The 144,179-nt window shown below is 43.2% G+C and overlaps 2 protein-coding genes, 1 long non-coding RNA gene and 1 pseudogene across 4 annotated transcripts; 1 reads left to right on the top strand and 3 right to left on the bottom strand.

Moving 5' to 3' along the window:
• Positions 1 to 9,089: 9,089 nt before the first annotated feature.
• Positions 9,090 to 11,335, bottom strand: LOC120057969 (annotated as a pseudogene).
• A 27,089-nt stretch (positions 11,336 to 38,424) lies between these two features.
• Positions 38,425 to 49,157, bottom strand: LOC120058449 (leucine-rich repeat-containing protein 58-like). The gene is made up of 4 exons (XM_039007112.1): positions 48,419 to 49,157; positions 40,964 to 41,092; positions 39,820 to 40,097; positions 38,425 to 39,667 (listed from the first exon to the last, which is right to left on the bottom strand). Exons 1-4 carry the CDS (start codon positions 48,877 to 48,879, stop codon positions 39,474 to 39,476), a joined length of 1,062 nt encoding a protein of 353 aa, XP_038863040.1. The 5' UTR covers positions 48,880 to 49,157; the 3' UTR covers positions 38,425 to 39,473.
• Positions 49,158 to 50,575: 1,418 nt separating this feature from the next.
• On the bottom strand, positions 50,576 to 106,108 carry LOC120058448 (follistatin-related protein 1-like). 2 transcript variants are annotated; one of them, XM_039007110.1, is made up of 11 exons: positions 105,992 to 106,108; positions 105,794 to 105,850; positions 73,647 to 73,748; positions 69,170 to 69,299; positions 68,334 to 68,366; positions 67,626 to 67,756; positions 59,670 to 59,788; positions 53,617 to 53,729; positions 52,808 to 52,918; positions 52,556 to 52,650; positions 50,576 to 51,986 (listed from the first exon to the last, which is right to left on the bottom strand). In XM_039007110.1, exons 2-11 carry the CDS (start codon positions 105,848 to 105,850, stop codon positions 51,945 to 51,947), a joined length of 933 nt encoding a protein of 310 aa, XP_038863038.1. In that variant the 5' UTR covers positions 105,992 to 106,108; the 3' UTR covers positions 50,576 to 51,944. The 2 variants fall into 2 exon arrangements, with proteins under 2 accessions (XP_038863038.1, XP_038863039.1); XM_039007111.1 differs by having other exon boundaries at positions 69,260 to 69,299.
• A 27,908-nt stretch (positions 106,109 to 134,016) lies between these two features.
• On the top strand, positions 134,017 to 135,316 carry LOC120058021. Its single transcript, XR_005477982.1, has 3 exons — positions 134,017 to 134,119; positions 134,608 to 134,931; positions 135,217 to 135,316. It is a non-coding gene; the product is annotated as an uncharacterized LOC120058021 (long non-coding RNA).
• The last annotated feature ends 8,863 nt before the right edge of the window (positions 135,317 to 144,179 follow it).

Below are 144,179 nucleotides of genomic sequence, written 5' to 3'. Positions count from 1 at the left end.
CGCTGTAAAGCCTTTTTGAAATTGGACACTGTGGTGGGATCAACAACAAGATTACCTTTAAAATGGTATAAGATACTTGTATGTTTGAGGTATTTTAATTATGAGATTTCTGTTGTTTGAATTTGGCGCCCTGCACTTTCACTGGCTGTTGTCATATCGATCCCGTTAAGCCATAAGAAGATTTATACGACCCCGACAGATGAAAATGTACATGATTTTCTTACTTAGTCCTATTCAATTATCAACAAAATAGGCAAAAAAACATGCCTAATACATGGCTGGCTACTACTGCCTGCATGTATTCCAGACACAGATTTAGATGAAGATAGGCTAATTCCCTTGCCCCATGTACTGTTTAACTTTACAGAGGAGCAAAACTTCTCCCCTGACACTTATGCCACAACATTTGTACAATCAAAAAAACAATCTACACTTGTCATTTTATTTTCTAATGATCTGTCGCTCTGTAAACATGTCTGGTCCAGAATAAATAATAATAGCAAGAAAGCATGGGCTTGTTATATGGCTTGTTCTATTCCAATTGTTGTAGCAGGCTCAACCGGTATTTTACTGACAGGAAAACTAGACAATAGTTGTTTAGAGCAGACAGCGCTTCACACTGTTTTAGTGAAAGAGAAATGCGTGCTGGCAGCTGAAAATAACTTTATTTCCGATCACAGATAATTAGATATTCTCCATATTCTCCATATCCGTTACAATACTCGTTTTGTCAGAGTACTCGGCATACCCCTAGTGATGTGCGCTAACTGTCTTTCTCACCTGAGGTACAAATAGCATACAGTTGGTGGCGAGGGTACAGATGAAGATGGCTCCAGCCACCATACTATAGACCACGTTGGGCCATGCCTGCAGGAACCGCGACACCGGGACCGCCACCGCCGTGGACAGGGTGACCAGGCTGACCGCGGTCATGATGGTGGGGGACTGGTTGACCGGAGGGAGGCTGACGTTGCTGGTGAGACCAGCCAGGTAGGTCCCATACAGGAGCAGGCCACCCTGGAGAGACCGCAACACAACCACATAATGTTCATGACATGTTTACCATGACAAACCAACACAAACTCAGGGGAAACAGCAACTATTTGCTCTCTTATGTTTATCTGAGTATTTCTCCCAGTTGTATGCTTTACCTTCATCACGGCGAGGAGGATATGCCACAGGTCTGAGTAGAGAGAAGAACAAGAGTCCAGCTGAGACAGAGAGTAGGACATGTCCCTCTCCACCACCTTGACCACAGCCCCAATGGACCGTGCACATTTGACCGGGTCGGTTAGACTCCAGGCGGTGAGAACCAGCAGGTCCACCAGAATCAACAGAGATACCAAGCCCATCAACTGGATGTCTCTGATGATCTGAAACACACAGAGTTCAGTAATACACCATGCAACACATACACTCTATGACACACAGATCCTTTAATACAAGCCTTTACCCTCCACCCTCCCCCCTCTAAACACACGCACACAAAGGAGGAGTGACATGAGTTACAACACCACAACACACACTTCGACCAGAGAGACAGAGTGAGAGGAGCAGCCTGCTTACCACTCTCTTGTCAGGAACACGTTGGGTGAATACTCTGTAGAGCCGCCATGTTTTCCCCAGGATGGGCACAAATACCAGAGTGCTGCCAAGACACAACGTCCAGATCCGGGCCTAGGATACAACACAGTAACACCCCATAATATCACACAATATGGCATCATCAGAACAATGTGTATGTCTGTGTGTGCATGTGTATGTGTGTGTGTGTGTCTGTGTGTGTGTGTGTGTCTGTGTGATACTTCAGCTCCACTATAAGCGTTGTGTTGCTTTGCCATCAGCGTCGCGTCAATGTGACATTCTACCCGCTACACAGAGCGTGTTGTTTTGAGAGTGGAGAGGAAGAGTGTAGCAGGGTAGTGGGTGTGTCTTACCTGGAGTATTGCTCTCGCTCCTGCCCCTTGTAGGTGGATGCGTTCCTCAAAAGCAAATAGGAAGCCACTGCTGTAGGTGAGGATACTTCCACACAGAGTCAGTACATTAAGGTTAGGACTGGACATCTTCACTATCCTGAGACAGAGAGAAACACACACACATATCAACAAAATAAAGGTAAAACTGTTCAAGCCTGTCTATCGATTTGAGCAAGTGCATATCCTTTTAAACGTGTGTTTGTGTATATGTGTGTATGTGTGTGTGCATGTACCTGTTGTTCTTGAAGCGCAGGGTGAAGAGCAGGAAGCAGAAAGCCAGCAAGATGCCACAGGAGAGCATGGTCCAGACAACTGCACAGAGCACTGGCGAGAGAGACCGCCTCTGCAGCTCCCCTCCCATCTACAGTAGATATCAATCACATTTCAATTAGGAGTTTGTCGCGAATAAGAAACATGAGTAATTACCAAAACTTTTGGTATGTGTGTGTTTGTGTATGTTTTTAATGTGTTAAAAGTATTATATGTGTTTTGGCTGCTATTATTTGCTTCCTGGAATGATTGGAGTATGCCCAAAACCTTCAACCTGTATAGTGTTTATTTTGATCACCTAAAACATTTATTGCATAGAACTTTGCAAGCCTAATGCACAGAAAACAGACTACTTTCAATATATATTTTTAAAATCAACTACACATTACATAAGGTCAAGAAAATATATCATACTGCAAAAGCTTCTATAACAAATAAAACTGACACAACACTCAGGCCTTTTCTCATTTGGACAAATGTCCATCCTCCACCCTCCCTCCTCTCTCCTCCGTGACCTGGAAACCAAGTGGTTGGCAAGGTTGGGTAGGTTACTTTCTAAATGTAATCCGTTACAGTTACCTGTCCAAAACTGTAATCAGTAACATAACTTTTGGATTACCCAAACTTAGTAATGTCATCTGATTACATTCAGTTACTTTTAGATTACTTTCCCCTTAAGAGGCATTAGAAGAAGACAAAAATCTATCTTACCAATTGAACGACATCTATTGCAGGATAAATCAATGTTAAAGTTTACATAGCTGGCCATATATGGACGTTACATTTTACTTTATGGGTTGGTTATGTAGGCTTCTTCTAACCCATCGCTTTTTACTACATATAATACTGCGATTAAATGTTATCTTTACATTAATAAATATAATTTATGTCCAAAATTGGATGTATCAACTACAGATTGCCCCTTTAAGTCTATCAAAAGTGTGCGAGTTTGAGCTTGTGTCCATTAGGCCTATGGATTATACTTTTTTTATCAGCATGAATTAGATTGAGCAATTAGATCAGCCACTTTTATTCCATAGGCTTGGATCTGCACTATGCAGCTGTTGCAAGAGCGCATTTTTCACTATCTGTCCACTGGTTTCAAAAACAATGATTGATAGGTAGCTTAAAATTCTTGAATTAAACCATTAATGCTAAACGAGAGAGCAGCAGTGTGATTCACATCAATGCACTATGTAGATATCAATAATAAGTGATATCCATATCGCTGTAGGCTACACCTCTGCTGTCATCCTTACCTCCAAGCGTTTAATCAAGTTGGTTCATCTTTGGATGCTGACAGCAGTCGCACCATTGGAAGACATAGCTTGGACTGTAGCCTACAAAAGCCTATTCCTGCACTTTGTTTGCGATCCATCAAACACATTTGGTGTGTCATCATAGTGGTCTCTGACTTGTGATCAGACTCACTCAGGTGAAACGAACTTAAACTTGCGACTTTTTTCAATTATGATTTGAATGTCATTGAGAAAACAGAGAAGTGTCAAATATGTTTTGCCGCAAACATCCTTTCGGAATTTAAAAGTAATCCCCGAAGTAATCATCTAGTTTTTCAAAAGTATCTGTAATCTCATTACAATATTTTTGCTGGTAACATAACGCATTATGGTTACCGTTTTTTTGTAATCCCTTACATGTAACGGATTACATGTAATCTGTTACTCCCCAACCCTGGTGGCTGAGTGGACGAGGAGAGTGTCAATTCGTTAGTAGGCAAATGAAAGACAGTCTCCTCGATTGGCTCCTTTTTGTGAGGAAGTGTAATCTACCGGAGCCATTTGCGGAAGAGTTTTGAAATCTGCCACTCCCCCTTTGAACCAGCTATTGTTTCCTTGAAGGAGAACAGCATGCAAACATTTAAAAATGATATGCTACTTATCCTTTTATCTATAAAATGTCTTGCAGAACAAGCGACATTTGTTTTTACCTCCAAGCTACATTTGTTTTTACATTTCACTTAATGCATTTATTTTGGGATTCCACCCTGTGAACATCATTTGCCTGATGATGAGCGATTTCATGCAAGCTCATTTTTGTCCACTTTCCTTCTCCTCGCCGCGTCTCCTTCATTACCTTTGACATTTTTCAAAAAGAGACAGAGGAGAGAGGACAGAGGACATAGGACAGAGGACAGAGGAGAGATGACAGAGGAGAGAGTACAGACGATGCAGGAGTTGCGCAAATGCACATGAGAAAAGGCCTCAGTGTCCTCTTCTAAGTAGAGGTGGAAGTTTAAGGTGAGGAAATGAGGTCACTGACGGGTGAGATCACCAATGGCGCTGACCCCACCGTTATTCTTTCAGGGGTTGAAGTATGGACAGAGTCTCTCTGCGAAGATGTAACTGTGAATGAGTAGATATGAGACCTGGACTCCACATCATGCCCCCCTTCCCAGTCTACATACTCCCCCACCCTCTGGTGCTTCTCGACCAGTGGCAGGGGGACAGGGGGGTCTGCAGAGCCAGTACTTAGTCCTGTTCCTCAGGCCGACTGTCCAGTAGCCACGCTCAGGGTTTAGGCTATTCCCTCCTTTCTTGTTGACAGACTCTCTCCCCACTCCTATGTCCCACTTGGTCTTACCCTTCACCTGCACCTTGTAGTAGAACCTCACTGAGGAGAAGCCCTCCTTCCTCAGGACACGGAGACAAGGGTAAAACCTCTCAGGGTTGTCAGGGAGGTTCAGCGCTGTTTTGCCGTGGGCCACTTGTTTACCGTTGTCAGAGGAAGAGTTTGGGGTAGCTGAATCAGGGTCAAGGGTCACATCCACGGCACACTGCTTAATTCTTGTAAGTTCTGTGTCACACAATCTTTTCACTTCATTCTTCAGTGACTTCTCAAACGGGGACCAAGCACTACTAACAGCTCTCCTAACTGTTCTTACGTACACAACACATTGACCCCTGATCTCAGACCAGTTCTTGGTGAGAGGAGGAGTGCACAGGGATGGGAAGCTATGGATGAGGTGAAGGTGGTCCTCAGTGTGTGAGAGCTGCTCCAGCTCAGTGTCTCTCCTTCAGCCTGCCTCTCTGCTGCTTTCTGTTCCTCCCCAATCACCTCAATGAGCTCAGCCTGGCTTCTCTGAATGGAGCGCACCAGAGCAGTAAAGACCTCCAAGCTCTCCCTAATATCTCTCTCTGCATTTATTCTGCCTGATTGTACTGTGTCTTTGATGTCCTTCACTTTCTGCTGTCGACCTTGAATCATCTGCTGCATGACATCTTCCATGTTCGCTAGATGAAGCCTCCTTTTCTTCTCCAATGGGACAGTGTTGTGTTTCTTGTCTTTTCTCAGTGCATACCTGACACATGTACGTCTGGTTACTTCTACAGAACAGCTCAAGAAGCTTCTGCTGCCTCTTACACACTCTGTCCTCCATGTTCATCACAGGCTTGATCAGGTTGTGTTTCTTGAAGGTGGTCAGTACGTGGTGAAGTTCCAAGTGAATCTCCCAGTAAGACGCCCGACACTCCAGGCAGGACTTCAAGGCCTTGCCTTTCCTCCCAGTGCAGATGTCACAGGGTACTTCTCCGCATTGGGCAGCTTGGGGTTGGGCTTGGTTCAGCGGTTGGTCCTGGGTAAAAAGTAGCAGTCGCACTCGTTTCAACTGACCTCCTGAACTGATTGGCCATTTCAGATATGAAAGTATTGACTTTGAGATCAGGTCTTCTGCTGAATTTCTGCTTACACATGGGACACTGACACGGGCTGGTGGTATGCCAGTACCCATGTATGTAGTCCTTGTTGTGTCCACATGGGGTTGGGCTGGTGAACACATATAGACAGATGGGGCACAGGAACTGTTCCTGAGACAGCAGGCTGCTGGTGGAAGCCATGTCTGGGTCTGGGAAGAGATCCAACAAAAAACTACATGGGACTTTATGAAATCTCTTGGCTCTTGACACCAGAATTTTTTACTGTAATTTTTTCTCTAGTGTACGGTTGTAGACAACCACACTACGCAGTTATGCCCAACTAGCTTTCGCAATACATGTAAACAGTAGTACTAACGTATCATTATGGTTTTATATTTTATTCAGAAATATGGTGTTTAGGAACAAATATTTATTAAGAAATAAAAACAAGAAAGGGCACTGTGAGGACATTCCCACTTGTTCAATCTGTCGATCAGCATAACACAGTGAAGTGTAATGTAATACAAAAACTCAATTGAACTGTATTTATCCCCTTCACGATATTTATAACTGGGCTGTGACAGGTGTTGAAACTTGAATAAACAGCAACATAACTAAGTGTTCTGAGCAATCACGTGACATAGCAAGATTTTATCCTGCATTTAAAAGCGTTATCCATAAATGAGAATTACAATAAATATTTAAGCAGTTCTCTGAGGATGGTGCTGGACCATCTGATATAAAAAGAAATGGGGACAGTTTGATGAAAAATCTTAGAACATAGGTTAAAATCCAGGCATGTCACATGATTGTGCAAGACACAAGGCCCTAAACATAACATACAACAGACGCAATGCAGCACAAATTAAATAACCTGCAAAAAAAGGCCATGCCTATGCATGTGACTTTCCCCACAGACTCATTAGGGTGATTTCTCCCCTTCTCAGCTGTCTATCACAACATCCTGGTTTCCACCAATCAGAGTGCCCAAATGCACATTTGGACTGTGACCCCTCCCACTCCAGGTCAGAGTGGCCATCGCTGTCGGCAGATGAAGACGCAAGTTCCCAAGGGCCGGTATTTATTTGCCCTCCAAAGAAAGGTCGGTGGACCAAGATTCAGAGGTCAGATTAAGAAGGAAGAGGTGGTGTTTGCTCGATTGTGCTTAGGACATTTTTTTGTTTGTTTGTACCTTTACTCCTTTTTCCTCCCCAATTTCGTGATATCCAATTGGTAGTTACAGTCTTGTCCCATCGTTGCAACTCCCCTACGGACTCATAAGAAGTGAAGGTCGAGAGCCCTGCGTCATCCGAAACACGACTCTGCAACGCCACACTGCTTCTTGACACGCCAATGTGTCAGAGGATACACCGTCCAGCTGGCGACCAGAGTCAGCTTGCATGTGCCCGCCCGGCCACAAGGAGTCGCTAGAGCGTGATGGGACAAGGAAATCCCGGCCGGCCAAACCCTCTCCTAACCCGGACGATGCTGAGCCAATTGTGCTTAGCCTCATGGGTCTCCTGGTCACGGCCGGCTGTGACACAGCCTGGGATCAAACCCGGAGCTGTAGTGACGCCTCAAGCATTGTGATGCAGTGCCTTAAACAGCTGCACCACTCGGGAGGCCCCACTTAGGACATTGTACATTGAACTCGTTATTACATCTGGTTGGCAAGCATGTGAATGGTTTGTGTCTGGACTGTATTGTCGATGAAACGATGGAGCATGTGCTGTTATATTGTTGTAAGTATGTTGAAGAGAGGGAAAGATTGAAGTGTAGGGTCATTGAGGTTGGGGGGGTGGAAGGGATTTGGGGGATGGGGGAGGGTTTATTAGAAGTTAGTAGGGCTCTTTTTTATTGTCTCAGAAGTACTGAGTTTGGTAGGAGGATTTAGACATGTTGTAAACCGTGATTGCCCACACACTCCAGCACAGTAGGGGGCAGCATGCACCTTCAACGTTGGTTTGCGGACCACCATTATGTCATAGAAGACATAGAAGAAGATGCAAGTTTGGCTGCCGACCAAGTTGTCAGTGTGTTTACTAGGAAGATTTGCGTGCATCCATTAAAACCACAAGTCCATTCCCTCATATGTATCACAAAGACCACTTCTATGTGTTTGTGTGTGCTGGTGTGTGGTGGTGAACAAGAGCCAATAAAACTCTAGATATGGACATATCTGCCTGTAGCGAGTCAGAATCTTAACAAACAGAAATAATTACTAGCGGGTGAGGGCATTCACAGCTGACTGCTCAGACAAGCTCCAGCTAGCTGTTTTACAAACTTCCACTCACCTCTGTGTGTGTATTCAGAAGGTGCAGCCGTGTCAAAGTCAGTATATTTTGTACTCACTCTTGTAGAGTGATCTGTGAGGGAATTTTGCTATGCCTAAGCATAAAGTTCTCCAGTCTCACTTTAGAGTGCCATTTACCATGGCTTGTTCCTGTGTCTTACTGCTAAGCTGTACTGCAGCTTCTCTCAAAGGTAAAGTACATGGATGAATTAACCCTTAACATGACTGTCAGCTGAACCATGTATCTTTATGGTTGCCATTTATCCAATACCTTCACACTTTCTGTTCATATTATGTAGGAGTTCATAACACTGTTTTTGTTGTAGCCACAGAAGATTTACTGAGGATTTGACCAAAAAACAAAGATATCGAAAAGCAGTGTGCCCATTTCAGATAATTTTATTCATGCAAAGATGATTAAATGTAATATTTTCACACACTATTTTTCAGATACAGATGCATATATTGGGGCAGGATTAGTAAGAAGCTACATGTTCAGTTTGTCATCATTCAATCGTAAAAGACATCACAATATACTCCAGCAAATGTGATTCCAGATTTCTGAGCAAGATACAATCTATATACAGTATATACACTGAACAAACATATTAACGCAACATGTGAATTGTTGGTCCCATATTTCATGGGCTGAAAGAAAAGATCCCAGAAATGTTCCATACGCATAAAATGCTTATTTTTCTCAAATTTTGTGCACTAAATTTTACATCCCTGTTAGTGAGCATTTCTACTTTGCCAAGATGATCCATCCACCTGACAGGTGTGGCATATTAAGAAGTTCATTAAACAGTATGATCATTACACAGGTGCACCTTGTGTTGCGGACAATAAAAGGCCACTCTAAAATGTGCAGTTTTGTCACACAACACAATGCCACAGATGTCTCATGTTTTGAGGGAGCGTGCAATTGGCATGCTAACTGCAGGAATGTCCACCAGAGCTTCCTCCAAGCGTCCTCCATCGTTGTTTTAGAGGATTTGGCAGTAAGTACAACCGGGGTTGGATGGATACATGTTGGCTGGGTGAGGTTGTGAAATCTCAATCAGATTGTCTCCCGGAGAGATGATCAATGGTGCTGACATTTTATCAATGCCACAAAACCCAAGGTTGAAGTATGGGTAAAGTTTGTCAGTGAAGGTACAACCAGTAAACAAGTAGATACGAGACTTGGTATGAGCATCGTACAAGGAGACCTCACCCTCTTCATAGTCCACATTGACCCCTATCGTCTGGGGCTTCTTACTCAGGGAGAGGGGGGTAGAGTCTGTGGTGCAGGCCTGGTAGACATTCCCTTTTCCCAGCTGGACAGTCCAGAGTCCATTCTCAGGCTTTGCTGCAATAACCTTTCTGTTGATGGACACTCTGGCCACTCCTTCACTCCAGAGAGTATTTCCCTTCACCTGCACCTCGTAGTAGAATCTCCCTGAGGAGAAGCCCTCCTTTCCCAGGACGCTGGAAATGTAGAAAAACATTTATGGGTTGCCAGGGAGGTTTTGTCTTCTACCAGCATGTCTTGCTTGTTTCGCATCTTCAGAGAGGAGAAGATTTGGGTGGGCAGTATCAAGGTCCAGACTTACATCTACTGACCACTGCTGTATCATCTTCAGCTCAGCATCACATAACCTCTTCACTTCCTTGTTCAGTGTCTCTTCAAACTGAGAGCCAGCCGTCCTCGCAGCGTTCCTCACAGTTCCGATATACTCAACACTGAATCCTGATCTCCGACCAGTCCTTGGTGGTTCTTTTTGCTCAGGGATGGGAAGCTCTGGAGCAGGTGAAAGTAGTCCCTGGTGTGTGAGAGATGCTCTAGCTTAGAGCGTCACTGCTTTAGCTCAGTGATTTCCGTCTCCAGCTCTTTAATGAGCCCTTCAGCCTGCCTCTCAGCTGCTTTCTGCTTCTCCTCAAATCGCCTCAATAAGCTCAGCCTGGCTACTCTCAATAGAGCACATTAATTCTGTAAAGACCTGCAAGCTTTCCTTTATCTCTTTCTCTGCATTTATTTTGTTGGACTGTGCTGTTCCTTTAATCTCCTTAACGTTCTGCAGTCGACCCTGAATTATTTGCTTCACATCAACATCAATCTTTTCCAGCTGAGCTTTCATGTCCCTGCTTTCGTCCACTAGAGAGACGATGTTGTGGGCATTGTGGTCAGTCTCTGTGCAGAACTGACACACATATGTCTGGTCAGTCTTACAAAACTGCTCCAGAGGTCTATCATGCCTCTTACACAATCGTTCTTCAAGATTCCCCACAGGGTTGATCAGCTTGTGTTTCTTTAAAGCTGGGACATTCTTATGAGTCTCCAGATGAGTCTCACAGTATGAAGCCTGACAATTTAGACAAGACTTCATGGCCTTGACCTTCCCTCCAATGCAGAAGTCGCAGTTCACTTCTCCACCGCCAGGTTTGGCCGCCGCTTGCTCCAAGTGGTTGGTGTCATTCCCTTGACCTGGTGCCCAGAAGCGATCAACCAGTTCAGAAATGAAAGTATTGACCTTTAGCTCAGGTCTTTTGGGGAATGTGTGCTTACACAGTGGACACTGGCACATGACATTGGTTCTCCAGTATTCGTTGATACAAGCCATGCAGAAGTTGTGATCACATGGGGTTGTGACTGGATTCTTGAAAACATTCAGACAGACAGAGCAATGGAACTGATCTTCAGACAGCACAGTGCTAAATGATGCCATGCCTGCGAACAAACAGAAAGTGAAATCAACTTTCCTGAATGAGTCAGCAATCTGTGTTATTTTAGCATTTACAAAATATGTACACTTACTGTATGTATTTCCTTCTCACTTATTTTATTTATTAAATAAACAATAAAGCAGGAATTTTAAACACAGAGCAAACAAGAGTAGCTGTGATACATAAGAACATGAGAAGATTTGTTCTTTCTCTTCCCACTGGGCACACACTGGTTGGGTTGAACCAACGTGGAAGAGACGTTGAGTGGAAGTCAGTGCCCAGTGGGTTCTTACCTGAGACGATGGGTGTTGTTGACTGATCTTTGTTTTGCTCTTGAATCCTGACGACTCCAAGTGCAGGAGACTTCGTGCTCAAAGAAATGTATAAGGAGAAAGTGTGTTCGGGTCCTCAACATTCAGCTCTGCTGTTTAGTTTCATTTCAGCACCAGGCTCCTCCTGACACCACATTGAAATACATTGAGCTTCCTTTTCCATCTCTTAAAGGAGCAGATTACTTTTTATATGGGTGAACTCTCTACATACTTTTTTCACTGTTGTAATACAATTATATCATAAAAATATCACAATGTTCACATGATATGTTATTAGTTTAGCTCATTAAATTGAAAAGAGATCATTTAGAAGGGTGTAACACCAACCTTACACTTGACCCTCCCACTGGGCACGGATGTCAATTCAACGTCTATTCCAAGTTGGCACAACGTCATTTTATTGAAACAACGTGGAAACAACGTTGATTCAACCACTGTGTGCCCAGTGGGCTGACACTTTGGGCAATGGGCACAGAGGTCAATACAAAAGCAAGTGTTTGTGTGTGTGCATGTGCGTGTGCGTGTGCGTGTGTTTACCGTGCTGAGGGTACATAGTCTCTGCAGTATCTCCAGGCCCTTCTGTGTATTGACTCCAGGGTGGATGAGGCAGAGTCTGGAGTCACAGAAAGAGCTGCAGTTCCGCTCTGATTCCATGGCTGGACCCAGTCTGTCAGCCCTCACACACACATCCTGAGGAACAACACATAGCTGTCATTAACTGTTTCAACACACTACAATACTACATACAGACACTTACACGTAAACTGAGAGGAGAGATACAAACATATATTTAATACCATTCTTAAATGTGTTTAATAACACACAAACTCCTATTCTCTCTTCCCAGTCTCCCACCAGGGTAGAAATATTGAGTTTCACAATACACAGGAGTGCAGAAGTAATGCTAGATTTAAAAAACTATACCCAAGTCTCCTGCTACTATTTATTTTTATTTAGATTTATTTTATTTTGTTTATTTCGATTTTTAATCCAAGGCCCCCGTCCCTGCAGGAGGCCTTTTGCCTTTTGGTAGGCCGTCATAGTAAATAAGAATTTGTCTTAACTGACTTGCCTAGTTAAATAAAGGTTAAATAAATACATAAATAAATGAACTCAGCACACTGCTCAATGCTCACCACAGGGTGGAGCCATTACAAAAGTCCCAATCCCATCTAACAGGACAGGAATGGTGTTAGCAGCGGCCAGTCACACTGCTCATGGGAAGTGTAGTGTAATCTAAGGGGAAACACACTGACAGTGAACTTTGAAACACTAGATTCATATAGGAGTGTGCGGTAGGTCGGCAGAATGGAGTGTGAGGAAGGTAGCCTAGCGGTTAAGGGCATTGGGCCAGTAACTGAAAGGTCGCTGGTTGAATCCCTGAGCCGACTAGATGAAAAATCTGCCTCTGCCCCTTGAGCAAGGCACTTAACCCTAATTGCTCCTGTAAGTCGCTCTGGATAAGAGCATCTGCTAAATTACTAAAATGTAAATGTTAAATGAATGTGACAGTAAAAATTACACAGCTTTGTGAATACGGGTAGATTGGACACAGACAATTACCACAGAAACTTCAGGAAAGCTACTGGGAAAGGCAATGCTTAGAAGGCCACAGCGAGGTCTGACCAAACCCGACTAAGAGCACAGGATTTGGCCAATTGGAGAGGAAGATTGCATGCTTCTGCTTGTCCTCAGTCTCCACAAAACAACACAGAGCTGAATGACATAATATATGACCACACTTCAGAGAGAAGCATTTAGATGTATGTGAGAGTGTATTTATTGTGCACTAGTTTCACTGTAATATCATACTGTTCTACGTGACTTACCCGGACACCACAGATGTTATTGAGCTTGACAGGTAACTTACAATGCAAGACAGTGGTCCTGCATATAAGTGAGTGGTCTGGTCCTTGACAAATAAACAACAAATATATCCATAAACCAGAACATGCAGCAGCTAGAAGAACCATAGGATTATCTTAGGCGTTTTATGAGGTTACACCTGGGTTACACTGACATGTCGCTGATATAATTATGCACAATGGAACATGACATCATACAATGTTTTGATCTGTCTTCTACAGTACCACTTTAACAACCACACGTCATTTGTGTACATCTATCTGTATGTTTATAGTTGTGTGTATGTGCATATATGCGTGAGTGTGTGTGTATCTGTCTGTACCTGGGTATAGATTAATGTGTTTATGTGTGTCCTAACTGACAATTGTGTGTGTGTGCTTTATGTGTCACTGTCTGTGTGCTGACTAAGACATCCCCAGGGCAGTGACTGTCTCTCAGTATCGATAGAGTCGCAGGCTGATGACAGGGTAGGCTATTCTCACTATACTGTGTGACTTACATTGTTTTACTCACAGGTCTAGTGCAGTCAAAAAATGAGATTTTCCTGTGTTTTATATACACTCAGTGGCCAGTTTTTTAGGTACACCCATCTAGTACCGGGTCAGATCCCCTTGTAGACTTGAAGGGATGCACCTGGTCAGGAAAAATGTTTAGAGATGCTGTGGCGTTCAAATGTTGCTCAATTGGTATCAAGGGACCTAACGTATGACAGGAAAGCATTCCCCACACCATTACACCACCGCCACCAGCCTGTACCGTTGACACCAGGCAGGATGGGACCATTGACTCATGCTGCTTATGCCAAATTCTGCCTGCTATCAGCATGACACAACAGGAAAAGTGATTTGTCGGACTAGGCAATGTTTTTCCACTCCTCAATTGTCCAGTGTTGGTGATCGCGTACGCACTGGAGCCGCTTCTTCTTGTTTTTAGCTGATAGGAGTGGAACCCGGTGTGGTCGTCTGCTGCAATAGCCCATTTGTGGCAAGGACTGACGAATTGTGCTTTCCGAGATGCCTTTCTGCAGACCACTGTTGTACTGCGCTGTTATATGCTTGTTTGTGGCCGCCTGTTAGCTTGCACGATTCTTGCCCTTCTCCTTCGAACTCTCTTATCAACAAATTGTTTTCACCCACAGGACTGCCGCTGACTGGATGTTTTTTGTTTGTGGCACCAATTTTGGTAAATCCTAGAGACTGTTGTGCGTGAAAAGCCCAGGAGGCTGGCCGTTTCTGAGATAATGGAACCGGCGCGCCTGGCACCGACGATCATACCAAGCGCAAAGCCGAGTAGGTCACTCGTTTTGACTATTCTAATGTTCAATCAAAGAGTAATAATGCTTCAACCCCTGTCTGCCTTTTTATACAGCAAGCTGTAAGGATCGACGCTGGAGACGAGAAGTAAGTACAGGGAGTGAACATTTACTGGGAAAACGGACATCAAATCAAAACAAGAACAGCGTCTGGACGGGGAATATAACGACAATAATGCTGACACGGGGGATCCAACTGAGGAACAGACAGATATAGAAGGGCAATCAACAAAGTAATGGAGTCCCGGTGAGTCCAATATTGAGCAGCTGTGCGTAATGATGTTGACAGGTGTGCGTAATGAAGGGCAGCCTGGCACCCTCAAGCGCCAGAGAGGGGGAGCGGGAGCAGGCGTGATAGTACCACACCCTCTAGGGGAACCACCTGGCATACCACCTGGGCAAGCCTGATGGGCCGGCCGAGGCATGGGCACTGGACAAGCTAGCTGAGGCGTAGAAGCCCGACGAACCGGCAGAGACGTGGGAGCCTGGCTAACCAGCTGAGGCATGGGAGCCTGACGATCCGGGAGAGGCATGAAAGCCTGACGATCCCACTAAGGCGTGGGAGCCTGACGAACCGGCTGAGGTGTGGGAGCCTGATGGGCCGGCTGAAGCATGACGTGGGGTGGGCGTCTGCTGATCCAACTGAGGCAAGAGGACCTCTCGAGCCAGCTAAGGTGGGAAGCCCGCCGAGCTAGCTGAGGCACTCCCGGTTCCATCGGCAACGGCACACGGACCTAAAGTCACCAACAAAACAAAAAACAAAAACCTCCCTGATGCTTCGTATAGTGGTGTCAGCATTCTGTATAGTGGTGTCAGCATTCTGTATAGTGGTGTCAGCATTCTCAGCTTCTACCCCCAAGCCATAAGACTGCTAAATAGATAACAAAATGGCTACACAGACTATCTGAGTTGACCCTTGTAATACATTTTTGCACTGTCTCTATGCACACTCAGAGGACTGTACACACTCAAGCACACTGACACTCCAACACACACACAAACACTCACTCCATCATTTCCTCACACACATAATATGCACATACATTTATACTGACTCTACACACATGCACGCCCACTCACATACAATCATCATATACGCTGCTGCTACTATGTTTATTATATATCCTGATGCCTAGTCACCTTTCCCCTATACATATCTACCTCTATCACTCCAGTATCCCTGACCATTGTAAATACTGAAACTGACTGACTCTGTATATAGTATGCTTACGTACTTTCTCATATTCTTATTATGTTATGTTTTTGTTCTACCTTGTTATTTTTAGTATTACATTGTTATTGATTACTACATGGTTGGGTTTTGAGTTTACAAGAAAGGCATTTCACTGTACTTGTGCATGTGACATTAAAAGCGTGAAACTAGGCCTCTTACTCAAACCCTTGTTATTTTTTTGTCTTATGTTGCACCTACCCCACATTCTCCAGGAAAATTCTTATCATGTTACTGAATGTATCCAGAGTATTTTCAGATTGCGATATCAACAAATGTGGCAAAAAGTACAGTAAATGTAAAATGCACATAAAATCAACAGTGTAACGTTTGGATTCGGTCGTGTGTCAGGTGAACCGTTGTGTTCTAACCTTTAGTTTTAAAAAGAATCACATAATCTCAAAACGGGTCCCTTTAATTGCTTCCATGGTTATGCATACTGTATGCTTTCCATATTTCTTCTGTAAGAAACATTTCAATTTATCCCTATCCGTATAGGCCAATTCCCACGAGTATAGGGGTTACTAGACCAATACGAAACCTCTCTGCCAAAAACAGCTAGTTTTCAGTTCCCTCCACTCAGACCACTCCCAGACAGTACTAGCAAAATTCTTGATTGAGAAATTGCTCTTTGCTAAGAAGCTATTTTTGTAAATTTTTGACCATTTTAATTCTAAACAATCACAATAAGGTACTTAATTGTTACTCAGAAATTATTTGATACTGAGATTTTTTAAAAGTGGCTGCATTGGATCTTTAATCAGAGGTCTAGTGCCAGGATTGTTTTTCAATTTCAGTGGGTAAATAAGTTATCGACTAAAACAAGGATCATCAGAATGTACATGCTTCCTCTCTGGGCAACAACCCTCAACAACTACCAGTTAAAACACACAAGTTACTATAATGCCACCAAAGCCTGTAAGCATACAAACAACCATGCCTTATATCAGACAGCATATGGTATAAGTCGTAATTAGGCCGATTAAGATGACATGAATTGTAGTTGTCTTGTCCAATGAACAATGACTTCTTCCGTTTCTTTTCTGGGGGTCTGGGAAATGCCTGTAGTTTCCTTCCTCGTATCCTTTCATCATTTTCCCAGTTTAGATCACAGCTTTGGGATTTCCTGCAGACACAACCGGGCCAAAGAGGCTTTCCACCGGTTTTTCAAAATCCTCTCCATCAGTTTCAATCACGTTGAAAAGTGTGGCACCTTGACGAGGTCAACAAAGGTCAGTTAACACCTAACACGGAGTTCAGCATGAGCAATGCACATGAAACCCGATTCCAGCCCCGGCTGCAAGGTGATGGACATGTTTTGACAGTACACTGCATAATGGTTATAAGGTGTGTCTCTGTCTACATTTGTCCTGGACTCGGGCGGAGAAGACAACTTTACTGTAAGAGCTTATAGTTAGCCTCGTGACAACTTCACTAGTCACCTCACTCGGCTACATCCATTATGTTCACCTGTTAGATGATGTGCTATCATAATCAGTCAGAGATCAATGGCCAGTAGGACTGTCAGTGATAGGTGGCTATGTTTCTACTTTGTCCACCTTTTCAATAGAGAAATTATGTTTCATCCATTTATTGTTCCTGTCAGTTTGCCTGACCCAATCCCCTCTCTCCATTTAAGATCAGAGGGGTGGCGCGGGAGCAATGGGTGATGTGCTATCATAATCAGTCAGAGATCAATGGCCAGTAGGACTGTCAGTGATAGGTGGCTATGTTTCTACTTTGTCCACCTTTTCAATAGAGAAATTATGTTTCATCCATTTATTGTCCCTGTCAGTTTGCCTGACCCAATCCCCTCTCTCCATTTAAGATCAGAGGGGTGGCGCGGGAGCAATGGGTGAACTGCATGCGGTTAGCACAGCTGGACAAAGCCCGGCCAGTGTTCTGCAGGGGCAATATTGAAACATTCCACCTCACGCTGTAATCCATTTAGCAATTTATTCTAAAGATGATCAAGCGTAAGAATGCAGTTATTGGTTATTGCTTGCCCTTGCCAACGTGGAGAAAATGTATAGATTCGATTTTTGTTTAGGTTTTCTGCTTTCCCTCTTCGAAAACACATTTCTTCTAATAAAATCATCCTACTTTGGTTTAGCACCTTCTCTACATGATGTGGGCTTAGATCATAGCTGGTGCAGAGTTAGTCTATCTTGTCTCTGCTTGTAGATATTGAAAGTGTTAACTTCATCCCCGGTCTCCCATACACATAAACATTAAATAAATTCCAGAATGTGTTTTACTTTAAACTGATTTAAAATAAGCATGTTTTCAAACAAACTACTTTGTCTTATAATCCTCTGATAAAAGATATTTGAGAAAATAAAATGAGTGAAAAATATTAAAATCTCAAATAAAAACAATTAAATGTTCAATGCAGCCATTTTTATCTCAATATAAAATAATTTCTGGGTAACAATTAAGTACCTTACTGTGATTGTTTTAAATTAAAATGGTAAAAAAGAAACAAAAATAGCTTCTTAATAAAGAGCAATTTTGCAAGCAAAAATGTTGGCAGAACTCTCTGGGAGTGGTCTGAGTTGGGAGGGGGAAAATGAAAAATAGCTGTTATTGGCAGAGAGGTTTGGAACTCTCTTATTGGTCTATTAACTAATTTACCGCCTGGTGATGTCACCAAAACAGGCTGAAATTAAAGGCAGTCTTTTCAAACAGCTCTTACATGCTGATCGAACCATCTCCGCGCATGAATATGCCATTGTGCGCATGTTGATTTTGTTTATCCCCACCAGACGCGTTCATGACTCACAGGATAAAATACCAAAACCAACTATATTAATTTGGGGACAGGTCGAAACACACATGAAGCATTCTTGGACATTTAGCTAGCTTGCTGTTGCTAGCTAATTTGTCCTGTGAGATAAATATGATAAACTTGATGAATCTCTCCTCAATCATCTTTCTTTCTTCTTTTTCTCTTCTGTGGATTTTATATGGTGGTTGGCAACCAACTTTAAGGTGCATTACCGCCACTGACTGGAATGGAGCGTGGACCTCGCTCAGCTTTCACATCGTTTAATCACCCACGTGGGTATATGCTTGTAAATATCAATGAGTAGAAGGAAGGATGAGACTTTCAGTAAGTCAAGCATCTAAAATAGAACCAAGTTCTATTTTAGCGCCTGGCTGTCGTAAGGATCGACGCTGGAGACGAGAAGCAGGTACAGGGAGTGAACATTTAATAACCACGGACAGGAACAGAATACAGACAGCGTCTGGACAGGGGAAACGGAAACGACAATAATGATGACACGGGGATGAAACAGAGGAAACAGACAGATAGGGAAGGCAATCAAAACGTCCAGGTGAGTCCAATGTGCGCTGAGGCGCGTAATGATGGTGACAGGTGTGTGTAAGAAAGGTAGCCTGAGAGGGAGAGTGAGAGCAGGTGTGACAGTAACCCCCCCCCTGGGCGAGCCTGACGGGCCGACCGAGGCATGGGAGCCTGGCGAGCGGGCTGAGGCATGGGAGCCTGACGATCTGGCTGAAGCGTGAAAGCCTGACGATCCTGCTGACGCATGGGAGCCCGACGAGCCGGCTGAGGTGTGAGAGCCTGATGGGTCGGCTGAGGCATGACGTGGGATGGGAGCCCGATGAGCCGGCTGAGGCGTAGGAGCCCGACGAGCCGGCTGAGGCATGACGTGGGATGGGAGCCTGCCGACCCAACCGGGACAAGGAAACCTCTCGAGCCAGCTAAGGCGTGGAAGCCCGACGAGCCAACTGAGACACCCCCGGTTCCATTGGCGACAGCACCCAGACCCAAAGTCACCAACAAAACAAAAAACAAAAACCTCCCTGATGCTTCGTATAGTGGTGTCAGCATTCTGTAAGGATCGACGCTGGAGACGAGAAGCAGGTACAGGGAGTGAACATTTAATCATCACGGACAGGAACAGAATACAGACAGCGTCTGGACAGGGGAAACGGAAAAGACAATAATGCTGACATGGGGATGAAACAGAGGTAACAGACAGATAGGGAAGGCAATCAAAACGTGAAGGAGTCCAGCTGAGTCCAATGAGCGCTGAAGTGCGTAATGATGGTGGCAGGTGTGCGTAATGAAAGGCAGCCTGGCACACTCAAGCACCTGAGAGGGAGAGCGGGAGCAGGCGTGACAGCTATGCAGACCTCGCGAGCAGTTCGGATGAAAATATTGAATAATATGTACAGTACCAGTCAAAGGTTAGGACACACCTACTCATTCATGGGTTTTTCTTTATTTTTACTATTTTCTACATTGTAAAATAATAGTGAAGACTTTAAAACTATGAAATAACACATATGAAATCATGTAGTAACCAAAAAAATTATAATTATATTTGAGATTCTTCAAAGTAGACACCCTTTGCCTTGATGACAGCTTTGCACACTCATGGCAATCTCTCAATCAGCTTCATGAGGAATGCTTTTCAAACAGTCTTGAAGGAGTTCCCACATATGCTGAGCACTTGTTGGCTGCTTTTCCTTTACTCTGCGGTCCAACTCATCCCAAACCATCTCAATTGGGTTGAGGTCAGGTGATTGTGGAAGCCAGGTCATCTGATGCAGCACTCCATCACTCTCCTTCTTGGTCAAATAGCCCTTACACAGCCTGGAGGTGTGTTTTGGGTCATTGTCCTGTTGAAAAACAAAAGATAGTCCAATATAGCGCAAACCAGATGGGATGGCATATCGCTGCAGAATGCTGTGGTAGCCATGCTGGTTAAGTGTGCCTTGAATAAATAAATCATTGACAGTGTCACCAGCAAAGCACCCCCACACCACCTCGCTTCACGGTGGGAACCACACATTCGGAAATCAACTGTTCACCTACTCTGCGTCTCACAAAGACACGGGGGTGTGAACCAGAAATCTCAAATTTGGACTCATCAGACGAAACGGCAGATTTCCACCAGTCTAATGTCCATTGCTCTTGTTTCTTGGCCAAAGCAAGTATTTTCTTATTATTTGTGTCCTTTAGTAGTGTTTTCTTTGCAGCAATTCAACCATGAAGGTCTCCTCTGAACAGTTGATGTTGAGATGTGTCTGTTACTTGAACTCTGTGAAGAATTTATTTGGGTTGCAATTTCTGAGGCTGGTAACTTTAATTAACGTATCCTGTGCTGCCATCCTGTTAGAAGGTAACAGATAATTTTATTACAATGGTTAAAATGGATTTTCATTGTGTTCCATGGTGTTATTCGCCCCCTAGAGGAGCTTTCTGGTACTTAGAAAGACTGTACGCAAACAGGAAGTAGAGAATTCGTTCTGCACGCATAGAAGCAGCTAAAAACAACGCTGTCTTTCGGTGTAGTTATTTCTTGTCACGCTTCAGCCTCGGAAAATATTTGTTTGTAAGTTCGATTCAAGCATTTAGCTAGTGATGATAATCTTGTTATTGATAGAGTTGCTTACATATCAATGTTGGTTGGTTGCATTTACTCACACAAATTGCAATGCCTTTCATGTGTGCCGTCAGCTGTATTACTTTGCTCGTGGGTCATGCAAACGAATTATAAAATATACAATACTGTAGTTTTGTTACTGTTTCTAATGTAATATGCTTTGTTATTCTACAGAGATGGTTGTACATTATTAGAGTAATTAAAGGAGTTAGCCAATTACCATATCAGTAACAATTAGCTATATGGTTTGGCATCATGCCAGATGCATGGTACCTTAGCACGTGCTTTGTATTTATGCAACTTTAAATGTATAATGTACAGCTACAGTATGTCAGTGTGAATTGAATACTAAAGTATATTATTTTCTGTATTTTGCAGTTTCACAACATAAACGTTTTTAATATATTCATTCAAGAAAAGACAGGCCTTGGGAGTTTTATTGAAGACTTAGTTGTTAGCTATCTGTCTAGTTTTGCATGGGAATGCAATTCAAGGGCAGAATATATCCTCTGCAGCAGATAATTGTATAATTGTATAATTTTTGTTTTTATTAAGCTAAATCAGAGTCCATATCATTTGGCTCAAAATAAAACAGAATATCAGAGTCTCTCAGATTAAAATTAATAGTTGTTTATTTTAAAATAAAATATTTTAACTTACTCCAAAATCTTCTGACATAACAATCCCAAAATAAATGGTCAAGAGTTTCTGGGTCACAACCACAAAATACACATTTATTATCAAAAGCTATTTTGAATCTGTTTATAATAAAGGTCTTCACAGGGTAGATTCTATGAATGAGTTTGTATGATACTTCTTTCACCTTATTAGATATACAATATTTGCTAGACAACAACGAGACTTTGTTCCAGTTCCCTTGTCCTAGGGCTGCATTCCAATACATTTTAGCAGAGGGAAAAGTAACATCTTGACATAGTTTTCTTATATACATGTTATTACATTTAGAGTTTAAAATGTCAATTCCTTCTAGCTGTATTGAGGCTACAAAATCCTCAACAGTTGCACTTGGAGTATTGTTATATTCTCCTAAAAGAAGAATAGCACCTTTAGGGACAGCTCTAACAACAATTTGATACTCCTCAGGAGAGAATGTAACATTGTGTGTTCTCCTGAATTCTGGATAATCATATAGTTGTATCATTATTCAATAATTGTTTAACCGAGATAATGCTGTTGTCAAACCAGTTCCGGAAAAAAATACTTGTTTTTATATTTATGCCTTTATTATTCCAAATTGTATATCTATGTGGAGAAAAATTATGTTTGTACATGAGGTTCCAAGTTAGAAGCACTTGTTTATGAAAGTCAGCAAGCTTAATAGAGATCTTACCCACATCAAAGTTGCATTTAAGTAAGAATTCTAGACCCCAAAACTGTTGGAATATTAAATGAGGGATTATATTCCAAATGCAATCCTTATTTCTTAAATTGTTTTGTATCCATTTGATCTTAAAGATTATATTAGAGGTTTTAAAATCCAGAGCATTCAACCCTCCCTCACTTTGGGTGCTACATATTACCGCTTTTATTTATTAAATAATGAGGTTTGGTATCAACCATTTTAGTTATTGACAGAGGAACATCCAAGGCAAGGGAGATATAAACTAATCTGGACAGACCTTTAGATTTTGACAAAAGTACATGTCCAGATAAAGAAAGATCTCTTAATAACCAGGAGTTAAATCTCTTTCCAATTTTCTCTGCAATAGGAGAGAAATTTAAATTGGCCCTTTCTTTCTGATCTTTGCGTACATTAATACCAAGATATGTGATCACATCTTTTACAGGGATATTACATACTGAGTTTAAGTCACATTTCCTAATATACAGAGATAAACCAGATACATGTGAAAAGGCATTAATACACTCAATAGTTTTCCTGACTTCATTATGATCTTTCAAAAAATTGTGAACATTTTATCTCTTTATCTTGTATCTGATTACCCCTAAAACTATCCTTATTTATATGAAGTGCCATAACTTGTGTAACCAATAAAAATAAGAAAGGAGAAATTGGGCATCCTTCTTTAATTCCACGTCTAATGTGAAGTTCCATGGGATAATTTAACAGAGCTGTTACTATTATTGTAAAGTGTCTTAATTACACTTTGAAAATATTGACCAAAACCCAAAAAATTGAAGAGTCTCAAAAAGAAAATAATGTTCAACTCTATCAAAAGCCTTGTAAAAGTCTACAAATAAAATAAAGCTATCTTTCATAATGTGCTCATTGTAGTCTATCAAGTCCAGTACTAGTAGAATATTATTACATATATGTCTGCCCTTCATAAAACCAGACTGGGTATCATCAATGATTTGGTCAAGACCTTTTTAAGTCTTTCTGCAAAGATGGATGCAAGTAGCTTTCCATCATTGTTCATTAATGTGATTGGTCTCCAATTTTCTATCAAGATCAGGATCTTTGTTTGGTTTGGCGATTACAGAAATGAGTCCTTGTGTCATAAAAACAGGCAGGACCCCTAAATCAATTTCCTCCTTAAAAACATTAAATATAAATTCAACAATATCCTCCTGAAAATATTTATAGAATTCACTAATAAGGCCATCATTCCCTGGATATTTGTTCTCTTTTAACTTGCTGATACATTTTTTTATTTAATTAATATAAATTAATTAATCTAGTAGGACAGGCATTACTGGAATTGCACAGTATTATTCCAACCGAATAGAGTGGAAATATATATAAAACAAAGGAAATCACGTTTTTGACTGCACTGGGCCTTTAATTTAAAAAAAACGTGCAGGGTTCAAATCCTTATTTTCGATCTCAAAAGTCTACCACCAACTCAATGAATGGCATACTTTCCTGCACTGGTTTATCATATATGTTATCATGAAAATCTAATTTAAAATCACATTCCATTTCAAAAGCTATGATTCTAACGCACATCTTCAAACGTTATTTGATTAAAAAATAGATACATCGGGTGGGTATTTTTGCAATAGCACAATCACACAGATTAGCAACTAATTTCGGTGTTATGGTCTATGATTCCTCCTCTCGATAATAAAGGATCAATCGTATTAAGAGAGAGAAGCGAGTAAACAGAGAGATAACGTAGACGAACCTGACGGAGTAGGTAACTTCCCGGTAATAATGTCAGTATGGTGCGTAGAGTGTCCCGGCGCCTCGCCGCTGTCCTCGCGCCATCGCTGGCGTCTCACGAAGTAAAACAAACTGTCCCGTGAAGTTTAGCTCCGAGAACTCCACTGTGACCCATTGTGAAACACTCCCAAGAATCCAATTCGAAGACTTCTTTGATAATCCTTTTTATGACAAATGAGAACTCTCCTAAATCCTATCCCAAAATATGCCCTGGTGTCAGTGAGAAAAAGTACATTCAGAATTGCAAGAAGTTTTCATGAGCAGGGGGAAGTGAGATATTGAGGGAGGGAGTGTGTGTGTCGCTGTAATTAGTGGGTAGCGCGGAAGCTGTAGCCAACTCGCGGGCACATATTGTTTGCAAATAAAGAACAAGGGAGTACAGGGGTTATTTGACAATGCAGTTTCACCCAACACACTACCATTTGTTTCTTTTTGACAGTTCCCCAGCCGAGAAACCAACTCACGGATATAGAAATTGCCTGTGTCGCCTCCCAGTGGGCAACAACTAGTTACATCAGCGTTGTTTCCGCGTCATTTAAACAACAACTATATTTCTATTGACATTGAATCAACGTGGTAAACTGATTGGATTTGCAAAAAGTCATCAACGTAATTGTTAATTTAGTATTTTTTTCACCTAACTTTTAACCTTCCTGTTAATCTAATGACATGGTGACACGTTGAATTCACGTCAGTTGACATCTCAACCAAACGTTACTCAAAACCGTTGAAGTGAAGTGGCCTATTAACATGATCAAACCCCAGGCGAAGAGTCCCCCACAACACCCAAGGTCCCGGCGGCCACGGCCAGACAGTTCTGCGGCGCCTAGGGCGATGCGTCTAGGGGAGGGATATCCTCTGGGCCCCGAAGGACGGGATAGTGATTGATTCGGAAGAGCAGGAGGAGGCGAGTTTGATAAGGACTCACCCTGCTCCTGTACAAAGGACCGAAGACGGCTTTTTAACAAAGTGACTTTTTTACCTCTTAAAAATGTGTTTTCATCTCATTATGTTTTTCATGTTTTACTTTTGTTAAATCATTTGTACGCATTTTAAATGGCTTTTACAGATTTTATGTTTTTACAAAGAAAAGTAATTTTATTTACGGTTGTTTCTATTGGTTTAAACAACATGTACTTTTTAACAAATTTAAATGTAATATTCGTATGCTGTGTTTTATGCTTTTATGACGTTTTATGTGTATAAAATGATGTACAAAAATATATATGAGCTGTTTTAAAGGAAATGTAATAATAAAACTTTTCCGAAATAAAATAAAATCAACATGATCAAAGGGAGTGGTTATGAATGGTTATGTAAGAAAAGTAATGGTTAGGCCCATGGCTGTGTTGCTTATAGGCTACAGTTTGCTTTCATGTGTCAAATGCAGTGGCGTGCCGTGGGCCTGGGGCCTGGGCCTTCAGTGAGGTACTACACAGTCCCACCCGAATTAATCCACCTCTTATTACCATCATTATGATGCCATGGCTCTAGACACTATACATTTAGACAGAAACGCAGTATAATCAGGCGTTGCGTCACCTTGAAATTGACAAATTGACATTTTTGGGTAAACAGTGTTTACCCAAAAACATGACACAATCAATGAGTCTTTTCAATATTTCCCTTCACCTTTTCATTGTGCAGCTCCGTTGCCCTGCGCGCTTGTTCGTTGAGCTGTAGATCCACTCCGGTGTCCCCAAAAGTTTTCAAAAGCACCATTGCTTGTAAGTGCCCAGCCGTACTTTGGTGTCTCGTTGCTGCCTTGGTTAGACAACTCAAGTTTGAAAAGCCAGTGTGGCTCCAAACACCAAATCGATCACTTGCAAATAATAGGCATTCCCAGCAGTACAGTTTGCAGTGCTTCTCGGAGCCTGTGAGCCATTGATAGCGCTTGTAGTTGAAACTTTGAAAGTGGCGAGCGAACAAACCCCTTTCCCGCCTGTGACAGGCTTTGTAGCGTCGGCGTCAGGCGACCTCTCCTTACAATGTCTAACTTTTCTTGAAAAGTTCGTCTTGAGAATGGCGTTATAATTATATCCTCGACCAAATCGATATCTTCTCCTCCTTCCGCCATTGTGGGTTGAAAAAACAGCTTAGTAGTACGCAAATTAATTCGTTTATCAAATTCAGTTTCCTAGATCTGCATAGACCTGCCCATAGGACCTGCCTCTCAATATTGGTAATCCAATCAAAAGACGTGCACGCACTACGCCTGCTAGTTGGCTCCTGTGTAACACTGGAGCCAGCCAGCAGGCGTACAATAGCCAACTCTAAAGCTGATTGGTTGACACTAAATTTTCATTTCCATTCACTATAAGCTACAAGCGCCCGCACTGTTGATTCTGAAGGCCTGAGGGCAGATTTTAGACCCCTGGCAACACATGATGGCTGAATATGATTGGATAAAAGATCTAACATAAAGACCAGCCCTCCAAATCTCAACCTGGGGCTGGAAGCAGTGCAACCAAGAGGAAAGCTATGAAATGAAGAGTATAACTCTTACTCTGGGGAATAATTTAATACATATTTGTGGGAAAATATATATTTTTAAAAATTATCTTCTGATGATGTTTAGGCCAGCAGAGAAGGCCTTGCTGGCCCTGACGGCCCACCACTGGTCAAATGACATTACTTCTGTACCATCTGAATGGGAGTTCCATGCTAAAAATCGCGCCACTTACACGCTATGTCCAAATGGTTGATACCAGGCTGGCAAATAATACATGTGTTCACGGCAGCAGGTGTGAACAGCAGGTGGGCAGGTGACACTGAACAGTCACATGAGACTGGCTGGCGCGTGGGACATGCTCGGGCGTCCCCTTACTGTACCAATACATATTATTGGAATACCCCATAATACAGTGGAAAGAAGCACAGATGTATTTAAAACAATATCACTCCATTACTATGGAGAGGGCAGATGGCGATTAGGTTTGTAGGTCTACTGCAAAGGGATGAACAATTAAAAATGACAGTAAAATATATATATAAAAAGTTCCAGAAAAAAAATATCTCCTTCCAGCTCGCTCTGCAGCCGAACCCCATGTAAATAATTCAGCGCTTGTTACATCAGCCAACCTAGGCATAAAGGTGTTATTAGAACATCACAGGGATTTACGGTGTGAGCCTGCACGCGGGGTCATTCCTGACAAGAGACTGTCACCTGTAGACTACTGACAGCTATGTTTCGGGGGAGAGAGAGAGAGTTGAGAGAGAAACACACAGAAAGAGAGAGACACAAGAAAAGGGAAACCAGTGAAGAACAAACACCATTGTAAATACAACCCATATTTATGTTTATTTATTTTCCCTTTTGTACTTTAACTATTTGTACATCTTTACAACACTGTATATAGACATAATACGACGGCGCCAGAGGGGAGGGCTGCCGTCTTATCGGCTCTCAAACAACCATGCTATTTTGTTTGTTTGTTCGCGTTGTTCATAACTTGGTTTGTACATAATGATGCTGCTACTGTCTCTTATGACTGAAAAGAGCTTTTGGACATCAGCTCACCTCAAACTGGTCAAAGAGTTCTTCTTCAATGAGTCGGACGGGAGGGATATACAACTACAGACACCCGACCAGGCCCAGATCTCTGTGATATGCTGGAGAATGAAACTGAGATTTAGTGGAAAAAGATCTGGGTGCCTTGTGAGGATCAGGCGATGGGTGGCTAATCTGTCCTTGCCTTCCGTCCTGCTAGCTAATGTTCAATCGCTGGAAAATAAATGGGACGAGCTGAAAGCACGTATATCTTACCAACGGGACCTTAAAAACTGTAATATCTTATGTTTCACCGAGTCGTGGCTGAACGACGACATTAAGAACATACAGCTGGAGGATTATACACTCCATTGGCAGGACAGAACAGCAGCCTCTGGTAAGACACGGGGTGGGGGCCTATGCATATATGTGAACAACAGCTGGTGCACGATATCTAAGGAAGTCTCGAAGTTTTGCTCACCTGAGGTAGAGTATCTCATGATAAGCTGTAGACCACACTATCTACCTAGAGAGTTTTCATCTGTATTTTTCGTAGCTGTCTACATACCACCACAGACCAAGGCTGGCACTAAAACCGCGCTCAATGAGCTGTATACCACCATAAGCAAACAGGAAAATGCTCATCCAGAGGCGGCGCTCCTAGTGGCCGGGGACTTTAATGCAGGGAAACTTAAATCAGTTTTACCTCATTTCTATCAGCATGTTTTTATTTTTTATTTAACTTTTATTTAACTAGGCAAGTCAGTTAAGAACAAATTCTTATTTACAATGATGACCTACCAAAAGGCAAAAGGCCTCCTGTGGGGACGAGGGCCTGGGATTTAAATAAATAAATAAATACAATATAAATATAGGACAAAACACACATCACAACAAGAGACAACACAACACTACATAAAGAGTGACCTAAGACAACAACATAGCAAGACAGCAACACATGACAACACAGCATTGTAGCAACACAACATAACAACAACATGGTAGCAACACAATATGGTAGCAGCACAAAACATGGTACAAACATTATTGGGCACAGACAACAGCACAAGGGGCAAGAAGGTAGAGACAACAATACATCACACAAAGCAGCCACAACTGCCAGTAAGAGTGCCCATGATTGAGTCTTTGAATGAAGAGATTGAGATAAAGATGTTTGAGTGCTTGTTGCAGCTCGTTCCAGTCACTAGCTGCAGCGAACTGAAAAGAGCGACCCAGGGATGTGTGTGCTTTGGAGACCTTCAACAGAATGTGACTGGCAGAACGGGTGTTGTATGTGGAGGATAAGGGCTGCAGTAGATATCTCAGATAGTGGAGAGTGAGGCCAAAGAGGGTTTTATAAATAAGCGTCAAAAAGTGGGTCTTGCGACGGGTATACAGAGATGACCAGTTTACAGAGGAGTATAGAGTGCAGTGATGTGTCCTATAAGGAGCACTGGTGGCAAATCTGATGGCCGAATGGTAAAGAACATCTAGCCGCTCAAGGCACCCTTACCTGCCGATCGATAAATTATGTCTCCGTGATGTAGCATGGGTAGGATGGTCATCTGAATCATGGTTAGTTTGGCAGCTGGGGCAAAAGAGGAACGATAGAGGAAACCAAGTCTAGATGTAACTTTAGCCTGCAGCTTTGATATGTGCTGAGAGAAGGACAGTGCACCGTCTAGCCATACTCCCAAGTACTTGTATGAGGTGACTACCTCAAGCTCTAAACCCTCAGAGGTAGTAATAACACCTGTAGGAAGAGGGGCATTCTTCTTACCAAACCACATGACCTTTGTTTTAGAGGTGTTCAGAACAAGATTAAGGGTAGAGAAAGCTTGTTGGACACTAAGAAAGCTTTGTTGTAGAGCATTTAACACAAAATCCGGGGAGGGGCCAGCGGAGTATAAGACTGTATCATCTGCATATAAATGGATGAGAGAGCTTCCTACTGCCTGAGCTATGATGTTGATGTTAAATGTGCAACCAGAGGGAAAAAAATTCTAGACCACCTTTACTCCACACACAGAGACGCGTACAAAGCTGTCCCTCGCCCTCCATTTGGCAAATCTGACCATAATTCTATCCTCCTGATTCCTGGTTACAAGCAAAAATGAAAGCAGGAAGCACCAGTGACTCAGTCTATAAAAAAGTGGTCAGATGAAGCAGATGCTAAACTACAGGACTGCTTTGCTAGCACAGACTGGAATATGTTCTGGGATTCTTGAGGAGTACACCACATCAGTCACCCACTTTATAAATAAGTGCATCAAGGACGTCGTCCCCACAGTGACTGTACATACATACCCCAACCAGAAGCCATGGATTACAGGCAACATTCGCACTGAGCTAAAGGGTAGAGCTGCTGCTTTCAAGAAGTGGGACTCTAACACTGAAGCTTACAAGAAATCCCGCTATGCCCTCCGACGAACCATCAAACAGGCAAAACATGACTAAGATCGAATCGTACTACACCGGCTCCGACGCTCGTCGGATGTGGCAGGGCTTGCAAACTTTTACAGACTACAAAGAGAAGCACAGTCGAGAGCTGCCCAGTAACACAAGCCTACCAGACGAGCTAAACTACTTCTATGCTCGCTTCGAGGCAATTAACACTGAAACATGCATGAGAGCATCAGCTGTTCCAGACGACTGTGTGATTACGCTCTCTGCAGCCGATGTGAGTAAGACCTTCAAACAGGTCAACATTCACAAGGTCGCAGGGCCAGATGGATTACCAGAACGTGTACTCCGAGCATGCGCTGACCAACTGGCAAGTGTCTTCACTGACATTTTCAACCTCTCCCTGTCTGAGTCTGTAATACCAAGCAGACCACAATAGTCCCTGTGCCATAGAACACTAAGGTAACCTACCTAAATGACTACCGACCCGTAGCACTCACGTCTGTATCCATGAAATGCTTTGAAAGGCTGGTCATGGCTCACATCAACACCATTATCCCAGAAACCCGAGACCCACTCCAATTTGCATACCGCACCAACAGATCCACAGATGATGCAATCTCTATTGCTCTCCACACTGCCCTTTCACACCTGGACAAAAGGAACACCGATGTGAGAATGCTCTTCAATGACTACAGCTCAGCGTTCAACACCATAGTGCCCTCATAGCTCATCACTAAGCTAAGGACCATGGGACTAAACACCTCCCTCTGCAACTGGATCCTGGACTTCTTGACGGGCCGCCCCGACGTGGTAAGGGTAGGTAACAAGACATCCGCCATGCTGATCCTCAACACGGGGGCCCCTCAGGGGTTTGATCAAATTCAGACAAAGGAGACAAAGGAGATGATCAAGACAAAGGAGATGATTGTAGACCACAGGAAAAGGAGGACCAAGCACTTATCGACGAGGCTGTAGTGGAGCAGGATGAGAGCTTGAAGTTCCTTGGCGTCCACATCACCAACAAACTAAGATGGTCCAAGCACACCATGACAGTCGTGAAGAGGGCACAACAAAACCTATTCTCACTCAGGAGACTGAAAAGATTTGGCATGGGTCCTCCAATCCTCAAAAGGTTCTACAGCTGCACCATCGAGAGCATCCTGACGGGTTGCATCACCGCCTGGTACGGCAGCTGCTCGGCCTCCGACCGCAAAGCACTACAGAGGGTAGTGCGTACGGCCCAGTACATCACCGGGGCCAAGCTTCCTGCCATCCAGGACCTCTATTCCAGGCGATGTCAGAGGAAGGCCCTAAAAATTGTCAAAGACTCTAGCCACCCTAGTCATAGACTGTTCTCTCTGCTACTGCATGGCAAGCGGCACCGGACCGGACTCTACCCCAATCCATAAGACTCCTGAACAGCTAATCAAATGGCTACCCAGACTATTTCTATTGCCTACCCCCCCCCTATCCCCCATCCTCCAGAATGCTGCTGCTACGCTCTGTTGTTATCTATGCATAGTCACTTAAATAACTCTACCTACATGTACATGTTACCTCAATTACCTTGACACCGGTGCCCCCGCACATTGACTCTGTAACAGTACCCCCTGTATATAGCCCCGCTATTGTGATTTACTGCTGCTCTTTAATAACTTTTCAAGTTCACAACTGTGCACTTTCCTCAAACAATAGCACAGTTTACTTTCATTGTAATAGCTACTCTACATTGGACAGTTAGATTAACAAGAATTTAGGCTTTCTGCCCATATCAGACATGTCTATGTCCTGGGATTTTGTTTTGTTTCTTACAACCTCATGCTAATCACATTAGCATACGATAGCTCAACCGTCCCACGGACGGGACACTGATCATTTTTTAGGTATTTTCTTAAGGGCTTGTAAGCAAGCATTTCACTGTAAGGTCTACACCTGTTGTATTCTGCGCATGTGACAAATCAAATTTGATTTGATTTGATTATATGACATTGGAAATGTCTTTATTATTTTGGAACTTTTGTGAGTGCAATGTTTACTGTTCATATTACATTTTTTGTTTCACTTTTGTTTATTATCTATTTCACTTGCTTTGGCAATGCAAACATATGTTTCCCATGCCAATTAAGCCCCTTAAATTGAATTGAATTGAGAGAAACAACGTTTAAATGTAAGGTTTATCTTCAACCACATGCACAGCATGCCATCCAAGACGACCCATATCACCCAAAAGTCACTCTCTCTCTGACACACACACACAGTTTCCTTCTATCGCCTCCCTCTCTCCCTGCAGTGCTAGGTGTGTGGTCATTGTCGGGAGGACTGAAAACATATTGGTAGCCTGGGCAGATCCCCAGCTATCTGAGGGACCATCAGGCCTGTGTGTGTGTGTGTGTGTGTGTGTGTGTGTGTGTGTGTGTGTGTGTGTGTGTGTGTGTGTGTGTGTGTGTGTGTGTGTGTGTGTGTGCCTGTGCGCGTGTGCGTGAGACAGAAAGCAGTTAGAGTGATATTGTGAGATCCCAGCTTTAAGAGGAAGAGGTACCGGTGACATCTGGTCAGATCAGAACATCCTGTGTTCCTGTTATCCTGTGTTCCTGTCATCCTGTGTTCCTGTCATCCTGTGTTCCTGTCATCCTGTGTTCCTGTTATCCTGTGTTCCTGTCATCCTGTGTTCCTGTCATCCTGTGTTCCTGTCATCCTGTGTTCCTGTCATCCTGTGTTCCTGTTATCCTGTGTTCCTGTCATCCTGTGTTCCTGTCATCCTGTGTTCCTGTCATCCTGTGTTCCTGTCATCCTGTGTTCCTGTCATCCTGTGTTGCTCAAATAACACATCTATTGTGTCTGTCCAGTAGGACAGTAGGTGGAGCTGTTCACTGACATCAATGACTCCTTACTGCCGCCCCCGTTTTCAGGGAAATGTCTTTACACTGTACATGCTGACCTGACCATCGGGCATATAACATGGGACTGCTGACGCTAGTGGACCATCTAATAGTGACACCTCTACTGGAGGGTCACGTGGTTGCTGGTTACCATGCACTTAACAGACAAGCTGCAACATGATCTCATTAACTCTGCATTACTGTAATTCCTGGCCAAGTTATCCAACAAATTCCTGGGGGTGGACCTTTCATCAACTCTGCATTACTCAAATCAAATCAAAGTTAATTTGTCACGTGCGCCGTATACAACAGGTGTAGACCTTACAGTGAAATGCTTACTTACAGGATCTAACCAATAGTGCAAGAAAGGTATTAGGTGAACAATAGGTAAGTAAAGAAATAAAACAGTAAAAAGACAGGCTATATACAGTAGCGAGGCTATAAAAGTAGCGAGGCTACATACAGACACCGGTTAGTCAGGCTGATTGAGGTAGTATGTAGATATGGTTAAAGTGACTATGCATATATGATGAACAGAGAGTATCAGTAGCGTAAAAGAAGGGTTGGCGGGTGGTGGGACACAATGCAGATAGCCCGGTTAGCCAATGTGCAGGAGCACTGGTTGGTCGGCCCAATTGAGGTAGTATGTACATGAATGTATAGTTAAAGTGACTATGCATATATGATCAACAGAGAATAGCAGCAGCATAAAAAGAGGGGTTGGGGGGGTTCGGGGGGCAGTAATCTGTGATGCATGGCCAAGTTATCCAGCAAATTCCTGAGGGTGGACCATTCATCAACTCTGCATTACTGTAATGCATGGCCAAGTTATCCAGCAAATTCCTGAGGGTGGAACATTCATCAACTAGAAACATAATGATGAAATGCAGACGTGCGGTAGCCGAATCCTAACACAAACAGACAAAAACCTCTGAGATGAATGTCTTGACCTCAACGCTCAGATCAACTCCCACTGAAGCTCACTAGTGATGAAGTCATCTCTGTTTCAGTCATTGTGTAGAGATCACTATCGGATTCCCCCAAGATCAGGTTGATGGTGGGTTGTTCCATAAAAGCAGGTGGATTGCACCAATACTCGGGTTACCAGGAGTTTAAATATTTTATAGAGAAACAACAGCAGAGCAGTTTGGGACAGCTTGAGTTAAAGGAAAACTCCACCTAAAAACTACACTACATGGCCAAATGTATGTGGACACCTGCTTGTCGAACATCTCATTCCAAAATCATGGGCATTTATATGGAGTTGGTCCACTATTTGCTGCTATAACAGCCTCCACTCTTCTGGGAAGGTTTTCAACTAGATGTTGGAACACAGCTGCACGGAACACTTGCTTCCATTCAGCCACAAGAACATTAGTGTAGTTGGGCACTGATGTTGGGCGATTAGGCCTGGCTCGCATTCGCCATTCCAATTCACCTAAAAGGTGTTCGATGGGGTTGAGGTCAGGGCTCTGTGCAGGCCAATCAAGTTCTTCCACAACGATCTTGACAAACCATTTCTATATGGATCTCGCTTTGTGCATGGGGGCATTGTCATGCTGAAACAGGAAAGGGCCTTCCCCAAACTGTAGCCACAAAGTTGGAAGCACAGAGTTATCTAGAATGTGATTGTATGCTGTAGCATTAAGCTTTCCCTTCGGCCTCCTGAGTGGCGCAGTGGTCTAAGGCACTGCATCACAATGCTAGCTGTGCCACTAGAAAACCTGGTTCAAGTCCAGGCTCTGTCGCAGCCGGCTGCGACCCGGGAGACCCATGTGACGGCGCACAATTGGCCCAGCGTCGTCCGGGTTAGAGGAGGGTTTGGCCGGCAGGGATGTTCTTGTCCCATCGCGCTGGAGCTAAGAGGCCTAGCCCGAACCATGAAAAACAGCCCCAGACCATTATTCCTCCTCCACCACTATGCATTTGGGCAGGTAGTGTTCGCCTGGCATCCGCCAAACCCAGATTTGTCTGTGATCTTGTGTGGCCTACCACTTCACGGCTGAGCCGTTGTTGCTCCTAGATGTTTCCACTTCACAATAACAGCACTTACAGTTGACCGGGGCAGCTCTTGGAGGGCAGAAATTTTACAAACTGACTTGTTGGAAAGGTGGCATCCTATGACGGTGCCACGTTGAAAGTCACTGAGCTCTTCAGTATGGGCCATTCTACTGCCAAAGTTTGACTATGGAGGTTGCATGGCTGTGTGCTCAATTTTATACGCCTGTCAGCAACGGGTGTGGCTGAAAAAGGCAAATCCACAAATTTGAAGGGGTGTCCACATACTTTTATATATATAGTGTATATTTTGGTATTTGTTTCAATATATTTTCTTTACTTCAAAATAAAAAAAATCTTTCCCGTATGATGCATTTTGGATCATATGATGCTTCTTTTTCCATCATATAATGCAAAATGCATCATACGGGGATGATTTCTGTATTTTGAAAACTTGATTTTCCTTTAAGGAGGAGCAGGTGGATGGGAGGAGTATGAGAGGGAGGGTTGGTGGGTATAAGAGGGAGGGGAGGGTGGGTGGGGAGGAGAGAATAATGTTATTGGAGAGCAGTGAGAGATTGAACTTGACGAAAGAGATCATGAGAAAAAAAGAAACACTGTCCTTGGAGAAACTCCCTGTGCTTGGGCAGTCTCTGTAACTGTTCTAAAACACAACAACTTCTCATTACATTGAATGTAAACCAGAACTGAACTACTGTATATGAATGGGCCAAAGACAAAATAAAGTGAGAAAAGATAGTGCTAAATTCTTTGTTTTTGCGATTTGAAATCCTGAGTCCCATTTCCTGCCATATCATAAACCCTTTCCTGTGCTGCATTGATTCCAGAGTGCGCCAGGTTTATGCTGAGTTCCACTCTCTATTCCTAATCCACCGGCTTTGATAGGCGGAAATGAATTGTTCTTCAGAACGTGGCATCACATACTTCCACCAACCCCCTCTCCACTCCAGCCCCGCCCTGACCTTCCCCAAACAGGGATCATGACCATTCCCTGTGGCATGTCCAGATCTGCCTGATAATGTACGCTTCCTGTTTGTAACCCAGATTCCAAATCTGGCTCTGGAACACTGAAACCCTTCCATGCCTTGACAGGTTCCTAGATGACCTGTACTATGTTGTGTATATTATTCCTTGATGCTGCAACTGAATTGCCTCCACTAAAGGGGCAATCGAGGCCTCTCTCGCTGTGTGTTTCTGGCCACATGAAGGAAGGGGATTGACAGTCACACAGATCCAGAATGCCCAACGTGACCATATCAAACAAAGAGGCGGATAGAGCCAGAGGTGATTGGAGAGAGGTTATAAGAAATTAGAACAGCATGGAGAGGTTTGAGAGGTGCTGGAAAAGACATAAGGAGAGAAAAGATGGATTAGGAGAGAGGAGTAGAACAAGAAGTTTGCAGGCAGAAGCAACAAGAGAGAAAGGTGGGAGGATAAAGGACTGCAGACAGAAGTGAGATGAGGGGTGTGATCTTAGATGTTTTTCTATGATTTATTTGTCACCATGGTGATCTAACATGGTTTCATAACAGTGGACAATCACGCCCCTCCCTCCTCGTTCCTCTCGTGCCTCCATCACCACCTCCCCTCCCCCGGGGAACCCGGAGGCAGCAGATTAGCAGTCCCCTGCTAATCCCAGGACAAGGTCCAATTGTCAGGGTCTGGAGTGTGTGGCATCGTGTGTTGAGTGGAGTGTGCGTGTGTGTGTGTTTGTGAGTGTGTGTGCATGCGTGTGTTTGTGCGTACGCACAGACGTGAAGTTCATCATGTGTGAGGTCAGGAATGTACGTCAGTTGAGGCACACGCAGCCAAGTCATAGTGTTGAGGGTGAGCTGATTTGAATGAATGGTGTAGTAAAGGTGATGAGAGGCTTACAGTATCAAAATCCCCCTTGTCAAACCACTCTGTTCTTTAAGCCACAGATCACCTCTACTGTGCATTGTAGACTCTATAGGGCAGAGCAAAAACCCTAATGTCAGACATCAGATGAAATTAGCCTGCATACAGTACATACATGTACACACACACAATCTGTCTTTACCTTTAGCAGGCAGTTCAGTTGTCCAGAGTATTGGTACTCTGTGGATCTTGGGTCTTTCTCTTCCATTTACTGCTGACAGACAAGCAGTCACAGCTGTGCTGATGGAAGAGATCCAATTCACCAAACTCAGAGGTCCAAGTCCCAAGCTCTTAGTTATGCTCTGAATTCTGAGTTCAAGATTTCCCTGTTTTGTATTCAAAGTATCAGAGTTGTGACTTGTGATCTGAGAGTGTACACTCCTGACCTGTGTTGGCTGGTGACAGAGCGCTCATCTCCTCTCCTTGTTTAATTCACTCTGGCTCAGTTTCATCATGGCCGCTTCAGCGTCTCTGTCTCGGATTGCAGCCGACACACACACACAAGCGTGCACACACTCTGACATAGGAAATAGATGTAACAGCTCCACACACACCAGGCTGATGTAACATACAGTAAGTAGGCTGCTCTGAAATACCTGCTGTTGGGAGAAGGAATCATGGGGGTGGATAACATCTCAAATACATATCACACTCATATCCAGCAGATACTGAGAGCACTCGGAGCACAACCCTATCAGCATATCAGCTTTTCACAGTGAAATGAGTGTCAGAGAGAACAGATAAAGGGGTCAGAGTTAAAGCAACCCCAGGCCTGAATGAGGACGGCAGGACAGACAGACTGACACAGAACTTTGAGCTCTCTAAACACTTGTGGGCAAACAGACAAAACAAATGAAACATCTGTTCCTCAAAAAAACAAACAGCCTACTCGGGTGGGAGGAAAAACAGAATGAAAGAGGCAGAGAGAGAGGGAGAGTGTAGGAGAAAAAGATTAAGAGCGTAGCAGGGAGAGATGTTTATATCACTAGGTCTTGGCAGGGTAACTATATAAATCTGCAAATTGAGACAGGTAGGCAGAATGCGCTCACCCTGGCATCTCTTAGTGCTGGGTTAAAGACGAGGTCCCTCTGCATTCACGTTCATACTGTATGCAAATGAACCAGACTTATCAGTCCTGAAAGCAACTCATTCTAACTACAATGGCGCAAAACAAAATGCTTTGTCAAGCTCATGTACAAGTGCACACAGTCTTGCATTCTAGCATAGTTCCAACTGTCAAACGTTTGGCAGTTAGTCCTGGAGAAAGATAATGTGGAAATTCATTGTAGTCATTTTGGCAACAGGGTGTCAAACAAAAATGGACACTATTTGGCATGACAGGCTCACTGATTTTCCTTCCACACAGTTTAGTCTACATAGCAAACAATGACGTCAGAAGCTAAGGAGAAGTCATTATTCCTTCAGCAGATATGGGATGTGGACTATAAGCCAACTAGACAGATCAGCTGATGTTGCAAGTTATACCTCACCATAGCAGGTGACAATTCAGATATCCCACACATGTTAGATATTCAAATCAAACTTTATTAGGAATATTATATACTGTACAGTCTATATTAAAGGGGAAAAGTGCACATACTTTTGTACAGATCATCGACCTGTATGAGTACTATATTATATTCCATAAGTCATCTTCAATAAATGCACTGTATTAGTGTGTGAGCCATTGTGTGTCAGACAGTAGAATGATGGATTTGTATAAGCGCAGTACAGGCTACAAAAAAATGCTTTTTTCACATTGGTTTAGGATCATGAATAGAAAATCACTTCCAGGAAACAAAAGACAAACTCAAATGGTGAATTGTCACATATTTTAGGATGCAAAAAGTAATGTTTGTTTTGTTGCTGTTCCTTCCACTTAATTTCACTTCTTCATAATATTGTAACAATAGACCAGCATTTTTAGTCTTAATGTCTTAAAGGCCAACTACTGTAGTACCTGTTCACCTTGAACATGTACCTTCTGGGGACATTGTGTAAATGTTCCCACACAGATCAAAAGACATCTATAACTGTCTATATTTAGAGAAAACCCAGGGCTGGAAATACCAACTTTCATTGAATCTTGTCAGATTAGTTAGGTCTTCTCCTTTCACAGTAAATGTGTGTATTGTGCTGCGAGGTGTCCATACACACTCTGCCAACCTCGATCGACTTCCTGTGTGTGAGAGAAAACAAAGCTTTCACAGAGTACTGGGTCACACACTTTTCCGGCACTTGGAAATCTCACATTGTTCATATCCTGATTCTCAGGAAAGGCGTGATGGTGTTCGAAAATCATGAAAACCCCTTTCAATGGCTAACATAGCGAGTTGGCAATAGTTATATTTTCTACTGCCCTCCTATGCTTATCCAGGAGATCCCTCACAATTTGTCCCCCAATTTTAGATCGCTAGTGACAGTCAATAGGTTCCCGGGGACACACAGCCCTAAAGACATCTCTCATATGTGTCTTTGTGTCTGTGAGTCTAGCGTCACACAAACACACGAGAGACAAGAGGGTTCAGATTTCATTCCTTTATCATGGTTACGACCAGAGGACTCTCCACTTCCTGCTATCCCAGCAGCACCTTCTGCAGGCGGTCAGCGGGCACGCTGATCTCATCCTCTGACTCTGCGTCACTCTGGGGGTTGGAGCTGCAGGGTGAGGTGCATTCTGGGGAGCACAGGTAGTGCATGAGGGGCAGCCGGTACTTCCCACAGAAGTCCACAAACTTGATGTGGCGCACGCATGAGTCAAAGTACACACCTGTGGAGAGAGAAAGCAGAAAGACATTGAATAAGCACACTAAAATAAAATAGGACAGACATATAATACATTATATACAGACAAGAAGACAAAGACAGGTACAGAAATACAGACACACAGTCCAATGAGAAGCTAGTGTGTAGTAAACGTACCAGCACACTTAGGATTGGGACACTTGCTGGCCAGGTCTAGGTAGTGCAGCAGGTGGCAGGGCATGTCGCAGGGCGAGTATGGAACGTTCCGGCTCTTGATGGTACGACCCGCCAGCTCCAGCAGCGACGGAGGGTCATAGGTCATTTCCTTGACGAAGCGCACAACTAGGGGGTTGCCGCGGAGACTGAGCTCCTGCAGGTGCACCAGGCTGAGAATCTCCTGGGGTAGGTAGGTCAGCAGGTTGTTATGGAGACTGAGGGAACGCAGGGAGTGGAGCCTGAGGGGAGAGAGAGGGCATGGTCATCGTTATGAGTATTATAGACAAAATTCTAGACTTTGTTTAGGTTATGATAGTCCACGATGGATATGGTTCTGTTAACCAGTTGAGTTGTTGTGGAGGTATGCTTTGAATATGGTTGGGTTATCAGTCTTGTGGCAGTATTATGGTTATATTACAGTTGTGTTGTGGTTACCTGGTTAGCTGTGGCAGTATGCTCTAGATAGAGTTGTAGTTGTGTTTCTGGTTAGTGTTGTGGTTACCTGGTTAGCTGTGGCAGTATGCTCTAGATAGGGTTGTAGTTGTGTTTCTGGTTAGTGTTATGGTTACCTGGTTAGCTGTGGCAGTATGCTCTAGATAGGGTTGTAGTTGTGTTTCTGGTTAGTGTTGTGGTTACCTGGTTAGCTGTGGCAGTATGCTCTAGATAGGGTTGTAGTTGTGTTTCTGGTTAGTGTTGTGGTTACCTGGTTAGCTGTGGCAGTATGCTCTAGATAGGGTTGTAGTTGTGTTTCTGGTTAGTGTTGTGGTTACCTGGTTAGCTGTGGCAGTATGCTCTAGATAGGGTTGTAGTTGTGTTTCTGGTTAGTGTTATGGTTACCTGGTGAGCTGTGGCAGTATGCTCTAGATAGGGTTGTAGTTGTGTTTCTGGTTAGTGTTGTGGTTACCTGGTTAGCTGTGGCAGTATGCTCTAGATAGGGTTGTAGTTGTGTTTCTGGTTAGTGTTGTGGTTACCTGGTTAGCTGTGGCAGTATGCTCTAGATAGGGTTGTAGTTGTGTTTCTGGTTAGTGTTGTGGTTACCTGGTTAGCTGTGGCAGTATGCTCTAGATAGGGTTGTAGTTGTGTTTCTGGTTAGTGTTATGGTTACCTGGTGAGCTGCGGGGGTACACCCTGGATGCGGTTGTCACACAGGACCAGGTAGCTGAGGTAGGGCAAGTTGGCCAGCTCAGGAGGAATAGACGTGATCAGGTTACCACCCAAATACAGAAGCTCCAGACTGACAGAGAGGTTTAAATATGTTTAGCATCATATCAAGTGACAATTAACATGACAGTAACAAGTACAGCATGAACCCAGATGGTCTTTGGGACATCAAAAACACCATAACATACTGTTTACTGGGCAGTTCCAAGTGCATATGTGGCTAGCCATGTTTTGACACATCAGTACAACACTGGGGTTCCCACATGTTGACATAGATGCTGTATGTGACAGAGTGAGTGAAAGGCATCGAGCAGTGGAGCTGCTGTACAAACAGTTTGAAAGGGAAGACACTAGAGAGACACACACTGTACACATACCACAGAGAAGTGCCGGAATTTCTAGCTCTGTCTTTAGCCTGCCTGCGTGTGCATTTACTCCAACTTGCGTAGGGGCCGCCAGAGGTAGAGAGTCCAAAACATTCTCATGGCTAGAGTGAAGTTTAGGTCGAGTGTATTCAAATGTCTGCTGCTTAGCCTACACCAAAACCATGTGGGGTAGTCCCATACAAAACAGATGGCTGACTGAGGCAGTTAGAAAAAGATTAGATAATACATTTATCCACAAATCTCAAAACGGAAATGTACACATTCTCAAGTGTTTCATCACATTCCCTCTGAAAGGAAGAAAGAGTGAAAGGACAGCTGAAAACTGGGAAAATGGAGAGAGGAACAGAGTGAGCAGCAGGCAAAGAGAAACGGAGTGAAAGGGAGATGTAATTGCCTGACACTGAAAGTGAGCCGTCAGCAGAACTGATGACACAGCAGCAACTGGGACAGAGGAGGCCATTCTGTGTCCTTGGCGCATTATGGCCTCCTCTGTACAGTTATCCCACACGGGCAGGTGGGGCCCCTGGAAGTCAAGCCCTGGGGACCCTGGAAGTCAAGCCCTGGGGACCCTGGAGTTCTGTTTCTGGGTAACAATTAAATAACTTAATATTTTCAATTAAAATGATCAGAAAGGGGCCTCCCGAGTGGCACAGAGGTCTAAGGCATTGGATCACTAGAGACCTGAGTTTACAGCAGAGACATTCAACCCCCTCCTGGATCAAGATCCCTGTTGCCTAAATTGTTATGCGCACCCCTCAAAAAATATTTATTATTATTAGTATTTTTTTTATTTTTATAGTGCCCCTTGTGTGCACTTCTGGTAATACCGTATTCCCCAGTATGGTACAGAAACGGTATGAAAATCTGGATACTGTCCACCCTTATTTGAAACTCTTATTGGTCTATTAACAAAATTTACCACATGGCGACGTCACCATGGAAGGCTAAAACTCCACCCCACCAGAATTGGCTGAGATTTCAGGCAGTCCTTTCAAAAAGCTCTTACAATAAAAAGGGCATTATCATCATTTTCACAAGTTTACAGTATTATTCCAATCTCAGTGTCAAATTGCGTTTTAACTTTTTTTCTTCTTTTAAATATACATTTTGTATGCACTGGGCCTTTTTCTTCTCAAGTGGGGTTACACATTCAACTTTCAAAGCAGTCTAACTTTCTCCAACTACAGAGTATAATATACCATTTTGAAGCTATGAGTCCACTTTCCATTGTAGGATTTAAAAAAATATTTTATTAAACAATACAAAAAACATACACGTACAAAATGACAAACAAACAGCAACTACATCACATCTGCTTAGACCCTCATGCTCACACCCCACATGGCCTCAAACTGCACCATTTTGTTTTTCTCCATCGCCAAGCACTTTCAACATTTAGATAATGAAGCATGACCTTTCCATTGTGTTAACGGAGGATTGGTTGATTTCCAGTGTTAAAGTAAAAAAATCTTTCAAGATGATTAACAAGAATCTTACTGCATCCTCATATGCCATGGCTTAATTTGCAGACTAATAGTTCTGACAGCCACATTTCTAACTCTACCCATACCTGTTGGACTTTAGAACATTCCCAGAAGGCATGGATTACTGAGTCATTGTAGTTTTACACGTTGTGCTGTGGAATTTGTGAATTTTGGCCATAGTATAATAAATTCTAGTTTATACTGGTATAAGCATACATTTTCATTAATTAAATTATTATGTGCCAACATTCCCTCCATCTTGTGCCAATATCTTTTATTTTTAAAAGTCTTGGTTCCAATAGTTATTTTTCCTCTAAGAGATTGTCAATAAATGAGGCTCTCTGCAAGGTTTTGTATAACTTAACCATAACTGGAATATACTTCCGACTCAAATAGGATTCCCTCAAGTTTGCTCTGATGTCCAAAATATGATATAAAACCTGTAATTTAATTCTATATTGTTATAGTATTCATAACTATGAAGTTGTTAATGTTCTTTGCTTTATCCTTCGAAAATAGACACAAAAGGATTCTGGGTATGAACATTTACCCATTGTTCCTCTTCAGTGTATTTAACTATATGTCCCAAGTAACAGCCTTGGGTGGTGAGATGATACAAGTCCAAGTCTGGAAGGTTAAAACTAGAGGTCGACCGATTAATCGGAATGGCCGATATCAAGTTTTCATAACAATCGGAAATCGGTAATTTTGGAAGCCGATTGTATTTTTTTAACACCTTTATTTAACTAGGCAAGTCAGTTAAGAACACGTTCTTATTTTCAATGACGGCCTAGGAACAGTGGGTTAACTGCCTTGTTCAGGGGCAGAACGACAGATTTTTACCTTGTCAGCTCAGGGATTCAATCTTGCAACCTTATGGTTAACTAGTCCAACGCTCTAACCACCTGCCTCACGAGGAGCCCGCCTGTTACGCGAATGCAGTAAGAAGCCAAGGTAAGTTGCTAGCTAGCATTAAACATATCTTATAAAAAACAATCAATCAATCATAATCACTAGTTATAACTACACATGGTTGATGATATTACTAGTTTATCTAGCGTGTCCTGCGTTGCATATAATCGATGCAGTGCGCACTCGAGAAAAAGGACTGTCGTTGCTCCAACGTGTATCTAACCATAAACATCAATGCCTTTCTTAAAATCAATACACAGAAGTATATATTAACCAGGTGAAATTGTGTCACTTCTCTTGCGTTCATTGCACGCAGAGTCAGGGTATATGCAACAGTTTGGGCCGCCTGGCTCATTGCGAACTAATTTGCCAGAATTTTACGTAATTATGACATAACATTGAAGGTTGTGCAAAGTAACAGGAATATTTAGACTTATGGATGCCACCCGTTAGATAAAATACGGAACGGTTCCGTATTTCACTGAAAGAATAAATGTTTTGTTTGAGATGATAGTTTCTGGATTCGACCATATTAATGACCTAAGGCTCGTATTTCTGTGTGTTATTATGTTATAATTAAGTCTATGATTTGATAGAGCAGTCTGACTGAGCGATGGTGTGCACCAGCAGGCTCGTAAGCATTCATTCAAACAGCACTTTCGTGCGTTTTGCCAGCAGCTCTGCTGTTTATGAATTCAAGCCAATCAACTCCCGAGATTAGGCTGGTGTAACCGATGTGAAATGGCTAGCTAGTTAGCGGGGTGCGCGCTAATAGCGTTTCAAACGTCACTCGCTCTGAGACTTGGAGTAGTTGTTCCCCTTGCTCTGCATGGGTAACGCTGCTTCGAGGGTGGCTGTTGTCGATGTGTTCCTGGTTCGAGCCCAGGTAGCGGCGAGGAGAGGGATGGAAGCTATACTGTTACACTGGCAATACTAAAGTGCCTATAAGAACATCCAATAGTCAAAGGTATATGAAATACAAATCGTATAGAGAGAAATAGTCCTATAATTCCTATAACCTAAAACTTCTTACCTGGGAATATTGAAGACTCATGTTAAAAGGAACCACCAGCTTTTATATGTTCTCATGTTCTGAGCAAGGAAATTAAACGTTAGCTTTCTTACATGGCACATATTGCACTTTTACTTTCTTCTCCCAACTCTTTGTTTCTGCATTATTTAAACCAAATTGAACATGTTTCATTATTTATTTGAGGCTAAATTGATTTTATTGATGTATTATATTAAGTTTAAATAAGTGTTCATTCAGTATTGTTGTAATTGTCATTATTACAAATAAATGTAAAAATAAAATAAAAATTTGGCCGATTAATCGGTATCGGCTTTTTTTGGTCTTCCAATAATCGGTATCGGCGTTGAAAAATCCTAATCGGTCGACATCTAGTCAAAACCACCTTCAGACATAGAATAAAAAGGAAAGTTTAACATCTTCCTATGAGTTTTATTTGCCCATATATAAAGTATGTTATGACCAGGCAGACTTTTTTTTAAAGAATGTCACTAAAAAGCAATGATCAAATCAGTTGATGACAGTCAGCCAATAGGGTCAGGGTTAGTGAACTATTAAAGCCAATCAGGATCTATTGCCGCTGAAGTCAAAGTACTTACACACTTATCTTTGGTTAGTCTATAAATAGGCTACTGTTTATTACCGCTTGACATGACCCACATCCCAGTTGCACCCACTGGTCTGACTTCACAATGCCTTCTCTTTTATGATGTTAATTGGCTATATAGTCAGATCCTAAACTCTGCTCACTGATATTAGAGGAATGTGACCTGTATGGGGGCAGGGGTAGATGGAAGAATGAATTGATCTTCAGTAGGTCACTGTGACCTGTATGGGGGCGGGGTTAGATGGAAGAATGAATTGATCTTCAGTAGGTCACTGTGACCTGTGCTAAGATACCACTGGCAGACTTGTCTCAGGGTAAACACATGACATGAGAAATATACTTTTTCCAGATAACATTGTTTTTTTACTATCCAGTGAACACACTGCCCTTGCAGTTTATACAAACTTGGCATTTTTTCACATATTAAACCACGAGATGCTTGAATGTGTGTGTGTGTCATGACATCTCTGCATACCGTCGCTCAGTCAGACTGCTCTATCAAACCATAGTTATTTATAACATGATAACACAGAAATACGAGCCTTTGGTCATTAATATGGTCGAATGCGGAAACTATCATTTTGAAAAAAAACGTTTATTATTGTCGCATATACCCTGACTCTGCGTGCAATGAACGCAAGAGAAGTGACACAATTTCACCTGGTTAATATTGCCTGCTAACCTGGATTTATTTTAGCTAAATATGCAGGTTTAAAAATATATACTTCTGTGTATTGATTTTAAGAAAGGCATTGATGTTTATGGTTAGGTACACGGAGCACCGGCAGTCCTTTTTCCGAGAATGCGCACCGCATCGATTATATGCAACGCAGGACACGCTAGATAAACTAGTAATATCATCAACCATGTGTAGTTATAACTAGTGATTATGATTGATTGTTTTTTTATAAGATAAGTTTAATGCTATCAACTTACCTTGGCTTCTTACTGCATTCGTGTAACAGGCAGGCTCCTCGAGGAGTGCAATGAGAGGAAGGTGGTTAGAGCGTTGGACTAGTTAACTAAGGTTGCAAGATTGAATCCCAGAGCTGACAAGGTAAAAATCTGTCGTTCTGCCCCTGAACAAGGTAGTTAACCCACCGTTCCTAGGCCGTCATTGAAAATAAGAACGTGTTCTTAACTGACTTGCCTAGTTAAATAAAGGTGTAAAAAAAAAAAAATGGCCAAATCGGTGTCCAAAAATACAGATTTCTGATTGTTATGAAAACTTGAAAATCGGCCCTAATTAATCTGCCATTCCGATTAAATCGGTCGACCTCTAATGTGTACCCCACCACATCAACCATATTAATGTCCTCCTCTGAGCAACTTAGGCAGTCAGTCATGCCCCGACCCTAGCCAGATTAGCTCCTGACCCTACGCTTGATAACAGTTGGACTGGGGTCGGACAGGCTTCCTGTTAAGATTAAGACACTGCGGAGCCGGTGTGAGATATGGTTCAGAAAACATACCACAATCTAGGGTTAAGAAATGTGTTGTATTCCAAGTTCCCATTAGGAGAGAGAAGAATGAACGACAGATTTTTCCCCCCAGATGTTCTCGGTGTAACAGTTGGGATAATTCGGAGTTCAATGCATTGCTCATCCCTGGATTGAGGTACATTTTCCGAGCCTTATCTGGCGCCGTTGTGTCTTAATCTAAACAGGAAGCCTGTCCGACCCCAGTGCAGCAGTAAGCAAGCATAGGGTCAAAATCTATTCTGGCTAACCCAAGCCCAGTGTTGGTCAAGGCCTGATTGCATGGTAATTGTGATTAGCGGCAAGTTGTGATAGTATACTTTTTTCATTTCCTGAAAAACCTACAGGTTAGGATTTAAAGTCTGCTTCAGCGTACTGATACAGTAGCCTACTGAAGGAGTGAGGATGTGTTAAAATCCATTTAACCATAGTCCTGGCAATCAAGGGAGCGCATTGTTTTTGTAAAGGTAAGCATCCATGGAAGTAGGCTACAAGACAGCACCGCACAGCTTGCTCCCACCTCTCTGCCTCTGCATTGATGTAACTGCATCACTTAAGCCTTCACAACAACCCAAACCCCCAGCAGCATTGGCAGTTGAAATGGCCTGTACCCACTGAACTCACTCTTCGCCCGTAAAACTGACTACACTAGGCCTAAGCTGGTCATTGTGATAGCAAAAGTGTCAACTGCCTGATACTAACTATGTGAAAGGTTGTGATGCAATCACTGTGGAACGATAGTAACTTGTTACTACAGCCACAGTCATAAACCCAGCCTATTTAAAAATGTTTGAATTTAAACCTAACACTAAACTTAGCCACACTGCTAACTTTATGCCTAACCCAAACCTTAAATTAAGCAACAAAAAAAGCAGGAAGGTTTGGTTTTCCTGTACTTTTATGATAGTACAGTCACAATTGGCTATGGGCCTATCTAGTGGAAACCATGGTGAACTGCAACATTGTAACAAGCTAATGCGACAACGTTGTAGCTATCTAGTGATGGGCAGTCAACGTTTTCCGTGATCCGGCTCATTTGGCTCCGTTCACGTAAAAGTTCCGGTTCATTTGGCTCCCAGACGGCTCTTTGTTCAAAATGCTTAAATTGACCTGGAACCACGAAACAAATGCAAATCGCCTATGTAAAGCCAAGTAGGCTAACATTATGTCAGTCAGATCTTGAAATTCGCGTTGAAATACATGTTTAACTGGCCACACTATTAGATCGCCTGAAAAAGGAAGTTGCCCCCAAAAATGCACTGAAAAAAACCCCGCGCTCTCCCCACTATTTATTGTTTCACCCTCTAGATACTTATTTTGTAACTTTGCAGTTTTTGAGCTCAAACCGGAGTATGCAACTCGGCGAGCCAAATGGACAGCTCTTTCACTAATACGATTCGGTTCCCGACGTTCAACAAGAAGATCCGTTCGTTCGCGAACGACCCATCACTTTCTTTAGCAGCTGGCGAGGCCGTGCACGTCAAGTTATGTAGTCTACATACCTGGTTAAGTTTTCTATTTCTGCAGGAATACTTTGTAATCTGTTTCCCCCAAGGGAAAGTGATTGTAGCCGCTGCAACTTCAGGAACTGCGCTGGCATCTCCTCAAATCGATTGCCACTTAGATTCAACACCTCCAACGGCAAAGACCCAAAGTCCTTAGGCAGCGAGAATTCGTCCAGACGGTTGTTCTTGGATATTAGTGTTCTGAGTTTGGTTAACCGAGTAATGTCTTCACAGATGACCGATAGTCCGTTATTGCTAATGTCCAGAAACTCGAGGTTGTAGAACATACAAACTGATCCGGGCAGCGAGGCCAATCGATTGAAGCTTAGACACAACTGCTTGGTGTCCCTCTTTTGCTCCTCGCTGATATTGACCAAGCTCAAACTGTTCAAATTCCGACGCGACAGGTCTAAAACACCCTCACAATGACCGTTTGCGGCTCCTTCATGCAAATCCATTTCGCAGTGTAGGCTACTCTTCAATATTCTGAACAACGTGGTGGTTGCAAACTCTTTATGGGAGTCCAATGGCCCCGAGTTTCCGTCTGTTTCAAATCAATATTCCTTGCAGTGGCCGAACGGTGGCGTCCCACATTGTCGCTAAGAATGTATTCCCCAGCAGTGGGCTACAACTGCATCTGACAGAAAATAAATAAACCTGTGTCGGTAAATCACACTTGGAAAAGATGATTGTGTAGAATAGCTCACTGTGATTTGACAGAACCTGGCTGGTACAATTGACAAAGCAACTGTTTAGTATATATATAGTACATGTTCCGGGGTTGGCCAGTAGTAGTTCCGCCCTAATTTAACCCTTTCATTGGTTTACATGCATTATCTAAGTTGGATCTGATCTAGTTATAGAGTAACATCACGACGTTTGTCACCGTTTACTAGTAAACAGAATAATCGTTGTGCATAAATGTTGTAATGGGTGCATAACAAAGTAAAACTGGGAGAAAGTTGAAGGTGGTAATTAACTAAATTTGCAGTCTGCTCCCTGGTCCCCTTGCCCTTAGATATTATGCAATCACCCAGTAGTATTACATTGTGCAAGAACGCCCACGAGTGTGTAGATTTAAAAAAAAATGTTACTTGCACAACCTGGTTATAAAAGCAACCTCAAGTCAACCATATCCTTCATAAAACACAATGCTGTCTAGCAGAATACAAAAATATGAACTGTTTGCAATGTTAAGTGTCTTAAAAGCTATTTTCAAATTACAGCCACTGTATGGATCAGATGACCGAATGGAAGAAATAATTGATCTTCAGTAGGTCACTGTGACCTGTGCTAAGATACCACTGGCAGACTTGTCTCAGGGTAAACACATGACATGTGAAATAAACTGACTTTTTCCAGATAACATTGTTTTTTTACTATCCTGGGAACACACTGCCCTTGCACTTTATACAAACTTGGCATTTGTTCACATGTTAAACCACAAGAGGCTTGAATGTTAAGGGACTTAAAAGCTATTCTCAAATTACAGCCACTGTATGTACCAGATGACATTGGAACACTGCCTCTTGGAGCAATATCAATGGAATGTAGGCTAGAGTTTCTGTAGAAAACGACAACAGCAACACTTCTCGTATAGACTGAGCTCTGACGCATGAATGTGATTAATTTAAGTGTCTGGATATGAAGGATCACAGACAGACAGACACACAAGCACAGGCACACATTCACACAACACTGACAGAGACCTCACTATACGATATTATCACAATACTTAGGTGCCGATACGATATGTATTGCGAGTCTCACAATGCTTTCAATTCTATATGTACTGCGATTCTATACTGTGATTTTATTGCGATTCGATGTTCCAAACATATTGCTCACCATCTGACTGCTGCATAGGGACAAGAGAGAGCCACGAGAAAACAAGTTTTGATCAGTCATGGAAATATAACTGGTGAAATCAAATGGGCTCCTTATTTAAAAAGATGATGGAGAACAAGCTATGAAAGAGAAATACTGGAGTTTTTGTGCAGATACAGCAAACTAGCTAAAACAATAATATTGTGAAATTGTATTGCGAAATTGTCAAATTTATATGATACGATATATCGGCAAAAATATCCCAATTCCCCCCCATCACTACACACACACACACATACACATTTACGAGAGGTTGAGACATTTGTAATACTGTATGGGTTTTATTTTATTGACATACATATTCATTATAGACTCTGCATTCCTTTTAGAATATAAACCTAGTTTTAACCTAGCTATTCAACTTTTACACAAACATTTAACAAGGACTAAACCACATAGCTCCAAAATCTATACCAAAATTCTGCCAAGAATAGTCTTGCCCATTCCAATTGTGGTTTAAAGGTTGCAGGACACGAGACCTCTACAGTGTATGTCTGCAGGCCTATGTTTGGGTTTTAAGGCACTGATATAACCAGAAACGATTATCAAGATAAGTGGGACTTTGACAAATAAAACATAACAAAACAAATATGACACACCACCACACACTTGTAGGCAGTACGCACTCTCTCAAAAACACTCCTTCATTACAGACACACATTATTTCATATAAGCATGCACTCTGAGTTAGAGATGCATCTAAGCTACATTAGCTGACAGCGAGGCTAATCCTTATGACTGATCTTTGACAAACACAGGTATAGTGTTGTTGCTGGGTCCAGAGAAATGCTTTGCCTGGAGGGGTTTGTACATCAACATCATAGTCATCGTCAGGCTTTGGTTTTAGTTCTCCCCATGCTGTACTCAGCTCTGTGCTTGGTGCTTGTTGCTTTCATTCTACAATCTACGCTTCAATGTTTCTAAAACAAGCACCAGAGAGAGCCGACGGAATACAGCACAGGAGCCATTGCAATCACATATGATCTCCAAATCAAGGACATAACAAATTGTACATAGAAGCAAACACATTTGTCAAAAAGCAAAGGATTCTAACTAAACGGGACAATCCACTAAGGCCTGAAACTATGCTGCTAGTCATGGAGGGAGAAGTGCATTGGTCAAGTAGTATCAAGTAGTAGTAAGACATCCCCTTCCCCTACAATGAGACACTATCATTGTCTTGCTCAACATTTCTCGAACACATCTGGAAGGACTTTAAAGGTGATTTTATTTCCTTGATGGAGAAAGGTGTCCCAACAGTTCACTCCAAACATCTCAAATTTTTCTCATCACCAACCATTTACCGCTTGCTATTTTACAAAAAAAGCCATAACAACAAATACTGTGTTTATAATGTATAGATAGAAAAACAATATTTAAAAAGTCAGCAGTAAAAATGGCCCCATTCCTAGTGCAGGGGTGCAGTAAAACAATTGAACATGAAGACAGTACTTAACTCAAGAAACTCCCCAAATAATACTCTTGACTGCCCTGCATCTAACACACATAAACAAAAAGCTATAATAATTAACATATGAGTAAATTCAGCAACAGCACAGGGCCTTATCAAGAATGGAAGAAGAGTGAAGTATTTTTTCTCTCTCTCTTTCCTTCACGCCCTCCTTCTTTAGGCATCTTAGGCCTCCTTTGTGCTGGCCTTCATCTTCTCCACTGTTTCCTGTTTTTGAAAGAGAGAGAGAGAGAGAGAGAGAAAGCATATGTGGGAGGAGAGTGTTAAATATTGTCATGAGAAGAATAATTGTATGCTATGTAGCCATAGTTAGATAGTTACAAATAAATAGCCACACTCAATATCCCATTTTACTCTACACAGTGTCAAGGATGACTGTCCCTCAGTTCCTCTTGTGTAGGGATCTCTACCGGTTCTTAACTGCAATATTGGATAACTTTTTTGTATTAATAAATTCACCCCACAGGGGTGTAAATTGTTGTTGGATGTTGGAAGATATTCTGTTTGAGGACAGAGTACATGAACTCGCTGACTCTGCTATTGTGGAGAGCCAGAACTGTTCCCTCGTGAATTTAACTAAAGCAATACACACACACACACGCACACGCGCACGCGCACGCACACACACAAGCACACACGGTCTACACAAGGATAGTCATCAATAAAGCACAAGTGGCACAACTCTTTATAGACAGATTCCAGAGCTACCCCATATGTCTGGGGAGATTGGAGAGCGGCCCGGTCTGTCCCTTGAATTTTGACCCCCCGTTGCTGACCTGGTGCTTGTTGAGCTCGGCCACATGGAGGCTCCATTCCTCCTCGGTCATCTCCTGCCCTGCCTCCCCGGTCTCCTCGACGACCGCTGTCTTATCTAAGGAAGAGATGCAAAGGAAGAAAGAATTACAGGATCAATTGGAGAGAGAGAAATACAGGTGTTGAGTCCTTATCTGTAAGCCCAGTATGTGGTTCAGGTGACTTGTAGATGAGCCAGTGTGTCTATACAGGTGTGCTGGTGTGCCTATCCTCACCATTGCAGGTCATGGCGGTGCAGACCCAGTTGCCGCAGGCACACACACAGCGGTTACACTCCACCTGTGTCTCAGCCCCATCCTTATAGGTCTCATCCTCCAGAGCACACTCTGCAGAAGAGGGGGGCACATAGAATTTAGTGTCTTGCATACGTATCTAACAATAATGTCTGTTCAAATGACCAGAAATTATTAAATATCCTCTGTTTTACTTGAATCGGTTTGTTCTAGATGTCTAAATAAAACATTTAGCGCAGTTGAGTAGTGCTGTAGTCTGCAGCAGAAAGAGAGCACTAGAGCAATATATAGTGTGCGTACAGTATGTTAAAGCACTCTATTATCTATGACCTTGGCTCTGGTGAGGCCCCAGGGTAGGCTCTGTGTTCCGGACTGGAATGTCTGCTGCTGCCTGCTGCAGCTGTGAGTGAAGTCATAGGGCTCTCTCCTAGAACCGCTCTTCCTATCACACTGAACTTTCCCCTACATCATTAATGCACAACTTCTGATCAACTTAGTACAGCACAAAAGACCAAGAAAAAATACAGTTGTCTGTAAATAAATCACATTGAGATGTTTTTGTTGCAGTGAATTTCAAGTATGTTAGGGTGAGTTACAGTGAATTTGCCTATGGTTGTGGTGAATGAATTCGCTATTTTGATTAACATATGTACATCCCATGCACTGTAAACACATACTGCATGCTGACTGCATGTGTCTAAGAGTGAACTGAGAAAAAAACATGTGTGGTGTCAGCAGTGGTGTGCAGTGTTGTCATCATTGAGTCAACGGTCATGTGACTGGGAGCTCACTCTTCTCAGGTGGGTTGAAGCCGGGCTTCAGGCAGTTGAGGAACTCATCGAAGCTCAGCTTCCAGTCAGTGTTCTCATCGGACATCTCGATCAGGGCATCCACACACAGGCTCCTGGGAAGAGCAGAGAGAAACACACACACAGGTTCACATTCACTGCCTGTACTCATAGCTAAGTACAGTGCATTCGGAAAGTATTCAGACCCCTTGACTTTTTCCACATTTTGTTACGTTACAGCCTTATTCTAAAATTGATTAAATACATTTTTTCCCTCATCAATCTACATACAATATCCCATAATATCAAAGGCAAAAACAGTTTTGAATTTTTTTGCAAATAAATAAATAGAAATACCTTATTTACATAAGTATTCAGACCCTTTGCTGTGAGACTCGAAATTGAGCTCAGGTGCATCCTGTTTCTATTGATCATGAGATCTTTCTACACCTTGATTGGAGTCTACCTGTGATAAATTCAATTGATTGGGCATGATTTGGAAAGGCACAGACCTGTCTATATAAGGTCCCACAGTTGACAGTGCATTTCAGAGCAAAAACCAAGCCATCGGGTCAAAGGAATTGTCCGTAGAGCTCCGAGACAGGATTGTGTTGAGGCACAGATCTGGGGAAGGGTATCAATCAAAAAAAATCTGCAGCATTGAAGATCCCCAAGAACACAGTGGCCTCCATCATTCTTAAATGGAAGAAGTTTAGAACTACTAAGACTCTTCCTAGAGCTGGCCGCAAACTGAGAAAACAGGGGAGAAGGGCCTTGGTCAGGGAGGAGACCAATAGCCCGATGGTCACTCTGACAGAGCTCCAGAGTTCCTCTGTGGAGATGGGAGAATCTTCCAGAGGGACAACCATCTCTGCATTACTCCACCAATCAGGCATTTATGGTAGATTGGCCAGACGGAAGCCCCTCCTCAGTAAAAGGCACATAACAGCCTGGTTGGAGTCTGCCAAAAGGCATCTAAAAGACTCTCAGACCATGAGAAACACGATTTTCTGGTCTGATGAAACGAAGATTGAACTCTTTGGCCTGAATGCAAGGCGTCACATCTGGAGGAAACCTACGGTGAAGCATGGTGGTGGCAGTATCATGAGACTAATCAGGACTAATCAGGATCGAGGGAAACATGAACAGAGCAAAGTGCAGTGAGATCCTTGATGAAAACCCACTCCAGAGTGCACATGACCTCAGACTGGGGCAAAGGTTCTGAATACTTACAGTTTTTCTCAGTCGCTTTGGTGCATTTCTTAGATCAAAAGTGCAATTCTTGATACTACTTGTACAAATTCCAAATCATCTAGTCACTTGTGCACATCATTAAAGCAATTTCTTATTCCTTTGAACAAATTGCAATTGATAATGTACAAGTGTCAGCTTTTTTCCACATTATCAATTGCTCGTGTCATGTTGATCAAAATATAGTAGATGGTTCTCTGTTGAATAGTCTTACCCCTCAAAACATCTAGGCATTAGTTCCTTGCATAAGCCATTACATGCAAAATTGTTGAACTATTTGTCATAAACTGTCAAGCATAGTTTTACACATTTCTATTAGACCTTTTGTACAAAAACGTGAATTGATGAATCGTGCAGGTGAAATTGACCCTCACTCATGAAGGAATGTAAAGTGTTAGTTCAACCAACAATCAACCAGTTGTCTAAATTGCTCAAAGGTGCATCTAATGAAGAATCAATTGGCAAGCATATATAGACAGACCACAACACAGAGTTGCAATTTTCCAATAATGGATCAGGGTCAACAGCCAAGAGGAGGAAGAAGAGGAGCAAGGATGTGTGGTGGAAGGCAAAACAGAGGAAGAGGCAGAAGAGGACATAGGTGCATATCTGATGACATAAGGGCCACTATTGTAGACCATGTTGTCAATCATGGCCTTACAATGGCTGAGGCGGGTCGAAGGGTGCAGCCGAATATTGGGAGATCAACCGTGTCCTCAATAGTTCAAACGTTTCGAAGAGAGAACAGGTATGTCCACCAATGTACAGTGCACTGTTACTGTATATAAGCAGTATACTGTATACTTCCTACAATGCTTCATATTACAGTAGTCCACTTGTATTTCACAGCATACAGAAATATACTCTATACAGATACATACTGCACCTTACATGCACCCACCTGTATGTTTTACAGTAAAATGTGTGTTCGCATAGTTTTTGTCTATGTGAAAGTGTGCGATGCATCACTGCATTTTTCCCCACATAGGACTGCAAGATTACCTCAAACCGGTGGCAGAGGACGCCTTTTCACACCTCAACAGGAGGAGGCTATTTGCACCATGGTCCGAGCAAACAATGCCATGAGACTCAGGGAAATACAAAGGACCATTATAGAAGACAACGGTGTCTTTGAAAACATCCATACGGTTAGCATCTCAACCATCGACAGGGTGCTGCATAGAAACCAGATGAGTATGAAACAGCTGTACCGTGTACCATTCCAAAGGAATGAGGACAGAGTTAAGGAGCTAAGGTACCAGTATGTACAGGTAAAACATATATCTATGTAACTACTTTACAGCAACATTTTATAGTGATACATAGTACAGTAAGCATAAACTGCACACATTTCCATTGCTGTGGAAGGAACATGCAATATATGTACATTTTATGTCACTCTTCCTTACCAAAACAAATTCAACTGTGTGTTCTGGGATATAGCGTATAATGGAGTTGGAATCAAGTGAACACTCTCACAACTTTGTATACGTGGATGAGGTTGGCTTCAACCTGACCAAATGCAGAAGGCGGGGTCGGAATATCATCGGTCAAAGAGCTACTGTGGATTTGCCAGGCCAACGGGGAGGAAATATCAGCATGTGTGCTGCTATTTCGGAGCATGGTGTCGTAACCCATATCCCCCTTATAGGGCCATACAACACCCAGCATCTACTCAACTTTTTAGAGACTCTCTACAGGGCTCTCATCCCTGATGATGAGAGGGGTCTGTTTAGAGAGGATTTGCCAAAGTATGTGGTCATTTGTGATAATGTGAGTTTCCATCGATCAAACATCAAAAGGCAATGGTTTGTGACCCACCCGAGGATGCTCATAGAATTCCTCCCACCTTATTCACCATTCCTTAACCCAATTGAGGAGTTATTTTCAGCATGGAGGTGGAAGGTGTACGATCGTCAGCCACACATACAGATGACCCTGCTGGCTGCAATGGATGCAGCATGTGAGGACATCACAGTAGACACCTGCAGAGGATGGATAAGGCATTCCAAAAGATTCTTTCCACGTTGCATTGGAAGGGAAAATATCCGGTGTGATGTGGATGAGAATATGTGGGCCGACAGACAGGAACGTCTGGATGTGTAGAGACAGCACAACAGTGCTGCGGGCAAAGTTGTGCCTTAGGGGTGGTTTCCTGTGTTTCTTTCTAATTTAGTTTTTTTTCCCTTTGTGCCACTTGGGTTGTCCAGTCTCTTTCAATACAGTAATATGTAAATAGTACTGTTGAAATTGATATATGCCATAGAAGTGCAGCCTTGTGCATTTTCAATACAGTAACTGTCATCCAAACTGTAGCCTAAGTTTACATCAGGTAATACTGTCAAAGTACACAGTTACATTGACAACATGCCTAAACATTTTGACGACCTTGTTCGTGAACAATGACTCAATGACTTATCATTCTGATGACACTGACATGATCTTTGGCATGAATATTTACTTTTGAGAGATGTACTAAGGATTTTTAGTGACTGACTAGCTTTAGAAACATATCTATTGTATATTGCAGTTTGTACAAATTGTTCTGAGAAATGCACTTATTATTTTGCACATGTTAGGGATGATGTGAAAAATGCACCAAAGCGACTGAGAAAAACTGTAAGTAAATGTGATATTTCAGTGTTTTTTATTATATAAATTAGCTAAAAAAATAAATTTAAAAAATGTTCTTTGTCATTATGGGGCATTGTGTGTAGATTGATGAGGGGAAAAAACAATTGAATCAATTTTAGAATAAGGCTTTAACGTGACAAAATGTGGAAAAAATTCAAGGGGTCTGAATATGTTGCGAATGCTCTGTATAGCTGTTGAGATGGTTATTGGGCATAGTGTCTGACTGTGCTGGGTGTCTGATAAAGTGAAGTTAATGGAATGTTTTGCCCACAGAATATTATTTTCAATGCTTCATTTGTAGGACCAAGAGTTTTTCCCAGTCAATTCACATGGCCTGTAAAAACTCAGGGCGCTACTCATGTGTGGGCAATAGAAGTGGCTGATTACATCAGCTTCTTACATCAGCTTCTTATCTCCAAACCTGCAGAAGCATTGCAACACTTCTCAAGTGAGCAGCACAGTGGAAACCCAGGCTCTGATCATGTACAGAACAGGTTTCTGTGAGGTTAAGATCACCCACAGGAGGCCTGGGTCACACAAGGTTCAAGGCAGAGAGAGGGACAGTAGGGCTTAATATAGCACCAGCTCCTCAGAAAACCTCTACTGTACAGCTGAGAATATGATATCGATACTGTATATGATATAAGTACTTTATAGGTACACACATATACAGTACATTTACGGTATGTTATGTACATGGCTAAAATTTACACCACACGTAGACAGGCTGCAAACATTATATGATGATCTATGAGAAAGTGTGAATTACCTGTTTTGTAAAGTGTCATATTTTTCTGTCTACTGAGCTAAAAATATATACAGTATATAAAAAATAATATAAACAGCACCAGTCAAAAGTTTGGACACACCTACTCATTCAAGGGTTTTTCTTTATATTTACTATTTTCTACATTGTAGAATAACAGTGAAGACATTCAAACTATGAAATAACACATACGGAATTATGTAGTAATCAAAAAAGTGTTCAACAAATCAAAATATATTTTATATTTGAGATTCTTCAAAGTAGACACCCTTTGACCTTGATGACAGCTTTGCACACTCTTGGCATTCTCTCAACCAGCTTCACCTGAAATGCTTTTCAAACAGTCTTGAAGGAGTTGCCACATACGCTGAGCAGTTGTTGGCGACGTTTCCTTCACCCTGTGGTCCAACTCATCCGAAACCATCTCAACTGGGTTGAGGTCGGGTGATTATGGAGATGAGGTCATCTGATGCAGCACTCCATCACTCTCCTTCTTGGTCAAATAGCCTTTACACAGCCTGGAGGTGTGTTGGGTCATTGTCCTGTTGAAAAATAAATGATAGTCCCACTAAGCGTAAACCAGATGGGATGGCATATCGCTGCAGAATACTGTGGTAGCCATGCTGGTTAAGTGTGCCTTGAATTCTAAATAAATCACTGACAGTGTCACCAGCAAAGCATCTCACAAAGACACGGCGGTTGGAACCAAAAATCTCAAAGGACAGATTTACACCGGTCTAATGTCCATTGCTCGTGTTTCTTGGCCAAGCAAGTCTCTTCTTCTTAATGGTGTCCATTAGTACTGGTTTCTTTGCAGCAATTCGACCATGATGGCATGATTCACGCAGTCTCCTCTAAACAGTTGATGTTGAGATGTGTCTGTTACTTGAACTCTACGATGCATTTATTTCGCTTGATGGTTTTTGCGACTGCACTTGAATGGAGGACTGTAGTTTCACTTTGTTAATTTGAGCTGTTCTTGCCATAATATGGACTTGGTCTTCTGTATACCACACCTACCTTGTCACAACACAACTGATTGGCTCAAACGCATTAAGAAGGAAATAAATTCCACAAGGCACACCTGTTAATTGAGATGCATTCCAGGTGAGTTCCTCATGAAGCTGGTTGAGAGAATGCCAAGATTGTGCAAAGCTATCATCAAGACAAAGGGTGGCTACTTTGAAGAATCTCAAATTTAAAATACACTTTTTTGGTTGCTACATGATTCCATATGTGTTATTTCATAGTTGTGATGTCTTCACTATTATTCTACAATGTGGAAAATAGTAAAAATAAAGAAAAACCCTTGAATAAGTAGGTGTGTCCAAACTTTTGACTGATAATGTATATATATACAAATAAATGTGAAATAGCATGCACACAAGTACACACACACACTGACCTGAGCAGCTTGTTGCTCTCCTGGTCTGCGTATGACTGCATGTCCACGTTGGAGTCATTATGTTGGATGAACTTAAGGAGCTCTGAGGAGTCCAGCTGGGAGTCACCATTGTCGTAGTTCTACACACACACACACACGCACACGCACACACACAGAAACTAGCAGAGTTAGTAGGAGTAGAGAATAGAAGAGTGTCATGGGCCTCTGTAGGCCAATATAAAATCATAAAAGTGAATAATAACCAGAAAACCTAATAACTGATATGACCAGAAGAAAAGTGAGAGTGGGGGGGATTGGGTATAATAATAAATATATTTTAGCCTTTAAGCATAACCCAACCCCCCCCACACTCTCACTTTTCTTCTGGTCATATCAGTTCCTCTCTCAATCATTTTCTAAATATCTCCCTCTACCTGATAAAAACTCTGCTTCCAAGACTGCTAATCCACAGTGAACTTTGCACTTTGAGACTGTCTGTGGCGGTCATCACCAGTGGTCATCGGTCGCCTGACAACCCTACACTGTAAAGGGGTTGAAGTGAATTTGACAGTAACTTACAGACATCTATCGGTAAGTAAGACACTGTATTTCATAGTGCAGTATACCTACTGTAATCTAAATAAAATAGTAAAGCAAGTACTGTGTAATGACATAGTTGAATACATCCAATGTACTGTATTGAAATGTAAAAAAGTAAATGCTACCGTAATCATAATGAACTAACGAATGAAAGTCATTGTGGGGGAGATTTCACAGTATTTTACTGGAATTACATGGAATTGGTGAAAGGTTGGCTGCAAGGTAATGTATTTACACAGTACAGCATATCAATTAATATTTGGTGTTTTATATCACTTCCACTTCAAGAGGCCTTAACAAAGGCTTCCAAACTGGCAGCAATTACTTGGCAAAACAGACCACAGGTTTAAGACTTGCCACTGCACTCTATCCCTTCTACATTTTAAATTGATGGGGCACTATAAACTCATGAGTTAAATTGGTACAGCACTCACATTAACGGGTTCAACAAATAAGGCATCTTGCAAAGGGCACCTCAAAAAACAACAATACCATGCACCCATTAGTGATCAAAATGTGTTTTGCACTCCAAAATTAAGGTACAGTACTGGTTTCTGTGGGGTGGAATTACAGTACCATTTGAAATACAGCAACTATTTTCCGCCCACTACATTTTCCCACAATGCATCATCATTTACAGTATGCTGCAGTATAATGCTTTCACAGTATTTTACAGTTGATAATACCCAGAATTACAGTATAAGTTATAGTTTTCCATTACAGTGTAGAGCCGTCCTCTAATTAAAGCTTCTTGAAGGGATAAATCTTTAACAGTCATAGAGTTATATTCTATAGAGAGATTGACAGACATACTGTATATATATATATATATATATACTGTATATTTACTGGCTAACGTTAGTATTCAGCTAACCACGGTTTGTGGTCATCAGCTATCCTTTAGCTCGAAAAGCTATCGCCAGTTTTGTACAACGCGACTCAGACCAGAACATACCGGACCTATTTGTCTCTCCATATCCCCGGATTTCAACCGCAAGCTCTGGACATTTACACCTGGATCTCGCAGCTAGCTAGCTGCTATCCGTGTGACTATTGGCTTACGTCGATCCCAGAGCAAACATAAATTTTTCCAGAGCTAACCAGCTGAAGAGTTCCATCAGCCACTCCTGGGCTACAATCACCTATCCGGACCCGTTTTATTGCCGATGCGGAGCCCCACCGGGCCTTCACGACTGGACTACCGACATTATCTGCCCGAGGGAGTTATCCAACTGGCCCCTCCGTCGCAACGTTACCTGAACGCCCATCGGACAATTTTTCTTGGGTCACTATAACTATATCTATTTTGCCAATTGGATTGATCCCCTCTACCACACGGAACCCCACTAATCTACCGTCGGAAACGCATGAGGTGGCTAAAAACAGACCTCCATCCTATGCTAGCTTGCTACCGATGGCCCGGCTAGCTGTCTGAATCGCCGTTACCCCAACCAACCTCACTACTCACTGGACCCTTATGATCACTCGACTAAGCATGCCTCTCCTTAATGTCAATATGGTCAATATGCCTTGTCCATTGCTGTTCTGGTTAGTGTTTATTGGCTTATTTCACTGTAGAGCCTCTAGCCCTGCTCATTATACCTCATCCAACCTTTCAGTTCCACCACCCACACATGCGATGACATCACCTAGTTTCAATGATGTTTCTAGAGACAATATCTCTCTCATCATCACTCAATACCTAGGTTTACCTCCACTGTATTCACATCCTACCATACCTTTGTCTGTACATTATACCTTGAAGCTATTTTATCGCCCCAGAAACCTCCTTTTACTCTCTGTTCCGGACGTTCTAGACGACCAATTCTCATAGCTTTTAGCCGTACCCTTATCCTACTCCTCCTCTGTTCCTCTGGTGATGTAGAGGTGAATCCAGGCCCTGCAGTGCCTAGCTCCACTCCTATTCCCCAGGCACTCTCTTTTGATGACTTCTGTAACCGTAGTAGCCTTGGTTTCATGCATGTTAACATTAGAAGCCTCCTCCCTAAGTTTGTTTTATTCACTGCTTTAGCATACTCTGCCAACCCGGATGTTCTAGCCATGTCTGAATCCTGGCTTAGGAAGACCACCAAAAATTCTGAAATCTCCATTCCTAACTACAACATTTTCAGACAAGATAGAACGGCCAAAGGGGGCGGTGTTGCAATCTACTGCAAAGATAGCCTGCAGAGTTCTGTCCTACTATCCAGGTCTGTACCCAAGCAATTTGAACTTCTACTTTTAAAAATCCACCCCTCTAAAAACAAGTCTCTCACCGTTGCCGCCTGCTATAGACCACCCTCTGCCCCCAGCTGTGCTCTGGACACCATATGTGAACTGATTGCCCCCCATCTATCTTCAGAGCTCGTGCTGCTAGGCGACCTAAACTGGAACATGCTTAACACCCCAGCCATCCTACAATCTAAGCTTGATGCCCTCAATCTCACACAAATTATCAATGAACCTACCAGGTACCACCCCAAAGCCGTAAACACGGGCACCCTCATAGATATCATCATAACTAACTTGCCCTCTAAACACACCTCTGCTGTTTTCAACCAAGATCTCAGCGATCACTGCCTCATTGCCTGCATCCGTAATGGGTCAGCGGTCAAACGACCTCCACTCATCACTGTCAAACGCTCCCTGAAACACTTCAGCGAGCAGGCCTTTCTAATCGACCTGGCCGGGGTATCCTGGAAGGATATTGATCTCATCCCGTCAGTAGAGGATGCCTGGTTATTTTTTTTAAAATGCCTTCCTCACCATCTTAAATAAGCATGCCCCATTCAAGAAATTTAGAACCAGGAACAGATATAGCCCTTGGTTCTCTCCAGACCTGACTGCCCTTAACCAACACAAAAACATCCTATGGCGTTCTGCATTAGCATCGAACAGCCCCCGTGATATGCAACTTTTCAGGGAAGCTAGAAACCAATATACACAGGCAGTTAGAAAAGCCAAGGCTAACTTTTTCAAGCAGAAATTTGCTTCCTGCAACACAAACTCAAAAAAGTTCTGGGACACTGTAAAGTCCATGGAGAATAAGAACACCTCCTCCCAGCTGCCCACTGCACTGAGGACAGGAAACACTGTCACCACCGATAAATCCACTATAATTGAGAATTTCAATAAGCATTTTTCTAAGGCTGGCCATGCTTTCCACCTGGCTACCCCTACCCCGGTCAACAGCACTGCACCCCCCACAGCAACTCGCCCAAGCCTTCCCCATTTCTCCTTCTCCCAAATTCAGTCAGCTGATGTTCTGAAAGAGCTGCAAAATCTGGACCCCTGCAAATCAGCCGGGCTAGACAATCTTAACCCTTTCTTTCTAAAATTATCCTCTGAAATTGTTGCAACCCCTATTACTAGCCTGTTCAACCTCTCTTTCGTGTCGTCTGAGATTCCCAAAGATTGGAAAGCAGCTGCGGTCATCCCCCTCTTTAAAGGGGGGGACACTCTTGACCCAAACTGCTACAGACCTATATCTATCCTACCCTGCCTTACTAAGGTCTTTGAAAGCCAAGTCAACAAACAGATTACCGACCATTTTGAATCCCACCATACCTTCTCCGCTATGCAATCTGGTTTCAGAGCTGGTCATGGGTGCACCTCAGCCATGCTCAAGGTCCTAAACGATATCCTAACCACCATCGATAAGAAACAATACTGTGCAGCCGTATTCATTGACCTGGCCAAGGCTTTCGACTCTGTCAATCACCACATCCTCATCGGCAGACTCGATAGCCTTGGTTTCTCAAATGATTGCCTCGCCTGGTTCACCAACTACTTCTCTGATAGAGTTAAGTGTGTCAAATCGGAGGGCCTGTTGTCCGGGCCTCTGGCAGTCTCTGTGGGGGTGCCACAGGGTTCAATTCTCTGTATACATCAATGATGTTGCTCTTGCTGCTGGTGAGTATCTGATCCACCTCTACGCAGACGACACCATTCTGTATACTTCTGGCCCTTCTTTGGACACTGTGTTAACAACCCTCCAGACGAGCTTCAATGCAATACAACTCTCCTTCCGTGGCCTCCAATTGCTCTTAAATACAAGTAAAACTAAATGCATGCTCTTCAACCGATCGCTGCCTGCACCTGCTCGCCCATCCAACATCACTACTCTGGACGGTGTTGACTTAGAATATGTGGACAACTACAAATACCTGGGTGTCTGGTTAGACTGTAAACTCTCCTTCCAGACTCACAAACATCTCCAATCCAAAGATAAATCTAGAATTGGCTTCCTATTTCGCAACAAAGCATCCTTCACTCATGCTGCCAAACATACCCTTGTAAAACTGACTATCCTACCGATCCTCGACATCGGCGATGTCATTTACAAAATAGCCTCCAATACCCTACTCAATAAAATGGATGCAGTCTATCACAGTGCCATCCGTTTTGTCACCAAAGCCCCATATACTACCCACCACTGCTACCTGTACGCTCTCGTTGGCTGGCCCTCGCTTCATACTTGTCACCAAACCCACTGGCTCCAGGTCATCTACAAGACCCTGCTAGGTAAAGTCCCCCCTTATCTCAGCTCGCTGGTCACCATAGCAGCACCCACCTGTAGCACGCGCTCCAGCAGGTATATCTCTCTGGTCACCCCCAAAACCAATTCTTCCTTTGGCTGCCTCTCCTTCCAGTTCTCTGCTGCCAATGACTGGAACGAACTACAAAAATCTCTGAAACTGTAAACACTTATCGCCCTCACTAGCTTTAAGCACCAGCTGTCAGAGCAGCTCACAGATTACTGCACCTGTACATAGCCCATCTATAATTTAGCCCAAACAACTACCTCTCCCCCTACTGTATTTATTTATTTTCCCCCCTTTGCACCCCATTATTTCTATCTCTACTTTGCACATTCTTCCACTGCAAATCTAGCATTCCAGTGTTTAACTTGCTATATTGTATTTACTTCGCCACCATGGCCTTTTTTTGCCTTTACCTCCCTTATCTCACTTCATTTGCTCACATTGTATATAGACTTATTTTTCTACTGTATTATTGACTGTATGTTTGTTTTACTCCATGTGTAACTCTGTGTTGTTGTATGTGTCGAACTGCTTTGCTTTATCTTGGCCAGGTCGCAATTGTAAATGAGAACTTGTTCTCAACTTGCCTACCTGGTTAAATAAAGGTGAAAAAAATAAAATTATATATATATATATATAGAGAGAGAGACTACAGTGCATTCGGAAAGTATTCAGACCTCTTGACTTTTTACACATTTTGTTACATTACAGCCTTATTCTAAAATGTATCGTTTTTTTACCCCTGATCAATCTTCACACAATGTTCAAGTCAGGGCTCTGGCTGTGCCACTCAAGGACATTCAGAGACTTTTCCCGAAGCCACTCCTGCGTTGTCTTGGCTGTGTGCTTAGGGTCGTTGTCCTGTTGGAAGGTGAAACTTCGCCCCTGTCAGAGGTCCTGAGCGCTCTGGGGCAGGTTTTCATCAAGGATCTCTCTGTACTTTGCTCCGTTCATCTTTGCCTCTGACTAATCTCCCAGTCCCTGCCGCTGAAAAACATCCCCACAGCATGATGCTGCCACCACCATGCTTCATCGTACGGATGGTGCCAGGTCTCCTCCAGACGTGACGCTTGGCATTCAGGCCAAAAAGTTCAATCTTGGTTTCATCAGACCAGAGAATCTTGTTTATCATGGTCTAAGAGTCTTAAGGTGCCTTTTGGCAAACTCCAAGAGGGCTGTCGTGTGCCTTTTACTGAGGAGTGGCTTCCGTCCGGCCACTCTACCATAAATGCCTGATTGGTGGAGTGCTGCAGAGATGGTTGTTCTTCTGGAAGGTTCTCCCATCTCCACAGAGGAACTCTGGAGCTCTGTCAGAGTGAACAATGGTCACATCCCTGACCAAGGCCCTTCTCCCCCGATTGCTCAGTTTGGCCGGGCGGCCAGCTCTAGGAAGAGTCTTGGTGGTTCCAAACTTCTTCCATTTAAGAATGATGGAGGCCACTGTGTTCTTGGGGACCTTCAATGCTGCAGAAATGTTTTGGTACCCTTCCCCATATCCGTGCCTCGACACAATCCTGTCTCAGAGCTCTACGGACAATTCCTTCGACATCATGGCTTGGTTTATGCTCTGACATGCACTGTCAACTGTGGGACCTTATATAGACAGGTTTTATTTACCACAGGTGGACTCCAATCAAGTTGTAGAAGCATCTCAAGGATGATCAAAGGAAACAGGATGCACCTGAGCTCAATTTCGAGTCTCATAGCAAAGGGTCTGAATACTTATGTAAATAAGGTATTTCTGTTTTTTATTTTTAATACATTTCAAAAAAGCTGTAATCGCTTTGTCATTATGGGGTATTGTGTGTAGATTGCTGAGGAATTTATTTTATTCAATCCATTTTAGAATAAGGCTGTAATGTAACAAAATGTGGAAAAAGTCAAGGGGTCTGAATACATTCCGAACACACTGTATACTAAAGGCTCCATTATATCACTGTGCTCTGTCTCTGTGGAGAGTTAATGGAACTCTCAGACAAATGAGGCACATAGAGGAGACTGGAGGAGACAGGAGAACAATGGTGTTTTGATATCACATGAATCTTTCTCATTTTTCCATGTGTGTAGAAGAAACAGTAACCAGTGGAGATAAATTAAACTTTTCTGAACATTGACGGCAATTCCTCTTTAAGGCCCTCTCTGAGCCAATGGGAGAGTGGCAGGGCCAGGGGTCCTTCACCACAGGATGAGGACGGTCATTAAGGAGAGTTACGGCTGTCCACTAACATGACTGAGATGGCTGTCACATAAATGATCAGGCAGGGTCTGAGGTAGCTTTGATGATTTAGGGTGGAAAGGAAGAGAGGGTGGATGAAGGGATGGATAGAGGGATAGAGGTTACCCTCTGAGTGTTTAGATCAGCACACTGCCAGTCTGAGATGGTAAGGGAATGAAGATGGGGGGTATGTGAGTAGTGATATGGGGTGGTGGGTACAGGAGACCATAGGCTGGCCAGTGTGAGAGAGGGGCTGAAGGTTAAGGGGTGTCCCTCCTGTGAAGAACCAATAGTGTCCAGTCACCTCTCCTAGTTGTAACAGCTGATGACAAATGCTATGTGCTACGTGGAAGGTGATGACAACTTTTATCAGTGTGACTAATTCATTTTCCATATGGTCCAAAACATATGATCTGTGTACAAAACATGTCTCAAGTGCATAGTTTCGGACTTCATAGAACAGATATCACAACTGAAACGCTTGTTTGACACACACACACACACACACACACACACACACACACACACACACACACACACACACACACACACACACACACACACACACACACACACACACACACACACACACACACACACACACACACACACACACACCTTGAAGTATTTCACCAGGATTTCAGTGAAGTTGGAGCCTTTGACAAACCAGCCGTCTGGAACCACCTCAGTCTGCAGCCACTGGATCACACGATGCCTCAACTCATTACGATCTGCTACATAACACACCACTGGAGAGACAGTGAGAGAGATAGAGAAGGAAAGAGGGGGGGGGGGGGGGGGGGTGAGAGAGAGGGGGGTTGAGTGTGTGTGTGAGAGAGAGAGAGAGAGAGATAGAGAGAAGGAAAGAGAGGGTGTGAGAAAGAGAGAGAGAGAGAGAAGGGGGTGTGCGAGTGAGAGAGAGAGAGAGAGAGAGAGAGAGAGAGAGGGGGACAGAGCCATAGAGAGAGAGAGAGATATGTGACAGTCAAAATCCACAATCTAACAGGTACTTTAGCCATTTTGACACTCTCTAGTATGATAAAGGGAATGCACACAATCCCTGTTCTGTCCAGAGCACACCAGTACATCCCAGCTCATTATGTGCCCAAATGTACAGTCCTGGGCTCTAACCCTGCACACTCCCAATCAGTTAACTGAAGAGTGCTTATCACTAATGCAATAAGAGATCAGTAGAACACTGCTATAGCTATGAGAGAGGTGTACTATGTTTGATAAAGCTCCATAAGGACTAGAGGAAATAAGAGCTGAGATACAGAGCTCTTATTGGCTCAGAGCACACAGATCTCCCAAGTCACACTCACTCACCCGGGCTGGCGGCTGCATGCTCTGCTTTCTTCTCTGCAGACGACAAAGACAGCGAGAGAGAGAGAGAGCGAGAGAGAGACACAGAGAGAGAGAGAGAGAGCGAGAGAGAGAGAGAGAGAGAGAGAGAGAGAGAGAGAGAGAGAGAGAGAGAGAGAGAGAGAGAGAGAGAGAGAGACACAGAGAGAGAGAGAGAGAGCGAGAGAGAGAGAGAGAGAGAGAGAGAGAGAGAGAGAGAGAGAGAGAGAGCGAGAGACACAGAGAGAGAGAGAGAGAGAGAGAGAGAGAGAGAGAGAGAGAGAGAGAGAGAGAGAGAGAGAGAGAGAGAGATATAAAAGAGAGGAACATACAGAGAGAAAGAGAACAGCTTTATTACATTGTTTTACAATATCTAGTGTTTGTTTCCCATCTAGTGTTTTTCATCATGTCATTGTCACATTGCCACAATAACCAATAATGCCCATGGACACCATGATATGATGGCCTCTCTGTGACACTAGGAGAGGAGAGTAACTGATTCATCATCAACCTGATCAATGTCCAGGCCAACAGACAGACAAGAAGAGGTCATTGGGCGTATAGGTTCAAAGTTCAACACTAGCTAAATCGAAGATGAGCCTGTGACCATATATGTCGCCTGTCTGTCGGATGATGATAGGATAGCCTTATATGGCCAACAGCTGACCTGACAGCTCACACGTATTACTGACTGTGTCATGACAACCAGAGATTATGCCCCTGAGTACATAGGCATCAGATAGCAATTAAAGTCAGTCATGTGCTATACATACACAAAGTTAACAAGAAAGTGTGTGTGTATGTGCATGTTTTCCCCCCACCCTGGCAGTGTCCGTCGTGGGCCACCTGGATCTTGAGGCCGGTGAGACATGCGTCTCGGTGGAGCTCACAGTGGTTGCGGTATGTCTTACCGTTACTGCCACACACTGAACGCTTGTGGGGCTTACAGCTCTAGAGAGAGAGAGAAGGGTAGAGAGAGAGAGAGACAGAGAGAGATCGAGAAGGTGGGTGGCAGGAGAGAGGGAGAGATAAAGAGAGAGCGACAACAGGGAGAGGGTGGGAGAAGAGAGAAAGAGATAAATAAGAGTCTTAATAAAAAGATCAGGCATCTTAATGACCCTGAATAAAAAGATCAGCCATTTCTTAATGACCTTGAATAAAAAGATCAGCCATTTCTTAATGAAAATGTCCATATTTTTTGTCCATTAAAATAACATCAAATTGATCAGAAATACAGTGTAGACATGGTTAATGTTGTAAATGACTATTGTAGCTAAAAGGCTAATTGATCATGAGAAAGCACTTTTGCAATTATGTTAGCACAGCTGAAAACTGTTGTTCTGATTAAAGAAGCAATAAAACTGGCATTCTTTAGACTAGTTGAGTATCTAGAGCATCAGCATTTGTGGGTTTGATTACTGGCTCAAAATGGCCAGAAACAAATAACTTTCTTCTGAAACTTGTCAGTGTATTCTTGTTCTGAGAAATTAAGGCTATTCCATGCGAGAAATTGCCAAGAAACTGAAGATCTTGTAAAACGCTGTGTACTACTCCCTTCACAGAACAGTGCAAAGGGGCCTCGGTGCACAACTGAGCAAGAGGACAAGTACATTAGAGTGCCTAGTTTGAGAAACAGACACCTCACAAGTCCTCAACTGGCAGCTTCATTAAATAGTACCCGCAGAACACCAGTCTCAATGTCCACAGTGAACGGGATGCTGGCTTTCAAGGCAGAGTTGCAAAGAAAAAGCCATATCTCAGACTGGCCAATAAAAATAAAAGATTAAGATGGGAAAAAGAACACAGACACTCGACAGAGGAAGAAGCTGTAAGATGGCGCCGGAGAGGAAGGCAGACGTTTTACAACCTATTGTGTTTTTTTGTTTGTTTATTTGCGTTGTTTGTAACTTTAAAAAAAAACGTGTTTTGTACATAATGTTGCCTCGGTCTTATGACCGAAAATAACTTCTAGACATCAGGACTGCGATTACTCACCAAGGACTAGCATAATCCTTTTTTTCGTTTCATGACTCTGACGAGCCCGATGCGAAGAATATACTGCTTTCTTGGGAACAGGCCCAGATCCCTGCGATTTGCGTAAGGAGGAGGTGGTGAAAAAGGGGCCAAAGTCCTGGCTGCCTTCTGAGAATTTGTAGGTGATCGAATTTAACCCCCACTTCCTTCCATTCTGCTAGCAAACGTGCAATCTTTGGAGAATAAAATCGACGAGCTACACAAAAGATTAAACCACCAACGGACATTAAAAACTGTATAATCTTATGCTTCACGGAGTCGTGGTTGAACGACAAAACTATCAACATACTGGTTGATACACACTATAACTGCAGGATAGAACAGCGGTGTCTGGTAAGACAAGGGGCGGAGGACGATGTATTTTTGTAAATAACAGCTGGTGCACGATATCTAAGGAAGTCTCGAGCTATTGCTCACCTGAGGTCCTCCACCTCAGGTCACTGGGCAGCTCTCGGCTGTGCTTCCCTTTGTAGTTTGCAATGGTTTGTAAGCCTTGCCACATCCGACGATCATCAGAGGCGGTGTAGTGCGATTCAATCTTAGTCCTGTATTAACCTCTCTTGGGTAGGGGGCAGTATTTTCACATCCGGATGAAAAGCGTGCCCAAAGTAAACTGCCTGTTACTCAGGCCCAGAAGCTAGGATATGCATATAATTGGTAGATCTGGATAGAAAACAAGCTAATGTTTCTAAAACTGTTAAAATAATGTCTGTGAGTATAACAGAACTGATATGGCAGGCGAAACGCCACGACAAACCATCCCCCCCCAAAAAAACTTAGCCTACCACTATTTTCAATGGCTGTCACTTTAATTATAAGGCAAAGTCCTCCCAGATTGTAGTTCCTAGGACTTCCACTAGATGTCAACAATCTTTAGAAAGAGTTCCAGGCTGGTTTTAGGACAAATTAGCCAGAAATTGTTGTTTTTCTAGGTGGCTCCCATTTTGGCTGTAGTGTTTCCAAGCGTGTGAATGAGAGCGCGTTCTTTGGTATTTTCCTCCGGTAAAGACAATAACGATTCTCCGTCTTAAATTGTATAGTTTATTTATTTATTAGGGTACCTAAGGTTTGATTATAAACGTTGTTTGACTTGTTTGGAAAAGTTTATTAGTAACGTTTGGGATTCATTTTGTATGCATTTTGATGGAGGGAAACTGGGTGGATTATTGACTGAAGCGCGCCAGCTAAACTGAGATTTTATGGATATAAAGAAGGACATTATCAAACAAAAGGACCATTTGTGATGTAACTGGGACCTTTTGGAGTGCCAACAGAAGAAGATCATCAAAGGTAAGGCATTTATTATATCACTATTTCTGACCTTCGTGTCGCACCTGCCTGGTTGAAATATGTCTTTCATGGTTTTGTATGTGGGGTGCTGTCCTCAGATAATCACATGGTGTGCTTTCGCCATAAAGCCTTTTTGAAATCTGACACAGCGGCTGGATTAACAAGAAGTTAGGATTTATTTTGATGTATTACACTTGTGATTTTATGGAAGTTAAATATTTATAATTCTGTAGTTTGAATTTCGCGCTCTGCAATTTCACCGGATGTTGGCCAGGTGGGACGCTACCATCCCACCTGCCCATAAGAAGTTAACGCTTTGCCTGTTTGATGGTTCGTCGGAGGGCATAATGGGATTTCTTATAAGTTTCCCGGGTTAGAGTCCCGCTCCTTGAAAGTGGCAGCTCTAGCCTTTAGCTCAGTGCGGATGCTGCCTGTAATCCATGGCTTCTGGTTGGGGTATGTACATACGGTCACTGTGGGGACGACGTCATCGATGCACTTATTGATGAAGCCAATGACTGACGTATTGGTGTATTCCTCAATGCCATCGGAGGAATCCCGGAACATATCATTGTCTGTGCTAGCAAAACAGTCCTGTAGCTTAGCATCTGCTTCATCTGACCAGTTTTTTATTTATTTTGGTCACTGGTGCTTCCTGCTTTCATTTTTGCTTGTAAGCAGGAATCTTGAGGATAGACTTATGGTCAGATTTGCCAAATGGAGGGCAAGGGAGAGCTTTGTATACGTGTCTGTGTGTGGAGTATAGGTTGTCCATACTTATGTCATGCAATAAAATGCAAATTAATTACTTAAAAATCATACATTTTCTGGATTTTTGTTCAACTTCACAGTTGAAGTGTACCTATGATAAACAATTACAGACCTCTACATGCTTTGTAAGTAGGAAAACCTGCAAAATCGGCAGTGTATCAAATACTTGTTCTCCCCACTGTATGTGAGAACAGCTCAGCGTTCAACACCATAGTGCCCTCAAAGCTCATCAATAAGCTAAGGACCCTGGGACTAAACACCTCCCTCTGCAACTGGATCCTGGACTTCCTGACGGGCCGCCCCCAGGTAGTAAGGGTAGGTAACAACACATCCGCCACATTGATCCTCAACCCAGGGGCCCCTCAGCAGTGCGTGCTCAGCCCCCTCCTGTTCTCTCATGACTGCACGGACAGGCACGACTCCAACACCATCATTACATTTGCTGATGACACAACAGTGGTAGGCCTGATCACCGACAACGACGAGACAGCCTATAGGGAGGAGGTCAAAGAGCTGGCCGTGTGGTGCCAGGACAACAACCTCTCCCTCAACGTGATCAAGACAAAGCCCCGTCTCATCGACGGGGCTGCAGTGGAGCAGGTTGAGAGCACATCAAGACAGTCGTGAAGAGGGCACGACAAAGCCTATTCCCTCTCAGGAGACTGAAAAGATTCGGCATGGGTCCTCAGATCCTCACAAGGTTGTTCAGCTGCACCATCGACAACATCCTGACTGGTTGCATCACTGTCTGGTATGGCAACTGCTCGGCCTCCGACCGCAAGGCACTACAGAGGGTAGTGCGAACAGCCCAGTACAACACTGGGGCCAAGCTTCCTGCCATCAAGGAGCTCTATACCAGGCGGTGTCAGAGGAAAGCCCTAAATACTGGCCAGCCTGCCTAGTCATAGACTGTTCTCTCTGCTACCGCACGGCAAGCGGTACCGTAGCGCTTCTACCCCCGTCTTGAATATACTTCCTATTCATTTTGCAACTCATTTCATGTATGTTTTCATGGAAAACAAGGAAATGTCTAACTGACCCCAAACCTTTGAACAGTAGTGTAGTATTTGTGTTGACTATTTACGTACTATTGCTCTTGTCTTGTACTTATTGTTAACATTGCATGGTGAGGAAGTTTTCTAGTAAGCATTTCATAGCACCGGTTACACTGTATACTGTGTATATGACCATGATTTGACTCACCTCTATACACAAGCAGCTGGGTTCTCCCTTCTCAGTGACTGCACACTCTCTTCCTGCGCCACAGAACACATTGGCACAAACCTTACTCTTAGTCTGCACCTCCTGATGAAAGAGAAAACACACACTGTTAGTATTGAAAACACACACACACACAGCTTTGGCATTTAAAACTCACACGTAAGCACACTGTCAGCACTAAGGACACACGCCCTGGATAAAATACTGTGATAACATATATCAGACACAAGGTGGAACTGTTACACTATTCTCAGAGCCAGTGTTTGAAATAGAATCAGTGGTTTCAAACAGAAGGGGTGAGGTTCAGTGTGCTACTAAAATACTCTCCATCACGATACTGTCAGTTTCACTACAAAATCACTCTCAACCCCTCAGAAACCACAATAATACAACCAGCAAACGCACACACATACATAGTCGCGCGCATGCGAATACAAGCTAAAATCAAATCAAATGTTGTATCAAATCAAATGTTATTTGTCACATGTGCCGAATACAACAGGTGTAGACCTTACAGTGAAATGCTTACTTACAAGCCCTTAACCAACAATGCAATTTCAAGAAAAATACCTAAAAAAAAGAAGAAATAAAAGTAACAAATAATTAAAGAGCTATTTCTCTTGAAACTGCATTGTTGGTCATATTCGCATTGTGGCAGCAGGTAGCCTTGTAGTTAAGAGCATTGAGCCAGTAACTGAAAGGTCACTGGTTCGAATCCCTGAGCTGGCAAAGTGGAAAAATCTTAATATCTTTTGCAGGGTGACAGGTAGCCTCATGGTTAGAGTATTGGGCCATTAACCAAAAGGTTGCTAGATCAAATCCCTGAGCTGACAAGGTAAAAATCTGCTCCTGAACAAGGCAGTTACCCCACTGTTCCTAAGCTATAATTTTTTATAAGAATGTGTTCTTAACTGACTTGCCTACAGGGGGTACTGGTACAGAATCAATGTGCAGGGGCACTGGTTAGTCCATGTAATTGAGGTAATATATTAAAGTAGGTAGAGTTATTAAAGTGACTATTCATAGATAATAACTGAGAGTAGCAGCAGTGTAAAATGGGGGGCAACGCAAATAGTCTGGGTGGCCATTTGATTAGATGTTCAGGAGTCTTATGGCTTGGGGGTAGAAGCTGTTTAGAAGCCTCTTGGACCTAGACTTGGCACTCTGGTACCGCTTGTCGTGCGGTAGCACAGAGAACAGTCTGTGGCTGGTGTCTTTGACAATTTTAGGGCACCGCCTGGTATAGAGGTCCTGGATGGCAGGGAGCTGGGCCGTATGCGCTACCATCTGTAGTGCTTTGCAGTCGGAGGCCGAGCAGTTGCCATACCAGGCAGTGATGCAACCAGTCAGGATGCTCTCGATGGTGCAGCTGTAGAACCTTTTGAGGATCTGAGGACCCATGCCAAATCTTTTCAGTCTCCTGAGGGTGAATAGGTTTTGTCGTGCCCTCTTCACGACTGATATATATAAATAATGGAATGAGCTACAGACAGCTTGGACAGTATATGAATAGAAAAGGTGTGTATCGCAGTATTTTTTTAAACATTTTTTAAAAACCTTTATTTAACTAGGCTAGTCAGTCAAGAACAAATTATTATTTTACAATGATGGCCTACCCCGGCCAAACCCTCCCCTAACCTGGATGACGCTGGGCCAATCGTGCCCCGCCCTATGGCGTTACAGTATATAGGATGAGCCATGGCTAGAATACAATGCATATGAAGTGGATGAAACAGTATGTAACATTATTTAAGTGACCAGTATTCAATGACTATGTACATATGACAGCATTCTCTAAGGTGCAGGGTAGAGTACCCGTTGGTACCTGGCTAGTAACAGTGACTAAGGTTCAGGGTAGAGTACCCGTTGGTACCTGGCTAGTAACAGTGACTAAGGTTCAGGGTAGGGTTATGGGTGGAGGCCGGCTAGTAGTTACTATTTAACAGTCTGATGGCCTGGAGATACAAGCTGTTTTTTCAGTCTCTCGGTCTAAGCGTTGATGCATCTGTACTGTCTCTGCCTTCTGGATGATAGTGGGGTGAACAGGCCGTGGCTCAGGTGGCTGAGGTCCTTGATGATCTTCTTGGCCTTCCTGTGACACTGGGTGCTGCAGACGACCTGGAGGGCAGGCAGAGTGCTCCCGGTGATGTGTTGGGCTGATTGCACCACCCACTGGAGAGCCCTGCAGTTGCAGACGGTGCAGTTTACGTATCAGGTGGTGATAAAGCCCAAAAGGTGCATCTGTAGAAGTTTATGAGGGGCAAAGACACATTTCTTCAGCCTCCAAATTTCTTCACCACACTGTCTGTGTGAAGTGACCATTTCAGGTTGTCAGTGATGTGCACGCCGAGGAACTTCACTGTGGTAGATGAAGGAACCAATCTATATTTTCAGACTGTCAGAGTATTTATCTGGTCAATATGGCAGTGTATTATCTCTGTTTTTTGTAACAGTGTGTTATATGTGGACATATGACTGTATTATAAATTGTATTTTAATGTTTAAGGACTCTTGGAAGATGAGACCAAATGAGGACTAAAAGAGATCCTAATAAAAATCATTCCATTGTGGCTCTGTCAATGTTGATGTGGGCGTGCTTTCTCTGCTGTCTCCAGCAGTCCACAATCAGTTCCTTCGTTTGGTTGATGTTGAGGCAGAAGTTATTTTCCTGGCACCACTGCGTGGCCAGGCAGTCATGGGTGAACAGGGAGTACAGGTGGCTCCCCTGTTGAGAATCAGCGTGGCAGAGGTGTTGTTGCCTACCTTCACCACTTGGGGGCAGCCCATCTGAAAGTCCGAGATCCAGTTGCACAGGGAAGGGTTCAGACCCAGGGCCCTGAGCTTAGTGATCAGCTTGGAGGGCACTGTGGTGTTGAAGGCTGAGCTGTAGTTAATGAACAGCATGCTTACATAGGTATTTCTCTTGTCCAGGTGGGATAGGGCTTGTGAGATTAAATTACTTACATCGGCCATGGAGTCGAGAGCTGATGTCTTACTGGAGCGGCACAACTTTCGCCACAAACTCCCAGAAGACACTATTTTATTGCCATGACAATGGGTAATTTCCCTTTATATAGAGCACTGACAGGTTCTCTCTATCTCTACTTAAGTGAAGGTCTCTCACATTCACTACTGTATGTGGCGGCCGTTAGTTACCATGCCAGCCATGCTTAAGCTCACCTCAAGAGAGGACACGCAGGGGTGTAAACAGGAAGTGGCCAGTAGTAAACCTCAACCTCTGGGTGTAACATGACTTCACATCAGTGGAAGAACCCGGCCAACATAATGTGGTGATAGAGGCAGTTTTGGATGGCATGAGCAAAAGTGAGTGTGTGTGAACAGTAGAACTCTACCAACTGTATTGTGTAGAATAGATATGGTGTCATGCAGAACACACACTAACGGTCTGAAAATCCTAAAGGATTTTGATTTCATTTTATTGGTTTCATTCAATCTCTCCATACTTTTCTATTTTTCTGTTGCTCTTTATTTCCTTTGTTTCTTTAAATGTCTGCCTCCTCTCCCCTGAAACAAGGGCAGTACACTTGCCAAGTAGTTCACATGAGCAACAGGCCAGCCAATTACCAGCTGCCAAGCACAGCTCTGAGAGTAGCTTCACAGCCCTCCCAACTACCCCCTCTCGTTCTAACTGTGTGTGTGTTTGCGTGTGTGTGTGTTTTACTTTTCCAGCAAACACACCACCAAACAGTGTTGTTTGTTAGTGTGTATTTGTTTGTGTTGGTGTGTCTTAGCTTTTCACCAAACAGGGTTGTTTGTTAGTGTGTATTTGCTTGTGTAGGAGTGTCTTACATGCTGACCAGACCGGACACATTGCGTGCGCAAGCGTCGCAAAATACATTTAGAAATCCATGTTATTCAATTATTGCACCCACACTGCTCGCGCACGCCAACGAGCGTCTGCGATGCCAAGTGATAAAATAGAACTCCTTTCTATTTCTGACGCAGATCGCGTTGAAAGTCCTGCCTCTCCCATCTCCTCGTTGGTTTATAGAAGCAGGTACCCACGTGCCATCTCCTCATTGGTTATACCCACGTGGGTGATTGAAAGACTAAATGTTTTGCCGGTTGTTGTGGTAAAAGTGTAGATGCCAATCACCATATAAGTTCAAAGATGAAAAAGCCTGGAAGGAGGAGAGATGACTAGAAACGATTCGGTTGACCGTTTTATGTGTGGATTAATTGTTGGAGTAGAGGACCTTGTGTATTTCAGGTAAAATAACAACTCAATGTTTATATCCCAGGACAAATTAGCTAGCAAGTGCAAGCTAACTAGCTTATTTGCCATACATGTTTAATGCTTTTCGACCTGTCCCCAAATTAATGTCATTGGTTCAGAGTTTGTTTTGATATTTTAACCTGCGTGTCGTGATCGCGTTTGGTGTAGGGAGACAAAATAAATGTATGCACGATAGCGCACAGTAGCGCATGATGGCGCACGCGCGCAGCCGGTTTGGGTTCTGTGTTAGCTTCTGTGTTAGCTTTTCCACCGACCAGGGTTGTATGTTAGTGGGTATTTGTTTGTGTAGGTGTGTCTAAGCTTTTCCATTAAACAGGGTTGTGTTTATTTCTGGGGGGGGCTTTGCATTTGCTTTTCCACCTAAAGAACAGAATGATAGTCTGGTTGGCAATGACATTCACCCATTCACCCATTCCTTTCAGGGCAGATCACAGGAGACTCCAAGGAGTACCACCACATTCCATGACTCACAGATGTACGCACACACACACACACACAAGTGAGGAAAGCGGAGCAGAGTGGAGGCAAGCAAAGGAAGGAGCAGGGAATGAGAATCACACAGACCATGGGAATAGGCCCAAAGGAAAATACAGCTCAGACTCCAGATGTGGATACACCCTGTTTTAAAAACACACACACACACACACACACACACACACACACACACACACACACACACACACACACACACACACACACACACACACACACACACACACACACACACACACACACACACACACACACACACACACACACACACAAGGAATGTCTTCCAACATTGATTACACCTAAATGATCACTCTCCTGTGTGTGTTCTCTGGTGTATAGTCAGATTGCTAGATATATATGTAGTAAAACTCTTCCCACATTGATCACAACTGCCAGGCTACCATGGAGGTCATAAGGAGGTTACACAGCCTATTGTACTGTACTAACTAGAGAGACAAAGGAGGAGGGGGCATAGAGCAAGAAACCTGGGTGAATGTCATTGCCAACCAGACTACAAGTCTGTTATTTTGGTTGAAAACCCACACACACACACAAATATACACAAGCACACAACCCTGCTTGGTGGAAAACCTAAAATGCACCCTACACACAAACACACACTAACAAACAACCCTGCTTGGTGGAAGAAAAACAAAGACAAGCACACACTAACACCACCAACCCTCCCACCCCCCCCTTCCACACACACCATTGCTTGAGTCATACTGTAATCCATCTTCAAAGCCCCCCCCGAGGGCTAGTAGAGTAGTATGGTCCATTCAGACAGTTAGCTACAGATGGCCAGAGAGAGCTTGTTTAAACCTGCAGTTCCTCTCTGATAACCCCAGCAGAGTAATAGATGGGTTGCTGCTGCTAAGCTTAGTTTAGCTATCCTTAGTTTAGCTTAGCTTAGCTCCAGCTCCACTGCACCATCTCTCCAAATAAAGCCTGCAGAACCACCCTGACATTTTGCTAATGAGTGCTCAGAGTGAGAGAGCAGTTTTTGTTCCACCCGCTCCAAATGGGAAGTTGCTATGGTGACAGGAGATGCAAGGCTCAGAGAGAGAGACACGTGGGGGGGATTGCTCAGACCTAACAAGGGTCCTGGCTAAATGGCAGTATGCCACTGCACACACACACACACACACACACACACACACACACACACACACAACACACAGAGGCTCTTAAAATCTTGGGTAAAGTAATGAACTTTGTTAATTTGAATCAAAAAGGTAAAACACATTCTGTCCCATCTGAGCCAATAGCGATTAAGAGTTGTCTGGGTGTGATTAATGATTGGCTTATGAATGGGTATCAATCAGCTTAGGTCCTATTTCCACTACGAGACATGAAGGGGAGTATGAGGAGTGGTGAAAGAGATTTCTACTTTTCAATTCACATTACATCCTTCCCTTTCGTTGTGGCTGGCAACGCGATGTTCTTGGCAGCTCAAATTGACCGTAAATATCCCAGTAGCCACTAGCTAGTAAGCACAAACTATTTAACAATCCAAGCAACTTTTCTTCTAAAACATATTACAATATTGAATAAAGCAACGAAACTATATTGCACTCTTGAATAATACAACAATTCACAAGCATGTGCAGACAATTAAAGGGTTTATTTTCTTGCTAGCTAGCTAACTAACAATATTCTTCATGATCAAGTAATGTTAGCATATCAATAATGAATGTTTATTTCTCCCATATAAATATAAAAGTACAGTAGCGTTATCATAGTGTCATTTTTATCAAATCAAATTGTATTTGTCACATGCTTCGTAAACAACAGATGTAGACTAACAGTGGAATGCTTACTTATGGGCCCTTTCCAACAATGCAGAGAGAAACATGTTCAAATAATAGAAAGGTAATAACACAAGGAATAAATACACAATACGTAACGATAACTTGGCTATATACACGGGGTACAAGTAGCGAGTGGATGTTTTGTACATAATGTTGACGCTACCATCTCTTATGACCGAAAATAACTTCTAGACATCAGGACTGTGATTACTCACCGTGGAAAAGCAGAATCCTTTTTCTCCTTTCACCACTCTGACGAGCCCGAGGCGGAGGATATACGGCTCACTCGGGAACAAGAACCTGACCCAAGTAATCTGCGTGAAGTGTTGGCGGAGAAAGAGAGACCGGAGGGCGGGCTGCCTTCTGAGGAGTCGGAGGCGATCGAATAAACCCCCACTCCCCTCAATTCTGCTAGCAAACATGCAATCTTTGGACAATAAAATGGCCGAGTTATTGTGAAGATTAAACTACCAACGGGACATTAAAAACTGGAACATCTTATGCTTCACGGAGTCGTGGCTAAACGACGAAAATATCAACATACAGCTGGCTGGTAATACGGCAGGATAGAACAGCGGCGTCTGGTAAGACAAGGGGCGGAGGATGATGTATTTTTGTAAACAACAGCTGGTGCACGATATCTAAGGAAGTCTCGAGCTATTGCTCGCCTGAGGTAGAGTTTCTCATGATAAGATGCAGACCACGTTACCTACAGAGAGAGTTTTCATCTATATTATTTTTAGCTGTTTACATACCACCACAGTTAGAGGCTGGCACTAAGATAGCATTGAATGAGCATTGAATGAGCTGTATCCCGCCAAAAGCAAACAATGCTTTAATGCAGGGAAACTTAAATCCGTTTTACCAAATTACTATCAGCATGTTAAATGTGCAACCAGAGGGAAAAGAACTCTGGACCACGAATACTCCACACACAGAGATGCATACAAAGCTCTCCCTCGCCCTCCATTTGGCAAATCTGACCATAATTCCATCCTCCTGATTCCTGCTTACAAGCAAAAATTAAAGCAGGAAGCACCCGTGTCTAGATCAATAAAAAAGTGGTCAGATGAATCAGATGCTAAGCTACACGACTGTTTTGCAAGCACAGACTGGAATATGTTCCGGGATTCCTCAAATGGCATTGAGGAGTACACCACATCTGTCATTGGCTTCATAAATAAGTGCATCGATGATGTCGTCCCCACAGTGACCGTACGTACATACCCCAACCAGAAGCCATGGATTACAGGCAGCATCCGCACTGAGCTAAAGGATAGAGCTGCCGCTTTCAAGGAGCGGGACTCTAACCTGGAAGCTTATAAGAAATCCAGCTATGCCCTCTGACGAACCATCAAACAGGCAAAGCATCAATACAGGACTAAGATCGAGTCGTACTAAACCAGCTCTGACGCTTGTCGTATGGGGCAGAACCTGCAAACATTACAGACTACAAAGGGAAGCACAGCCGAGAGCTGCCTAGTGACATGAGCCTACCGGACGAGCTAAACTACTTCTATGCTCGCTTCGAGGCAAAAAAACACTGAAACATACATGACTGCACCAGCTGTACCGGAAGACTGTGTGATCACGCTCACCGCAGCCGATGTGAGTAAGACCTTAAGACAGGTCAACATTCACAAGGCCGCAGGGCCAGACGGGTTACCAAGACGTGTACTGCGAGCATGCGCTGACCAACTAGCAAGTGTCTTCACTGACATTTTCAACCTCTCCCTGTCCGAGTCTGTAATACCAACATGTTTTAAGCAGACCACCATAGTGCCTGTGCCCAAGAACACTAAGGTAACCTGCCTAAATGACTACCGACCCATAGCACTCATGTCTGTAGCCAGGAAGTGCTTTGAAAGGCTGTTCATGGCTCACATCAACACTATTATCCCAGAAACCCTAGACCCACTCCAATTTGCATACTGCCCCAAAAGATCCACAGATGATGCAGTCTCTATTGCACTCCACACTGCTCTTTCCCACCTGGACAAAATGAACACCTATGTAAGAATGCTATTCATTGACAACAGCTCAGCGTTCAACACCATAGTGCCCTCAAAGCTCATCAATAAGCTAAGCACCCTGGGACTAAACACATCCCTCTGCAACTGGATCCTGGACTTCCTGACGGGCCGCCCCCAGCTGGTAAGGGTAGGTAACAACACATCTGCCACGCTGATCCTCAACCCAGGGGCCCCTGATGGGTGCGTGCTCAGCCCCCTCCTGTACTCCCTGTTCACTCATGACTGCACGGCCAGGCACGACCCCAACACCATCATTACATTTGCTGATGACACAACAGTGGTAGGCCTGATCACCGACAACGACGAGACAGCCAATAGGGAGGAAGTCAGAGACCTGGCATTGTGGGGCCAGGACAACAACATCTCCCTCAACGTGATCAAGACAAAGGAGATGATTGTGGACTACAGGAAAAAGAGGACCCGTCATGCCCCCATTGTCATCGACGGGGCTGCAGTGGAGCAGGTTGAGAGCTTCAAGTTCCTTGGTGTCCACATCACCAACAAACTAACATGGTCCAAGCACACCATGACAGTCATGACAGCCATGACAGTCAGCTATAAGGTCTACAGCTGTTGTATTTGGTTCATGTGACTAATACAATTTGATTTGATTTGATTTAAGGGTACAAGGTAATTGAGGTAGATATGGACATATACAGTACCTTCAGAAAGTATTCACACCCTTTTTACTTTTTCCACAATATGTTGTGTTCGAGCCTGAATTTTAAATGGATCAAATTGGGATTTTTTTGTTACTGGCCTACACACAATAATCCATCATCTCAAAGTGGAATTAGGTTTTTGGAAACTTTTGAAATTAAGTACAAATGAAAAGCTGAAATGTCTGGGTCTATAAGTATTCAATCCCTTTATCATGGCAAGCATACATAAGGTCAGGAGTAAAAATGTGCTTAAGAAATCACATAATAAGTTGCGTGGACTCACTCTATGTGCAATAATAGTGTTTAACAGGATTTTTGAATGACTACCTCGTCTCTGTACCCCACACATACAATTATCTGTAAGGTCCCTCATTCGAGCAGTGTATTTCAAACACAGATTCAACCACAAAGACCAGGGATGTTTTCCAATGCCTCACAAAGAATAGTACCTATTGGTAGATGGGTACTAATAAAAAGTAGACATTGAATATCACTTTGAGCATTGTGACATTATTAATCACACTTTGGATTGTAAATCAATACACCCAGTCACTACAAAGATACAGGCGTCCTTCCTAACTCAGTTGAAGGAGAGAAAGAAAAGTGCTGAGGGATTTCACAGTGAGGCCAACAATGACGTTAACTTCTTATGGCTGCAGGGGCAGTATTGAGTAGCTTGGATGAAAGGTGCCCAGAGGTGCCCATAGTAAACTGCCTGCTCCTCAGTGCCAGTTGCTAATATATGCATAGTATTATTCGTATTGGATAGAAAACACTCTGAAGTCTCTAAAACTGTTTGAATGATGTCTGTGAGTATAACAGAACTCATATGGCAGGCAAAAACCTGAGAAAAAATCCAAACAGGAAGTGGGAATTCTGAGGTTGGTCGATTTTCAACCAAGACCCTATTGAATACACAGTGGGATATGGATGAGTTTGCACTTCCTACGGCTTCCCCTAGATGTCAACAGTCTGTAGAACCTTGTCTGATACCTCTACTGTGAAGTGGGGCCGAAGGAGACAGGAATTAGTCAGGTTTATCATGACCTGACCATGCTCTGACCATGCGCGTTCACATGAGAGGGAGCTCTGTTCCATCGCACATCTGAAGTCAATGTAATTCTCCGGTTGGAATGTTACTGAAGATTTATGTTAAAAACATTCTAAAGATTGATTCAATACATCGTTTGACATGTTTCTACTGACTGTTACGGAACTTTTGGACATTTCGTCAGGTTTTAGTGAACGTGCTTCCTGAATTTGGATTTGTTTACCAAACACGCTAACAAAAATAGCTATTTGGACATAAATGATGGACATTACCGAACAAAACGAACATTTCTTGTGGAAGTGGGAGTCCTGGGAGTGCATTCCGACGATGATCAGCAAAGGTAAGTGAAGATTTATAATGCTTTTTAGGAGTTTTGTTGACTGCACAATTTGGCGGGTAACTGTATGGCTTCCTTTTGTGGCTGAACGCTGTTCTCAGGTTATTGAATATTGTGCTTTTGCCGTAAAGCTTTTTGAAATCTGACACAGCGGTTGCATTAAAAACAAGTGTATCTTTAATTCTATGTAAAACATGTATCTTTCATCAAAGTTTATGATGAGTATTTATGTTATTTGACGTGGCTCTCTGCAATTTCTCCGGATATTTTGGAGGCATTTCTGAACATGGCGCCAATGTAAACTGTGGTTTTTGGATATAAATATAAACTTTATCGAACAAAACATATATGTATTGTGTAACATGAAGTCCTATGAGTGTCATCTGATGAAGATCATCAAAGGTTAGTGATTAATTGTATCTCTTTTTCTGCTTTTTGTGACTCCTGTCTTTGGCTGGAAAAATGACTGTGTTTGTCTGTGATTTTTCGGTGACCTAACATAATCGTTTGTGGTCCTTTCGCTGTAAAGCCTATTTGAAATCGGACAATTTGGTGGGATTAACAACAAGATTACCTTTAAAATGGTATAAGATACATGTATGTTTGAGGAATTTTAATTATGAGATTTCTGTTGTTTGAATTTGATGCCCTGAACTTTCACCGGCTGTTGTCATATCATCCCGTTAACGGGATTGCAGCCATAAGAAGTTTTAAAACAGTTACAGAGTTTATTGGCTGTGATAGGAGAAAACTCCAGAGGGATCAGCAACATTGTAGTTACTCCACAATACCAACCTCATTTACAGAGTGAAAAGAAGGAAGCATGTACAGAATAAAAATATTCCAAAACATTCATCCTGTTTGTATAAATGCACTAAAGTAGCACTGCAAAAAATGTGGCAATGCAATTAACTTTTTGTCCTCAATACAAAAAGTCCTTGCCGATGACACAACAGTGGTAGGCCTGATCACCGACAACAATGAGACAGCGTATAGGGAGGAGGTCAGAGACCTGGCAGTGTGGTGCCAGGACAACAACCTCTCCCTCAACGTGATCAAGACAAAGGAGATGTCCTCAATTGGAAAAATCCAATACAACACATTACTGAGTACCACTATGGGGTAGCTTAGTGGTTAGAGCATAGGGCAAGTAACTGAAAGGTTGCTGGATCGAATCCCCAAGCTGACAAGGTAAAAATCTGTCAATCTGCCTCTTAGCAAGGTGGTTAACCAACCCACTGTTCCCCAGGTGATGTGGATGTCGATTAAGGCAGCTCCCGCACCTCTCTGATTCAGAAGGGTTGGGTTTAATGTGGAAGACGCATTCAGTTGTACAACTGACTAGGTATCCCCCTTTTTCTCCATATTTTCAAGCATAGTGGTATTATGGGTATGCTTGTAATTGTTAAGGACTGTGGAGTTTTTCAGGACGAAAATAAACTAAATGGAGCTAAGCTAAGCACAGGCAAAATCCTAGTGGAAATCCTGGTTTCGTCAGTTTTCCACCAGATACTGGAAGATGAATTCACCTTTCAGCAGGACAATAACCTAAAACACAAGGCCAAATATAAACTGGAATTGGATACCAAGAACACAGTGAATGTTCCAGAGTGGCTTAGTTACAGTTTTGACTTAAATCTATTGAAAATAAATGGCAATACCTGAAAATGGTTGTCTAGTAATGATCAACAACCAATTTGACAGAGCTTGAAGAATTTTGAAAATAATAAATGGGCAAATGTTGCAGAATCCAGGTGTGGAAAGCTCTTAGAGACTTACCAAGAAAGACTCACAGCTGTAATCACTACCAAATGTGCTTCCACAAAGTATTGACTCTTGTGAATACTTATGTAAATTAGAATAATAGTGAAGAGATCAAAACTATGAAATAACACATATGGAATCATGTAGTAACCCAAAAAATGTTGAAGGAGTTCCCACATATGATGAGCACTTGTTGGCTGCTTTTCCTTCACTCTGCGGTCCATCTCATCTCAAACCATCTCAACTGGGTTGAGGTCGGGTGATTGTGGAGGCCAGGTCATCTGATGCAGCACTCCATCACCCTCATTCTTGGTCAAATAGCCCTTACACAGCCTGGAGGTTTGTTGTGTCATTGTCCTGTTGAAAAACAAATTATTTTCCCACCAAGCTTAAACGAGATGGGAATGGCGTATCGCTGCAGAATGCTGTGGTAGACATGCTGGTTAAGTGTGCCTTGAATTCTAAATAAATCACTGACAGTGTCGCTAGCAAAGCACCCCCACACCATCACAGTCCTCCTTCATGCTTCATGGTGGGAACCACACATGCAGAGATAATCTCTTCACATACTCTGCATCTCACAAAGACATGGCGGTTGGAACCAAAAATCTCAAATTGGGCCTCATCAGACCACAGTACAGATTTCCATGGTCTAATGTCCATTGCTCGTGTTTCTTGGCCAAAGGAAGTCTCTTCTTCTTATTGGTGTCCTTCATTAGTGGTATCTTTGCAGCAATTCGACCATGAAGGCCGCAGTCTCCTCTCAACAATTGATGTTGAGATGTGTCTGTTACTTGAACTCTGTGAAGCATTTATTTGGGTTGCAATTTCTGAGGCTGGTAACTCTAATGAACTTATCCTCTGCAGCAGAGGTAACTCTGGTCTTCCTTTCCTGTGGCGGTCCTCATGAGAGTCAGTTTTATCATAGCGCTTGATGGTTTTTGCAGATGCACTTGAAGAAACTTTCAAAGTTCTTGAAATTTTCCAGAGTGAATTACTTTTATGTCTTAAAGTAATGATGGACTGCCATTTCTCTTTGCTTATTTGAGCTGTTCTTTCCATAATATGGACTTGGTATTTTACCAAATAGGGCTATCTTCTGTATACCACCCCTACCTTGTCACAACACAACTGATTGGCTCAAACGCATTAAGGAAAGAAATTCTACAAATTAACTTTTAACAAGGCACACCTGTTAATTGAAATGCATTCCAGGTGACTACCTCATGAAGCTGGTTGAGAGAATGCCAAGCGTGTGCAAAGCTGTCATCAAGGCAAAGGGTGGCTACTTTGAAGAATCTCCAATTTAAAAGCTAGCTAGACAAACTGTTTAGCTGAACCATAGCTAGATAGGAGCTCCTATAGGCTTACACTAGCTACCGTATTAAAGTGACCTTATAACAAACCAGGCTTAATTTTATTAATATGATGGAAGTCATTATATGAGGTATAAATGAAAATTGTGACTGGAAACATTGAAAATTCCCTGGAGAGTTGCTTCTTGCCTGGACCTTGGTGAGTCAGTGCTCTCTCATACTCTCTCCATCCTTCTCTCTCTCTTTACAGGTGGTAGAGGTGTATTATGGGAAAATAACAGGTGTTCCAAGAAAGACAGACATCACAGCTTATCTAAAAAAAGTATCTGTCACTCTCATTTATACCTCCCTTTCCTATTTCTTTCTCTCACGTCTTATTTCTCTGTCCTCACCAACTTGCTTTCTGACTCTATCCTTCTTCTCCTTGTTTAAATGTAGGGCTGGGTAAGATGTCCCTGTGAATTGAGGCCAGCCATGCAATGCTGCCTGGAGGAGAGAGAGTGAAGGGAAGAGAGTCACTGAGTGATAGAGAAAGAAGAGAAGGAGAGTGGAGAAGAGGGAAAAAGGTAGTGAGAGTCAGAGATAGCAAGAAAAGGGGGGATGGAAGAAGGAGAAGACAGAGACTGAGAGAGGGAGAAGTGATAGGAATTGAGCTGCAGAAAATGAGTCAGAGACTGGAAGAAAAGGGGGGGATGGGTGGAGGGAGGGAGGGAGGTCTGAACTCAATTTTACTCCTGCCGCAGGTTTATTGACCCCATGCTGAAGCAGATTGGAGTTAAAATGTGCTCTGTTCTTTCCTGCCTTTCTCTGAAAATCCCTCTTTCATTTTCCACTGCCGATAAGAGTCCCCTTCACATCCTTAGCACCGGGCTAAATCTGTCAAATGAGAACTGTGTGTGTGTGTGTGCGCGTGCGTGTGTGTGTGCGTGAATGCGTGCGTGTACGTGTGTGTGTGATGATCCACTGAGTCAGCAGCTGGATCGATGCTTCCTGCTGAGGGGTCACTTTACAACCACCATTAGTCCCTTCCCAGAGTGTACCATTAGCATATAGAACATTGATTTAGAGATAGTAAACAAACACGCTAACATGGCGACGCAATACATTGACTGATAATGCCCCACTGGCACACAAGGTAGCCAATTAAAGGCAAGGATGAAACCCATCCCTTACTCCTATCACTTAATCTGCTCCCTCTCTTTTTACCTGCAGCAGAATCTGTAGCTACCTTTGTGACCACAGTATTTCTAACAACAACAATAATGAAAGGTCAGTGAGATTAGTGTTAATTCATGCTACTATGAATGAACAGACCAATGCCCATTCACATACACCCCTCTATAGAAGTGTGTAAGGGGAGTTTTAAACTAATGGCTCACAGATGCTCTGCATCTCACCATTGATGACATCATGCCTATACTCCCCCTCCCAATCAAACACTCAGAGAGAAGACGGTCCCCTCATAGCTCTCAGACACACGTTTCTTATTAAGCTCCAACAGGGGAGGGAGGAAAGAAGGGGAGGGAGGACAAGAGGGGAGGTAAAGTGAAAAAGAGAGAGGGAAATAAAAGTACATACAGTATATTGACCAATCGAAGCTCACTATAGTTTCCAGCCCCTGCTGGATTGGCTGTTGATACCTAGCACTACCTAGCCTGCTTGCTAGCACCAACATGAGGGTGAAGCTAGCGTGTCTATCTGTATAGTGAATCACTGCTGTTGCCCAGATAAAGTTTTAGAGTTTTAAAATGTTTGTTGCCAGCTCCACCATTTCTAAATTCCTACTTTTAAATATCCACCGAAACGGGTCTGAATCCTACTGTATATGTATCCTCACACTTTTGAGACAGTGCAATCTGAGCTTTCAAGATAAAGACTCTACTCCACTGAGTTACAGTTAAAGGAGTTAGGGAGGGAGTCCCTGCTGAGCAAGCAGTAGCGGAATGAAATGACCTGCTGTGCATTAGACACCACACTATAAAGTCTACAGACTAGAGGATAACATTGTTGAAATGCCTGGATCATGTCCCAAGCATTTCTATTGGAGTGAGATTGAGATAGGAGTGAACGTAGCTGTAAGTCTGGAGGAAGTGTCAGGGTGATATGAGAGTTACAGAGAAATATAATATCCATATATACAAACTCTCTGGTGGTATATGCTCTGGTGTCTGTGTCACGTGTGCTCCCTCTCCGGCCTCTCGGTCACCAGGCTGCTCGTTATGGCGCACACATGGCCCCATCGTTACGCGCACCTGTGTGTCATCAGACTCACCTGGACTCCATCACTTCCCTGATTACCTTCCCTATCTCTCACTCCCTTTGGATCCTTCCCCAGGTGTTATTGTTTCTTGTCTGTGTGCTGTTAGAGTTTCTTGTTTTGTATTATGTTCTGTTTATTTATTATTTATTAAAACACTCACTCTCAGCGCTACAGAAGCATCAGGGAGTATTTTTTTTGTTTCGGTGGGAATGACGTCAGGTCTGGGAGCCGCTACAGGTTCTCATGCCTGAGACAGATCTCCAGGCTCCCCTGCCTCCGCCGGTTCGTCAGGCTCTCATGCCTCAGCGTAGGTGCGAAAGACGATTCTCTTCCACAGCGAATTCTACTAGATGAAAAGCCGAAATGAGTATGACATCCTGGCATTTAAAGGATACTTAATTTTCAAAATTTCACATACTATAAAACGTTTATATTTATCATACTCAAAAAGCCTACTATTTAAAACGTAAGTATGGGTATTTGGACCCAGACTTTGTTTTCTTGTACGTGTATGGAATGGAAGGCAGTTAGTGTGATGTCATTGAAAAGCCACATTTTATATTCCATAAGCCCTTGAGATTCAAGAACGTGTCGAAATGCAACAGACTAACAGACAAAGAGAGATGGAGAGAAAGACAGAAAGAAAGATATTAGTCAGGAAGTTAGCTTATGTTAAAATGTCACTGAGAAAATAAAGTCCCTAAAACAGTGTCACTGCCGTCCTTTCCACTCCTGTGGGCACACGGCACAGTCTCACAGGCAGGACAATGACACCCCTGTCCCTGTCCCCCCACTTCCATTGTTTAATCTGAGGAGGCTTCCCTCTCTCTCCCTCGTGCTGTCCCACTTTCAATATCCATATCCTCTTCCTCCCCTTTATCGTCTCCTGTATTGTGCCTAAATCTTTTCATTCTGTTGTAAATGATCAATTTTCTCTCTTGTTCTCAACTCCAAACCCTGTCCCTCTCTCCCTTAATCTCCCTTCTCAATCCCTCTCTTCCTATTTTCTCACTCCTTTCTCTTTCTATCCTCTCTCTCTCTCACTTCACTTCCAGCCTGTTCTGGGCAGTGCTTCAGTCTCTCTGGGTAGGAGGGCCCAGGCCAGGGAATGGGTAGCTTCCCTGCCCCAGACACTACTCCCTCCATGGGGCCATAGTCAGGGATAATGGCTGGAAGTGTGTTTGTTGAAGGAAGTGTGCCTGTTTGCAGACCTCTACAATATATGATGGAATGTTGAGAATGGACAGCCATTTTAGGGAGTGGAATGTTCAGATGATTGTTGGAGAACACATTTATCATCAAGGTGTCAATTCAAGTATTCTGCTGAGTTGGATATGTCCGTGACATTTCATCTGGCATAAACAACCATGTCCTATTGTCCACATTCAATTACTGTGAGTCATAAACCGTTTCGTATTGAAGCTGCACTGAAATTAGGCTGTGTGTGTGTGTGTGTGTCTCCCAGGTATCTGCTTGGTATTAACTGCCTGCCAATTTTGGCCTGATGTTTGGGCATGCTGCCAAGTGCTATCTCTGTGCCTGGTCCATTCCCCTGACACACACACAAATAAACACACACACGATGACGAGAGATGGAGCTAACGTTGTTAGCTACAGAAAATAGAGGCTAGAGAGAGAGAGGATGGTGTTATAAAACAACCCTAGAAGACAGTGACGCATGACATCTATGCCCTCTCTCCTGTCTTGCTCTCTCTCTCTGTGTTTGTGTGTCTAGAGCTAGACAAATTTGAACAGTCCTGACTAATAGAGACAAGGGACAGGCTGTTCAATCCCCCATGGTCCTGCTCTATTCACTACACCTGGGCTTGGTATTTATAGCCAGGCAGCACCTACCAATGAGAGAACAGTCATCAACAGCTACAGAGCATGGTTCCTGGGAGGCAGCAACTCTGTCACTGTCAGCTCTAGTCAGTTAATATACCTCAGCCTGGGAGGCAGCTCCTCTACAAGGTCTCTAAAGTAGTCTGCTAAATGTAGTTTTGTACATTGCTAAAAATGTTACTCGCCAACATTAGGGTTGTGATTCTACAAACAATAGTTAAAAGTGTAGATGCAAGAATTTGTATTTGGTTACACTGTAGAACAAATGTAAAACGAATTGCAAACAGTCAGTATTCTAACGTTTTGATCCTACGTCCTCATCGTCATCTCCTTCAGCACAGAGAGTATCTGTCCACTGTGTGTGAGTAGAGAGTATCTATCCACTGTGTGTGAGTAGAGAGTATCTATCCACTGTGTGTGAGTAGAGAGTATCTGTCCACTGTGTGTGAGTAGAGAGTATCTGTCCACTGTGTGTGAGTAGAGAGTATCTATCCACTGTGTGTGAGTAGAGAGTATCTATCCACTGTGTGTGAGTAGAGAGTATCTATCCACTGTGTGTGAGTAGAGAGTATCTATCCACTGTGTGTGAGTAGAGAGTATCTATCCACTGTGTATGAGTAGAGAGTATCTATCCACTGTGTGTGAGTGGAGAGTATCTATCCACTGTGTGTGAGTAGAGAGTATCTATCCACTGTGTGTGAGTAGAGAGTATCTGTCCACTGTGTGTGAGTAGAGAGTATCTATCCACTGTGTGTGAGTAGAGAGTATCTATCCACTGTGTGTGAGTAGAGAGTATCTGTCCACTGTGTGTGAGTAGAGAGTATATATCCACTGTGTGTGAGTAGAGAGTATCTATCCACTGTGTGTGAGTAGAGAGTATCTGTCCACTGTGTGTGAGTAGAGAGTATATATCCACTGTGTGTGAGTAGAGAGTATATATCCACTGTGTGTGAGTAGAGAGTATCTATCCACCGTGTGTGAGTAGAGAGTATCTATCCACTGTGTGTGAGTAGAGAGTATCTGTCCACCGTGTGTGAGTAGAGAGTATCTGTCCACTGTGTGTGAGTGGAGAGTATCTATCCACTGTGTGTGAGTAGAGAGTATCTATCCACTGTGTGTGAGTGGAGAGTATCTATCCACTGTGTGTGAGTAGAGAGTATCTATCCACTGTGTGTGAGTAGAGAGTATCTATCCACTGTGTGTGAGTAGAGAGTATCTATCCACTGTGTGTGAGTAGAGAGTATCTATCCACTGTGTGTGAGTGGAGAGTATCTATCCACTGTGTGTGAGTGGAGAGTATCTATCCACTGTGTGTGAGTAGAGAGTATCTATCCACTGTGTGTGAGTGGAGAGTATCTATCCACTGTGTGTGAGTGGAGAGTATATATCCACTGTGTGTGAGTAGAGAGTATCTATCCACTGTGTGTGAGTGGAGAGTATCTATCCACTGTGTGTGAGTAGAGAGTATCTATCCACTGTGTGTGAGTAGAGAGTATCTATCCACTGTGTGTGAGTAGAGAGTATCTATCCACTGTGTGTGAGTAGAGAGTATCTATCCACTGTGTGTGAGTAGAGAGTATCTATCCACTGTGTGTGAGTAGAGAGTATCTATCCACTGTGTGTGAGTAGAGAGTATCTATCCACTGTGTGTGAGTGGAGAGTATCTATCCACTGTGTGTGAGTAGAGAGTATCTATCCACTGTGTGTGAGTAGAGAGTATCTATCCACTGTGTGTGAGTAGAGAGTATCTATCCACTGTGTGTGAGTAGAGAGTATCTATCCACTGTGTGTGAGTAGAGAGTATCTATCCACTGTGTGTGAGTAGAGAGTATCTATCCACTGTGTGTGAGTAGAGAGTATCTATCCACTGTGTGTGAGTAGAGAGTATCTATCCACTGTGTGTGAGTAGAGAGTATCTATCCACTGTGTGTGAGTAGAGAGTATCTATCCACTGTGTGTGAGTAGAGAGTATCTATCCACTGTGTGTGAGTAGAGAGTATCTATCCACTGTGTGTGAGTAGAGAGTATCTATCCACTGTGTGTGAGTAGAGAGTATCTATCCACTGTGTGTGAGTGGAGAGTATCTATCCACTGTGTGTGAGTAGAGAGTATCTATCCACTGTGTGTGAGTAGAGAGTATCTGTCCACTGTGTGTGAGTAGAGAGTATCTATCCACTGTGTGTGAGTAGAGAGTATCTATCCACTGTGTGTGAGTAGAGAGTATCTGTCCACTGTGTGTGAGTAGAGAGTATATATCCACTGTGTGTGAGTAGAGAGTATCTATCCACTGTGTGTGAGTAGAGAGTATCTGTCCACTGTGTGTGAGTAGAGAGTATCTGTCCACTGTGTGTGAGTAGAGAGTATATATCCACTGTGCGTGAGTAGAGAGTATATATCCACCGTGCGTGAGTAGAGAGTATCTATCCACCGTGCGTGAGTAGAGAGTATCTATCCACCGTGCGTGAGTAGAGAGTATCTGTCCACTGTGTGTGAGTAGAGAGTATCTGTCCACCGTGTGTGAGTGGAGAGTATCTATCCACTGTGTGTGAGTAGAGAGTATCTATCCACTGTGTGTGAGTGGAGAGTATCTATCCACTGTGTGTGAGTAGAGAGTATCTATCCACTGTGTGTGAGTAGAGAGTATCTATCCACTGTGTGTGAGTAGAGAGTATCTATCCACTGTGTGTGAGTAGAGAGTATCTATCCACTGTGTGTGAGTAGAGAGTATCTATCCACTGTGTGTGAGTAGAGAGTATCTATCCACTGTGTGTGAGTGGAGAGTATCTATCCACTGTGTGTGAGTGGAGAGTATCTATCCACTGTGTGTGAGTAGAGAGTATCTATCCACTGTGTGTGAGTGGAGAGTATCTATCCACTGTGTGTGAGTGGAGAGTATCTATCCACTGTGTGTGAGTAGAGAGTATCTATCCACTGTGTGTGAGTGGAGAGTATCTATCCACTGTGTGTGAGTAGAGAGTATCTATCCACTGTGTGTGAGTAGAGAGTATCTATCCACTGTGTGTGAGTAGAGAGTATCTATCCACTGTGTGTGAGTAGAGAGTATCTATCCACTGTGTGTGAGTAGAGAGTATCTATCCACTGTGTGTGAGTAGAGAGTATCTATCCACTGTGTGTGAGTAGAGAGTATCTATCCACTGTGTGTGAGTGGAGAGTATCTATCCACTGTGTGTGAGTGGAGAGTATCTATCCACTGTGTGTGAGTAGAGAGTATCTATCCACTGTGTGTGAGTAGAGAGTATCTATCCACTGTGTGTGAGTAGAGAGTATCTATCCACTGTGTGTGAGTAGAGAGTATCTATCCACTGTGTGTGAGTAGAGAGTATCTATCCACTGTGTGTGAGTGGAGAGTATCTATCCACTGTGTGTGAGTAGAGAGTATCTATCCACTGTGTGTGAGTAGAGAGTATCTATCCACTGTGTGTGAGTGGAGAGTATCTATCCACTGTGTGTGAGTAGAGAGTATCTATCCACTGTGTGTGAGTAGAGAGTATCTATCCACTGTGTGTGAGTGGAGAGTATCTATCCACTGTGTGTGAGTGGAGAGTATCTATCCACTGTGTGTGAGTGGAGAGTATCTATCCACTGTGTGTGAGTGGAGAGTATCTATCCACTGTGTGTGAGTAGAGAGTATCTATCCACTGTGTGTGAGTAGAGAGTATCTATCCACTGTGTGTGAGTAGAGAGTATCTATCCACTGTGTGTGAGTAGAGAGTATATATCCACTGTGTGTGAGTAGAGAGTATCTGTCCACTGTGTGTGAGTAGAGAGTATCTATCCACTGTGTGTGAGTAGAGAGTATCTATCCACTGTGTGTGAGTAGAGAGTATCTATCCACTGTGTGTGAGTAGAGAGTATATATCCACTGTGTGTGAGTAGAGAGTATCTATCCACTGTGTGTGAGTAGAGAGTATCTATCCACTGTGTGTGAGTAGAGAGTATCTATCCACTGTGTGTGAGTAGAGAGTATCTATCCACTGTGTGTGAGTAGAGAGTATCTATCCACTGTGTATGAGTAGAGAGTATATATCCACTGTGTGTGAGTAGAGAGTATCTGTCCACTGTGTGTGAGTAGAGAGTATCTGTCCACTGTGTGTGAGTAGAGAGTATCTGTCCACTGTGTGTGAGTGGAGAGTATCTATCCACTGTGTGTGAGTAGAGAGTATCTATCCACTGTGTGTGAGTAGAGAGTATCTATCCACTGTGTGTGAGTGGAGAGTATCTATCCACTGTGTGTGAGTAGAGAGTATCTGTCCACTGTGTGTGAGTGGAGAGTATCTATCCACTGTGTGTGAGTGGAGAGTATCTATCCACTGTGTATGAGTAGAGAGTATATATCCACTGTGTGTGAGTAGAGAGTATCTGTCCACTGTGTGTGAGTAGAGAGTATCTGTCCACTGTGTGTGAGTAGAGAGTATCTGTCCACTGTGTGTGAGTGGAGAGTATCTATCCACTGTGTGTGAGTAGAGAGTATCTATCCACTGTGTGTGAGTAGAGAGTATCTATCCACTGTGTGTGAGTGGAGAGTATCTATCCACTGTGTGTGAGTGGAGAGTATCTGTCCACTGTGTGTGAGTGGAGAGTATCTATCCACTGTGTGTGAGTGGAGAGTATCTATCCACTGTGTGTGAGTAGAGAGTATCTATCCACTGTGTGTGAGTGGAGAGTATCTATCCACTGTGTGTGAGTAGAGAGTATCTATCCACTGTGTGTGAGTAGAGAGTATCTATCCACTGTGTGTGAGTGGAGAGTATCTATCCACTGTGTGTGAGTGGAGAGTATCTATCCACTGTGTGTGAGTGGAGAGTATCTATCCACTGTGTGTGAGTGGAGAGTATCTGTCCACTGTGTGTGAGTAGAGAGTATCTATCCACTGTGTGTGAGTGGAGAGTATCTATCCACTGTGTGTGAGTAGAGAGTATCTATCCACTGTGTGTGAGTGGAGAGTATCTATCCACTGTGTGTGAGTAGAGAGTATCTATCCACTGTGTGTGAGTAGAGAGTATCTATCCACTGTGTGTGAGTGGAGAGTATCTATCCACTGTGTGTGAGTGGAGAGTATCTATCCACTGTGTGTGAGTGGAGAGTATCTATCCACTGTGTGTGAGTAGAGAGTATCTATCCACTGTGTGTGAGTGGAGAGTATCTATCCACTGTGTGTGAGTGGAGAGTATCTATCCACTGTGTGTGAGTGGAGAGTATCTATCCACTGTGTGTGAGTGGAGAGTATCTATCCACTGTGTGTGAGTGGAGAGTATCTATCCACTGTGTGTGAGTGGAGAGTATCTATCCACTGTGTGTGAGTGGAGAGTATCTATCCACTGTGTGTGAGTGGAGAGTATCTATCCACTGTGTGTGAGTGGAGAGTATCTATCCACTGTGTGTGAGTGGAGAGTATCTATCCACTGTGTGTGAGTGGAGAGTATCTATCCACTGTGTGTGAGTAGAGAGTATATATCCACTGTGTGTGAGTGGAGAGTATCTATCCACTGTGTGTGAGTAGAGAGTATCTATCCACTGTGTGTGAGTGGAGAGTATATATCCACTGTGTGTGAGTGGAGAGTATATATCCACTGTGTGTGAGTGGAGAGTATCTATCCACTGTGTGTGAGTAGAGAGTATCTATCCACTGTGTGTGAGTAGAGAGTATCTATCCACTGTGTGTGAGTAGAGAGTATCTATCCACTGTGTGTGAGTGGAGAGTATCTATCCACTGTGTGTGAGTGGAGAGTATCTATCCACTGTGTGTGAGTGGAGAGTATCTATCCACTGTGTGTGAGTGGAGAGTATCTATCCACTGTGTGTGAGTGGAGAGTATCTATCCACTGTGTGTGAGTGGAGAGTATCTGTCCACTGTGTGTGAGTGGAGAGTATCTATCCACTGTGTGTGAGTGGAGAGTATCTATCCACTGTGTGTGAGTGGAGAGTATCTATCCACTGTGTGTGAGTAGAGAGTATCTATCCACTGTGTGTGAGTAGAGAGTATATATCCACTGTGTGTGAGTAGAGAGTATCTATCCACTGTGTGTGAGTAGAGAGTATCTATCCACTGTGTGTGAGTAGAGAGTATCTATCCACTGTGTGTGAGTAGAGAGTATCTATCCACTGTGTGTGAGTAGAGAGTATCTATCCACTGTGTGTGAGTAGAGAGTATCTATCCACTGTGTGTGAGTGGAGAGTATCTATCCACTGTGTGTGAGTGGAGAGTATCTATCCACTGTGTGTGAGTAGAGAGTATCTATCCACTGTGTGTGAGTAGAGAGTATCTATCCACTGTGTGTGAGTAGAGAGTATCTATCCACTGTGTGTGAGTAGAGAGTATCTATCCACTGTGTGTGAGTAGAGAGTATCTATCCACTGTGTGTGAGTAGAGAGTATCTATCCACTGTGTGTGAGTAGAGAGTATCTATCCACTGTGTGTGAGTAGAGAGTATATATCCACTGTGTGTGAGTAGAGAGTATCTATCCACTGTGTGTGAGTAGAGAGTATCTATCCACTGTGTGTGAGTAGAGAGTATCTATCCACTGTGTGTGAGTAGAGAGTATCTATCCACTGTGTGTGAGTAGAGAGTATCTATCCACTGTGTGTGAGTAGAGAGTATATATCCACTGTGTGTGAGTAGAGAGTATCTATCCACTGTGTGTGAGTAGAGAGTATCTGTCCACTGTGTGTGAGTAGAGAGTATCTATCCACTGTGTGTGAGTAGAGAGTATCTATCCACTGTGTGTGAGTGGAGAGTATCTATCCACTGTGTGTGAGTAGAGAGTATATATCCACTGTGTGTGAGTAGAGAGTATCTATCCACTGTGTGTGAGTAGAGAGTATCTATCCACTGTGTGTGAGTAGAGAGTATCTATCCACTGTGTGTGAGTAGAGAGTATCTATCCACTGTGTGTGAGTAGAGAGTATCTATCCACTGTGTGTGAGTAGAGAGTATCTATCCACTGTGTGTGAGTAGAGAGTATCTATCCACTGTGTGTGAGTAGAGAGTATCTATCCACTGTGTGTGAGTAGAGAGTATCTATCCACTGTGTGTGAGTAGAGAGTATCTATCCACTGTGTGTGAGTAGAGAGTATCTATCCACTGTGTGTGAGTAGAGAGTATCTATCCACTGTGTGTGAGTAGAGAGTATCTATCCACTGTGTGTGAGTAGAGAGTATCTATCCACCGTGTGTGAGTAGAGAGTATCTATCCACCGTGTGTGAGTAGAGAGTATCTATCCACCGTGTGTGAGTAGAGAGTATCTATCCACCGTGTGTGAGTAGAGAGTATCTATCCACCGTGTGTGAGTAGAGAGTATATATCCACCGTGTGTGAGTAGAGAGTATCTATCCACTGTGTGTGAGTAGAGAGTATCTATCCACTGTGTGTGAGTAGAGAGTATATATCCACTGTGTGTGAGTAGAGAGTATCTATCCACTGTGTGTGAGTAGAGAGTATATATCCACTGTGTGTGAGTAGAGAGTATCTATCCACTGTGTGTGAGTAGAGAGTATATATCCACTGTGTGTGAGTAGAGAGTATATATCCACTGTGTGTGAGTAGAGAGTATATATCCACTGTGTGTGAGTAGAGAGTATATATCCACTGTGTGTGAGTAGAGAGTATATATCCACTGTGTGTGAGTAGAGAGTATATATCCACTGTGTGTGAGTAGAGAGTATCTATCCACTGTGTGTGAGTAGAGAGTATCTATCCACTGTGTGTGAGTAGAGAGTATCTATCCACTGTGTGTGAGTAGAGAGTATCTATCCACTGTGTGTGAGGAGGGAGTATCTATCCACTGTGTGTGAGTAGAGAGTATCTATCCACTGTGTGTGAGTAGAGAGTATATATCCACTGTGTGTGAGTAGAGAGTATATATCCACTGTGTGTGAGTAGAGAGTATATATCCACTGTGTGTGAGTAGAGAGTATCTATCCACTGTGTGTGAGTAGAGAGTATCTATCCACTGTGTGTGAGAAGAGAGTATATATCCACTGTGTGTGAGAAGAGAGTATATATCCACTGTGTGTGAGTAGAGAGTATATATCCACTGTGCGTGAGTAGAGAGTATATATCCACTGTGCGTGAGTAGAGAGTATCTATCCACTGTGTGTGAGAAGAGAGTATATATCCACTGTGTGTGAGTAGAGAGTATCTATCCACTGTGTATGAGTAGAGAGTATCTATCCACTGTGTGTGAGTAGAGAGTATCTATCCACTGTGTGTGAGTAGAGAGTATATATCCACTGTGTATGAGTAGAGAGTATATATCCACTGTGTGTGAGTAGAGAGTATCTATCCACTGTGTGTGAGAAGAGAGTATATATCCACTGTGTGTGAGTAGAGAGTATCTATCCACTGTGTGTGAGTAGAGAGTATCTATCCACTGTGTGTGAGAAGAGAGTATATATCCACTGTGTGTGAGAAGAGAGTATATATCCACTGTGTATGAGTAGAGAGTATCTATCCACTGTGTGTGAGTAGAGTATCTATCCACTGTGTGTGAGAAGAGAGTATATATCCACTGTGCGTGAGAAGAGAGTATATATCCACTGTGCGTGAGTAGAGAGTATATATCCACTGTGCGTGAGTAGAGAGTATATATCCACTGTGCGTGAGTAGAGAGTATCTATCCACTGTGTGTGAGTAGAGAGTATATATCCACTGTGTGTGAGTAGGGAGTATCTATCCACTGTGTGTGAGTAGAGAGTATCTATCCACTGTGTGTGAGTAGAGAGTATCTATCCACTGTGTGTGAGTAGGGAGTATCTATCCACTGTGTGTGAGTAGGGAGTATCTATCCACTGTGTGTGAGTAGGGAGTATCTATCCACTGTGCGTGAGTAGAGAGTATCTATCCACTGTGCGTGAGTAGAGAGTATATATCCACTGTGCGTGAGTAGAGAGTATCTATCCACTGTGTGTGAGTAGAGAGTATCTATCCACTGTGTGTGAGTAGAGAGTATCTATCCACTGTGTGTGAGTAGAGAGTATCTATCCACTGTGTGTGAGTAGAGAATATCTATCCACTGTGTGTGAGTAGAGAGTATCTATCCACTGTGTGTGAGTAGAGAATATCTATCCACTGTGCGTGAGTAGAGAGTATATATCCACTGTGCGTGAGTAGAGAGTATATATCCACTGTGCGTGAGTAGAGAGTATATATCCACTGTGCGTGAGTAGAGAGTATCTATCCACTGTGCGTGAGTAGAGAGTATCTATCCACTGTGTGTGAGTAGAGAGTATCTATCCACTGTGTGTGAGTAGAGAGTATCTATCCACTGTGTGTGAGTAGAGAATATCTATCCACTGTGCGTGAGTAGAGAGTATATATCCACTGTGCGTGAGTAGAGAGTATCTATCCACTGTGTGTGAGTAGAGAGTATCTATCCACTGTGTGTGAGTAGAGAGTATCTATCCACTGTGTGTGAGTAGAGAGTATCTATCCACTGTGTGTGAGTAGAGAGTATCTATCCACTGTGTGTGAGTAGAGAGTATCTATCCACTGTGTGTGAGTAGAGAGTATCTATCCACTGTGTGTGAGTAGAGAGTATCTATCCACTGTGTGTGAGTAGAGAGTATATATCCACTGTGCGTGAGTAGAGAGTATATATCCACTGTGTGTGAGTAGAGAGTATCTATCCACTGTGCGTGAGTAGAGAATATCTATCCACTGTGTGTGAGTAGAGAGTATCTATCCACTGTGTGTGAGAAGAGAGTATATATCCACTGTGTATGAGTAGAGAGTATCTATCCACTGTGTGTGAGTAGAGAATATATATCCACTGTGTGTGAGTAGAGAATATCTATCCACTGTGTGTGAGTAGAGAGTATATATCCACTGTGCGTGAGTAGAGAGTATCTATCCACTGTGTGTGAGTAGAGAGTATCTATCCACTGTGTGTGAGTAGAGAATATCTATCCACTGTGTGTGAGTAGAGAGTATCTATCCACTGTGTGTGAGTAGAGAATATCTATCCACTGTGTGTGAGTAGAGAATATCTATCCACTGTGCGTGAGTAGAGAGTATCTATCCACTGTGCGTGAGTAGAGAGTATCTATCCACTGTGCGTGAGTAGAGAATATCTATCCACTGTGTGTGAGTAGAGAGTATCTATCCACTGTGTGTGAGAAGAGAGTATATATCCACTGTGTATGAGTAGAGAGTATCTATCCACTGTGTGTGAGTAGAGAATATATATCCACTGTGTGTGAGTAGAGAATATCTATCCACTGTGTGTGAGTAGAGAGTATATATCCACTGTGCGTGAGTAGAGAGTATCTATCCACTGTGTGTGAGTAGAGAGTATCTATCCACTGTGTGTGAGTAGAGAATATCTATCCACTGTGTGTGAGTAGAGAGTATATATCCACTGTGTGTGAGTAGAGAGTATATATCCACTGTGTGAGTAGGGGGGTTGTACACTGTGTCCTTGAGGGCCATTGTGTTTCTCTCCTGAAGCCTGATATTTTCAAAGCCAGATCCTGCTGTGGTTGTGATAACTGAATTATCTATTGTGTCATTACACCGGCCACCATGGTTAACGCAATAACACAGGATGCCTGGAGAAGAGAAAGGTGAAGTGTGTGGGTGTTATGGATCTGGCTTTGAAAATGTGTGAGTGTGTGCGTGCATATGTGTTTCCACACAGCCTTGGCATCTCACTGTCAACGTTTGAGGGGATACGTCAACATCTTTTCTACCAGATGCATATCTCTCAGTCTCTACCAGGACACAGAGAATAGCTGTGAGCTCAGAAGTACTATCTCTGAGCCTTTTATCTGCAAACACAGCAATGTCTCGCCTCAGAAAGCACCCGGCCATTCTCTCCTTCATAATAAATCTAAAGTCTGCAACTACATTTGAATAACTTAGCATTCTCATGCCAGCAATATAAAAAGCCTCAAACAACAGCACTCACAGACACTCACACAATCCCCTGCCACACACGCGCGCACACACAGGCGCACACACACATGCAGACACACACAAACATACCCACGCGCACATACACCCTGAGGTACAGTATCTGCTGCTACGCTGCTACACTATGTACACAATAGGGACTGAGACTTGAAATGATCACTGAAGACCACCATACCAATACACTATATAACTAAACAATCCCTTAGACCGCCTTAAAACAGTGTACTAGCGGCCCACCCTAACATTCCCACTTGGTCTGTCAACAGGCTACATATTACCATGGCAATTACCTTTAAACAATAGATGTCTTTATAATGCCTCCCCCACATACTCTACAGCCACATTCTACACACTCTGGCTTGTACTCAGTCTTCTCAATGCCAGAGCTCAGCAATGAGAGAGCACACCAATGAGAGAGCACACCAATGAGAGAGCACACCAATGAGAGAGCACACCAATGAGAGAGCACATCAATGAGAGAGCACACCAATGAGAGAGCACATCAATGAGAGAGCACACCAATGAGAGAGCACACCAATGAGAGAGCTCACCAATGAGAGAGCTCACCACCAATGAGAGAGCTCACCAATGAGAGAGCACACCAATGAGAGAGCACATCAATGAGAGAGCACACCAATGAGAGAGCACATCAATGAGAGAGCTCACCACCAATGAGAGAGCACATCAATGAGAGAGCTCACCACCAATGAGAGAGCTCACCAATGAGAGAGCTCACCAATGAGAGAGCTCACCAATGAGAGAGCTCACCAATGAGAGAGGTCACGGATCTAATAAAGACCCACACAAAGGGACATATTTCAGCAGGCAATGACAGGAGCAGCACTAGGAGGTCAGGAGAGGGCCTGGAGGTAGAGTTTCCACTGTGAGTAATGTGGCAGACAGTTGTACTGATAGTGATGATGACTGTCTGGACATGTAAGGACAATGTAGAGTAGAGGCTCACTTAGTTAACCCTGCAGTCTACCTCCAAGGTCTGGACAGAGTGCTACAACCCTGAAAAACAAACCCCTTCCAAACCATGACCCATAATCTCACTCCAAACACTAGGGTAATCCTGAAAAGCAAATACATTCCAAAGTAGCCTAACTCCTGAAAATCTTTGGAATTCCAATGTGTTTTCCACAATCTAACCCCATAATCTGCAATGACATGCAACCCAATCCTATCCCTACTTTACACAGCAACTGACAAATACATTACTGACACGTGACATCTAGACCCACTTAAAACAGGTCAACATGAGAAGGTCCCAAATACATGACATCAAACCAGGTGCTCAACAGCTGCCAAATGAGGTACGGTGCTGACCCATACACCTGGTGTGTGTTTGTGGTGTGTGTGTGTGTGTGCGCGCATGCCTGTGTGTGACAGTACTAACAGTGTGCAGTTTCAAGACACCTCATCTCCCATTATTTTAGTTCAGTGTTTACTTAGCACCACAGTGTGTGAGACCCACCCGGGAGAGTGTTATTACACACACACACACACACACACACACACACACACACACACACACACACACACACACACACACACACACACACACACACAGTTATCCCAGCTGTCTATTAACTCTGCTTGTTACCCATGGCGACAAAGAAAACAATGAGCATCCTCATCTACATGCAACACTATCACTTCATCAACTTAACAAACACAGAGAGGGGAAATTCATGGGATATAGAAGACACAAACATAGCTAAACTACATCATCAAAGATACATATCTGTGCTTGTTTTAGTTGGCCTACAAATCATGATGATAAAAGAATGTGCTGTGTGGGCATCATCATCTACAGATTATTATAACAGATTTGGAAGACGCTCTTGCAATTAAAATGCAATGGTCCCTGTAGTAGTGTAATTGAACTGGCTAGGACTAATTGTCTCCCTAATTAAGTCTCATAATGCGCAATGTGTCTTGGATAATGCCACGTTTAATTCTCCCATTAAAAAAAAACCTTTGGACCATCATGAAGAATATACACTACATGACCAAAAGTATGGACACCTGCTTGTCGAACATCTCCTTCCAAAATCAATGGCATTAACATGGAGTTGGTCTCCCCTTTGCTGCTATAACAGCCCCCACTCTTCTGGGAAGGTTTTCTACTAGATGTTGGAACATTGCTGCGGGGACTTGCTTCCATTCAGCCACAAGAGTATTAGTGAGGTCGGGCACTGATGTTGGGCGATTAGGCCTGGCTCGCATTCGGCGTTCCAATTCATCCCAAAGGTGTTCGATGGGGTTGAGGTCAGGGCTATGTGCAGGACAGGCAAGTTCTTCCACACCGATCTCGACAAACCATTTCTTTATAGTCCTCGCTCTGTGCACGGAGGCATTGTCATACTGAAACAGGAAAGGGCCTTCCCCAAACTGTTGCCACAAAGTTGGAAGCACAGAATTGTCTAGAATGTAATTGTATGCTGTAGAGTTAAGATTTCCTTTCACTGGAACTAATGAGCCTAGCCCCAGACCATTATTCCTCCTCCACCAAACTTTACAGTTGGCAATATACATTAGTTCTCAAACCCAGATTTGTCTGTCGGACTACCAGATGGTGAAGCATGATTCATCACTCCAGAGAATGTGTTTCCACTGCTCCAGAGTCCAATGGTGGCGAGCTTTACAGCACTCCAGCCGAAGCTTGGCATTGCGCATGGTGATCTTAGGCTCCATTTCATGAAGCTCCCGACGAACAGTTATTGTGCTGACTTTGCTTCCAGAGGTAGTTTGGAACTCGTACACACTACAGCACTCGGCGGTCCCATTCTGTGAATTTGTGTGGACTATCACTTCGCAGCTGAGCAGTTATTGTTCCTAGATGTTTCCACTTCACAATAACAGCACTTACAGGGCAGCTATAGCAGGGCAGAAATTTGACAAACTGACTTGTTCGAAAGGTGGCATCCTATGACAGTGCCACTTTGAAAGTCACTGAGATCTTCAGTAAGGCCATTCTACTGCCAATGTCTGTCTATAGAGATTGCATGGCAATGTGCGCGATTTTATAAACCTGTCAGCAACGGGTGTAGATGAAATAGCAGAATCCACTAATTTGAAGGCGTGTCCACATACTTTTGGTGCTGTAGTGTATCTAAAATACATCTATAAAGACTATAACTATTGCGTTTATCACAAACATAACTAGACTAGCCTACATTTTAAGTGCTTCAGCTGTGCCGTCATGTGACTGAATAGCATAAACGCACCAAACCATAAAGCCGGTAAAGGGAACAAAGCCTTTCCTGTTTAATATCGGAGTAGCCTAACCTATGACAATCGTAATATTATATAAAGTTTTGCATTGATCACAAGTTAAAACAAAACAATCTGAAGTCCAACTTTTACCTCGGTTTGACAGAGCGCTACGGCCAGCAGTACAAGGAAGGGAGCACTTCGCAACATCTGGGAAGAGAAAAATGCAAGGAAGAGAGAAAGGAGAAAGGAAAATGAAATCCTGTTATAGGTTAATGCCAAGTAAAATGGTTAAATAATCAAGGAATAAAGAGCAATATTTAATATATTGTTATGCCAATTATGCTATACCCTTCTGGAAAGCGGCTTCGTTCAAACGTCTGCTGCGAGGAGGAGTTCGATGAATGTGTGCCGGTAACAGAGGCGAGAGAGAGGTCTGTGATTTCAGGAGCGCTGAGGAATTCGTGGTCTACAGTCTCCCCCCGCTATGACGTGGCCAATGAAAATAAATGTCCTGAGCCCTGGAACGTTGACCGACAGAACATTCCTAATCCACGGTCCAAGGGGGACCAGGCACATTTTTCGGTCCCGAATAATTCACCCCTGTTGACAGTAATGGCAATAGGAGAATATGGCAGTTTGTTCATATGTTCTAAAACCTGGATTCGCATCATTACACTGTACTGTACATTACTTTTTTGAGAACAGGAGAGAACTTGCTCACAGTTAGACCTATCTGGTTTAAGGTTGCGGGTTATTGTCCGTTTGTCGTTTGTCGGATGTGCAAATAGCTGTGCAGACATTACAAAGTGTTTGCAGCATGTATAATTGCAGCCTGGTCTCATAGACTAGACATAACATAGTAAACGAACATTCCTACGTATTCAAATTACTATGACATGTTATGTTTGGTGTGGTAACCTAAAACAGTTTACTTAACTGCAATATGTAACTTTTTTGGCATCCTGACCAAATTCACATAGAAATGTAAGTTATATATCTGTCATTCTCAGTGAACAGTACAACCCTAAATCCGTAAACATGGGCACCCTCCGATATATCATCCTGACCAACTTGCCCTCTAACTACACCTCTGCTGTCTTCAACCAGGATCTCAGCAATCACTGCCTCATTGCCTGCGTCCGTAATGGGTCCGCATTTAAACGACCACCCCTCATCACGGTCAAACACTCCCTAAAACATTTCAGCAAGCAGGCTTTTCTAATCAACCTGGCCCGGGTATCCTGGAAGGATATTGACCTCATACCGTCAGTAAAGGATGCCTGGATGCTCTTTAAAAGTGCTTTCTTCACCATCTTAAATAAGCATGCTCCATTCAAAAAGATTTAGAACTAAGAACAGATATAGCCCTTGGTTCACCCCAGACTTGACTGCCCTTGACCAGCACAAAAACATCCTGTTGCGTACTGCATTTGTGACAGGTTAAAGGAAATACTAATAGCCTGTTATACATTAAAAAGTATTAGTAAGTTCATAGTATGTGAGGATCTTAAAACATCTAAGGTTAAGAAGATCATGCATTCAGTATTAGTTGATAGATTGATAACATTTATATAATTGTGTTAAAATCCGTCAAGCATACAAAGGGTACGAATTGTGAGAGTAATGTGTAAACGTTATGTTGATTACTTTATGTTGTCGTGGGTAAAAGTGTTAATCTGTGATCTACTAAATGCTCTTAATCTATGAGCCTGAGATCGATTGCTCTGGTCTCCACTCAAGTTCACAGAGAATTCGCGGTCTTTTTCTCATTGCACTAAAAGTTCAATGAGTAAACATTCCGTATCACTGTCGGGATTCTTTCTCCCCTTTTTCAGGTACGTTATTGATGATTAAAAAGAGTAATTTAAATGTAATAACTTGCTAACATGTCAAGAGTGTTTAAGGTTTGTTTTAGTAACATATTGAGGAAGTTAGTTAAGTTTGCAGAGAGTAATATGAGCCGTGCTCGGTTGCAGCTAGCTTCGTACTGCTAGGTACTGCTACGTAGCTGCCATTTTATGTCGATTGTGAATGAACATGTGCGTTGTTAATAAGAGATTTTGCGGTGTTATTTGTGTAATGGTTTTTCAAACACTTTATTGCCTGTTGATAAATTGAGTTATGGTTTACTGAGTTAAAGCTTATATTATTATATTATATATTGAAAATAGTATTTGTTTCAGTGATGTACAGTGTATACTGTTGTGACTTGAATAAGCCTTGTACCCTACAAACTATCTATTTCCTGTAGATCTGTTATTCTGTAAAATGTGTTACTTTTGTAAAATGATTGCACTAAAAGTTCAATGAGTAAACATTCCGTATCACTATCGTGATTCTTTCTCCCCTTTTTCAGGGGTGTAACACATTAGCATCGAATAGCTCCCGCGATATGCAACTTTTCAGGGAAGTCAGGAACCGATATACACAGTCAGTTAGGAAAGCAAGGGCTAGCTTTTTCAAACAGAAATTTGCATCCTATAGCACTAATTCCAAAAAGTTTTGGGACACTAAAGTCCATGGAGAATAAGAGCACCTCCTCCCAGCTGCCCACTGCACTGAGGATAGGAAACACTGTCACCAGCGATAAATCTACAATAATTGATCATTTCAATAAGCATTTTTCTACGGCTGGCCATGCTTTCCACCTGGCTACCCCTACCCCGGCCAACAGCTCTGCACCTCCCGCAGAAACTTTCACATGTCCCCCCCGCTTCTCCTTCAAACAAATCCAGACAGCTGATCTTCTAAAAGAGCTGCAAAATCTGGATCCCTACAAATCAGCTGGGCTAGACAATCTGGACCCTCTCTTTCTAAAATTATCCTCTGAAATTGTTGCAACCCCTATTACTAGCCTGTTCAACCTCTCTTTCATATCGTCTGAGATCCCCAAAGATTGGAAAGCTGCCGCGGTCATCCCCCTCTTCAAAGTGGGAGACACTCTAGACCCAACCTGTTATAGACCTATATCCATCCTGCCCTGCCTTTCTAAAATCTTCGAAAGCCAAGTTAACAAACAGATCACCAACCATTTTGAATCCCACCGTACCTTCTCCACTATGTAATCTGGTTTCCGAGCTGGTCACCTCAGCCACGCCTCAAGGTCCTTAACGATATCACAACCGCCATCGATAAAAGACAGTACTGTGCAGCCGTCTTCATCGACCTGGCCAAGGCTGTCATAACAACACCCACCCGTAGCCCACGCTCCAGCAGGTATATTTCACTGGTCATCCACAAAGCCAACACCCCCTTTGGCCGCCTTTCCTTCCAGTTCTCTGCTGCCAATGACTGGAACGAATTCCAAAAATCCCTGAAGCTGGAGACTTATATCTCCCTCTCTAACTTTAAGCATCAGCTGTCAGAGCAGCTTACCGATCACTGTACCTGTACACATCCCATCTGTAAATAGCACACCCAACTACCTCATCCCCATATTGTTATAGATTTTTTTGCTCCTTTGCACCCCAGTATCTCTACTTGCACATCATCATCTGCACATCTATCACTCCAGTGTAAATGCTAAATTGTAATTATTTCGCTATGGCCTATTTATTGCCTTACCTCCCTAATCTTACTACATTTACACACACTGTACATAGATTTTTCTATTGTGTTATTGACTGTACGTTTGTTTATGTGTAACTATGTGTTGTTGTTTTTGTCGCACTGCTTTGCTTTATCTTGGCCAGGTCGCAGTTGTAAATGAGAACTTGTTCTAAACTGGCCTACCTGGTTAAATAAAGGTGAAATAAAAATAAAATAAAATAAAGAAAGCAAATCTAAGAAGCGTTAGATCTGTTCAATATGTGCTATTCAGCTTCCCAGTCTTAAGTTTAATTTTTGCTTTTACTTTCAGTTTTGTACACCAACTTCAAACAGCTGAAAATACAATCATTTTGCTTATGTAAAATATATTTCACAGCGGTTTAGATGGTACAATGATTCTCTACGCTATACTTGCTTGTTTTTCCAACTATTCAAATTTTTGCACCCAGGAAATGGCGGAGCGATTTCTGCATAGTGCGTCTTTACGCCAAAAACTAAAGGAGGGTGGTTGGTCGGGGTGGATGGTTAGGTGTATAACGCAAACATCTAGCAACCCAAAAGTTGTGTGTTTGAATCTCATCATGGAAAACTTGCAATTCGTAACATATCATACTAAATGGATCATGGCCATCCACAAATTAATACATACCATACGAAACATAACATATCATACTAAATGGAATGGCTTAAATGTACTTACACAATAATATGCCAAGGTAGCTACTCTTCCTGGGATCCAGCAAAATGAAGGCAGTTTATATAATTTTTAATAGATTACAATACATTCACAGATTTCACAACACACTGTGTGCCCTCAGGCCCCTACTCCACCACGACCACATACAGTATCTACAGTACTATATCCATGTGTATGTGTGTATATAGTGCGTATGTTATCATGTGTGTGTGTATGCATGTATCTGTGCTGATGTTTGTGATGATTCACATTCCCCGTTGTTCCATAAGGTGTTTTTTAATCTGTTTTTTAAATCAAATTTTACTGCTTGCATCAGTCACTTGATATGGAACAGAGTGCCATTATTTTAGACAGACAGCTCGGTGCATTCAACATGTCAATACCTCTCACAAATACAAGAAGTGATGAAGTCAATCTCTCGTCCACTTTGAGCCAGGAGAGATTGACATGCATATTATTAATACCAATCTCTACCTGTGCAAATGTTTAGTTAGTTTGTCTCTGTCACATTGTGAGGAGCACATCCAGAAGAAGCTACAAACATCACTTTCATAACCAGTGATTTTCAAAAAAGTGGTTTTATCTGTGGCGTTCTTTCTTATCTTCTCTCTCGCTTTCCATCCTTCCTCTACCCATAGGATGAGATTGGACCCCTTGCTGAAATAGAAGTGTTCAGAAATGCCTACATGTTTTTAAAATATTCCAAGATAACGAAGCCTCAGTGCGTCCTTCAAGCTTAAACAAATGAAATAGTGATTAGAAAGGACGGTCTTCTCCGTCTGTCTTAGCAACAAAAGATTACACACCCTTAAAATCGGAGTTTAAATATAATGAAGGATGAATCTTTCCACTGTATGTCATACATTTTATGTCATACATTTTATACATACAGGGTATACAAAACATTAAGAACACCTACTCTTTCCATGACATAGGCTATGATCCCTTATTGATGTCACTTGTTAAATCCACTTCAATCAGTGTAGATGAAGGGGAGGAGACAGGGTAAAGAAGGATTTTTAAGCCTTGAGACAATTGACATGGACGTTATGTGTGCCATTCAGAGGGTGAATGGGCAAGACAAGAAATGTAAATGCCTTTGAACAAGTTATGGTAGAAGGTGCCAGGCGCAACGGTTTATGTCAAATAACTGCCGCGCTGCTGTGTTTTTCACGCTCAACAGTTTTCCGTGTGTATTCAGAATGGTCTACCACCCAAAGGACATCTAGCCAACCTGAAACAACTGTGGGAAGCATTGGAGTAAAAAAGGGCCAGCATCCCTGTGGAACGCTTTAGACACCATGTATAGTCCATTAGGAAGTTGTTCCTAATATTTGGTATACTCAGTGTATATACCTGTTTAAATAGGTCCCCTTGGATCTACACATGTGCTTTGAGTTGCATGGCTCCAGTTGAAGTGCAAAGAAGCCCCTTGTGCACATCCTCATGACAACAAGCACCTTCATATGATCAGACAAAATCACATTTCCATGTGTTTCCATTACTAATGTAAATCTCTCCCAAAAAGGGATGTCTGTATTTGTTTTTCATTTTCCTCCCATCTCCTGTATTCAGAGAGTGACCTTTCACTGGCATGCAGGGATATGAAACCAAAACAAGGGAGGGCTTTTCACTCCAAATGGATGTGAGATGAGAAACCGTTGTAGACCTACAGCACATAATGGCTTAGAATGTCTTGGTATCCAACGGGGATAGACAAACAGTGGAAAAGCATTGGAAAATGTAACTGAAATGAAGCCACAATGTACCATGCTAGCTTGCCTACAACAAGGCTTGTTTTGTTGGATAGGTCTAAGTGACTGGCTTGAAGTAATAAACACTGACCTTGCCTTTCTGTAAGCCTTTTCTTCATCAGGGGTTGATGGTGAGATAGCATCTTAATGAGCAGCGTGAAAAGGAACAACTGTAAAATGGTGGCAAACAGAACAGATCCAGAATGCAATTCAACAATTCATTTTTGCTCCACTCCATTGAGCCTGACACAATGTGAAGCCCCCGCTCTAGCTGGTGGGGGAGAGAGCAGTAATGATGCACACACACACACACACACACACACACACACACACACACACACACACACACACACACACACACACACACACACACACACACACACACACACACACACACACACACACAAAAAAGGATCCTACATTAATATTCACCATAGGGAAGGTGGTCCTCTCTCTCCCCTGTAAGGGGTGAGGGACCAGGGGTAAAGGAGCAGGACAAATGGGCAGAAGTCATCTCATTCCCCTTCCTCATTGTTTACATAGTACCTGAACCATACACCTATCAGCCATGGACAGAAATTGGTAAAACTTTATTTGGGTAGTCCATCTGTGTATGTGCTACAGACTATCTGCAGACTGTAACAGACTATCTACATCAGTAACATTTCAACTAACTGCAGTATCTACTAACCCTAACCTTAGCCCTAAACTTAACCCTTGCCCTAACCCTAGCCCTAACCCTAACAGTAAACTTAGCAAGCAGTTGCTTATCAACAGATAATTTGTTAATAGTATGACCATGTACAGATGGACTATCCAGACAATAAAAATAAAGGGGGATCCAGAAATGTTAAACAAACATGCCTGTTAGTTTGTTTTTATGCCCTTAATAAATGTAGAAAGAGAGAGAGCAAAAGTGAGTGTGTGTGTGTTTGTATGTGCAAGAGGGAGAGAGAGAGAGAAAAGAGAAAGGTAGGAGACATAAAATACATTCCTCTACCTTGTAGGCCTACCCAGTATCGAGGGCATGGCTTGACAATCTCAGAATAAAATTTAACTTTTTGGTGTTTTGTAACAGATGTCTCTTTCCATTCATCAAAAGACAGCTGTACAGTTTGGATTGATTGATTGGTTTTATTTGTCAGAAGAAAAAAAAACTATGTATACACTCAGAACAACTTTTTTTTTTTGAAAGTGACACAACAAAGTTGGGGACTTAATTCCATTGTGGTCCCTATTTTCTGACATAATTAGGTATATAATTACATAGATACATACAGACAGATTCAAGAGATAAAGACAAAAAAATGCTTAACTTCCAGATGAGCATGAGGGGGGAGTTTAAGTACAATTCTTACAAGCTTGTTTTGGCTGGTCTTAAGCTTATTCTTTAGATGTTTGTGGCTGCTGGTGAACAATGACGTGCAGGCATAATCAAAGTGACACTGGACTAGCACACTTGCCAGAGTCTTCATGTCTCTGGCCACTTTATTCTTGGGGACCTTCAATGCTGCAGAAATTTTGGGGCACCCTTCCCCAGATCTGTGTCTCGACACAATCCTCTGTCGGCGCTCTACGGACAATTCCTTCAACCTCTTGGCTTGGTTCTTTCTCTGACATGCACTGTCAACTGTGGGACCTTATATAGACAGGTGTGTGCCTTTCCAACATGTCCAATCAATTGAATTTGCCACATGTGGACTCTAATTACGTTGTAGAAACATCTCAAGGATGAACAATGGAAACAGGATCCACCTGAGCTGAATTTCGAGTCTCATAGCAAAGTGTCTGAATATTTATGTAAATAAGGTATTTCTTTTTTCTTTTTGATGACAGTTCATGTTAGAGCAAAAACCAAGCCATGAGGTCGAAGGAATTGCCCGTAGAACTCCGAGACAGGATTGTGTTGAGGCACAGATCTGTGGAAGGGTACCCAAAAATGTTCTGCAGCATTGAAGGTCCCTAGGAACACAGTAGTTTCCATCATTCTTAAATAGAAGAAGTTTGGAACCACCAAAACTCTTCCTAGCGCTGGCCGCCAGGCCAAACTGAGCAATCGGGGGAGAAGGGCTTTGGTCAGGGAGGTGATCAAGAACCCGATGGTCACTCTGACAGAGCTCCAGAGTTCCTCTGTGGAGATGGGAGAACCTTCTAGAAGGACAACCATCTCTGCAGCACGCCCCCAATCAGGCCTTTATGGTAGAGTGGCCAGACGGAAGCCACTCCTCAGTAAAAGGCACATGACAGCTCGCTTGGAGTTTGCCAAAAGGAACCTAAAGGACTCTCAGACCATGAGAAACAAGATTCTCTGTTCTGATGAAACCAAGATTGAACTCTTTGGCCTGAATGCCAAGTGTCACGTCTGAAGGACATGGTGGTGGCAGCATCATGCTGTGGGGGAGATTTTCAGCGGCAGGGACTGAGAGACTAGTCAGGATTTATGCAAAGAGGACAACGACCCTAAGCACATAGCCAAGACAACACAGGAGTGGCTTCGGAACAAGTCTCTAAATGTCCTTGAGTGGCCCAGCCAGGGCCCAGACTTGAACCTGATCCAACTTCTCTGGAGAGACCTGAAAAAAGCTGTGCAGCGATGCTCCCCATCCAACCTGACAGAGCTTGAGAGGATCTGCAGAGAAGAATGGAAGAAACTCCCCAAATACAGGTGTGCCAAGTTTGTAGCGTCATACCCAAGAAGACTTGAGTCTGTAATCGCTGCCAAAGGTGACTCAACAAAGTACTGAGTAAAGGGTCTGAATACTTTTTTAAATGTGATATTTCAGTTTTTTACTTTTCATAAATTTGCAAAAATGTCTAAAAACCTGTTTTTGTTTTGTCATTATGGGTATTGTATGTAGATTGATGATGGAAAACGAAGATTAAGGCTGTAGCGTAACAAAATGTGGAAATATCAAGGGGTCTGAATACTTTCCGAATGCACTGTATAGCGAATGTGCCCACTCTGGTCTTGGCACTTGTGCTCTAGCCAACAGCTCACAGATAGAGTGCGAGTATAGACTACATGAGATTATTATGGACAAAAGAGCAATATTATTTGTATTTGTCAAACTGCAGCCAAGCATCGATCAAGACATCAAGACCCTCGATATTTATTGAAAAAGAGAATCAAGCTCATCACCCTGCACTTTCACCACCCTGTGAAGTTCATCATAACTTATTATTATTATTATTTTTTTATTTTTTTATTTCACCTTTATTTAACCAGGTAGGCTGGTTAAACCCTAACCCTAACCCTAACCCTAACCCTAACCGTAACCCAGATGTTGGACAAACTTGCACATGCCTACAGGATACATTTGAAGTAGCCTAATCAGATTAAAACATCGTGACTGTTTGGCCACATATAAAATGTAATACATTTTAAAAGTTACTTTTTTCGAAAAGAAAAACCCTGAATGATGGCTGACAGAGATGTTCACCTCGCTTCGCGTTCTTAGGAAACTATGCAGTATTTTGTTTTTTTAATGTATTATTTCTTACACTGTTACCCCAAGAATTCTTAAGTCTTATTACATACAGCCGGGAAGAACTATGGGGTATAAGAGCAACGTCAACTTACCAACATTACGACCAGGAATACGACTTTCCCACAGCGGATCCTATGTTTGGACCACCACCCAGGACAATGGATCCAATCCCAGTAGGCGACCCAAAACAACGGCACTGCAGAAAGGGCAGACGGAGTGGTCTTCTGGTCAGGCTCCGTAGACGGGCACATCGCTCACCGCTCCCGAGTATACTACTCACCAATGTCCAGTCTCTTGACAACAAGGAAGACGAAATTCGAGCAAGGGTTGCCTTCCAGAGAGACATCAGAGATTGTAACATTCTCTGTTTCACAGAAACATGGCTCTCTCGGGATACCTTATCAGAATTGGTACAGCCACCCGGTTTCTTCACGTAAGAAGAAGGGCGGGGGGTTTATGCCTTATGATTAACGAGTCGTGGTGTGATCATAACAACATAAAGGATCTCAAGTCCTTTTGTTTCCCTGAGTTAGAATTCCTTACAATCAAATGCCGACCGCATTATCCACCAAGAGAATTCTCTTTGATTATATTCACAGCCATGTATACCCCCCCCCAAGCAGACAGCCCTGAAAGGACTTCATTGGACTCTATGTAAACTGGAAACCACATATCCTGAGGCTGCATTTATTGTAGCTGGGGATTTTAACAAGGCTAATCTGAAAACAAGGCTCATTAAATTTTATCAGCATATCGAATGCGCGAGCCGGGCTGGAAAATTTCTGGATCATTGCTACTCTAACTTCCGCAACGCATACAAACCCCTCCCTCGCCCTCCTTTTGGCAAATCTGACCACGACTCCATTTTGTTGCTCCCAGTCTATAGACAGAAACTTAAACAGGAAACACCCGTGCTCAGGTCTGTTCAAAGCTGGTCCGACCAATCTGATTCCACACTTCAAGATTGCTTCGATCAAGTGGACTGGGATATGTTCCGGATAGCCTCTGCCAACAACATTGATTTATACACTGATTCGGTGAGCGAGTTTATTAGCAAGTGCATTGGTGATGTTGTACCCACAGTGACTATTAAAACCTTCTCCAAACACAAACCGTGGCATGATGGCAGCATTCGCGCAACACTGAAAGCGTGAACCACTGCTTTTAATCATGGCAAGGCGACCGGAAACATGACACGAATACAAACAGTGTAGCTATTCCCTCCGCAAGGCAATCAAACAAGCTAAGCGTCAGTAAAGAGACAAAGTAGAGTCGCAATTCAACGGCTCAGACACGAGAAAGAAAACCAGCCCCATCGCGGACACCGACATCTTGCTCCCAGACAAACTAAATAACTTATTTGCTCGCTTTGAGGACAATACAATGCCACTGACACGGCACGCTACCAAAACCAGTGGGCTCTCCTTCACCGCAGCCAATGTGAGTAAAACATTTAAACGTGTTAACCCTTGCAAGGCTGCCGGCCCAGACGGCATCCCTAGCCGCGTCCTCGGAGCATGCGCAGACCAGCTGGCTGGTGTGTTTCCGGACATATTCAATAAATCCCTATCCCAGTCTGCTGTTCTCACATGCTTCAAGAGGGCAAACATTGTTCCTGTTCCCAAGAAAGCTAAGGTAACTGAGCTAAACGACCATCGCCCCGTAGCTCTCACTTCCGTTCCCATAAAGTGCTTTGAGAGACTAATCAAGGATCATATCACCTCCACCCTACCTGACAGTCTAGACCCACTCCAATTTGCTTACCGCCCCAATAGGTCCACAGACGACACAATCGCAATCACACTGCACACTGCCCTAACCCATCTGGACAAGAGGAATACCTATGCAAGAATGCTGTTCATCGATTACAGAATGCAAGAATGCTGTTCATCGAACGGCCCAGGACATTACTGGGGCCAAGCTCCTGCCATCCAGGACCTATATAATAGGCGGTGTCAGAGGAAAGCTACTGCATGGCAAGTGGTAACGGAGCGCCAAGTCTAGGACCAAAAGGCTCCTCAACAGCTTCTACCCCCAAGCCATTAGACTGCTGAACAATTCATAAAAATCGTGTACACTGCTGCTACTCACTGTTTGTTTGTTACCTATGCATAGTCACTTCGCCCCCACCTACATGTACAGATTACCTCAACTAGCCTGTACCCCCACACACTGACTCGGTACCGGTGCCCCCTGTATATAGCCTCGTTATTGTTATTCTTTTTGTGTTACTTTTTGTTTTAGCCTTTTTGGTAAATATTTTCTTCTTCTTGAGCTGCATTGTTGGTTAAGGGTTTGTAAGTAAGCATTTCACGGTATAGTCTACACTTGTTGTATTCGGTGCATGTGGAAAATAAAGTTTGATTTTATTTGTTAACTGAGAGGAGTGTTTATGGAGCTTGGGCTGGCAATTGATTAAGTGATGTCTCGGTGATAAAAAACAAAAAACAAACCTGAAGAAAGGAAAATTCCAATCTTAGAGAATTCAGGGATGTAATTGTGACTTAGCACAATGATATAAAAGAAGAATCATTAGCTCAATATGCCAGCGTATTGATGATAGCGATCTATCAGAGTAATCACACTAACCGTACTATTTGAAGTAATTTGAGTATGGACATTGTTAAATGGGGTATTTGGTAAATTCGCTAAGGCTATTTTGTTCGGATTTTAGAGCACTGGTTTGAATGTTACAGAGTGTAGAATAGCTGATGAATTCACGAATGCTCACCGCCGGTTGAATATGGCCGGTGTCAGTAAACGTTAGGGAAATAACGTAATTTGATTTATTGCCAGCAGCACAGTTAGTCAATGTTTTGAATAAACATGTAAAAAGCCTAACCAGCTCTGCTAGGTGAGTAGAATGGAGAGTGAAGAGGTGTTTCTTGTTTGTGTCTGGAAGTAGCATTAGCTAGCAAGCTAGCCAACTTTAGCCAGTTAGCTTGGGTGTGAGGCAATAAAAGTATTATAGTCTTGGGTAACCAGTGAGTGAAATTCTGCAGTGTAGTTAGTATAAATGTATCCGGATTAGGCCGTCAACTACCAAATGAAATACGGCCTGGCCATTTTTGTTTGTTTTGCCACATGGTTTGCAGGCACCCACACACAACACACTTGTAATGAGTATTTGTTGGTGTTTTTAAAATGCTCTGTCTGATTTATTGTGAGTGTTCTATTTCTTATGGTTTTAGTAGGTTTTTCACGGGTTGGAGATGCGTATTTTAAAGACGCAGACACATGGAATCTTCTGAAGTTTTTATTTTCTGAGTTTAATTGAACATGTGAATTCTTTTGATAAGAAATGTACTGGAAACGTACTGGAAACCTGGGTTACGACATGTATGAAATGTTTGGCTGTTTATCATTAGTTAGCTTCTCTAGGGTAGGGGGCAGCATTCGGAATTTTCGATGAAATGCATGCCCAAATTAAACTGCCTGCTTCTCGGGCCCAGAAGATATGATATGCATATAACTGGTAGATTTGGATAGAAAACACTCTAAAGTTTCCAAAACGGTTAAAATAGTGTCTGTGACTATAACAGAACTGATTTGGCAGGCAAAAACCTGAGAAAAATCCATTCAGGAAGTAGTTTTTTTTTGGTTTTGTAGTTTTCTTGTCACGATCGTCTATGGGTGAAAGAGTGGACCAAGGCGCAGCGTGTGAAAAATACATCTTCTTTTAATGAAGGGAAAAACAAACACTTACAAAAAAACAAAACAACCGATCGTGAAGCTAAGATGAACTAAGTGCACACATGCAACATAGAACATAGACAATTACCCACATTAACTTAATGCCTATGGCTGCCTTAAATATGGCTCCCAATCAGAGACAATGAATGACAGCTGTCTCTGATTGAGAACCCTTCAGGCAACCATAGACTTACCTAGACAACTACACTATACACTGCCCCATACACATACAACACCCCTAGACACTACAAAAACACATACATTCCCCATGTCACACCCTGACCTAACTAAAATAATAAAGAAAACAAAGATAACTAAGGCCAGGGCGTGACAGTACCCCCCCCCAAAGATGCGGACTCCGGCCGCAAAACCTGACACAGAAAGGGGAGGGTCCGGGGTGGGCCCCATCATGGCGGCGGCTCGGGTGCGGGACGTGGCCCCCACTCCACCATTGTCAATACCCGCTTTGGTAGCCTCCTCCAAATGGCCACCCTCCAAATTAACCCCACTGGATTAAGGGGCAGCACCGGACTAAGGGGCAGCACCGGACTAAGGGGCAGCACCGGACTAAGGGGCAGCACCGGACTAAGGGGCAGCACCGGACTAAGGGGCAGCACCGGACTGGCTGGCGGATCCTGGCTGGCTGGCGGATCCTGGCTGGCTGGCTCTGGCGGATCCTGGCGGGCTGGCTCTGGCGGATCCTGGCGGGCTGGCTCTGGCGGATCCTGGCGGGCTGGCTCTGGCGGATCCTGGCGGGCTGGCTCTGGCGGATCCTGGCGGGCTGGCTCTGGCGGATCCTGGCTGGCTGGCTCTGTCGGATACTGGCTGGCTGGCTCTGGCGGATCCTGGCTGGCTGGCTCTAGCGGATCCTGGCGGACGGCTCTAGCGGCTCCTGTCTGGCGGACGGCTCTGAAGGCTCGGGACAGACGGGCGGCTCTGAAGGCTCGGGACAGACGGGCGGCTTTGAAGGCTCAGTACAGACGGATGGCTCAGATGGCGCTGGGCAGACGGATGGCTCAGATGGCGCTGGGCAGACGGATGGCTCAGATGGCGCTGGGCAGACGGATGGCTCAGATGGCGCTGGGCAGACGGATGGCTCAGACGGCGCTGGGCAGACGAGCAGTGCAGGCGGCGTTGGGCAGACGGCCGACTCTGACCTGCTGAGGCGCACAGTAGGCCTGGTGCGTGGTGCCGGAACTGGAGGTACCGGGCTAAGGACACGCACCTTCAGGCTAGTGCGGGGAGCAGCAACAGGATGCACAGGACTCTGGCGACGCACAAGAGGCTTGGTGCGTGGTGTAGGCACTGGTGGTAATGGGCTGGAGACACGCACCACAGGGCTAGTGCGTGGAGGAGGAACAGGGCTCTGGAGACGCACAGGAAGCCTGGTGCGTGGTGTAGGCACTGGTGGTACTGGGCTGGGGCGGGGAGGTGGCGCCGGAAATACCGTACCGTGCAGGCGTACTGGCTCCCTTGAGCACTGAGCCTGCCCAACCTTACCAGCTTGAATGGTCCCCGTAGCCCTGCCAGTGCGGCGAGTTGGAATAGCCCGCACTGGGCTATGCTGGCGAACCGGGGACACCATTTGTAAGGCTGGTGCCATGTACGCCGGCCCGAGGAGACGCACTGGTGGCCAGATGCGTTGGGCCGGCTTCATGACATCCGGCTCAATACTCACTCTAGCCCGGCCGATACGAGGAGCTGGAATGTACCGCACCGGGCTATGCACACGTACAGGAGACACCATGCGCTCTACTGCGTAACACGGTGTCTGCCCGTACTCTCGCTCTCCACGTTAAGTACAGGGAGTAGGCGCAGGTCTCCTACCTGACTTCGCCACACTCTCTTTTATCCCCCCCCCAAGAAATCTTTGGGCTTGAGTAACAGGCTTCCAGCCTCGCCTCCGTGCTGCCTCCTCATACCACCGCCTCTCGGCTTTCGCTGCCTCCAGCTCTTCACGAGGGCGGCGATATTCTCCAGGTTGAGCCCAAGGTCCCTTACCATCCAATTCGTCCTCCCATGTCCAGAAATCCTGTGTAGGTTGCTCCTGCTGCTGCTTCACACGCTGCTTGGTCCTGGTTTGGTGGGTAATTCTGTCACGATCGTCTATGGGTGAAAGAGTGGACCAAGGCGCAGCGTGTGAAAAATACATCTTCTTTTAATGAAGGGAAAAACAAACACTTACAAAAAAACAAAACAACCGATCGTGAAGCTAAGATGAACTAAGTGCACACATGCAACATAGAACATAGACAATTACCCACATTAACTTAATGCCTATGGCTGCCTTAAATATGGCTCCCAATCAGAGACAATGAATGACAGCTGTCTCTGATTGAGAACCCTTCAGGCAACCATAGACTTACCTAGACAACTACACTATACACTGCCCCATACACATACAACACCCCTAGACACTACAAAAACACATACATTCCCCATGTCACACCCTGACCTAACTAAAATAATAAAGAAAACAAAGATAACTAAGGCCAGGGCGTGACATTTCTATTCAATGCCATTACAGTATCCATTGACTTAGGACTCAAATTGCAGTTTCTATGCCTTCCACTAGATGTCAACAGTCTTTAGAAATTATTTCAGGCTTGTATCCTGAAAAATTAGGAAGTAAGAGCAGTCTGAATGAGTGGACCCTAAAGTGTCACAGAGCTTTTTCATGCGCGCGACCGAGAGAGTGCGTTTCTTGTTTACCTTTTAAATTGACGACGTTATTGTCCGGTTGAAATATTATCGATTATTTAGGCTAAAACCAACCTGAGGATTGAATATAAACATCGTTTGACATGTTTCTATGAACTTTACGGATACAATTTGGATTTTTTTGTCTTCCTGTTTTGACTGCGTTTGAGCCTGTGGATTACTGAAGAAAACGCGCAAACAAAACTGAGGTTTTTGGATATAAAGAGACTTTATCGAACAAAAGGAACATTTATTGAGTAAATGAATGTCTGCTGAGTGCAACCATATGAAGATCATCAAAGGTAAGGGATTGATTTTATCTCTATTTCTGACTTGTGTAACTGTTCTACTTGGCTGGTTACTGTTTGTAATGATTTGTCTAGTGGGCTATGTTCTCAAATAATCGTAAGGTATGCTTTCGCCTTAAAGCATTTTTTAAATCTGACACCGTGGTTGGAATAACAAGAAGTTAATCTTTAAACCTATGTAAAATATGTTTTGTTTTCTGAATTTTTATAATGAGTATTTCTGTATTTGAATTTGGCGCCCAGCACTTTCACTGGCTGTTGAAGAGGTGGGAGACTTTACCGTCTCACGTACCCTAGAGAAGTTAGTCTACTATAGAAAGTAACACTTGTTTGAATGACCTCTGAACTCTGTCCTGACTTTCTAGTGTGGTTTGATCGCCCTCACTGGAAATCCGGGATACATTGGATGATGAATTTAAGGTAAATTATAATACTGATAATTATGGAGTAATTAATAGTTCTATGTGTAATTCGGACGACGATGCGGATAGTCCTGTCTCCAGTCTATTTTTTCTATTTCCCGAATCAAGTTATGGGTACAATGTTTTCTTTATGTTATTATTATGGGTAGTGATTCTAATTCTTTTTTTTTTTTTTTATCTTTTTTTTCTTTCTTAATCAGTAGTGTTGCTGTTTTTTACACATTGGTCACTATGGTGAGTCATGTGTCAAAATGGTGGAATTACCAGTCTTTTGAGGTTTCTTCGATTTAAATGTATACACCTTGAGTGATATGTAGGTACAGTATGTATTGAGTGATATATGAAGGAGTGTATTGTTGCGTTGTTTGTTCTGTTTTGTTTCGATAAATTTCACCAGATTGGATCTGCTGGATGATCGGGATAATTTCCTGATCCTATGACTCTGCGAGGAGGTTGACAGTGTGATAAGGGGAGTATAAGCTAATTGGAAAAATTGTTTCAACAGAATGTGATGTTATTCTTTTTGACATTTGTTTTTGAGATTTGTACTAAGAATATTGGTAAAAGTTATAATTTGTTACATAGTGAATGCATGTCTGGATTTCCTGAATCAGAGATGTACTGAACTGAGTTGTTGTTCTGATCTGTCTTTTCTCAAGGTTATGGTGGAGATGGTATCTACAGTAGATGCATGAAAGGGATAATTTGACCAAACGGTGTGGACCTCAAAACCCCTCTAACCGGCTGAAGAAATTGTGTTCACAATGGCCCTGTCCTGCACCACTTCTATCGAGAGACCTGAGTCTGAACCAGTAACCGGTGTACAGCATCCAGTTGAAGTTATCAAATGCCTTTTCTCTCAGGAGTGCAACAGAAGTCCACATGTAGTGAGCACGGAGAGACATCCGCTCCAAAACTTCTCTCATATTGCTGGTATGCTGGTTGGCAAATGGACAAGACATAATGAGTTGTGGTGGGGTTCATGTGAGACATTGAAATTGGAACTTTGTCATGGGCCATCCACATTGAACTGTGAAGCTATCTGAAGACGAAAATTAAGAAATGCCAGAAGATTGAGTGGCGGAGATGGGAGGGTGTTGGTCAACCGTGCCTGTAATTGATTTAGACTTGTCTAAAATTGTTATTTTGGGGTATCTGGTTGATTGAGGAGGTTTACCGTGCTAAATGTATAGTGATTTAGGCTAAGAATGAATTGAGATACTGATCTGTAATTATAACCCTGATGAGGAACTTAGTACTAGAATTATGAGACTAATATATTGCATGGTAATATAAATGTACATTCTGCAAGTATTGATGTGTGTTAAGTTAAGGGTTTTAATTTTGGGTGATAGATTAGGCACTGAAGCAATGTCATTCTAAATTTTGGTTGGATAATTCATTGGGTTTTAATTATGATTTGGAAGCTGACTGATTTTTAAAACTGCCTGATTGATTTCAGTAAGTTTTAGTATGTTATTCGGAGCAATTAACAATGTATTATGGATTGATTGTTTTGATTGTTGTTTTGTTGACTGTGACATAGGTAAAGAAGTTGTTGGGTACTGAAAATGTTGCTCAATGACTATTCTCAGCATGCCTCGGTGAATGAAGAGGTGAAACTGATCCTAATCTATTTGATTTATATCCATTTCCAAATTGTAACTTTTGATGATAATGAGAATACTCAGGAACTATAGCAGGTTTATGCTAATGGAACATAGAGTTCATAGGTGTAATGGGACCTAGGTGTAGCTGGTGTAGAGAGTCAGGCGCAGGACAGCAGATATGAGTAATCAACGTATTTTTACTCAAAATGTAAAATATACAAAGTAACAAATACACGCACACAATGACAGACCAAAAATACAATAAACAATCACTAACAAAAAAACATGGGGGAACAGAGGGTTAAATACTGAACAAGTAATTGTGGGATTGAAATCAGGTGTGTAAAACAGACAAAACAAATGGAAAATGAAAAGTGGATCTGCGGTGGCTAGAAGGCAGGTGACGTCGACCGCCGAACGCCGCCCGAACAAGGAGAGGGACCGACTTCGGCGAAAGTCGTGACAATAGGCAATGCCTTATACATAGTGGGATCATGATGCTTGTCCTGGGTCATGTTCATTAGGAACTCAATTCAAGAAATGTGACTTAAACATGAAGTCACTACTAACAATAAATGCTGATTTTAGTTTCTGCAGATGGTTCTATGGGGATGGAAATGATTATTTCTACCATGCTGACCAATGGGAGTATGATCAGTATCAATATGATCATTTGTATTGTACTGATGAAAAATGTACTCTGGTTTAGAGTGCTGAGAATCTCTCTCTCCTTTCTGAGTTAATTGAGAGGAGTTTTTATGGAGCTTAGGCTGGCATCTGATTAAGTGATGTCTCGGTGATAAAAAACCAAACAGCCACATTCCAGTCTATAATTAGTGGTGCATGTGAGAAATAAGTCTCCGGTCTAACTGGGCCTGCATTCTATAGATGTGATTGTGTGTGTCACCGAGATAGAGATAGCCTGAAGGAATAGAACAAACATTTCAGTTTTTGTTCTCATCCTTGCATCTGGGAAACTTAGCCTGGAGGAGTGAAATAACACCCCCCGTGCAGATAAACGACATGATGAACCCAGGGTGGTTTATCCTCCCAATCTGCATGGATGGTATTCAGCCCTGGTTGAAGCCTTTTGAGGTCTGCTTTATAAAGACTACGTATGATTTTAGGAACTCGGCTCAACAGTCAATGCTGTTGAGTCGACGGTTTCATTATTGCAATAATAAATCAATATTGAATAAAGATGATTGTTTGAAGAAATAACAAAGTCTTTCTCACTTGAATAGAATATTCCACCACAACCTGCAAAATAGTTCATGTAAACCAGGGATAAAATGCCCCAGTAAAAAACAGACTACTCTCTCCAAAGCAAAAAAATACATTTGACAACCCTCCCCTATTTTCGATCTGTCCCTAGGGAGAGAAGAGGGAGGAAGAGAGTTTGTGTTTGACAGGTTGTCAGCTTTTCTCCCGTGAGGTGTGTGTAAGAAACCATCTCTATAGGGCTGATATGATACAGAATCCTCATCAACACTGTTCCTATCTGCTCCCACAGTGTGAGTGTCAGTCTGGCAGATATTACCTGCTGCCAATGGCAGCAGAGAAAATCAGATTAGATATACAGGGCTGTTGCCTGCTATGAGCTATTCTGGAGAGAAATATGAAAAATGTCTCTCCAATATGAAAATAGAAAATGATGTGTACGTACAGTATGTGTTATGTGTGTTAGTAGAAGAAAACAAAGATATCTCAAGTCTTTTTTAAACCACGTTCTATCCAAGCATTAAAATAGATTCTAACATGGGCAAAATACTTTACCACATCTCTGTGTGTAATCTCTTTTTGAGGTTTGTGCAACATAAAGGCTTTCTCTGCTTGGCTTGATGTATGAGAATATGTGGAATACAAGCTTTCCATGTGAAGTAATCTGTTCTGCTATTGATTGGAACCCATGCAGTATTCAGATTGTACAGGAGAATAATGTCCAGATTGTAGAGGACAGCAGGAGCAATATTAGTGTTTTCTCGTATTGTGTTGTGTTGAGCCAGGGGCTCACTAGGAAAATACAATATCTAAAATATGCACAAACATCCATCAGTGTCTGACAGGGTCACAGACGAGCCATGATGTGAGCAGCATTGAATCACTCGCACAAATACACACAGCCACACACTCACACACACTCCACATCCCCTTGCCATGCAGACACATAAATTCAATTCATGTCTTCTCACGGCTATTGTTGTTCTATCTGATCAAGAATTTGTTTCGTCTCTGTTTTCTTCGCAGGCCTCCATTAACTTCTTATGGCTGGGGGAAGTATTGAGTAGCTTGGATGAATGTGCCCAGAGTAAACTGCCTACTACTCAGGCCCAGAAGCTAAGATATGCATATTATTAGTAGATTTTGATGGAAAACACTCTGACGTTTCTAAAACTGTTTGAATGATGTCTGTGAGTATAACAGAACTCATATGGCAGGCAAAAACCTGAGAAGAAATCTAACCAGGAAGTGGGAAATCTGAGGTTTGTAGGATTTCAAGTCTTTGCCTATCCAATATACAGTGTCTATGGGGTCATATTGCACTTCCCAAGGCTTCCATTAGATGTCAACAGTCTTTAGAATGTTGTTTCAGGCTTCTACTGTGAAGGAGGAGAGAATAAGAGCTGATTGAGTAAGAGGTCTGGCAGAATGCCATGAGCTCAGTCAGGCGTGCGCCCGTGAGAGTTAGCTGCGTTCCTTTTCCTTTCTAAAGACAAAGGAATTCTCCGGTTGAAACATTATTGAAGATTTATGTTAAAAACGTCCTAAAGATTGGTTCTATACATTGTTTGACATGTTTCTACAAACTGTAATGGAATTTTTAGACTTTTCGTCTGGCCTGCGCCTCATGAATTTGGATTTGTGAACTAAACGTGCAAACAAAAAGGAGGTTTTTGGACATAAATGATGGACTTTATCGAACAAAACAAACATTTATTGTGGAACTGGGATTCCTGGGAGTGCATTCTGATGAAGATAATCAAAGGTAAGTGAATATTTATAATGCTATTTCTGACTTTTACTGACTCCACAACAAGACGGGTATCTGTATGGCTTGTTTTGGTCTCTGAGCGCTGTACTCAGATTATAGCATGGTGTGCTTTTTTGGAAAAGCTGTTTTGAAATCTGACACAGCGGTTGCATTAAGGAGAAGTTTATCTAAAGTTCTATGCATAACACTTGTATCTTTTATCAATGTTTATTATGAGTATTTCTGTAAATTGATGTGGCTCTCTGCAAAATCACTGGATGTTTTGGAAGCAAAACATTACTGAACATAACGCGTCGATGTAAACAGAGATTTTTGGATATAAATATGAACTTTATCGAACAAACCATACATGTATTGTGTAACATGAAGTCCTATGAGTGTCATCTGATGAAGATCATCAAAGGTTAGTGATTAATTTTATCTCTATTTCTGCTTTTTGTGACTCCTCTATTTGTCTGGAAAAATGGCTGTGTTTTTCTGTGACTAGGTGCTGACCTAACATAATCGCATGGTATGCTTTTGTTGTAAAGCCTTTTTGAAATCAGACACTGTGGTGGGATTAACAACAAGTTTATCTTTAAAATGGTGTAAAATACTTTTAATAATGAGATTTCTGTTGTTTGAATTTGGCGCCCTGCACTTTCACTGGCTGTTGTCATATCAGCCGTAAGACGTTTTTTATCAAATCAAATAATAAACGTTATTTGTCACACACGCCGAATACAACAAGTGTAGACTTACTGTGAAATGCTTACTTACAAGCCCTTAACCAACAGTGCAGTTCAAAAAGAGTTAAGAAAATATTGACCAAATATAATAAAGTAAAAAACAAAAAATAATAAAAAGTAACACAATAACATAACAATAACGAGGCTATATACAGGGGGTACCGGTACAGAGTCAGTGTGCAGGGGTACAGGTTAGTTGAGGTAATTTGTACATGTAGCTAGGGGTGAAGTGACTATGCATAGACAGTAAACAGCGAGCGGAGTGGGAGGCAGATTCAAAGATAGACAAACTGAGCAGAGCAGCCCCAATCTTTTTGTGATTGAATGTGTGTGTGTTTGTGTGTGTGTGTTTATATGTACTCTATGTGTGTGTTTGTGCATGTGTGTATCAGAGAATAGGTAGTCTGCAGCATAGCCTGATAAGAGTACATCTCTTTCATGTCTAGTGTGATGAAAGATGTCTGCAATATTTTATGAACCAAACAGGTGAGGACCAGTGTGTACCGTCCACAAATGGACGGGCTAGTCCAACGCTTCAATGAGACCCTAAAGCAGAAGTTGAAGAAGGTATTTGAGAGAGACGGGAGGAATTGGGACCAGCTCCTACCTCACTTGATGTTCTTGGTGCCCGAGGTACCCCAAGCGTCCACTGGGTTCTCCCCCTTTGAGCTCCTGTATGGCTGTCGGCCAAGCGGATTGCTGGATATATCCAAGGAGGTCTGGGAGGACCAACCAACCCCCCTTCGCAGTGTGGTGGAACACGTGGAGGAGATGAGGGAGAGGATGAAGGCGATTTGGCCAGTGGTGAGGGAGCACATGGCACAGGCGCAACGCACCCAGGAGCATACAGTCAACCGGGGGGCCCAACCACGAGAGTTCCAACCGGGTGAGAAGGTCTTGGTTCTGATCCCCACAACGGTGAGCAAATTCCTGGCTATGTGGCATGGGCCCTACAACATTGTCAAGAAGTTAGGCGACGTCAATCATAAGGTCCGCCAACCGGGGCAGAGAAAACCACTCCAGCTTTACCATGTGAAACTATTGAAGAAGTGGCACGCGGACACAGCCACAGCAGAACCTGCCCTCTGTCAAAGTTTCCATTGGGGAAGACCTCCGCCCGAGCCAATGACAATCGCTCCTAGAGTTGGTCCAGCCCTATAGTGCTGGTACCAAAACCGGACGGAACCGTCTGCTTCTGTAACAACTTCCGGGGCCTGAACAAGGTCAGTAAATTCGACACCTACCTCATGCCGAGGGTGGACGAACTGATTGACCGCTTGGAGAAGGCAAGATACGTCAGCACCCTGGACCTGACGAAGGGGTACTGGCAGGTGCCAGTAAAACTCTTAAGAAAGTTTTCTTGCTCTATCATACTGGGCACATAATATGTGAGATGCACAGATTAACTAAAAACACGAGCACTGCAAACACTCAGAACAGAGAGAGCAGCAGCGCCTGGATTTTGCAGTCTCCCTCTTCTTCAAGTTCCCCTTCTGAGACTGGCTGCCTGTTGAGAACAAGTGACAGGCAGAATTCCACACACCTTAATTCAGTATTTTAGTCTATGATTGCCATGTGAGTGCACAAAAAATCTGTGAAAATATGCCTGCACTCCGCCCGTGCCGGGCAAAAGTGGGCATTGAGCCTAATGGAGAGGTGCGAGCGGTAAGCACCAGATCTCCAGTGCTCCCCCACAGCCCGGTTCGACCTGTGCCTGCACTCTTGAGGGGCCGGGCTAAAGTGGGCATTCAGCCTGGAGGAGTAGTGCCAAGGCTGCGCACCAGAGCTCCAGTGCTCCCCCACAGCCCGGTTTATCCAGTGCCTCCTCTAAGCACCAGGCCTCCTGTAGGTCTCCCAAGCCTGGTGGTCCCTGTGGCAGCCCCACGCACCAGGCCTCCTGTAGGTCTCCTCAGCCTGGTGGGCCCTGTGGCAGCCCCACGCACGAGGCTGTCTCTGCGTCTCCTCCCTCCAGAGTCTTCCTCCAGTCCGGACCCTCCAGCGACGCCCTCCTGACCGGAGCTGCCAGAGTCGCCCTCCTGTCCGGAGCTGCCAGAGTCGCCCTCCTGTCCGGAGCTGCCAGAGTCGCCCTCCTGTCCGGAGCTGCCAGAGTCGCCCTCCTGTCCGGAGCTGCCAGAGTCGCCCTCCTGTCCGGAGCTGCCAGAGTCACCCTCCTGTCCGGAGCTGCCAGAGTTGGCCTCCTGTCTGGGGCCCGCTGCGAGGGTCCCCAGTCCGGGGTTGGCGGCGAGGAGCGGGGTCCACGTCCCGCGCCAGAGCCGCCACCACGGATAGATGCCTACCCAGACCCTCCCCTATATCTTTAGGTTTGCGGCCGGAGTCCCCATTTTTTTGGGGGGGGGGTACTGTCACGCCCTGACTTTAGTTATATTTGTTTTCTTTATTTTTTGTTTACGTCAGGGTGTGACAAGGGTGGTTTGTTTAGTTTTTTGTCTTGTCTAGGGTTTTTGTTTATCTATGGGGATTTTGTATGGCCTAGGGGTATGTAGGTTTATGGTGGCCTGAATTGGTTCCCAATCAGAGACAGCTGTTTCTCGTTGTCTCTGATTGGGAAGCCTATTTAGGTTGCCATTTTCCATGTTGATTTTGTGGGTAGTTGTTTTCTGTTTTGTGTTGCTGCACCTTACAGGACTGTTTCGTATTCGTTCCTTCTCTTTGTTATTTTGTTTAGTGTTCTGTTTTTAATAAAAATAACATGAACACTTACCACGCTGCGCTTTGGGCCGATGACTACTCTTCATCCGAAGACGAATATCGTTACACTGGGCACCCCGACGCTGATGGCCCCAAGTAGAGATAATTAGGGGAGAGTGCCAACCAGCCGTGCAGGCCACATAAAGGGAGCACCGTGGCACACCGCGAGGGAGACAAAGAGAGAGGCAAGGAGTGAGCCTAGAAATGGGAACGAAGCTCCCGGAGGCATGGATCTGAATATAAGAAGAAGGACGAGGCCAAACCTAAGTTATTTTGTTGTCATGTTTATTTTGTTGCCTAGTAAAGTTGTGTTTTCTGACTAGAACCTTCCTGTCTCTGTGTCCGTCTATACACACTCAACCCAACACAATACCTCATAATGAGAAAATGAAAACAGGTTTTCAGAAATGTTTGCAAATGTATAAAAATAAAAACTTATTTATATGAGTTTTCAGACCCTTTGCTATGAGACTCAGGTGCATCCTGTTCCCATTGATCATTCTTGAGATGTTTCTACACTTTGATTGGAGTCCACCTGTGGTAAATTCAATTGATTGGACCTGATTTGGAAAGGCACACACCTGTCTATATAAGGTCCCACAGATGACAGTGCATGTCAGAGAAAAAAACAAGCCATGATGTCGAAGGAATTGTCCGTAGAGCTCCGAGACAGGATTGTGTTGAGGCACAGATCTGGCGAAACAAGGTCGCCAAGAACACAGTGGCCTCCATCATTATTAAATGTAAGAAGTTTGGAACCACCAAGACTTTTCCTAGAGCTGGCCTCCAGGCCAAACTGAGCAATCGGAGGAGAAGGACCTTGGTCAGGGAGGTGGCCAAGAACACAATGGTCACTCTGACAGAGCTCCAGAGTTCCTCTTTGGAGATTGAAGAACCTTCCAGAAGGACATCCATTTATGTAGCACTCCAACAATCAGGCATTTATGGCAGAGTGGCCAGACGGAAGCCACTCCTTAGTTAAATTCACATGACAGCCTGCTTGGAGTTTGCCAAAAGGCACCTAAAGGACTCTCAGACCATGAGAAACAAGATTCTCTGGTCTGATGAAACCAAGATTGAACACTTTGGCCTGAATGCCAAGCGTCACGTCTGGAGTAAACCTGGCACCATCCCTACGGTGAAGCATGGTGGTGGCAGCATCATGCTGTGGGATGTTTTTCAGTGGCAGGGACCTCGGGATCAAGGGAAAGATGAAAGGAGCCAACTACAGAGATATCCTTTATGAAAACCTGCTCCAGAGCATTCAGGACCGCAGACTGGAGCGATGGTTCGTCTTCCAACTGGACAACGACCCTAAGCACACAGCCAAGGCAACGCAGGAGTGGCTTCAGGACAAATCTCTGAATGTCCTTGAGTGGCCCAGCCAGTTTCCGGACCTGACCCCGATCTAACATCTCTGGAGAGACCTGGAAATAGCTGTGCAGGTATGCTCCCCATCCAACCTGACAGAGCTTGAGAGGGTCTGCAGAGAAGAATGAGAGAAATTCCCCAAATACAGGCTTGTAGTGTCATACCCAATAACACCCGAGGCTGTAATCGCTGCCAAAGGTTCTTCAACAAAGTACTGAGTAAAGGGTCTGAATACTTGTCTAAATGTGATATTTACGTTTTTTGCATTGTGGGGTATTGTGTGTAGAATGATGAGGGAAAATAATATTTAATCCATTTTAGAATAAGTCTGTAACGTAACAACATGTGGAAAAGTCAAGGGGTCTGAATACTTTCCGAATGCACTGTCATCTCACTTGTAGACCTGGCATACCTCCACCCTTATCTTGGTCTTCCCCTCATCCCCCTCTCCTTCCCTTCCCCTACACTCTCTCGCTCTGTCTCTGTTTCCTTTCTTTCTACCCCCTCTTTTTCTTGTAATAGAGACCTGTTTAAAGCAGGTAAACATGGTTGATGCAAGAGTCAAAACCACTATCTGTATGTGATGATAGAACTATGATGCATAGGTGGAGAATTGTATTTGAATCACAGAAGGTTGACATAACTCAACTTTTATAGTTTACTTCAACGTTATTTAATTGTGTGAGTGTGTGCGTGTGTGTTTCTGTGGTTGTGTGAGCGGTGTACTTAAGTGAACACGTTTACTGTGTGTTTCATGTGCACGAAGTATGCGTTACCTGCTGCCCTGCTTACTGGCGAACCCTCAGGGTTTTCAGGAAGTGACAAACAGTAACTTCCTCTGACCTGAACTCAATAGCTCAATGAGTGCATGTTCCAAAATGTAACCTGACACCCTTTCTTTACACTGTGGTATTTCCTCAGAACACTGTTTCAAAGAAGAAGAAAAAAACACACAGAAACACATTCTCTCTCTCCCTCTCTCAATCTTACACTCTCTCTACCCCCCCCCCCCCCCCCTCTAGCTCTAAGACCACACAAACACATCCTGTATCAGTTTGACTACCCCAGCCACTCTTATGCATGATTGTCTCACACCTCTGTATGTTATACTAACATAAAATTGTCAACAGTTATTTGGGACAGTACACACATAAACTAACAATCCGGAGCTAGCAAAATGAATAGTTACCCATGGATCGCATATAGGCAGACTCTTGAGTTGATCATTTCATCCCAAATGTAAAGATCAATAACCGAAACTAAATGGTCAAAAGGATTGAAAAACACCAAGTGATTTAATGTGATTGAGTCAATGTGAAACTGATGTTAATGTCATGTACTACATTCTACACTGAGGTAGTTCAGAATGTAGTATGTTCTGGGGTGTCAGACCCCTTAGAGTTGCAATACGTTTCATTTATGAAATGACAGTGAGAAATACAGAGAGGTTAGATAGAAGGGCTTTAGATAATAAAACATTTAATATAATCTATTTCTATGGCTCAGACAGAGTGGCCAAGACAGGGCTCAAATCCCCGTTGCCAGTGTGGTATAGAGTGGGCAGCGCTACCACTAGGCCAGACTCCTGCACTCTCTTGGTGCATTTCCACTGAGGATTTACCCCAGTGTTTTACCCAAAAGGCAAAAACTCTTCTGTTTCCATCTACGTGGGCCGGCACCCGTGTCTCACTGGGCCATGGCTTCGGCGGACCTGCTCAGACTTGGAGCCAAGGCAAGGTCCTGGGCACATTTCAGCTGGCATGTACATAGCAATGGCTAACTGTGAATTTTACCACCTTCTCACAAAGCAACAGTCTTGAATGATGCAGAGGTTGTTGATTCTGCTCGCCACAAGTCTTTGGTGTCAGACTCCTGATGGAACACAATAACACTAGAGCTAACATGAAAATAAAACACTGGTGACACCCTGGTGTGTGGGTAAGTCCAGGTGGCAGGTGGGGGACAGGGGGAGCAGATAGCTGCTTAGTGGCTATTCAGCAGCCTGATGGTCTAGGGGAAGAAGCTATTGGCCAGTCTGACAGTTTTGGGGGACGGGATCATCGATGGGGTATGGGGCTTTTGGATATGAAATTCACCTTGAAATCCAACTCTGAGCACACAGTAAATCCCTCAGTAATTAAATGCTGAGTGGGTATGTGTGATGTCCCGAAGTTCAATGGCTGTGATGTTTCAGACAAACTCACTTCTGTGCTTCTCTCTCACACGACCACTTCCTCTGTTCTCCATCCTCCTCAGACTACCGAAATGTTCATGTCCCGCCCTCTCTGAGTGGTTCCTGGTTAGCTAGCTGTGACACTGATCTCAGACTCTGACGTTCCACTCCACTCTGTCCATTTCTCTCTCTGTCAGTCAGCTACGTCCAATATCGTCATGGAAACTCTCCTGTGCTGGGACCTTGTGTCTGTGGTCATCATGCTGTTCCTTGTCTCTACAGGTAAGCTACAGTGGATGACCATAGTACAGTGTGTGTGTGTGTGTGTGTGTGTGTGTGTGTGTGTGTGTGTGTGTGTGTGTGTGTGTGTGCGTGCGTGCGTGCGTGCCTGCCTGCCTGCCTGCCTGCCTGCCTGCCTGCCTGCCTGCCTGCCTGCCTGCCTGCCTGCCTGCCTGCCTGCCTGCCTGCCTGCCTGCCTGCCTGCCTGCCTGCCTGCCTGCCTGCCTGCCTGCCTGCCTGCCTGCCTGCCTGCCTGCCTGCCTGCCTGCCTGCCTGCCTGCCTGCCTGCCTGCCTGTCTGTCTGCCTGTCTGCCTGTCTGTCTGTCTGTCTGTCTGTCTGTCTGTCTGTCTGTCTGTCTGTCTGTCTGTCTGTCTGTCTGTCTGTGTTCAGTTTGCATTCTTCTGACTTCTTAAAAGGATAAAAAAAATCTCACACTGTCCTTTAAAGTAAAGTACTTACAACATTGTCTTTGTTGTTTTCTGTCCCATAGAGTCAGCAGGTGATTCAACAAAATATCTGACAAATAAATCAGCTTCTTTGGGAGAAAATGTTACTTTGGTTTGCAATAACTCAGAGACGAATGCATCATACATCTGGAAGAAGGACACAGTTCTCATTTTCTCTCATAGTGACACACTGAATAAAACTGAAAGAAAATTCACCTCTGACAGGATGAGTGTTGATCCACCTACAAAGCTGACTATCTTTAATGTACAGCTAAATGACACCGGGAGCTACAGCTGTCAAATAACAGATGATCAAAGTGGTGTACGGACAATGGAGTGGAATATGACCATCACTAATAACCTCACAGGTAATGGAAGTAATGTTCTGTTTATACTGTAACATGTGGAGAAGAAACTGTATTCTGTAATGCCAGATATAAAAATGCACATTTCTGAAGTTGAATTTTGACATGAACAAAAATGTCAATTATTGTGATAATAATTGCAAACCATCAATACTGAATGTTAACGTTATTATTTGGTTATTATCTCCCTTTTTTTTTTACTATATTGTTATAAAGCAAAGAAATATAACACTTGTTTTAGACTTGTCAACTCTCCTGAAAACCACAATTGTTTCTGTCTTAACACAGCTCATGCTGGACATGGCCTACGGAGGTTATTGCTCTTCACAATTCCATCTGCTATTGGAGGAGTGGTTCTCTGCATTAACATCTGCTGTATGGTCTGGCTGTGTAGGTGAGTAGCTCAAAGTAGTGTACCTAAGAGCTCAGTTCAATCACATCTGCATTGCCTAAAGCACTGTGGTCTCATTTTGTATCTATTGTTGAGTAGGAGTAAAATGTTCAATAAAATATGTAATTCATGTTACTTTGTTTCTACAGGAAACAAAAACAGGAACAGACTGTCACAAGTCATTGTGATAGGCAAGGAGAGGTCAGTAGCTTAATTCAGATGGGTTGGGTTAAATGAGGAAGAGACATTTCGGGTTGAATGCATTCAGTTGTGGTACTAACTGACTAGGTACCCCCGTTCCCTTTCCATTCAGCACTAGATCATTACTAAACGAAGTGGCTGTGTGACTTGTGTTTGTCCCACCAGCAGGATGCCTTTTCTCGTTTTCTAAAACTCATTATGTTCTGCTCATGTGTTTCTTTTACGCACTAAACAATTCATGCAGCCTCCTGCTTATGTTTATGTTGTCTTGAAAATGTGCAGAATGTAAGGTTTTAGAAAACGGGAAATTTCTTCCTGAGGGAGGGTCGAACATGCCTTTTCTGAAAGGCCAGGCTACGAATACGGAGTTTTCATGAATTATTTTGAAATTGCCAAATTTGTGGCTGTGGTAACTAAACTTAGGATCCGAATCACGCTCTGCCCACGTGTTATTTTACACGTAATTTCAAGTTTCTCACTTTACTCTATCAAATCAAATCAAATGTATTTATAAAGCCCTTTTTCGATCAGATGTCAGAAAGTGCTTAGGCAGAAACCCAGCCTAAAACCCCAAACAGCAAGCAATGCAGATGTAGAAGCACGGTGTCTAGGAAAAACTCCCTATAATGCAGGAACCTAGTAAGTAACCTAGAAAGGAACCAGGCTCTGAGGGGTGTCCAGTCCTCTTGTGGCTGTGCCGAGTGGAGATTATAAGAGTACACGGCCATTAAGGCCAGATAGTTCTTCAAGATGTTCAAATGTTCATAGATGACCAGCAGGGTCAAATAATAATTGCAGTAGTTGTAGAGCATGCAACAGGTCAGCACCTCAGGAGTAAATGTCAGTTGGCCGAGCATTCAGAGGTCGAGACAGCAGGTGTGGTAGAGAGAGAGAGAGCGAGAGAGCGAGAGAGAAAGATGGAGAGTCGAAAACACTATGTCCAGGACAAGGTAGCACGTCCGGTGAACAGATCAGTGTTCCATAGCCACAGGAAAAACAGCAGAAACTGGATCAGTATCATGACCAGGTGGACTGGGGACAGCCAGGAGTCATCATGCCAGGTAGTCCTGAGGCATGGTCCTAGGGCTCAGGTCCTCCTGGAGGGTGGAGAGTTCGAGAGGAAAATTAGAGAGAACATATTTAAGTTCAAATAGGACACCAGATAAGACAGGAGAATTTCACTTGATAGGATTAGGCCGGCCGTCTATGGTGGCAGATTGACCAGGGCTGCATTTTCTGAGCTAACCTGACCAAGACGCACGTCCAACAACAACACATAAAACCTCATAATTCTGCCCCAAAACAATGACAATTGCTCTCAACCAGTGGCGTATGGGCTTTTTAGGTGAGCAGTGCCCAATTTGTCAAAAGCAGGGAGCGCAACATATTTTGCTTGTCCATTCCCAGCTCGCCTCTCCAGGGTGCTGTTGGAGAGATCCAGCTCTACAGCGCTCCACCAACGCTCTGTCCCCAAAAAATATCCAATATAAATCATGTAGCAGCTATAGGATATGGTAGAAAGAGTATGTGGCCTTTTCTGGGGCGGCAGGTAGCCTAGTGGTTAGAGCGTTGGGCCAGTAACCGAAATGTTGCTAGATTGAATCACCGAGCTGACAAGGTAAAAATCTGTGTTCTGCCCCTGAACAAGGCAGTTAATCCACTGTTCCTAGGCCATCATTGTAAATTAGAATTTGTTCTTAACTGACTTGCCTAGCTAAATAAAGGTTAAATCAATTTTAAAAATAAATAAATTCTGTAGCTTACAGGCTGGAGATAAAATGTATGACAATGTAATGACACCGACACTTTTTGCAAAATTCAGGTTTCTCTAAATGGCACTCAGTCAACTAAAACATTTGCTGTCATGTTAACAAACAACATATCCTAAAAACAGGACACGTCAAACTAAAATGGACAATATGGAATGGACAATCACAACTGCTGTCCAGGAGTTTCACACCACCATTGTCATGATCAGTGGTTTCAAGTTTGTATTCTTCAATTTTTGATCATAGCGAAAATGAAAATACTTATGCATTTCCTAGGCTCGCGATAACTCCTCATAAACCTGGGTAGCTGATATTCAGAGTTTAAATAGGCAAAATGATTAGTCACAGAAATCAGGACTAATAAAGCCAATGCAATGGCCTGTTTTAGGCTGCACCTCATTGAGCACAGACCAACGCCTTGGATGTCTTTTTTTGGTGCAGTTATTTTTTGGTCTTGCCTATGGCGGCAGAACGGCAAGGACCGGCCCTGACAGACACGGTTTCAATGGGGAAAGCTGAGCTGACTACAGTGACTGTGCTAGTGGCGGACTCCACAAAGCAGCAAGGCTGGCTAGCACCATCATGTGGAGCTAGAGGAGTCAGAAGAGGCTACTCACCCTCTTCTGAACTGTCAACCAATTTTGATCATGATGATTTTGCCAATGAACAACTGAAAGAACATTCCAAAAACATATACACCGAGTGTACAACACATTAGGAACGCCTGCTCTTTCCATGACATAAACTGACCAGGTTAATCCAGGTGAAAGCTATGATCCCTTATTAAATCCACTTCAATGTAGATGAAGGGGAGGAGACAGGTTAAAGAAACATTTTCAAGCCTTGAGACAATTGAGACATGGATTGTGTATGTGTGTCATTCAGAGGGTGAATGGGCAAGACGAAATATTCAAGTGCCTTTGAACAGGGTATGGTAGTAGGTGCCAGGATTACCGGTTTGAGTGTGTCAAGAACTGCAACACTGCTGGGTTTTTCACGCTCAACAGTTTCCCGTGTGTATCAAGAATTGTCCACCACCAGGCCTCCCGAGTGGCGCAGCGGTCTAAGGCACTGCATCGCAGTGCTAGCTTCGTCACTACAGATCCTGGTTCGATCCCAGACTGTGTCGCAGCCAACCGGGAGACCCCGGAGGCGGCACACAATTGGCCCAGCATCGTACGGGTTGTCCTTGTACCATCGCACTCTATCGACTCTTGTGGCTGGCTGGCCGCAATCCACGCTGACACGGTCGCCAGGTGCACGGTGTTTCCTCTGACACATTGGTGCGGCTGGCTTCCAGGTTAAGCAAGCATTGTGTCAAGAGGCAGTACGGCTTGGCTGGGTTGTGTTTCAGAGGAGGCACGCCTCTCCCGAGTCCGTATGGGAGTTGCAGCCAGGAGACAAGACTGTTTCTACCAATTGGGGAGAAAAAGGGGTAAACATTTATTAAAGATAAATAAACAATGGTCCACTGCCCAAAGGACATCCAGCCAACTTGACACAACTGTGGGAAGCACTGGAGTCAACATGGGACAGCATTCCACCTTGTAGAGTCCATGCCCAGATGAATTGAGGCTGTTCCACACAAAAGGGTGTGCAACTCAATATTAGGAATGTGTTCCTAAAGTGCAGTCTAGACACAGCAGTAGCTGAAAGGACTGAGAGGGGGAGCGCAGCGGATCCTACATATGCGTAGAAATCTCTGTATCTTTTGTCCAAAACCTCTGTGCTCCAGAAAATCCAGAACTGCACTCACTCCGTTTTTTAAAAAACACTGCACAAATGTTGTTGTTTCTACGGTAACTTACTGGCAGCCAGTACCTGTAAGAGAAGAAGTTAAAAAAAAGGTACGGTATGTTACTGTACAGTAATTTACAGTATCTAATACTGTTACTGTACTTGATTTATGACACCAATGATACTACTGTCATTGTTATACAGTAACAAATACTCTAACTGTAATCTTTGGTATCATTTTACAGTAAATTAGTAAATTGGTAAATTCGTTTTTTTTGTTGCTGTATGCTGTTTACGGTTGGCACAAATACAAATATTAGACCTCCCAAATATGCTAATGTTCCCCGCCAGTACATTGTCCACACCTACATTTCAGAGCACAGTGATGATTGTAGCTTATATTCAAAATATTGGGTACAAAAATGTACCATAATAATAGATTATCCGCACAACCAGTACCATATGAGTTCCTTATGTGTGTACCTTTGACCTTTTTGTACCCCAGGCAAACCACACTGTAGCCTAACAATATTCTTATTTTTGAGAATGTGTGAATACAGTGCCTTCAGAAAGTATTCACACCCCTTGACCTTTTCCAAATGTTGGTGTGTTACAGAATGAATTTAAAATTGATTAAATTGAGTTTTTTAGCCACTGGCCTACACACAGTACCCATAATGTCAAAGTGGAATTATGTTTTTTCAACAAAAAAATCTAATGAATTATTCAACCCCTTTGGTATGGCAAGCCTAAATGCGTTGACGAGTAAACATTTGCTTAACAAGTCACATACTAAGTTGCATGGACTCACTCTGTGTGCAATAATAGTGTTTAACATGATTTTTTAATGAGTACTTCATCTCTGCACCCCACACATACAATTATCTGTAAGGTCCCTCAGTTGAATAATTCATTTCAAACACAGATTCAACCACAAAGACCAGGGAGGTTTTCAATGCCTCACAAAGAAGGGCACCTATTGGAAGATGGGTAAATACAATTAAAAGCAAACATTGAATATCCCTTTTAGCATGGTGAAGTTATTAATTTCACTTTGGATGTTGTATCAATACACCCAGTCACTACAAAGATACAGGAGTCATTCCTAACTCAGTTGCAGGAGAGGAAGGAAACCGCTCAAGGATTTCACTGTGAGCCCAACTTGAGCCCAACTTTAAAAACCTTAATGGCTGTGATGAGATAAAACTGAGGATGGATCAACAACATTGTAGTTACTCCACAATAACCTAATTGACAAAGTGAAAAGACGGAAGCCTGTACATAATAAAACATATTCCAAAACATCCATCCTGTTTGCAACAAAGCACTAAAGTAATACTGCAAAACAATGTGGCGAAGCAATTATCGTGAATAAAAAGTGTTATGTTTTGGGGTAATCCAATACAACCCATTACTGAGTACCACTCTCCATATTTTCAAGCATAGTGGTGGCTGAATCATGTTATGGGTATGGTTGTCATCTTAAAGGACTAGGGAGTTTATGATAAAAAGAAACGGAATAGAGCTAAGCACAGGCAAAATCCTAAAAGAAAACCTGGTTCAGTCTGCTTTCCAAAAGGCACTGGGAGACAAATTCACCTTTCAGTGTAACGGATGTGAAATGGCTAGCTAGTTAGCGGGTACGCGCTAGTAGCGTTTCAATCAGTTACGTCACTTGCTCTGAAACCTAGATGTAGTGTTGCCCCTTGCTCTGCAAGGGCCGTGGCTTTTGTGGAGCGATGGGTAACGACGCTTCGTGGGTGTCAGTTGTTGATGTGTGCAGAGGGTCCCTGGTTCGCGCCCGTGCCGGGGCGAGGGGACGTACTAAAGTTATACTGTTACATTGGTGCCGTGACCCGGATGACTGGTTGCTGCGGAAAAAAGGAGGAGGTTGAAAGGGGGGTGAGTGTAACGGATGTGAAATGGCTAGCTAGTTAGCGGGTACGCGCTAGTAGCGTTTCAATCAGTTACGTCACTTGCTCTGAAACCTAGAAGTAGTGTTGCTCCTTGCTCTGCAAGGGCCGTGGCCTTTGTGGAGCGATGCGTAACGATGCTTCGTGGGCGACCGTTGTTGATGTGTGCAGAAGGTCCCTGGTTCGCGCCCGTGTCGGGGCGAGGGGACGGTTAAAAGTTATACTGTTACATTGATGCTGTTGACCCGGATCACTGGTTGCTGCGGAAAAGGAGGAGGTTGAAAGGGGCGTGAGTGTAACGGATGTGAAATGGCTAGCTAGTTAGCGGGTACGCGCTAGTAGCGTTTCAATCAATTACGTCACTTGCTCTGAAACCTAGAAGTAGTGTTGCCCCTTGCTCTGCAAGGGCCGCGGCTTTTGTGGAGCGATGGGTAAAGACGCTTCGTGGGTGACTGTTGTGGATGTGTGCAGAGGGTCCCTGGTTCGCGCCCGTGTCGGGGCGAGGGGACGTACTAAAGTTATACTGTTACATCAGCAGGACAATAACCTAAAACACTGGAGTTGCTTACCTGGACGACCTTGAATGTCCCCGAGTGGACTAGTTACAGGTTTGACAAAAATGAGTTTGAAAATCTATAGCAAGACTTGAATGGCTGTCTAGCAATGATCAACAACCGATTTGACAGAGTTGAAGAATTAAAAAAAGAATAATGTGCAAATATTTATAATCCAGGTGTGCAAAGCTCAGACTTACCAAGAAAGACTTAAAGCTGCCAAAGGTGATTCTAACATGTATTGACTCAGCGGTGTGAATACTTACGTAAATTAGTTATTTCTTTATTTAATTTGCAATAAATTTGCAAATATTTCTATAAACATATTTTAACTTTTCATTATGGGGTATTGTGTGAAGATGAACGATTAAAAAAAACTATGTTTTGTTAGTCAAACAAAGTGTGGATTAAATCAAGGGGTATGCATACTTTCTGAAGGCACTGTAAATTAATTTGTTCTTATACTTTTGGTCCACCAAAATGGGGGGACTATGTACAAAAAGTAATGTAATTTCTAATGGTTCACCTGCTAAGGATAAAAAATACCCTCAAACTAAAGCTGACAGTCTGCACTTTAAACTCATAGTCATTGTATATTTTCAAATCCAACGTGCTGTAGTTCAGAGCCAAACAAACAAAAAACGTGTCACTGTCCCAATACTTTTGGATCTCACTGTATTTATAGATGTCTTGTAGTTTATATATTTTTGTTGTGTTGAAGGAATTTTTTCCCTCTAGGCACCATTGCAACTGAGACATTTTTCTCAATTTGCCTCCCCTGAATAAATTAGAGTAAATAAAAATGATTTAGGAAATGTCAGAGTAATACATATCATGAAGAAAGGTTTGAGTGGGAAAATGTATAAAATGTCTCTTCATAATTATGAAGATCAGTGTTAATCTGTTTGGTATCTCTAATACATGCAATAGGACAGTGATAACTGAGATCATTAGCAAAGACCCCACTAGATAAGTACTTGTGGGGGCAGTTTGTCAGAATTAGGTCAATCAGTGAAGAGTTTGTTTGATTTTTTACATTAATTCGTGTGGCGTTTTGCAATGAGTTGAGTCAGGTTAAAGTCAAGACAAATATTCTTAAAATGGCCGAGGTAAGCCAATATAAGTTGAAATCCCCCTAACGCGACAAATTCAGATGACAGAATGGTGGTGTAGCCGGAAATGTCAGGTTGCTCGCAACCAGGAGGTTGTGAGTTTAAATCCCAGTAGGTTGAGTCATTTTACAAGATTGTACTGTATCACTTAGCATGTAAAATTATAATATCTTACCGGCTACTGAGTTGCAGTTAAAATACATTCAATATATTTTACAAGAGTGTACTGTAATCAGAATACAGCAACATACTGTAATTTTACAGCAATAACACTTCAAAGTTGTCTTCAATATATACCACTTAGAAAGTATGTGGACATCCCTTCAAATTAGTGAATTTGGCTATTTCAGCCACACCCATTGCTGACAGGTGTATAAAATCAAGCACAACGCCATGCAATCTCCATAAAAAAATATTGGCTGTTGAACGGCCTTACTGAAGAGCTCAGTGACTTTCAATGTGGCACCATCATAGGATGCCACCTTTCCAAAAAGTCAGTTTATCACATTTCTGCCATGCTAGAGCTGCCCTGGTCAACTGTAAGTGCTATTATTGTTAAGAGGAAACCACGGTAAGAAAGATTACAATGAGATCATTTGTTACCGTAAAATGCCTATAACGATGGTGTTCTATGACCCCAACAAGCGTCTTGGGACTCGTCTGAAGTCGATACAGCCTATCTGCCAACTTCTGTCTGTCTGTAGCAGTTTGGGCTAGACACTAATATGACCCCTCTGTGGAAAGTTGAGACTCTCATGAACATGTCGGTTGTTTTTTGTATTACGCACACAGGCCTCACAAGACTCGCCTGAAGGTCCCCTGGTACCCATAGCCACGGGACGTAGTTTGGGGTGGGGGTGATGCAATGTCTTTACCGACGGGGTGGGAGGGAGGAGGGGATGCAGATATTTTGTTTTTGCCCACTCTGAAGATGTTTATTGTTCCACTAAAACAGGACAAGTAAAGACACACTGCACTACTTTTGTGATATTTTTTTTTACTAAATGTATTTGAGTGTTTACCAGCATTAGTAACTTGAGTCAGCTAATTATCTTTACGACAGTTAATCTGATAATACTTGTGGAATATAAAAATACTTGCTCTGATATACTGTATGTTTTCCAGTTTCTTGAAGTACTTTGCAAATGCAAATTGTTTCTATGTGAAAACTGAAACAATCTATTCATTCCTTTTCCATTTTAGTAGACGGTCTTATCCAGAGAAACTTACAGTAGCGAGTGCATACATGTTCATACTTCTTCGTACTGGTCCCCCATGGGAATAAACCCACAACCGTAGAATTGCAAGCGACATGCTCTACCAACTGAGCCACAACATAACATCATCACAAACCACTTAACTTCTTTCAGCTAAGGGGCAGAATTTTTATGTTTGGAAAAATAACGTTCCCAAGGTAAACAGACTATTTCTTAGGTCCAGATGCTAGAATATGCATATAATTGACAGATTAGGATAGAAAACACTCTAAAGTTTCCAAAACTGTCACAATATTTTCTGTGAGTATAACAGAACTGATTTTGCAGGGGAAAACCTGAGGAAATCCAACCCGGAAG

Source organism: Salvelinus namaycush, chromosome 13 (assembly GCF_016432855.1).
Source record: "Salvelinus namaycush isolate Seneca chromosome 13, SaNama_1.0, whole genome shotgun sequence".
Lineage (NCBI taxonomy): Eukaryota > Metazoa > Chordata > Actinopteri > Salmoniformes > Salmonidae > Salvelinus > Salvelinus namaycush.
Note: the sequence above shows the minus strand (reverse complement) of the source record. Positions and strands in the feature narration are given on the sequence as shown.

Coding starts and splice junctions, on each gene's coding strand:
- LOC120058449 (XM_039007112.1), bottom strand. CDS start 48,879: ATGGATTTGCATGAAGGAGCCGCAAACGGTCATTGTGAGGGTGTTTTA. Junction 41,093..48,418: donor GAAATAGAAAACTTAACCAG/GTATGTAGACTA, acceptor CCTCTCTGTCAG/TCTGGAGCTTCTGTATTTGG. Junction 40,098..40,963: donor GTACCCCCGCAGCTCACCAG/GTAACCATAACA, acceptor CTCTCCCCTCAG/GCTCCACTCCCTGCGTTCCC.
- LOC120058448 (XM_039007110.1), bottom strand. CDS start 105,850: ATGTTGCGAAGTGCTCCCTTCCTTGTACTGCTGGCCGTAGCGCTCTGT. Junction 73,749..105,793: donor TAGCGCTCTGTCAAACCGAG/GTAAAAGTTGGA, acceptor CTCTTTCATCAG/GAGGTGCAGACTAAGAGTAA. Junction 69,300..73,646: donor CCAGCTGCTTGTGTATAGAG/GTGAGTCAAATC, acceptor CTCTCTCTCTAG/AGCTGTAAGCCCCACAAGCG.